Raw genomic sequence first — 144179 nt, 5'->3', positions numbered from 1 at the left:
TGTATATAAATCTCCTCCTGTATTTTCCACTGAATGCATCCGATGAAGTGAGCTGTAGCTCACGAAAGCTTATGCTCAAATAAATTGGTTAGTCTCTAAGGTGCCACAAGTACTCCTTTTCTTTTTGCGAATACAGACTAACATGGCTGCTACTCTGAATCCTGCCAATGTGTGACTCAAACAGGCCACATGTGTGACAAATGCCGGCAAACAGCTGCGTTTTGTTGCTCCCCAGGCCGTAGCTGACAGGTTCTAACAGGCTGAAGGATGTTGTCTTGCTGTGTGCCTTAAATAAAGCCGTTTGTTTAAAAACAAAACTTGAGCTGTACAGTCCAGCCCACAGAAGCGCCACTGCCCATCCCCTATGGGCCTCCAGACCCCAGAAGTTGTGTGTTACAAGCCCCATGCAGTCAGGTCCCAGCATGAGCCACGGGCTCCCAGCACCTTGGACGCTTGGCTCCAGGTCCCTACTGCAGATGTACCCTGCCACTGCCAGCTTCCCCAGGCCCCTGTTTCTCTGCCTGGCCCACAGCTGATCCCTGCATGGTCAGGAAAAGCCACCAAGTGCCCCAGACGCGTTCAGGCTCAACCTCTCCAATGAGTCCCAGAGATGGGGTGCCACCTGGTTCATCACCTACCTGGTCTCTAGCAGCCAAACATGAGATTTGTGTGTCCTGGTGATATTAAAGTTTACAGTGTAAAGTGTCTCTGCTTTGCAACTCCCTCCCCTCTCGGTCACAGATGGGTCGCCCTTCCCAGCCCTTTGTGAAGCCTGTCTATATGCACAGCGTTCAGGGAGGTCTGAGGCAGGAGGGAGTTGTGGGAGGTGGTTGGTGGAGTCTATTTTGGGAGATTAGGGGTGGCAGAGTTGTGCTTTATTTGCAGTTTTCTTTCTTCCTTCCATTGCCTGGGGACTGTAGCGGGGGAGGCAGTATCAGATAATAGGTTGGTGGGCACCCTGATCAAAGCCTGGACATACAGACAGATGTGCTGCAGTTCGGTATTTACCCTGGGTTTTGTGTTGCATTTGAAGGCCAGAGCGCCTAGAGTCTGGGATCGATGTCCTAGCCTGGCTCACTGTTGCAATCCAGACAACCACAGCAGCCGGTCCTTGGACTGTTCATCTGAGCCTCTCGTGGCATTTGTGTGGAACTCATCACCCGCAGGAGCCCCCGAGGCCAGGAACACAGCCAGGCTCAATAAGGGATTGGACCTTTGTGTGCACAGCCAGAACCTCCAGGGTTAGAGGCGTTACTGCTGCATGTCCTGGAAGAGACACTGACCTGCCAGCTCCGGGGTGTTAGCTGGTCTCTAGCTACTGGGTAGGACCTCCCTGTACCTTCCTTTGCAGCATCAGGTACTGGCTGTGGTCAGACATGAGAAGGATCCCAGCTCAGCTCTGATCTGGCTTTTCCCCTGCTCCTCCTGTGTCAGGGCATTACCCAGCTCTAATTAAAGGGCCTAGGGTGGGGCAGATCATCCCACATCTGCTCCTGTGGGGTTCTCACCCCTTCCTGTGCAGCAAGCAGTGCTGGTTGCTATCTGAGATGGTCGCTGGCCCAGGTGGACCTTGGTCACAGCCAGGCTGGCAGTTCCCACATCTCTTTGTGTGCTTTTTTGGAAAAACTCCTTGCCTTGTACCTTGGGATGCGGTGCCGGATGGGGGAGCTGGCGTGTGGGAGGGAAAGTAGCCTGAGCCCAGATCCTGCCAGGAGCTCAGCGTGGGCACTGGGGATCCCGTACTGGAACAGCAGTCTGTATTGCTGCCTGCAGTGACAGGCTGACCCCTAGTGGCTGCAGTTCATTGCTGCAGCATGTGCTGTGAGCGGGAGACAGGCGCACTCAAAGCACGAGGCAGGGGCAGCCTTTCCCGGCTCTGGTTCTGCTGGTCTCTGTGGATGTCATCCCAGCTGAGGACAAAGTGGCCAATTTAGTCACTTTGGGACTTGGTTCATTGCTTACTGATAAGGGACTCGCGGGAGCCTCACTGCTCCAGCCCAAATTTGAGCTTCCGTTTGCATTGCTCCTTTGCTTCTGTGGCATAATTTTGTACTTTCTTTGCTCTTGTGTTCCCATTAGCTCATGCGCTGAACTCTGGTGCTGTTGGCTGGACCAGTATCATTTGTCTGAAATATTTATCTGCTACTTTTCTCATTGCTGGAAATTGCCATTGGAATCAACAAAACCGGAATTTGTTTTTTCTGTTCTGAAAATGAAACAAGTTATGTTTAAACAAATTTTAAAATATCCAAATATCGGTAAGTCCTTTTCCCATAGTACAGACATTTGCTATGAAGTGGTTTAAAATTCAATATCTAAGTCACAGTGTGTTTTAACACAGGACATATCACTGTGCAATATTTAAAGAGTGAAAGCTGCATATGGTCAATCATTTAATTTTGTCATAACAAGAAATAACAACTGTTTTGTTACCATAGATATACACAGAAATATGGACTGAATCTTAGAATCATAAAATATCAGGGTTGGAAGGGACCTCAGGAGGTCATCTAGTCCAACCCCCTGCTCAAAGCAGGACCAATCCCCAACTAAATCATCCCAGCCAGGGCTTTGTCAAGCCTGACCTTAAAAACTTCTAAGGAAGGAGATTCCACCACCTCCCTAGGTAACGCATTCCAGTGTTTCACAACCCTCCTAGTGAAAAAGTTTTTCCTAATATCCAACCTAAACCTCCCCCACTGCAACTTGAGACCATTACTCCTTGTTCTGTCATCAGCTACCACTGAGAACAGTCTAGAGCCATCCTCTTTGGAACCCCCTTTCAGGTAGTTGAAAGCAGCTATCAAATCCCTCCTCATTCTTCTCTTCCGCAGACTAAACAATCCCAGATCCCTCAGCCTCTCCTCATAAGTCATGTGTTCCAGTCCCCTAATCATTTTTGCTGCCCTCCGCTGGACTCTTTCCAATTTTTCCACACCCTTCTTGTAGCGTGGGGCCCAAAACTGGACACAGTACTCCAGATGAGGCCTCACCAATGTCGAATAGAGGGGAACGACCACGTCCCTCGATCTGCTGGCAATGCCCCTACATATACATCCCAAAATGCCATTGGCCTTCTTGGCAACAAGGGCACACTGTTGACTCATATCCAGCTTTTCATCCACTGTCACCCCGAGGTCCTTTTCTGCAGAACTGCTGCCGAGCCATTCGGTCCCTAGTCTGTAGTGGTGCATGGGGTTCTTCCGTCCTAAGTGCAGGACTGTGCACTTGTCCTTGTTGAAGCTCATCAGATTTCTTTTGGCCCAATCCTCCAATTTGTCTAGGGCCCTCTGTATCCTATCCCTACCCTCCAGCGTATCTACCTCTCCTCCCAGTTTAGTGTCATCTGCAAACTTGCTGAGGGCGCAATCCACACCATCCTCCAGATCATTAATGAAGATATTGAACAAAACCGGCCCCAGGACCGACCCTTGGGGCACTCCACTTGATACCGGCTACCAACTAGACATGGAGCCATTGATCACTACCCGTTGAGCCCGACAATCTAGCCAACTTTCTATCCACCTTATAGTCCATTCATCCAGCCCATACTTCTTTAACTTGCTGGCAAGAATACTCGTGGAAGACGGTGTCAAAAACTTTGCTAAAGTCAAGGAACAACACGTCCACTGCTTTCCCCTCATCCACAGAGCCAGTTATCTCATCATAGAAGGCAATTAGATTAGTCAGGCATGACTTGCCCTTGGTGAATCCATGCTGACTGTTCCTGATCATTTTCCTCTCCTCTAAGTGCTTCAGAATTGATTCCTTGAGGACCTGCTCCATGATTTTTCCAAGGACTGAGGTGAGGCTGACTGGCCTGTAGTTCCCAGGATCCTCCCAGGATCTTGAATATGTTTCTTTTTTATTTTCCAGAATTTAGATCTTAGGTGCAGAATTGGTAGAATGACAAGAAAGCCAAAAGATTATGTTAAGAGGAAACTGACACAGTTTAGTGAAAACCCACCGACCGCTATGCCTACCTTCATGCCTCCAACTTCCATCCCGGACACACCACACGATCCATTGTCTACAGCCAAGCACTGAGGTACAACCGCATTTGCTCCAACCCCTCAGACAGAGACCAACACCTACAGGATCTTCACCAAGCATTCTCAAAACTACGATACCCACACAAGGAAATAAGGAAACAGATGAACAGAGCCAGACATGTACCCAGAAGCCTCCTGCTGCAAGACAAGCCCAAGAAAGAAACCAACAGAACTCCACTGGCCATCACATACAGTCCTCAGCTAAAACCTCTCCAACGCATCATCAGTGATCTACAACCCATCCTGGACAACGATCCCTCACTTTCACAGGCCTTGGGAGGCAGGCCAGTCCTTGCCCACAGACAACCCGCCAACCTGAAGCATATTCTCACCAGCAACGACACACCACACCATAGTAACTCTAACGCTAACTCTAACACCATGCAACAAACCTCGATGCCAACTCTGCCCACATATCTACACCAGCGACACCATCACAGGACCTAACCAGATCCGCCACACCGTCACCGGTTCATTCACCTGCACGTCCACCAGTGTAATCTACGCCATCATGTGCCAGCAGTGCCCCTCTGCTATGTACATCGGCCAAACTGGACAATCCCTACGTAAAAGGACAAATGGACACAAATCAGATATTAGGAATGGCAATATACAAAAACCTGTAGGGGAACACTTCAACCTCCCTGGACACACAATAGCAGATGTAAAGGTAGCCGTCCTGCAGCAGAAAAACTTCAGGACCAGACTTCAAAGAGAAACTGCTGAGCTTCAGTTCATTTGCAAATTGGACACCATCAGTTCAGGATTACACACAGACTGTGACTGGCTCGCCAACGACAAAAACAGCGTCTCCTCCCGTGGTGTCACACCTCAACTGCTCAAAGAGGGCCTCATCCTCCCTGATGGAACTAACCTCGTTATCCTTAGCCTGATTCTTGCTTGCATATTTATATCTGCCTCTGGAAATTTCCACTACGTGCATCCGAGGAAGTGGGTATTCACCCACGGAAGTGTCTGCTCCCATACGTCTGTTAGTCTCTAAGGTGCCACCGGACTCTCTGCCGGTTTAATGAAAGTTAATCATAAAAAGACTGTGCTTGCCCATGACCAGAACACCGAGACTCCATGGTTCGGCTCCTAGCAATAGCCTCAGATATCCATGCAAATTGCATTATAAAAAACAAACAGACCTTGTGCTTCAGATACATCTGCTAGTTAACGATCAAAGTTTAAGGGTCTGGCTTGTTTACAAGAGCCACTATGTAATAATAATTAGCATTTTTAAAAGCCTGTTTATTCTGTTGCTTATAAAACCTTTGGACACTTGAAAATATCCCCCATCTCTTTTGATTATGGTAAGCACAGCCGCAGCCAGAGCAACATCCCAGCATCTCGCTAGCTTGCACAGAGCCAGCTGCAATGTGAAACTGGCTAGAGGGATCGATGCAGCAGGACACAGGCTGAGCCTAATTGACATCCCTCTGTATGAAGGGCAGAAGGGATTTAGATGTGGAAGGGGTTGCAGTGGAGAACAGACAATGATCAAGCATGACATGTGTGCAGAAAATACAGTCTACTAACCCTACGTGAAAGGGTCATCTGCTCCTCATCAGTGAATGAGTTTGATCCCCCTGCTTTAGTGATGATGATGATGATACAGATGAGTTATAGAAACAGTTCAGGTCAAATTGTGAAGGGCACAAGAGCAAACTATTTCACTGTGTAGGAAAGATAGGAAGTCTGGCAAGAGACCACCAGGCAATCTTCAATGATTTAAAGCTCAAAAAAGAGTCCTACAAAAAGGGGGAAATGGGTCAAATTACAAAGGATGAATATAAACAAACAACACAAGCACACAGAGACAAAATTAGCAAAGCCAAGGCACAAAATGAGATTAAGCTAAGGGTAACAAGAAAATATTCTACAACTACATTAGAAGCAAGAGGAAGACTAAGGACAGGGTGGGCCAATTACTAAATCAGGGGTGGGGGGAAAACAGTAACAGAAAATGTGGAAATGGCAGAGGTGCAAAATGACTTTTTTGTTTCAGTTTTCACCAAAAAGTTTAGCAGGAATCAGACACCTAACAGAGTGAATGCCAATGAAAATGAGGTAGCCTCTGAGGCTAAAATAGGGAAAGAACTAGAGACAAGTTAGAGGTCTTCAAGTCACCAGGGCCTGATGAAATACATCCTAGAATACTCAAGGAGCTGACTGAGGAGAAAGCTGAGCCGTTAGCGATTATCTTTGAAAACTCACGGAAGATGGGAGAGATCCCAAGGGAATGGAAGAGGGCAAATCTAGTGCCCATCTATAAAAAGGGGAATAAGGACAACTTGGGGAATTACAGACCAGTCAGCTTAACTTCTGTACCCGGAAAGATAATGGAGCAAATAATCAAATCAATTTTCAAACTCCTAGAAGATAATAAGGTGATAAGTAACCGTCAGCATGGATTTGTCAAGAACAAATCATGTCAAACCAACCTAATAACTTTCTTTGACAGGGTAACAAGCCTCCTGAAGAGGGGGAAGCCATAGATGTGGTATATCTTGACTTTAGTAAGGCTTTTGTTACTGTCTTGCATTGCCCTTCTCATAAATAAACTAGGGAAATATAGCCTAGATGGAGCTACTATAATGTGGGTGTATAACTGGTTAGAAAACTGTTCCCAGAGAGTGGTTCACAGATAAGCTGGAAGGGCATATCGAGAGGGGTCCTGCAGGGATTGGTCCTGGGTCTGGTTCTGGTCAGTATCTTCAATGATTTGGATAATTGCATAGAAAGTACACTTATAAAGTTTGCAGATGATACCATGCTGGGAAGGGTTGCAAGTGCTTTGGAGGATAGGACTAAAATTCAAAATGATCTGGGCAAACTGGAGAAATGGTCTGAAGTAAATAGGATGACATTCAATAAGGACAAATGCAAAGTACTCCGCTTAGGAAAGAACAATCAGTTCCATACATAGAAAATGGGAAATGACTGCCTAGGAAGGAGTACTGTGGAAGGAGATCTGGGGGTCATAGCGGATCACAAGCTAAATATGAGTCAACAGTGTAACACTGTGGCAAAAAAAGCAAACATCATTCTGGGATGTATTAGCAGGAGTGTTGTAAGCAAGACACAAAAAGTAATTCTTCTGCTCTACTCCATGCTGATTAGGCCTCAGCTGGAGTATTGTGTCCAGTTCTGGGTGTCACATTTCAGGAAAGATGTGGACAAATTGGAGAGAGCCCAGAGAAGAGCAACAAAAATTATTAAAGGTCTAGAAAACATGACCTATGAGGGAAGATTGAAAGAAAATGGGTTTGTTTAGTCTGGAGAAGAGAAGGGGGGGCAGAGGGGGGAGACGACATGGTAAGTTTCAAGTACATAAAATGTTGTTACAAGGAGGAAGGAGAAAAATTGTTCTTCTTAACCTTTGAGGATAAAAGCAATGGGTTTAAATTGCATCAAGGAAGGTTTAGGTTGGACATCAGGAAAACTTCCTAACTGTCAGGGTGGTTAAGCACTGGAATAAATTGCCTAGGGAGGTTGTGGAATCTCTATCATTGGAGATTTTTAAGAGCAGGTGGGACAAACACCTGCCAGGGATGGTCTAGATAATACTTAATCCTGCCTTGAGTGCAGGGGACTGGACTAGACTACCTCTTGGGGTCCCTTCCAGTCCTACCCTTCTATGACGAATAAATCCTACTCGGCTTTGAAAACCGGCAGCACTATAAATCCTGGCTGGGGAGCATTAGCTCCTGAAGAGTGGACAAGTCTGCCAGGGTCTGGCTCCGTTGGACTCACTGGGCAGAGCTCTCAGCGTGAAGCAGCAGTGCTGAAGCCCCTGTAGCTCAGTCTAGGAGGCAGTGAGACTGCAGGGCCTACCCTGAAGGAAGAGTGAGATCCTTTGGGAGTCTGGCACACTGAAGGAGTTCCTCCAAGAGACTTCAAAAGCTGGGGGCATAGCACTGATCTTGTGGCTCCATGACAAGTACATACACACAAGGGGACCAAATTCAGGTTGCACTGGCAACCTTAATTCTGGTCTTTCCTAACTTTTGAGTGCATGACTTTGTGACCTTAATGTGCTTTGAATGTAGTTTGTGTGTGTAATTTCCTAGGTTTTTTAAAAAAGCAATCTGAAAAAAATAGAAATTCCACCATGTGCCATCATACCAGCCCCCACATGGGTTATCAGCAGGGACCTCTAGATCCACTGCACAGACCTCTGCCACTTGAGATAACAGAGTAACTGGTAGCAGTAGTAGGCTGTCATCCTCTATGTGGACCAGCACTAGAGGGGTATGGGATTTTGGCAGTGGGTTTTACAGATACTGCTGACAGCAGAGGAATGGTGGGTTCCACTTCAGCCTCTGGATGAGAGTGTTCTTGTGGTAACAGACCCCTCAAGCTTGATCCCTTCTGCCCTATCCCCTCCAACCTGTCCCTGTCTCCTACTCACCTCCTATGTCTTCATTCCAGTCCCATTCTTTTTGCCTACACCATCCCAGTCTCCACTCCTTAGGCTTCTCATCCCAGGCCCAGTCTCCTTGCCCAGCGAGTTTTAGTCTCCCCATCCCTGGCTCCTCGTTCCCAGTCATCTTTCCTTTTCACCCCCATTTCCACACCACACTGGCTTCCAATTCCAGGGTCCTGCCCAGGCTCCTCTTCAAATCTCAGACTCCATCCTCCTTGTCCCAGTCTCTTTGTCCAGCCAGCCCCAGGTCTCCCCAAAAAACTCATCAGACTGGCATCCTCTCCCCCACAGTACCCCCCATTTCCCTTGGACTGCCAGTCCCACACTTCCCCTCCCCCAACTCCCAGTTGCAGCCTTTTTCCCATCCCCCAGAGGCTCCTTGTCCCAATCCACCCCCCAGATCATAGAATATCAGGGTTGGAAGGGACCTCAGGAGATCATCTAGTCCAACCGCCTGCTCAGAGCAGGACCAATCCCCATTTTTGCCCCAGATCCCTAAATGGCCCCCTCAAGGATTGAACTCACAACCCTGGGTTTTGCAGGCCAATGCTCAAACCACTGAACTATCCCTCCCCTCCCTAGGTCCAGCTTTTGTCTTCTCTGCATTTAAGTATAGTGGCTTCCTTCTCCATGCCTGGGCCCAGCAGTCACCCTGCTCTCAGTTCCAGTGTCTGCAGCCATCCCAGCCTGCAGCAACCTGAAGCAGCAGCAATTGCAAGTCACCAAAGACTCTTAGGCAAAGTAAGCAATCATGGGATAAGAGGGAAGGTCGCCTCATGGATCAGTAACTGATTAAAAGGCAGGAAGCAAAGGGTAGGACGAAATGGTCCGTTTTCAGAATGGAGAGAGGTAAATGGTAATGTCCCCCAGGGGTCTGTACTGGGACCAGTCCTATTCAACATATTCATAAATGATCTGGAAAAAGAGGTAAACAGCGGGGTGGCAAAATTTGCAGACGATACAAAATTACTGAAGATAGTTAAGTCCCAGGCAGACTGCGAAGAGTTACAAAGGGATCTCACAAAACTGGGTGACTGGGCAACAAAATGGCAGATGAAATTCAATGTTAAATGCACGTGGCAAAATATGACCCCAACTATACATACAAAATGATGGGGCCTAAACTAGCTGCTACCCATGAAGAAAGAGATCTTTGAGTCACTTGCAGTACCCTGGAAGCTGTACTGCAAACGTATAAAAATCCTTCTCACTGTGTCTGTATCATCCTGAACCGCAGAATGCTGATTCTCCAGCTTCAGGAGTCTTAAAAATGATCTCCAGTCATCAATGGGATAGACACAACTGAATAGTGTAGCTGTCCTTAACATGTATCTAGACCAGAGGTGGGCAAACTATGGCCAGTGGGCCACATCCGGCCCGCAGGACTGTCCTGCCCAGCCCCTGAGCTCCTGGCCTGGGAGGCTCGCCCCCGGCCCCTCCCACACTGTTCTTCCTCCCACGCAGTCGGGCAGCGGGACTGCGAGTTCCTGCCGCTCTGAGCAGCATGGTAAGGGGGCGGCAGTGGGGGAGGGTCCTGGGGGGCACTCAGGGGATGGGGGCGGTTAGGGGCAGGGAGTTCTGGGGGGCAGTCAGGGAACAGGGAGCCTGGGGGCGGTTGGATGGGGCAGAGGTTCTGGGGCAGTCAGGGGTTGGGGAACAGGGAGGGTTGGATAGGGCGTGGGAAACCCGGGGGGCCTGTCAGGGGGCGGGGGTGTGGATAGGTTGGGGCAGTCAGGGTACAGGGAGCAGGGGGGGTTAGATAAGGGGTGGGATTCCGGGGGGGCAGTTTGGGGCAGAGGGGTCCCAGGAGCAGGCGGTCAGGGGACAAGGAGCAGGGGGGGTTGGATGGGTCGGGGGTTCTGAAGGGGACAATCAGGGGGTGGGAAGTGGAAGGGGGCGAATAGGGGGCAGGGGCCAGGCTGTTTGGGGGGCACAGCCTTCTCTACCCAGCCTTCCATACAGTTTCGCACCCCAGTGTGGCCTTCGGGCCAAAAAGTTTGCCCACCCCTGATGTAGATCGTACCCGGGAACTAGATGTAAATAAGATTGCTGACAGCTTCATCCAGAAAGCTACAGTGAGACAATGTTTTTAAACTGGGACGTTAGTGAAGACAGCTTGTAGCTGATTGCAATTATTTTAATATACTGTAATTCATGATGTAATTATGTAATTCATAACAATTTAATCATTATTAAAATAAAGGTACCAATGACAGACACATTCAATCACTAGAATATGAAAGAAGTGTATAAATATGCTGAAAACTGCCCCAAACTGCAGAGCACCCCCACCCCACCCCAAAACACACACACACCTCTTCAAAAGCACCCACAGGCAAAAACAAAAGAGTGTCTATGTTGCATGCTATCCCTCTGTTAATGCAACCCAAGACTGCGTTTGCTTTTTTTTGCTACCAGCCTTGCACTGTTGACTCATGTTGAGATGTCTGATGAAGGAATAACAGACGGAGGAGTCTGAACAGAGGTAAAAAGGTCAATTAGTTAAAATAATATTCAGAAGTGATCTCAGAAGTGATAGACTAATTTTAATAAATGTTAAGATTTATTTGTTATTCACCTGTAAAATTCAACTGGATCTTTACACGTGAGCATAAATCGCACTTTATTTTTGCACTAACTAGTCTTCACAATATAAAGCTGTACTTCTTTCAGTGATGCGTTCATAGTAACCCCAGTCCTGATCCACAGTGACAACACGATGATCACTTAGTGAACCAGTCTAGCTGATCTGCCCTGTTTTATGTTGAAGCCGGTAATCGCATTTATCAAGGTTGGCTAGTGTGCTAATTGAAGAAAACCACAGGACTGAAAATTGACATTTAAAAAGTGAAAAATAGTGGAAATATCAGAATAGTCTGAAACATATTTCCATTTTTCTGGTAGCAAACATATTTGTTCCAAGGAGTAAGACCTAAAACGTGACTGCTGCATATTCATGTTTTAAAGTGTGAAAAATGTTTTAATTTTAAATGTAAAGGTATGGACACACAAATATTACATGATGATGATGTTTATTTTGGATGGTAGTTAAGATCCAGATGGAGGAGGCCTGAAGAAAAAAGAAGGGGGGTGGGACACAAACATCAAGTTAGGAGACAGCGGCTGTGAGCTGTAAGTAACACGCATATATTAGTAACCATATGGTTGTACACTCCCTATGTGACAGCGATTCAGACCACACCATTAAAGAAAAACACATCACACGTTTACAGAGGAGCCAGCTGCCTAGTCACTAATGTTAATTCTTATGTTTTGCCTGAAGGGAAAAAGCACGTCAGTACGTGTTTTATTTTGGTTGTAACTGGTTTACTCTCCACGCCATGGAAAACCCCTCGCGTAGCTTGAGTATAAGAGTCGTCAGGGTGGAAAGTAAAATGGAGCTCTTACCGGTACGGGGCCAGCTCCGGCTCCCCCGGAAGGGGCGGGGCCTCGGGCGGAAGAGGCGGGGCTGGGATCAGCATCCCCCAGCCAGCCCATCTGCGCTGCCTGGCCCGCGTCGCCCGGGGCTCCAGCAGCAATTTAAAGGGCCCGGGGCTGTGGCAGCGGCAGCCAGAGCCTTGGGCCCTTTTAAATTGCGGCCCTGGGCAGCTACTTCTTTTGCTCCTTCCCCCTTCCCCCCCCATAGGCTGCCGGGGGGGGCAAAAGGGTCGTCGCTGCCCCTTGTGCGCCCCCTATCGGCGGCCCTGCCGGGACGTCGCTGCCCCTTGTGCGCCCCCTATCGGCGGCCCTGCCGGGTCGTCGCTGCCCCTTGTGCGCCCCCTATCGGCGGCCCTGCCGGTAATGGCCACCAATGGGGGGGCACTTTAAGCAGGGCCCTTAAAGCGCTTTAAAGTCAACGGTAGGGCCAATACTGGCGGCTCCTTTTTACCGGTACTCTGTACCAGCCTGCACCCCCTTGCTTTCAACCCGAGAGTCATTTCTCTCTTGGCTTTGGTAAGCAGGGGTGAGCATTTCCATCTGGCACAAACAATCCCCCTGCCCCAAACTTTGTACAGAGGCCTGGAGAACGTCAGCGCAGCTCCAGCAAAAACAGGTCGGGGCACCTCTTGGAGGGCAGCAGAGTGAACCCATGACAAGGCTGCTTCTACAAGCCACACAGGTGGGGGCTGGCGTGTCCGGGCAATGACGATGTGGATTTAAGACCTTCCCACCCTCGAAATCCAGGGACAAACTTTCTCTTATAGCAAGAGATGCTTGGCACTGCTTATGGGAGCAAACTGCACCTCCATGAATCTCATGATTCATGTGTACTGCTCTAGCTTAGACCCACCGACCAGGTGTGGTTTGTAAGGTCTTTGGGGCAGGGACTGTCACATACTGTATGTTTGTTCAGTGAAGAGCACAAAATGCGACCCCGACCCAACTGGACTCTACCCCTTACAGCAATATAAATGGTACATAGGACATTACACTACCTGGGTATCGCATGGGCATGCTCCACCATGGGCATCACCTCTAGGGCACGGTAGACTGTGGGTATTTGGTGTCTGAGTTGGCTATGCTATGCCCAGGGAATCCTCAGGGTCAGATTCAGCTCCTCTGTGCCAGCTGGGTGGTTCAAAGGGGCTTGAATCAGGCCCTAGGTACTTAGAACAGGAAGAGAGACATCCTCTCTCCAACTGGAACAAAGTTTTACTTCTATCACCCCACAGGGATGCTGTGAAGGGCTGGGAAATCCACAGATAAAAGGCACTGGCCAGAGACCATATAAACTATTATTGCCACGAATGGGCCCTGCATTGGGGTAGTGTTCCTGTGACATGAGCATATTGCAGTATAAGAGTCCCTGCCGTAAGAGTGATGCAACAAATGTAATTAGTTACGGATGCCAAAATCTAATGAACTGCTAAGCATATTTTATTTAGAATACAGTGCGAGTCACTTAACCAGCTTCCATCTGGCATACAGACTATGTTAGACAAATGGGTTTACTAATGGGACGTTGCTGTGGACAGATTCATTTGCTAATGGCTAAATGTAACTTGGCAGTGTAGAGTCAAAGGACACCCACCTGTGGGCAGGGAGCAGGCCTGATGGGACCCCAGTCTCAGGTGTGAGTATTCATGTACTGGCTTCCAACAATAGCAGCGCACGCCACACAGAGCGCCCCCAGGGCTTTGAAGAGGGTGGCTCGTGAAACCCAAACAGCGTCTTCTGGCAAAGAAAATGTTATGAAAAATTGTAAAAAAAAAATTCTATACATATATTTTTTTTCAGTGTATAAGGACAGGCCCCACCTCAAGTCCATTGTACCTTTACAGTCAATTCCCATTCTCAGATATAATCAACAAACAGAACCACACAGATTGCCACCCAAACTAATAGCCTGCCCAAAGTCTCAGGACCAGGAGCTCTCAGCTCACCCCTTCTTCTTGCTGCTTGGGGAAAGAAAAGGGGCTTGGCAACATGTGGGAAAGATTAACAAAGTCTGGATCTGGTGCAGCAAGGGAGAAGCAATCTCCAGAGTCAAGGAGCCCTTGCTGAGCATGCCCTGCCAGCCACCTGCCCGCATCAAAAGCCAGGGAACTCCTGCTGCAGCTTGGCTATTGATTGCAACGCCATCATGATCACATGAGGAAAGAAGTCTCAGGTAACTGGGTTCAAAACCACTCAGAGCTTTAGAGCTGAAAACCAGCTCCTCAATCTGCATACGTAAAGCATCGAGCAGCCTGTTGAGAACCCAGAGCTTAGTGTTCTATCCCCTTGGTCTGAAGCTCCACTACAAACAATCTGGCAGCAGTGTTTAGCACCCGTTTCAGTTTCCACGTTTCCCTAGGAGGCAGCCCCACAAAGAGCATGTTACAGCAGCCTAATCTAGAGATCACAAAGGTACAGATAATGGCCGTGGTCTCTTCATCCAAAAGAAATGCTCACCCACATCTTGCCAGGCATAGTTGGAAGAAACACTCTTAGCACAGCAGCTCCCTGGGAATCCATTAGCAGCCAAAGCTCTAACATGGGCTCTTAAGTTATGACCTCAGTTCACAAATGACAGACGCTCCCTCAATCAGCAGGGCTGACATAAGCCTCTCCACTTCCTCCTATTGCTTCCCCAAGCATCCAATAGAGCCTCCATGGACCACTCTACCCCTCTGTCCCAATGGAGCTCTCTACAATAAGGGTAAAGCTTGCCTGAGCAGGAGATGGAGCTTTCTCAGGGGCTGGTCCGAGGCTGTGGACTTAACTTTTCCAGGAACTAAGGACCACCCCAGCCCTCTCCACCTTCTGCTCACAGTACAAGGAAAATGTCTTTGATTTTGCCTTCTCTAACGTCAACGTCTAGCCACATGGGTATATATTTAGTAATACAAAAACTCCAAACTAAAGCCCACTACTACACACCCTTCTCCCTGTCAGGGGATGACAGAATGGACATGTGATAGATGTAGGTCATGTGGTTTAATGTGCAACTGGAAGGAGCTCAGATACTACTGTGATAAGTGACTAGCCCTTGTCCCAAACCCCAACCTCCTGCACACATGGGGCCTTTTGTTCTTTGCCTCCACTAGGATTCGAAGTTACATCCAATTTATCAACCGGTCAGTGCATCTTGCTATGAACACTTATGGTGTCAAACACAAGGACAGCAGAATGCTTCCCACTCCGCAAGGCTTGGAATTATTAGTTATTTGTATTGCAATAACACCTAGGGGCTAGAATTAAAGACCCAAGTCCCACTGGGCTGGTAGCTGCCAAACCCAGAACAGAACGACAGACCTGCCCCAAGTGAACCCTTTATAAACCCATGTGAACACAAAGATGACACAGTACAACGCCAGGCAGTTTGCTCGTGTCAGTCAGCCACAAAATGTTGAAGCCAGCAACGTTTCCGTGGCTCAGGGCTGATGAGGCAGCTCGTCCTCCTTGCTGCAGTCAGGCAGGTTATGAAGAGAACAGCCTTCATTGGTATTATCAGCTCCACCCCTTCCTGCTTCTGTAGCAGGAAGGCAGGAGGTGGCTGTCTGTACTGCACCGAACATTCTCCTATTCACAGGTAGGGTTGCCAACTTTCTAATTGCAGAAAACCAAACAACCTTGCCCCACCCCCTGCTCCTTCCCCAAGGCCTCAAACCTGCTCCACCCCTTCTACTAGGCCCCACTCCTGCAGACACCATTCCCCCTCCCTCCATCACTTGTGATTCCCGGCCAACGCTCGGGGCAGGGGCAGCGCGCAAAGCCCCTATAGCCCCCTCTCCACCAATGAGCTGAACATGCTGGCCGCTTCCAGGAGCCTCAGGGAGCTGGGCAGGGAGCCTACAGCCCTCCTGCGCTGCCAACCGGACTTTTAACAGCCTAGTCAGCAGTGCTGACCAGAGCCACCAGGGTCCCTTTTTGACTGGGTGTTCCAGTCGAACACTGGACATGTGGCAACCCTATTCACAGGTCCTTTCCTTGTGATTGGTTTGGGCAGCACTTTCATACTTACAAATTCGCACTAGGGTCAAGGGCGATGGCCAACAGTCGGCCATGGGCGCACTGCTTGTTGTGGACCCATAACAGCCTCTGGTGCAGGTACTTTCAGGGAGATTGGCAGATGGAGGAGGAAGATCAACTCCACGGTGAGTGGAAGATGCAGATCTTCAGACCCTGCATGCTAGCATGCAGGCAGCCTTTGCACATTAATGTGCACAAATTAATGAGTAAGGGGATTGTCTGTGCAGTCCCACTCTCTAAGAATGAGAGTTGGTCACAATACTGGTAAATCCCAATAATTGTGGGATAACTGGGCTAAAAAATCAATAAAAATCACAGAATTGTAAAAAGAAATTGCAATTTCATCATAAATTTCAGGCACAGTTCTACATACAAACTTGAATAATTCACGTATTTGGAGGCTGGAACAGCAGAATTTGGCTTGAATCTTGAAATCAAGTTCATGGGAATAGTCCAATGACCTTCCTCCAACTTTACAATGGCTGTCTGAGTAATCTCTAACACCACAATCTCATCACTGTCTGGAAATCAAACCAAACACTGCCTGAAGGATCGTGGACAAAGAGTGCAAATAAAAGGGACAGTATTCAGTTAGGAGTTCTTGTTTATGGCAGTGGACGAGGCATAGGTGTTTTGCCCAATTTATTTGACATCTTCACTAATGACCTAGGGAAAGGGGTAAACTCTCCATTTATTAAACATGCAGAGCGTATTAAACAGGGAGCTGATGAAGCCAGGGCCACCTCCTAATAATGGTGACATTCCTACACAAAGGACACAGTCTGAGTAAACAGGCTCTTGCGCAGCCATATTCTCATGGTCTGAGACGGACAATGAAAGGTAAGGGAATAGCTTTTAGTGGACCAACTTCTGCTGGGGAGCGAGACAAGTTTTGAAGATTACACAGAGCCGTTCTTCAGGTCTCAGGAACAGATTCCTCATACATCTCCTGAATGGTCCCTACATCAGGGCATGGGGCAAGAGTAGAAGCCAAGGACCTGCTTCCCCTCATAGGCCGATAGATACATGCCGTCCATGGACCCACTGGCCACATCCCTTCTCCTCTACCCATCACACTCCCTCAGGGTTTGTCATCACTAGGAAGCGTCACTCGGTTCACACACCATTGTAGCAATCAAACTAGGTAAAATGCTGAGCATGGCAGTGGGCAGCACAGACAAGGAGGCCAAGTTGTGTTCAGCAGCTTGTCAGGTGGTGGGGGGTTACTTAACCTAGCTCTTCGTGGAGTACAGCCACGACAAGATGACAGGATACTGAACAACCTGTTCTAGTCTACACTCATCACTCAGCATCACGTCAGCTACCTTGGCGCTTCAGACTCAAGCCGAAATACGATTCGATTACCCAATGAAAACTGGCCCTTGTTCGAGGAATCGCAGCATCCCAGAGATTCAGCCTGGCTGAGCTCTTGGCTGCTACATGGTGGGGAAAGAAACAAACAGCAGATCCTGCCAGGCAGCCCTACTGAGAGACTATGGGGTGCCAGCAGAGAGCAGTGATGGGGTAGTAAGTCCAGTGGGATTTTCAGTTCCATGTCCAGGTTCCACTGGCACAAGTCTCGAGCACTTCCCTCAGCCCGGGATCACGGTCGCTCTTTGTCGCTAGGAGACAGAGGTCTTGGGGGAATCAGTGCTTTCTCTGAAGATGAAATTGGCTACAGTGACAATACTCCACCCTCCCCAGCACCTTCCACCTAAGGGCACGTCTACACTTCCGCTGCTACCGGGCCACAACTGCCACGCTGCAGCTGGGCCACCGGGGCACCAGAGCGTAGATGCTTCCTACGCCCCCTAAAGGCCTCTTCCATGGATGTCGATAATCCATCTCTCTGAGGCAGTGGGGAGGTCCATGGGTGAACTCTTCCCTCCACCCAGCCCTGTCTACACTGGGGTGGGCTTGACCCCAGGACGGCGCTCAGGGCATCTCATTTTTCACAGCCCTGAGCACACAGGCCACGCCGGTCTAGTTTTTATGTGTAGAGCTGGCCTGAGAGCGCCTCCCAAAGGGGCCTCAGAGCCGGGCTCGGGGGCACGGCCAGGGAGAGGCCGCCAGCTCCGCGCCCCATGTCCCCGCCCCGCCCTCTGCGCGCCAGGCCCGGCCCAGCCCCGGCAGCCCCCGAGCCCCCGCCGGCCGAGCTCCCGCCGCACCTGGCTCTTCCCTCAGGGCCTCGCACGCGGCTTTCTTGACCTCCAGGGCCCCCTGGGGCCGGCCGGGGCGGAACACGGCCGTGTGCACCTCGACCGGCGGCGCGGCGCCCGGCCCCGACGCCGGCGGCTGGAAGACCTCGAGCAGCAGCTCCTCCAGGCGGCGCCGCGCCTCCGCCTCCTCCTCCGGCCGGGGCTGCACGATCACCCCGACCAGGGCGGCGGGCGCGCCGCGGCTCTGCTCCCGCACGCCCCGCAGCACCTCCCGCAGCCGCTCGGCCCGGCCCCGCAGCGACGGGGCGCGGCACAGGAAGAAGACGAGCTGCCCGGCCGGCGGCGCGCTGGGCGGCGCGGGGCTGGCGGAGCGGCGGGCCACGGGCAGCACCTCGTGGGCGAAGGAGCTGAGCGCGGCCCGGGCGCGGTCCGCCTCCCACGTCTCGCCGCCCAGCAGCAGCACCTGCGTCCGCTGCACCACGGCCTGGAACTGCGCGTCCGGGCTCTCCCCGGGCTCGGCGGCGCCCGCCGGCCCCGACTGCTCCTGCCGCTCCATGGCCGCCCGCCGCTGGGCTGGGGCCGCGGGGCCACGAGCTGCGCTCCCGGCCGTGTCACAATCGCACCCGGGAGGGGCGCGGCCCCAGTCTGTAGGGTGGCTCCGACCGCGCTGCCTCCGGCGGGCGAGCCCAGGGCAGCGAGCTCCTGCCTGGCCGGGCCGGCTCCCAATAGCTCGGAGCTGCTGCAGGCTCGCAGGGGTTATTGGTGCCTCCTGCCGGCGGCAGCCCCCGAGCCGCTCTGCCTCCTGCTGGAAGGGTTGTTCCCCCACTGCCCAGGGTAGAGTCTGCACCGCAGGCCGGACTGGGGCGGCGAGAACAGGCGGATGCCCTTTCGGAGGTGTGGGCGTGCAGGTGAGTGTGTAGGGATAAATGAAGCTAAGTCTGTGTCTCCTGGTTGATGAATGTGTGTCGTGGTCTCTAGATAACTGCAGACACAGGCACCTCTGTGTGTTGAATTACATGTATGTAATGTTGGAAGAGCAGCAACCCCCTTGTATTTAAGTTGCCCAAGATTTTTCTGGTGGTGTTTGGGCCAGTTACCCATTCAGAGTCTGTGGAGACTCTGAAGAAGGAATGTCTGGCGAAGTCTGGCAAAGGACACCTGGCTGGTCTTCTTCATAATTGAGATCCATGTCCATCGAAGGAGTTACCAGATACCAAGAATGCAGTCCTAGAAGCCTACACGCATCAAAGATCTTTCCAATTACTGCTCCAGGTCTAAAGACCACTTTCTCCGTGGTTACTGGGGCCATGGTGTTCTCTGCCAACATTCTAGACCCATCACCATGTTTCAGGCCAGGACACAGCACACAACTGGCCTCGCTGATGGAAAACCTTCTTCTGGCTACTGACAGCAAACCTACTTCTCAGCTGATTCTGCTAGACTCCACTGCAGGCATCGATACTGAGGGGGCCCACATTCCCTACCACCAAAACCCTGACCACAGGGAGTCCCACGTGACTCAGTGCTCTCTCCCATCCTAGCCAAGATCCACATAAGAGACTGGAGATTGACACCTCTTCTCTGCTGATACAGTCTACAGCAATGCAGGCTATCCCAGTGCTGGGAAGAAAGCAGCTGATGGATAAAACACAGTGGCCAGCTCAATCTGGGAAAGGCAGAAGTGGTGCTGATAGTAGAAAAGTGGAAACATTTTGAGGAAATTGGCAATGACTGAGGGCATCAGACCACAGATGGTAAAGGTGGTGCAAAACCTTGGAGTCTTGCTAGTCTAAGCCCCCACCTTCCTGGATAAGCAGATTGCTGCAGCAGAGGGGAACAGATAATTTTCGCCTGGCCGAGGGGCTTCACCCAATCCTTTCACAGGATGATTTAGCTCAGTGGATCTCAACCAGGGGGCTGGGGGCAGGTTTCAGGGGGTCTGCCAAGCGTGGCTGGCATTCGTCTTGCTAGGGCCCAGGGCAGAAAGCCAAAGCCCCACGGTGCAGGACTGCAGCCCATGGCCCTGAGCCCCTCCACCGAAGGTTGAAGCTGAAGCCTGAACAACTTAGCTTTGCGGTGGCCCCTGTGTCATGAGGCTCTGGGCAACTGCCCTGCTTGCTACCCTTTAACGCCGGTCCTGGCTTTTACATGCAGAAAAACAGGGTGTGGCATAGCTGGGCTGGGGAGTTTTTATAGCAGGGGGGGCTCAGTAAGGAAAAGGCTGAGAACCCCGATTTAGCTGCTCTTTTGCTGTGTTTGCACCAGGCCTAGCAACGGGGGGGGGGGGGCTGCTCCTTGACTAGGGCTCTTGGGCTCTGTGGTAAAACCGGCAGTATTGTAGCTCACCTTTACCTGTGCAACAAGGCTGCTTATAGCATTAGCAATAAAGGCTGAGGTGGACACTGGGTTGGACTCCAGTCCCAGTTCATTTCAGAGCAGAGCTCAGCTGCTGCTCCCAGTGAACTGGGGCTTGATTAGGTCAGAGATCACCTCAGGCTTCACAACGCCCCAGGACAGCTGTGCTTCCCGAGGTCAGGCTTGGGGAAACAAAGTATTCTCAGTGGCAGGAGCTCATTCTCCAAAGAGATCAGACTGGGCCTAAGCTAAGGGGTAAAGCTGCAGCACCTTTGTGGCAGCACCAGCTGGAGAGAGGAAAATCCCCGGTTTCTTTGGGGTTTTTGTCCAGGTTAGTTTTGTGCAGCGCTTAGGCTCCGGTGCGACAGAAAATCTCTAGGGTGGAAAGTTTTCCTTTTTAACACATTTAATAATCTTGTCACAGCCTCTTGCCCAAATGTGTCTTCTCTTGGGAAGCTGTACAGGCCGGAGCCTGTAGGACAGGGGACTGGTGTTAAATCATAGCTAGGGTAGGGACTGTAAAGGGAGCTGCCCTAGTGATGAGTTGGGGATCCCTCGCTGACGACATGGGGAGGGACCTGTCCTACCTTGCTCCCTAGCAGCACCAACTGGCTAGTCACTGGGCTCCAGGCCATCCCGCGGGATCCAGGGGCCGGTAACTGGCCAGGGGAATATGACCTGTCGAGGGGGGACGGGGGGTTGTAGGAGAGGGGCTGTCTGTTAGAATGGGACCGTGTTCTTCACCCGGGGAATGGAGAGGCCCCAGGGGAAGAGTCTGAGCCCTTGGCAAGCGGCCGCGCCCCTCCCGGGTGCGATTGTGACACGGCCGGGGGCGCAGCTCGTGGCCCCGCGGCCCCAGCCCAGCGGCGGGCGGCCATGGAGCGGCAGGAGCAGTCGGGGCCGGCGGGCGCCGCCGAGCCCGGGGAGAGCCCGGACGCGCAGTTCCAGGCCGTGGTGCAGCGGACGCAGGTGCTGCTGCTGGGCGGCGAGACGTGGGAGGCGGACCGCGCCCGGGCCGCGCTCAGCTCCTTCGCCCACGAGGTGCTGCCCGTGGCCCGCCGCTCCGCCAGCCCCGCGCCGCCCAGCGCGCCGCCGGCCGGGCAGCTCGTCTTCTTCCTGTGCCGCGCCCCGTCGCTGCGGGGCCGGGCCGAGCGGCTGCGGGAGGTGCTGCGGGGCGTGCGGGAGCAGAGCCGCGGCGCGCCCGCCGCCCTGGTCGGGGTGATCGTGCAGCCCCGGCCGGAGGAGGAGGCGGAGGCGCGGCGCCGCCTGGAGGAGCTGCTCCTCGAGGTCTTCCAGCCGCCGGCGTCGGGGCCGGGCGCCGCGCCGCGGGTCGAGGTGCACACGGCCGTGTTCCGCCCCGGCCGGCCCCAGGGGGCCCTGGAGGTCAAGAAAGCCGCGTGCGAGGCCCTGAGGGAAGAGCCAGGTGCGGCGGGAGCTCGGCCGGCGGGGGCTCGGGGGCTGCCGGGGCTGGGCCGGGCCTGGCGCGCAGAGGGCGGGGCGGGGACATGGGGCGCGGAGCTGGCGGCCTCTCCCTGGCCGTGCCCCCGAGCCCGGCTCTGAGGCCCCTTTGGGAGGCGCTCTCAGGCCAGCTCTACACATAAAAACTAGACCGGGGTGGCCTGTGTTGCTCAGGGCTGTGAAAAATGAGATGCCCTGAGCGCCGTCCTGGGGTCAAGCCCACCCCAGTGTAGACAGGGCTGGGTGGAGGGAAGAGTTCACCCATGGACCTCCCTACTGCCTCAGAGAGATGGATTATCGACATCCATGGAAGAGGCCTTTAGGGGGCGTAGGAAGCATCTACACTCTGGTGGCCCAGCTGCAGCGTGGCAGTTGTGGCCCGGTAGCAGCGGAAGTGTAGACATGCCCTTAGGTGGAAGGTGCTGGGGAGGGCGGAGTATTGTCACTGTAGCCAATTTCATCTTCAGAGAAAGCACTGATTCCCCCAAGACCTCTGTCTCCTAGCGACAAAGAGCGACTGTGATCCCGGGCTGAGGGAAGTGCTCGAGACTTGTGCCAGTGGAACCTGGACACGGAACTGAAAATCCCACTGGACTTACTACCCCATCACTGCTCTCTGCTGGCACCCCATAGTCTCTCAGTAGGGCTGCCTGGCAGGATCTGCTGTTTGTTTCTTTCCCCACCATGTAGCAGCCAAGAGCTCAGCCAGGCTGAATCTCTGGGATGCTGCGATTCCTCGAACAAGGGCCGGTTTTCATTGGGTAATCGAATCGTATTTCGGCTTGAGTCTGAAGCGCCAAGGTAGCTGACGTGATGCTGAGTGATGAGTGTAGACTAGAACAGGTTGTTCAGTATCCTGTCATCTTGTCGTGGCTGTACTCCACGAAGAGCTAGGTTAAGTAACCCCCCACCACCTGACAAGCTGCTGAACACAACTTGGCCTCCTTGTCTGTGCTGCCCACTGCCATGCTCAGCATTTTACTAGTTTGATTGCTACAATGGTGTGTGAACCGAGTGACGCTTCCTAGTGATGACAAACCCTGAGGGAGTGTGATGGGTAGAGGAGAAGGATGTGGCCAGTGGGTCCATGGACGGCATGTATCTATTGGCCCACGAGGGGAAACAGGTCCTTGGCCTCTCCTCCTGCCCCATACCCTGATGTAGTGACTACTCAGGAGATGTGTTCTGGCTGCTGTGAACTGGGATGTGAGGATTCTGTTCCTCGGACCCATGAGAATATGGCAGAGCAAGAGCCTGTTTACTCGAGCTGTGTCCTTTGTGTAGGAATGTCACCACTGGGACGTGGTCCTGGCCTACCAGCTCCCCATTTATTATGCTCTGCCCCTTTCCCCATGTCATTAATGAAGAAGTTAAACACCCAAGCCTCTGGCACCGCCATAAACCCCAACTCCTAATGTCCCTTTTATCATTGCTCTTCGTTCATGGTCTTTCAGGCAGTGTTTGGTTTGATTTCAAGATAGTGATGGGGAGTCTGAGATTGTGACATTAGAGGTCACTCAGCTAGTAAGGTTGGAGCGAGGTCATAGGAATACTATCAAAAGCTTGATTGCTAGACTACAGGCAAGCCTTGATTTTTCCAGACTCCAAATATATATATTCAAAATTATTATGTAGTCCTGTGCCCGAAATTCACGATGAAACTGAAACGTCTCTTTGCAGCCCCCTAATTTTATTGAGTTTTATTTCTAATTTTCCCACAAGACCTTTTATATTGGGGTTTACCACTATTGTGACCAACTCTCATTCTTACTGAGCAGGACTGTGACTGGGGTAAATCAGACATCCCAGATTTGGTTGTAGTTAATTTGCACACAGTTTAAAGGGGTGTCACAACTGGTAGGAAAAGCATGTTGGCACCAGAGGAATTTAGACTCCTTTGTTGACCGCATAGATGTGAAGCAGGGCCGCCTTCTGTCTAGTTGGCAGTGGCTTTTCAACCATATGTGCTTTTTAAGCATGTTACATATGCTTGCCAGTTGTTGGTGTATTTATATTACAGCTGAGCACTGAAACATCCACTGAACATATGTATAATCCCTTACAATATAATGGGCTGTGTCCCAGCTCTAGGCCATGGAGGGGGGCTGTGCACCAGGGTGAGGTGAGGCAAGGTGGTGTATTGTGACATAGCAAGAAAGTGTAATTTGTGATTCCTTCAGTATTAGGCAAGCAGAGGGCAGGAGAGTTCATGCGAACAGGACATGGACAGTGAGGTGCAGATGTCAGAGAACCCCCCTGCTGCTGCCACTGGCGAGCAGATCCTAAAGGATTTCCAGGTTCTGATAGAGAAGGTTGGGGGGAAGCCAGAGGTGCTGCTGGTTGGAGAGTCTCAGGAGGGAAAAGACACTCGGGCTCTGATGGCGGCTTTTGTCCAAGAGTTGTTCCCGGATGCCTGCAAACCAGGAGTCAGTCCAGCAATGGCTGCGGCACAGACCCAGTCAGAGGCCAAGCCTGGCGCTAGCAACAGTCAATCCCAGCTCATCTTCTTCCTGTGCCGAGCTGCCTCCCTGCGGGGCAAGCAGGCCGAGATCCAGAAGATCTTGAAGGAAGTGAAGAAGTTTAGCCGCAGAGCCCCAGCTGCCCTGGTGGGAGTCATCGTGCAGCCCAAGGAGGAAGAGGAGACAGAGGCCCGGAAGCTGATGGAGAGCGTGCTCCAGGGTGCCTTTCCTAGGCAGCCGCATAAACGGGACAAGCGCGGTAGGAAGCGGGGCCAGGCGCTGGAGCTGGAGGAGGTGCAGGTGGAGGTGGAAGTCTTCGTTCCAGGCCGGCCACGGGGGAAACTGGCCATCATGAAAGCCGCCTGCCGAGCTTCTGAGGCCCTGCAGCAGCGCACATCCGCAGATGTGAAGCGGGATGGTATGGACGGATGGGGGGGGGAAGCCAGGGAGCACGCGGGGGCAGTGGATGGAGGAGTGAAGTACATAGTATGCAAGTGGGGAGACATTGGATGGCAGGACGAGGAAGCTGGGCATTTGGGGCTTCAGGTCACGACCATTTTATTGTTGTTGGTGGTTGTTGTTGTTTTTTAACTGACTGAAGATGGGGGAGAGCGCTATGTGAATAATAAATATGGGCTCTTTATAGCTCTTCTATAGCTGATTAATGTGTGGGGTAGGTGTTCCCAGCATGCCACTGTGGGCTGCTTGGGTCAGGGTCTGTAAAACGCCCAGCACCTTTTCAGGTGCCATGTAAATAATAATGACCCTGCCACACCACCTAGGCTCTAGGCCACTTTGGGAGCTGTGTGCCCCCTCAGAGAGAAATGATTCAAGGGACGGGACTCCCACTCTCCCTTGGGAGAACAGTCTGGATTCTGCCATGGTTAGACCAGAACAGTGGGTCTGGCAAAGAACCTTCTGCTTCAGAAGGCATCTTGCTGCTGCTTTGGTATTGATAATGCAACAGGAGGCTGGGGCCTTGTGACGTTCCCCTGGTGTTATCTGGACTGGAGATCTGCTAGGTCACTCCAATCCTTGACTCTGGGAGCCAGCCTTACCCTGCTCTGCTGTGAGAACCCCCACTCCTGGGCTGTTCACACACAGCCTCTAGCATGTAAGCTGCTCCCAGCTACGTGAGTGAGCTCTTTTGGCCAGCTGCTGCTTGGATTGTGCAACCGAATGACACTAGCCAATATCTCTGTTCCCAGACACAACCCTAGAAACCTCCGTCTTGCAGTGTCTGGTCATGCCTGCTGGATGCTGCAAGCTTATATGAGTTCATCAATTTAACAAAGAAATTTATATGTACCAGGCTTGTTATCCCAAGAGGAGACTCTGACACGCTTCAAACCAAATGCACTGCTTCAGGTAGAATAAACAAACAGATTTATTAACGACAAAGATAGATTTTAAGTGATTATAAGTCAAAGCACAAGAAGTCAGATTTGGTTGAATGAAATAAAAGCAAAATGCATTCTAAGCAGATCTTAACACTTCTAGTGCCCTGACAAACTTAGATGCTTCTCACCACAGGCTGGATGACTGCCCTCCCCTTTGATCAGCGCTTCAGTCGCTTGGTGGTGGTGTCTGTAGATGGAGGTGGAAGAGAGAGGAAGAGCATGGCAAACGTCTCTCCCTTTTATCATGTTCATTCTTCCCTCTTGGCTTTGCCCCCCCTCCCTTCACAGTCAGGTGAGCATTACCTCATCGCAGTCCCAAACTGACCAAAGGAAGGAGAGTGACTCACTTGATAGTCCAAGAGATCCTTTGTTGCTGCCTAGGCCAGCGTCCTTTGTTCCGGTGAGGCTGAGCTGGGTTTCACCCATACATGCCTTGATGAGGTGTGAGCTGCCCCTCTGCTCTTAGACAGTTTTTGTCTGGGCTTGCTTTAAGCCATGAGGACACATTGTCTGCTTCATAACTATATACATGAAATTATAACCTGTAACATTACTGTAACAACAATTACGATAACAACAATGCGCAGTGCATCATGAGCCTTCTGAAGACATCCGACATGATAAACTTTGCATTGGATACCACAAAATCATTTTATAAGGATGAACATGGGTGTTCCCATGAGGTACAGAACGTCACAGGCCTGTCATGGTGCTCTAAAGTCAGTTCTTGTTGCTGTTCAGTAGAACCCCTAAGTTACAAACACCTCGGGAATGGAGGTTGTGCGTAACTCTGAAATGTTCCTAACTCTGAACAAAACATTTTGGTTCTTTCAAAAGTTTACAACTGAACATTAACTTAATACAGCTTTGAAACTTTACTGTGCAGAAGAAAAATGCTGCTGTCCCTTTATTTTTTTAGTAGTTTACGTTTAACACGGTATTGTACTATATTCACCTTTTTTCCTTTTTTTTGGTCTCTGCTGCTGCCTGATTGTGTACTTCCAGTTCTGGTTTGTAACTCTGGTGTTCGTAACTGAGGTTCTACTGTATCTGCTGAGGCAGCCTTCATAGCTTCCCTGTCTTCCCCTCCCCACCATTGCTGCATGTGCTGTAAGACCCTGGAGCTGGATCGTACAGTCCCTCACCTCACAGGTCCACTGCTCTGTTAATGTAGGATTTGCTGCTGAGTGCGGGGCTGTTGGCAATACACTGTTTGGTGCCTGCTGGGTTGGAGCATGAGGAGGGGCTGTTTGGGGTTTGAGCGAGGGATGGAGAACATAAGAACGGCCATACTGGGTCAGACCAATAGTCCATCTGGCCCAGTGTCCTGTCTTCTGAGAGTAGCCAGTGTCAGATGCTTCTGAGGGAATGAACAGAACAGGGAAATTTTGAGTGATCATCCCCTGTTGTCTAATCCCAGCTTCTGGCAGTTGGAGATTTAGGAATGCCTGGAGCATGGGGTTGCGTCCCTGGCCATCTTGGTTAATAGCCGTTAATGGACCTATCCTCCATTAATGTATCTCATTTTTTTCTGAACCCAGTTATACTTTTGGCCTTCACAACATCCCTTGGCAAAGAGTTCCACAGGTTGACTGTGCATTGTCTGTTGAAGTACTTCCTTTTGTTTGTTTTAAACCTGCTGCCTATTAATTTCATCAGGTGACCCAGAGTTCTTTTGTTATGTGAAGGGGTAAATAACACTTCCTTGTTACGCTCTCTACACCAGTCATGATTTTTTGACCTCTATCATATCTCCTCTTAGTTGTCTCTTTTCTAAATTGAACAGTCTCACTCTTCTTAATCTCTCGTCGTATGGAAGCTGTTCCATACACTGATCATTTTTGTTGCCCTTCTCTCTACCTTTCCCAATTCTAATATATCGTTTTTGAGACGGGACGACCAGAATTGCATGCACTATTCAAGGAGTGGGCATACCATGGATTTATATAATGGAGTTATGATATTTTCCACCTTTCCTGATGGTACCTAATAACCTGTTAGCTTTTTTTTTTTCACTTCAGCTACACACTGACCAAATATTTTCAGAGAACTATCCACAATCTCTCCAATATCTCTTTCTTGACCCCATCATTTTATAGCTATGGTTGGGATTATTTTTGTCAATGTGCATTACTTTATACTTGTCAACATTGAATTTCATCTGCCATTTTCTTGCCCCGTCACCCAGTTTAGTGAGATTCTTTTGTAACTCTTTGCAGTCAGCTTGGGACTTAACTATTGAGTAATTTAATGTTGACCTCAAATTTGGCACCTCTGTGTTCACCCCCTGTCATGACTATGGGGAGAATGGTAGCAACCTTTATGTATGCAGTAGCATAAAATCCCTCCTTGGCAGCTGTACTGGATTGCCTTATCTGTAAGGGGTTAAGCAGTTCAAATAACCTAGTTGGCACCTGACCAGAAGGACCAATGAAGAAAGAAGATACTTTCAAATCTGGGGTGGAGGAAGGATTTGTTTTTTTGTTCTGTGTGTTGTTCCCTCTCTGGAGAGAGGGAGAAGCCAAGCAGGTACAATATCTCCTACAAATATACCTGGAATAATCCATCTGAAATCACAGAAACTGTGAGTAAGGCAAGGAAATGTGTTAGGTTATCTTTTGTTTTGGCTTGTGAATTTTTGTATGCTACAGAGGTAGTTTTTTTCCCGTTTTTGTAACTGTGAAGCTGAGCAGAGAGGGGAATCCTCTGTGTTTTAAATCTTTTTATTACCCTGTAAAGTTACTTTCCATCCTGATGTTACAGGTGTGATTCTTTTATTTTTTTCTTTATAAATAAAGTTCTTCTTTTAAGAACCTGATTGATTTCAGTGTCCTGAAGACAAAGGGTCTGGTCTGTGCTCACATTGCTAAGGCAACTGGTTGGTATATTATTCTCAAGCCTGAAGGGACTTGGGGGGGATAGGGATTCCAGGTGACCCTTCCCTGAATTTTTGTGTCAATCACTTTGTGGTGATAGCAACACTGTCCAAGGACAAGGAAAGGAATTTGTAGCTTGGGGAAGTTTTAACCTAAACTGGTAGAATATAAACTTAAGGGGTTTTTCATTCGGGTCCCCACATCTGCACCCTAGAGTTCAGAGTGTGGGGGAACCCTGACACCCCCTTTATCAGATCATTTATGAATATGTTGAATAGCACAGTCCCAGTACAGATCCTTAGGGGACCCCACTATTTACGTCTCTTCACTATGAAAATGGACCATTTATTCCTACTTTTTAACCAGTTACTGATCCATGAGAGAATAATAAAAGGCTTTCTGAAACTCCAAGTATATTATATCCACTGGATCACTCTTGACCATGTTTTTTGACACCCCATTTGCTTGGTACCAATGTTAGGTGTACTGGCCTGTAATTGTCAGGATTGCTCTGGAGCATTTTTTAGACATTGGCATTCCATTAGTTATCCTCCAATCATCTGATACAGAAGCTGATTTAAGCAAAAGGTTCTATAACACAATTAGAAAAGGAGGACTTGTGGCACCTTAGAGACTAACAAATATATTTGAGCATAAGCTTTCGTGAGCTACAGCACACTTCATCGGATGCATACTGTGAAAAATACAATAGGAGGATTTTATATACACAGAGAACATGAAACAATGGGTGTTACCATACACACTGTAATGAGAGTGATCAGGTAAGGTGAGCTATTACCAGCAGGAGAGAAAAGAAAAAGGAAAATAAAACCTTTTGGGGTGATAATCAAGGTGGGCCATCTCCAGCAGTTGACAAAAACGTGTGAGGAACAGTAGGGGGGAAAAATATGGGGAAATAGTTTTACTTTGTGTAATGACACATCCACTCCCAGTCTTCATTCAAGCCTAATTTAATTTGCATCTGATGAAGTGAGCTCTAGCTCATGAAAGCTTATGCTCAAATTTGTTTGTCTCTAAGGTGCCACAAGTCCTCCTTTTCTTATAACACAGTTAGTAATTCTGCAATTTCATATTTAAACTCCTTCAGAACTCTTGGGTGAATACCATCTGGTCCTGGTGACTTACTACTTTTTAATTTATCAATTTGTTCCCAAACCTCCTCTATTCATACCTCAGTCTGGGCCAGTTCCTCAGATTTGTCACTGAAAAATAGTGGCTCACATGTGAGGATCCCCTCCATATCATGTGCAGTGAAGATTGATGCAAACAATTAATTTAGCGTCTCCACATTGGCTTGTCTATTTCTGATGTCCTTACATTTTTTTGCTGTTAGTGTTCGTGTATTTAGCTAGTTGCTCTTAGATTCTCTCTTGGCCTGCCTTATTATACTTTTACACTTGACGTGCCAGAGTTTATGCTCCTTTCTATTTTCCTCACTAGGATTTGACTTCCAGTTTTTAAAGGAGGCATGTCTTTTTGTCTCTAACTGCCTCTTTTACTCTGCTGTTTAGCCATGGTGGCATTTTTTTGGTCCTCTTACTGCTTTTTTTGATGTGGGGTATACATTTAGTTTGAACCTCTATTATGCTATTTTAAAATAATCTCCATGCAGTTTGCAGGCTTTGCACCCTTGTGACTGTACCTTTTAATTTCCGTTTAACTGGCTTCCTCATTTTTGTGTAGTTCCCCTTTGTGAAATTAAATGCTGCTGTGGTGGGTTTCTTTGGCATTTTTCCCCCTACAAGGATGTTAAATTTAATTACATTATAGTCACTATTACTGAGCTATATCACCTCTTGGACCAGATACCCCCGTGTGCCACTTAGGACTAAATGAAGAATTGTCTCTCATATTGTGGGGTCCAGGACTAGCTGCTCCAAGAAATGATGTCTAGAAATTTTATCTCTGCATCCATTCCTAAAATGACATATGCCCAGTCAGTATGGGGATGGTTGAAATCCCCCATTATTATTGCGTTTTCTGCCTTGGGAGGGACATTCAGGGCCCGGCGGGTGGCTCAAAATGGGGAAGAGGGACTGTTTCAGGATGTTCTCTCTTCTTACGAAGGAGAATTGCCCGCCAGTTCATTTCTATCTGTGGCCCATCAACCTTGGGGTAGACTCATGGGGTCTCACATAGCAGTTCTCAGTTACACTAAGAACAGTGTGAAGGAGCAAGTGCTAATTGCGGAACAGCCCCTTCTTGAGCAGTAGTGTCAAGTTGTATGGTCCTAAGTACTGGCATCTAAAAGCTGCTTTGTGCCCTGCTACTCCTGATCCATCAGTGTTTGCTAAGGACATGTGTGGCGGTTCAGTACAAGACAGGACACGGCTTTAGGCAAGCAAGCAGGCTGGTCTGCTGACGGGATTGCCCCTGTCAGCTTTTCCACCTCTCTTTTATTTCTCTCCCCCCTGAGCATTACATACTCCGACCGCAAAAGGCATCAACAAAGGAAATAATATGACTTTGATTAATATTCTTATTTACCAGCCTCTATCTACTACAATCTTTGTTCTCAGGCCTTGAGCCTAGGCCAAGGAAGCTTCCCACGGTTGATGTCCTTATTTTGACTTCCCAATGGTCCATGTTCCCATGGTCCATGTCCTTGGACAGAGCAATGTGTGCATCGCTCCTACACAACAATCAGGGTGTGCCCTGACTGTTTCCAGGTGCATGAACGTTACATGAACTCTTCATCCCCCCTTTTCTTGTTATTTGTGCTCGGCCATCTCATGGTAGCCATCAATTTGCTTTTGCAAGTGATTTAACTCCCGGACAGACAAGGACATAACTCGGGGAGCCTGCCAGGGTGGGTCTCTACAAAGCCTTAGCAAAGAGGGAATACATTGTATACAGCAGCAGCAAAATATAAGCCCAACAATTACAAACACAGCATAACCAAAAAATTGTCGCAGCCATCCTAGAGAGGGCAGCCAACCTGTAAGCCAATTCCAAAAACCCTCAAACCCCAGATCTTGGCGTATGTGTGCCGTAAGATTGGCCAATTCGGCCAATCTAGTTTCTATGGAGCGACTATTATCAGTTAAATTAAAACAACACATATGCCGAAACGTGGAACAGCCTAGATGGTGTTTCAAGAGCAGAAAATCAATGGCTGCTCTGTTATCCAAAATTGCATCCCTTAATTCATGTTGCTCTGTGTTAAGTAGGGCAATTGCCTGGGATGTTGTATTAATTGCCTTTGCCGCAAAACACGCCAGGTTATTCAAAGTTCTGGCTGTATAAGTGGCAAGCCCGGGAACTCCAACAATAGAGGCCGCTAAGGCGGTATACTCAGCGCGGCTGAAAAGATCAACGTCTGCAACACAGTCTTCTGAAAGGGGTACACCTCTTTTACTGCGCTTTTGGCCGGCAAAAGGCAGAATGAGTGTCATTCTGCTGAGGCAGCAAAGGGTGCCATCGCTTAAATTTGCGGGAATATAACTAAAGGTGCGTGAGCCACAGGTAAAAAACCACCCTGATGGTAGGATGATATGGCCATAATTGTACGAAATATTCACGGTGTGGGAACAATTTAAAAAGGGTTGAGAAATTTGCCGACGGCCCAAGGACACCTTTGTACTAGTACAGTTAACCACACGCGCACAGGTGACATTGTTGGCCGCAGCCGGATACGGTGTGTGGAGGGATATGGCCGTGTGAGGCAAAGTATAGTTGGCCGGGCCCCAATTAGCCATGCCAGAGTACTGGGAAGAGAGATTCGCGTAAGCAGCGAGCATTGTCTCATTCCCTATTTCCTCAGGGTGATGACATACTGGAATAAGGCATGTACCTAACAATTCTCCGGCTGCTACAGAATCAGATAAACAAAAGTGGGTAACATTTGCTATTGAAGCCAATCTTTCCCATAGGTTATATGTCATTCGGGCCCGTAATGGAGAAAGCGCTTCCGAGCCAACCCCTACAGGAAATAGCAGGCACAAAAGGCATACAATCAATACAGAATTAGCAGTAATTTGGGCGAGAATTGCCACAAACAAAGTCTCAGGAGTCTCTGGCTGTTGGTTTGCTGCCAGTCGTCGTTGAGCCGCGGCGACCAATGCTTTTACTGCTCCCCATGTCACGGGCTGGCTTGGGACGCTACGCCTCTTCCGTTTCCGTCCCGTCGTTGTCGACCCGGGAGGCACCGCGTTCTCCTCCAAGGTCAGCTGAAACTCCGGTATGGGGTTCGATAGTCCCTGGTGCCACGCCATGCTGCTTCAGTGCCGGTCGCACACACCGGGCCAGAACCCACAACGGTCCTGCAGGGAGAGACACAGCAGCATATCCCCGACCCCAAGTGATTAGAGGTACTGGGCCCAGCCATTGCGGATCGGGCAGCTGACGGTAATAGACACGCGGTCTTTCCAGTACCTCGGATTTATGAAAATGCCAATCCGCGGGGGTCTGCTGATCTGCGTTCAGCGTTAAGTTATTTAAAGTGAACAAAAGGATATGCAATTGTTGCTGAATGTCTCCTAAGGTTCGGAGACGCAGCTCCCCTTGTTTTAATTGTTTGTCAAGCAAGGTTTTTAGCGTGCGATTTGCACGTTCAACAATGGCTTGGCCCGTGGAATTATAAGGGATCCCATGTGTGAGACAGACGTCCCATTGGACACAAAAGGTGGAAAGGGCTGTGGAGCAATAGGCTGGGGCATTATCTGTTTTTATCTGGCTCGGGCGACCCATAACAGCAAAACAGGCTAGCAAAGGGTGAATAACTTTGGGAGTGGCTTCCCCACGCTGTGGGGTCGCCCAGAGGAATCCCGAATAGGTATCAATGGAAACATGTAAAAACGAATAGGGGCGGAATTGTGGCACGTGAGTGACATCCATTTGCCACAGCTGATTCGCTGCGGTACCTCTGGGGTTAACGGCATAAGAAAAGGTAGGGGCAGCAGCAGCACAGTGGGGGCAGGAACGAACAATAGAACGTGCATGATCAGCAGGAATGTGAAACTGACGGGCCAAAACAGAGGCAGACTGATGAAAAAAGGCATGGCTTTCAATGGGGTCAGAAAAAAGGGAATTTACCTCACCATGTAATGCGCGATCGACACGCGCATTGCCCTCAGTGAGTAGCCCAGGCAGAGGGGTATGAGTGCGAATATGAGCAACAAAATAAGGGAAATTACGAGTGGTGATGAGATACTGTAAAGACAAAAACAGGCGAAGGAGGTCTGCATCGACCTGAGGGGTAATGAGGGCTAGGGGTAAATGATCAATTACCTGATAAACATAATGGGTGTCCACAATCAAATTAAAGGGACAGTCAGCAAAAAGTTGACAGGCCAAAATAACAGCAGCCAGTTCTGAGCGCTGTGCGGAACGCTGAGGCAGCGTAAAACGAGAATGCCAACGAGGGGGGTCGCTTAATTGATAGGTGACCACACCTCGACGTGGAGAGCCATCAGTAAAAAGAGTGACAGCTGAAGCAATGGGTTGAGAACGGCTAAGATGATGTACGATTAGGGGCACCTGTTGGGTAATTACCAATCGGGGATCTTTTGGGGGATTATAAGAGATCTCTCCCACATAATCACAAAGAGCAACCTGCCAGGCCAAGGAGGCATGGCACAAGGAATCAAATTCACTACGGGATAAGGGGAACACAATGGCAACTAAATTGGTACCCGTGAGTTGCACTGCACGGTGGCGGGCTTTACGAACAAGATCGGACAAGGCATCCAAATAAGGATAAATGTTCCGAGGAGGAGTGGATGACAAATATATCCACTCTATGATAGAGACGGCTGTGTCCGTACGAGGTACAAACAGAGCCGCAGTGGGCGTATGAGGGGTGGCAAGGAGAACCAACCGCAGGGGACGGACCTCAGTGAGTCTATCCACAAACTGCTGACTCAACACTGCATTGATCTGTCGAATGCAGGCAATATGCTCCTCAGTGACGGCAATAACTGTGCTCGGTGCCCGAGCTCCGCATAGGAGCTCGAACAACGGCTGCAGCATTGATGTGGGGAGACGGAAGTGGGGCGAATCCAATTTAAATGACCCAAAATCTGTTGTAACTTAACAAGGGTTAGGGGTTGAGGTAGAACCAGTTCTGGGCGAACAGGGGCAGCATAGGTTTGTAAAACCTTATGCCCGAGGTAGTGGTAGGGATAAGGGCGTTGGATTTTTTCTGGTGCCACTAATAGGCCATTTTGGCCGAGAATCTGGGACAAAGATTCAAGCTGTTCTGCCGTGACCTGGGGACCACTAAGCAAAATGTCATCCATATAATGGTAGACCTTTAGTGTGGGGTATCGGGCACGAAAAGGGGCGAGGGTCCGATCCACAAAGAGCTGACACAAGGTCGGACTATTTTGCATTCCCTGGGGCAAGACCTTCCACTGATACCTATGAGAGGGTTGCTGATTATTATATTGTGGCACCGTAAACGCGAATTTTTTGCGATCTTGTGGGCAAAGGGGGATGGTGAAAAAACAATCCTTTAAATCTAACACACAAAGCTGATCGGTTTGAGGAATTAAATTTGGGTTCGGTAAGCCAAATTGTAAGGGGCCCATGGGTTGTATGCGTTTATTTATTTCCCTTAAATCATGTAACAGCCGCCATGCACCAGATTTTTTCTTAATAACGAACACTGGGGTGTTCCAGGGACTAGAGGAGCGTTCCAAGCGCTGTGCATGCAAACGTTGTTGCACAAGCGAATGAAGCGCTTTCAGCTTCTCTAGAGGGAGGGGCCACTGGTCAATGCATACGGGCTCTAAGGATTGCCACACCAATGGTAATGCGGAGGGCAAGGTGGGTGCGGGAGGCTTTTGGGCCATTATATATTAATGTCGAGAGTGGTGTCCAGCTTTGTAAGTAAGTCACAGCCCCAAATATTGAGGTGGACAGGGAGCACAAAAGGGCGGATTGTAGCAAGGGCACAGCCTCCTGCTTTAGAGACCGTGACCCAAGACAAACTTTGGCGCCCGGGTTTACTACCCCTGATCCCCCACAACTCTTTAGAAGGAAGAGTTGGCCAACTGACCGGCCACTCCGGATCGTGAATCACCGTAACGTCAGCTCCAGTGTCCACCAGCCCTCTAAAAGGAACATTATTTAAGAGAAGCATTAACTGAGGTTTCGAGGGGCAGACCGACATTGTTAGAGCAACAAGTGAAGAGGACATGTTGTGAGATGGCGACTGAGCCAGCATCGATCCAAAGCCGCCTCCGCCCCGGGCTCGATCCTCTGCAGCTGGCACCTGATAGGGGACTAAAATCAATTGCGCAATTGACCGTCCACGCGGGAGCGACTGTGGAAGATGGGTCCATACCTGAACCTTAATAATGCCGGTGTAGTTGGCGTCAATGACCCCTGGGATGACAAAAAGACCCTGTTTCCTAGCGTGTGAGCAAGGAAGATCCAGACCCACAAATCCGGCAGGGAGAGGTCCCGTCACCTGGGTAGGTATGGTGCAAACCTCCCCCGGCAATCGAAAGTCAGCGTCCTCCTGCATAATCAAATCAAGCCCTGCACTTCCGGCAGTCGCCGCCTTCATGGAGTCTATGGGTTTTAAAGCAGAGGAACAGTGGTCTGAGTGGGAAACACCCCGTTTGGCCCTGGGTTCGGGGGGGACCCGTCATGCGGTTTCCCGACCCGCTACGGCACTGATTAGCCCAGTGATAGCCCTTCCGACACTTGGGGCACTTCTTTGAGGGGCGAGTGGGCGCCGCCGAGGAGCGGCATTCCCGCTGAAAGTGATCCTCCTTACCACAGCGGTAACAACGCTTCCCCTCCTTCCCGCTTTTCCACAGGGCGGCGGCCATAACCCCAGCTTTATGTGCTTGTGTGCCGATGTTTTGGCACACCCGCAGCATGTCTGACAGCTCTAGAATTCCAGAGGCTTGTGCAGCCTGGAGAGCACGGTGGCAATCCTCGTTCGCATTTTCAACTGCCATTTTTAACAGGATCTCCTGAGCTGCTGCAGGGCTATCCACCTGTCGGAGGATAGCCTCCTGCAATCTGTTGGTAAAATCCATAAAGGACTCTGATGCACCCTGACGGATACTGGCAAAGCTTTTGGTAGGCTTGCCTGAATCCGGGACCTTCCGGAAAGCATGCTGGGCGCAGGTGGAAATAATGGGGAAGAAGGCCGGAGGGAATTGAGACTGCAGCTGGACAGTAGCAAACTGGCCCTCCCCTGCCAAGCGCTCATAAATGATACCTTGCTCTCTATACACCTGGGCTTGGCGTTCCGCCATCTGCCGAAATTCACTAAGCCAAATAACATACTGACTAGGTGTCAGCATCATGCGCAACAGCGCCTTCCAGTCTTCAGGGACCAGAGAGTACCCAGAACCTAGCCCTTCAATGAGACTCCGCACGGTCAGGCCGAACTCGCGAATCGCTTTCTTTACCTCTCTGATCACCGAGTAAGGCAAACTGACCCAGTTTGCAACCTGGTTGCCCTGGCCATCATCCTGCCAGGTCACTGGATAGACTGAGACCAGCTCAGCCAGCTCCTCTGCTATAAGATCTGAGCGAGTCTTCGCTGCGTGAACCATTTGTTGCACCAGCGAAAGCCCCTGAGCAGACGCGGACGAGCCTCCGGGGGGCCCCGGAGCATGGGGCCCCACGGGGGGAGGGTGATCACACACCGGCTCCGGTGGGGAAGGCCAGGGAGGCGGTGGTAATAGAGGCACTGGGGGCGAAGCAGGGAGAGGAATGGTTGCAGGAGCGGACGGGGGTGGCGAGATCGGCAGCCCCTCTGTTGGTGCGGGAGAGGGCCTTTCCGAGGCGACACACTGTGTCGCATCGCTAGGAGGGGGGACGGCTGCAGGAGCGGACGGGAGTGGTGAGAGCCTCAGCCCCGCGAGGGAGGGCCTGTCCGAAGCAACACACTGTATCGCGTCGCGGCAGAGGTGCCAGGCATGTAAAGCCTGCACGGGCGACCGAGGCTCCTTGTGCAACGTCTGGCCCAACCGCCCCCAGTCCGCTAGCTTAAGAGTTCCAGCTTCAGGGTACCACGGGCATTGGGCACTCACCTCCTGTAGCAGGAGAGTGAGTTCTCGAGTGGGACAGTCATGCTGAGCCTTACGCAGCAAATACTGTAGCTCACTGCGGTGTTGCAGTTACAAAGCAGAGAGGGAGCTTCCCATACTTACCACAACGAAAAATATTCACCGGGATCCGCGAAGCGGATGAGTGACGCGTCTGAAACCCTTGCCGGGCGAGGTGAGTGCTGAGGGCCCCACGTTGGGCGCCAGTTGTGGCGGTTCAATACAAGGACACGGCTTTAGGCAAGTAAGCAGGCTGGTCTGCTGACGGGATTGCCCCTGTCAGCTTTTCCACCTCTCTTTTATTTCTCTCCCCCCTGCGCATTACATACTCCGACCGCAAAAGGCATCAACAAAGGAAATAATATAACTTTGATTAATATTCTTATTTACCAGCCTCTATCTACTACAATCTTTGTTCTCAGGCCTTGAGCCTAGGCCAAGGAAGCTTCCCACGGTTGATGTCCTTATTTTGACTTCCCAATGGTCCATGTTCCCATGGTCCATGTCCTTGGACAGAGCAATGTGTGCATCGCTCCTACACAACAGTCAGGGTGTGCCCTGACTGTTTCCAGGTGCATGAACGTTACATGAACTCTTCAGACATGCATGTGTAGAAGGCTCTGTCCTCTTTCTGTGCAGGAGGCTGTCCCAGCTCAGGTGGGAAGAGATTTCATTTTAAGCAGGTGGGGGACTGGTACTCATATAGACAGTACGATGCAGGACCTGGGAGATTTAGTGGTGACACATCTACAGGCTGCCTTGCCCCTTTTTTGTCTTTCAGGAAAGACAAAGAGATCAATTATCAGAGGGGTAGGCCTGTTAGTCTGGATTTGTAAAAGCGGCAGAGTCCTGTGGCACTTTATAGACTAACAGATGTATTGGAGCATAAGCTTTCATGAGTGAATACCCACTTCGTCGGATGCATGTAGTGGAAATTTCCAGAGGCAGGTATAAATATGCAAGCAAGAATCAGGCTAAGGATAACGAGGTTAGTTCCATCAGGGAGGATGAGGCCCTCTTCTAGCAGTTGAGGTGTGAACACCACGGGAGGAGAAGCTGTTTTTGTCATTGATGAGCCAGTCACAGTCTGTGTTTAATCCTGAGCTGATGGTGTCCAATTTGCAAATGAACTGAAGCTCAGCAGTTTCTCTTTGAAGTCTGGTCCTGAAGTTTTTCTGCTGCAGGACGGCTACCTTTACATCTGCTATTGTGTGTCCAGGGAGGTTGAAGTGTTCCCCTACAGGTTTTTGTATATTGCCATTCCTAATATCTGATTTGTGTCCATTTGTCCTTTTACGTAGGGACTGTCCAGTTTGGCCGATGTACATAGCAGAGGGGCACTGCTGGCACATGATGGCGTAGATTACACTGGTGGACATGCAGGTGAATGAACCGGTGACGGTGTGGCAGATCTGGTTAGGTCCTGTGATGGTGTCGCTGGTGTAGATATGTGGGCAGAGTTGGCATCGAGGTTTGTTGCATGGTGTTAGAGTTAGCGTTAGAGTTACTATGGTGTGGTGTGTAGTTGCTGGTGAGAATATGCTTCAGGATGGCGGGTTGTCTGTGGGCAAGGACTGGCCTGCCTCCCAAGGCCTGTGTTGCCGGCACCCAGTGCCAGAGGCGAACAACAGCAAGGTTTGTTGCCCGGTGTGCGTCACCCAATAATCACAACGGGGTGGAGAAGCAGAAAAGTTTATTTTCAGCTACAACAAGGTACAGGGAGAATAGAATCTCAAATCCTGCACACAGAGCAGGAATCTCAAATCCTGCACACAGGCTTTTATACATCCTTTCTTCAGCATACTTATCCAATAGCAAGCTGCCCTAAGTATCCATATAGCCAGCCAATCCAGTTACCAGCTAGTTCCCTTGTTCTCTGTACCATCTGTTAAACCATACATAAAGCTGCTTTATTCAGCATTGTTCTTTCATATCTGCCCTGTTTGGCCTTGTTTAGTTTCAGGCAGTCTGACTTTGCAACATCTTGTTGCAGATCCTCAGTATAACTGCTGTGAGCGCCTCCAGGCGAGGGGGGCAAGGACACTTGGGCCTAGTACGCATAAGTGCTGCGAGTGCCTCCAGGTGGGGGGGCGGGGGCGCCAAGGACACTTGGGCCTAGTGCGAGGGGGCTTCATCAACACTCTTGGTCTTCCATCCCCTCGAGTTACCTAGTGGCCATGCCTAGTGTCCCCAACACCTGTGAAAGTGAGGGATCGTTGTCCAGGATGGGTTGTAGATCACTGATGATGCGTTGGAGAGGTTTTAGCTGAGGACTGTATGTGATGGCCAGTGGAGTTCTGTTGGTTTCTTTCTTGGGCTTGTCTTGCAGCAGGAGGCTTCTGGGTACATGTCTGGCTCTGTTGATCTGTTTCCTTATTTCCTTGTGTGGGTATCGTAGTTTTGAGAATGCTTGGTGAAGATCTTGTAGTTTTCTGGAAGATCACCAATGCATTGTAGTTTTCTCAGGAAATCAGTGGTGTCACAGAGATAGCTGGGAGTGCTGGTGACGTAGGGTCTGAGTAGAGAGTCCACATATCCAGACAGTCCTTCAGTGAGAGTGCCAATGCCCAAGATGATCGGGCGTCCAGGATTTCCAGGTTTGTGGATCTTGGGTAGTAGATAAAATAACCCCGGTCAGGGCTCTTAGGGTATGTTCATTTGTTCCTGTGTTAGTGTAGGGATTGTCCTGAGTAGATGGTGCAGTTTCTTAGTGTATTCCTCAGTGGGATCTGAGGAAAGTGGCCTGTAGAATTTGGTATTGGAGAGTTGTCTGGCAGTCAGACCTGTTGTTTGGTAGTCAGACCTGTTCATGATGATAACAACACCTCCTTTATCAGCCTCTTTGATTATAATATCAGGGTTGTTTCGGAGACTGTGGATGGCATTGCGTTCTGCACGACTTAGGTTATGAGGCAAGTTATGTTGTTTTTCCGCAATTTCTGCCTGTGCACGTCGGCGGAAGCATCCTATGTGTAGGTCCAGACTGTCATTTTGACCCTCAGGAGGAGTCCATCTGGAGTTCTTCTTCTTGTGCTGTTTGTGGGACGGTATCAGTGTGCTGTTCAGTGTTATCTTGAAAGTATTCTTTGAGTTGGAGATGGCGAAAGTAGGCTTCCAGATCACCGCAGAACTGTATCGTGTTTGATGTTCCTCGAGAGGGCGGTTTGAGTTAAGTACACTTTGAAAGCTCTGCTCATGCCAAGGGAGTGACAGCATGTCCTCAGTTTGAGTCAAGGACAAAAATGCTGGGGAGGAAACTGGCTTGATTCTTGTGGAAACTGAAAATGCCCCAAGACTACATGCTACTTAGACTGGATAGAAAATTCGGTAGGAAAAGAGATACAAGGGCAGCAGACTCTTCCTTCAGGCTCAGGAATGTAAAGGACTCCAAGAAGGCCACCTTCCAAACTGCAGGGTAAAGGTGGGACAGCTGTTAGCAGGATTTCAGATGGAGTGAGGTGAAAGCTAGTGAAGCACCATGTTAAGTTTCCAGGGAGAAACAGGAGATCCTGTCACAGGCCTGAGAAAAGACCGAGAGACTGGGGGGGAACTCCTGGGTGATCCCATTTACAGATCCCTGAGAGACCCTAACGTGGCCACTTGCACCCTGAAAGAACCTGGGGATAAGCATTTATCACGTCCAGATTGAAGAAGGCAGGAACCGAAGAGCCCCCTAGCCTTATTTTCCTCTCCCTGAGCCATGATGTAAAGAATCCCCACTGTAATAGGCATCGTGGTGCCTGCTCTCCAGGAGACCAAGGGTGTGGTGATAACCCTGCCTGAGGAGCAGTTTGCGGGGTGGGCTGACTGACTGAGCTTTCTTGGGGTCTGGGTGGGAGATGGTGTGTTGTGCTCAGAAGGCCTGGAAACACAAGCAACCTGATTGGACATGCCAGCGCAAACTGGAGCTGCTTTGTAGCAGGACCTTCTGAGACCGCTTCCGGCCTGCAGGACCTCCTTCGCTCTGCCCTGCCTTTTTTAGAACTTGTCTGCAGTGAGGTATTGGAGGAGCATTGAAGACACATGGGGAAAGTTCCCTTGGACTTGTGTGCCCAGGCCTGGTGGGTTCAGGGTAACAGTTGCAGATTTTACACATTGACTTTGAATTTGTGAGGAGGGCAGCGGGCTGGTTGGAGCCCACGCGGGCAAAGTACGAGGCTTTAATTTGGAGGCTGAGTGACTCCTCCCCAGTGACCTGCTTAACTAGCCTGCCTTTGGATTGTGGGATGAAAAAGGTTCCTTCAGCCCACAGAGTGCATTCTACCCACACAAAGGATTTTGTGGCTTCTTTGAGGTTTGCGCCACTTGAGATCCAGCACTACGGCTGGATTGTCCAATCTTACCAGGACGTGTTGACCTTGAATTTGAGGGGACCTTTGGCTTGATGGCTTCTGACAGCCCTTAGTGCCAGAGAGGCTGTCCACAGACAATCACATTGCTTGAGCTGTAGGTTGTGTATAGGAATCCCCATTCCAGAAGATGAGTCCTTAGTGATATTAAGCCATCAGGAGATAACTCTTCAGCATGTTCTTTCTGCCTTATGCATTTGGATGCCTGGAGGAGGGTACAGCTCCATTTCTGGATGGTTGGGAGAGCGTCAAGTTTCTAATAGGAACAGCGGCAGGGAAACAGCCATTGCCACCATCACCATCGCCTTCCGAAGGCTGGAGAGCCATAACCAGATTGGGTAAAAAAGGATGGAGCTGTAGGGAGAATCGTAGGATGTCATGGATATGTGAACAGACCTCCTTTAAATCTGTCCAGACTGAAAGGTCACCCAGACTGCTCACTGCTGGACATGAAACCAGATTCTGAGCTCTGCATCAGCACATGTCCGATACACTCTATTAGCTAAAGAAGTTGGCATTTTAGGTCTAGTGCTGAATACATCCTCATGGCTACATGGCCCCTGAGAATTCTCTTGAACATGTTCCTGTATGCAGCCGCTGCCCTGGCACATGGCCTATGGCCTTTACTGCAGCTGAGAAAGCTGCTGCTCAACACTGGAAGAAAGGGAAGAAAATATTAGTTTGGGAGGAGGAGGAGGCGCCAGAGTCCGTGAGACAATTGAGTAACCCATTTGCCCTGTGTCGTGGCTGCCCACGTTTGCTGAAAAAGGAAACTCTTGGTCCTCTGAGTGCCCTGCTTAGAATTGGGAGAAGCTGGTTCAGAAGTGGAAAATGTGGGAGACAGGGATGTTTCTGTCAGACTGATAGGCCTGAGGAAGGAAACGAATGAGGAATCTGTCTCTGGGTTGCTTGTGCTTTCAGGGAGATTAGCAGATGGAGGAGGGAAGGTCAGGGGCTAGACCTGAAAAGTTTTTGAGAACAACTCCTGTCGTTAATCTGTGGTAACATTTTCAGAAGTATCCATGTGACTTAGGAGCCCAAGTCCCACAATGATTTAGGTGCAAGGAGCCTAATGCTCACAGGACAATGTTCACTGCAGTACAGGCAGGCACCTCCAGCTGCAGAGGCAGAAAGGAAAATGACTGGAGGCAGGAAGGGGCGGAACTGATAGTACCAATGAAGGCTGCTCTTTTCATAACCTGCCTGACTGCAGCAAGGAGGATGAGCTGTCCCATGAGCCCTGAGCCACGGAAATGTTGCTGGCTTTAACATTTTGTGGCTGCCTGACATGAGCGAACTGCTTGGTGTTGTACAGTGTCATCTTTGTGTTCACATGGGTTTATAAAGGGTTCACTCCTTGGGGCAGGTCTGTCATTCCGTTCTGGGTTTGGCACCTACCAGCCCAGTGGGACCTTGGTCTTTAATTCTAGCCCCTAGGTGTTATCGCAGTACAAATAACTAATAATGCCAAGCCTCGTAGAGTGGGAAGCATTCTGCTGTCCTTGTGTTTGACACCATAAGTGTTCAGAGCAAGATGCGCTGACTAGTTGATAAATTGAATGTAACTTTGAATCCCAGTGGTAAGCCGTAGAACAAAAGGCCCCATGTGTGCAGGAGGTTGGGGTTTGGGACGAGGGCTAGTCACTTATCACAGTAGTATCTGAGCTCCTTCCAGCTGCACATTAAAGCACATGACCTACATCTATCACATGTCCATTCTGTCATCCCCTGACAGGGAGAAGGGTGTGCAGTAGTGGGTTTTAGTTTGGAGTTTTTGTATTACTAAATATATACCCGTGTGGCTAGACATTGACGTTAGAGAAGGCAAAGTCAAAGACATTTTCCTTGTACTGTGAGCAGAAGGTGGGGAGGGCTGGGGTGGTCCTTAGTTCCTGGAAAAGTTAATTCCACAGCCTCGGACCAGCCCCTGAGAAAGCTCCATCTCCCGCTCAGGCAAGCTTTACCCTTATTATAGAGAGCTCCATTGGGCCAGAGGAATATAGTGGTCCACGGAGGTTCCCTCTGTGTAGGACTGAGGCTCTATTGAAGGGTTGGGGAAGCAGTAAGAGGAAGTGGAGAGTCTTATGTCAGCCCTGCTGATTGAGGGAGTGTGTCTGTCATTTGTGAAGTAGGGTCATAGCTTAGAAGCTGTGTTAGAGCTTTGGCTGCTAGTGGACTCCTAGGGAGTAGTTGTGCTAAGAGTAGTCCCTGTGGCACCTTAGAGACTAACAAATTTATTTGGGCATAAGCTTTTGTGGGCTAGAACCCACTTCATCAGATGCATGGAGTGAAAAATACAGGAGCAGGCATAAATACATGAAAAGATGTGAATTGCCTTACCTCACACTTGGTAAGGCAATTCACATCTTTTCATGTATTTATACCTGCTCCTGTATTTTCCACTCCATGCATCTGATGAAGTGGGTTCTAGCCCACGAAAGCTTATTCCCCGATACATTTGTTAGTCTCTAAGGTGCCACAAGGACTCCTCGTTGTTTTTGCTGATACAGACTAATACAGCTACCCCTCTGAAACCTGTGCTAAGAGTGTTTCTTCCAACTACGCCTGGCAAGATGAGGGTGACCATTTCTTTTGGATGAAGGGAACTTGCTGCTTGCATCTGCACCAGGCTGCTGTAACATGGTCTTCGTGGGGCTGTCTCCTAAGGAAACCTGGAAAGTGAAACTGGTGCCGAATTTGGCTGCCTGGATTTTTGGTGGAGCTTCATATCGGGAGTCCTGGCTCTTCACTGAGTGTTTTATTCTTTACTTGTGGAGTTTGTTTTAAACTATAAAGCTCTAGGGCAGTAGTTCTCAAACTTTTGTACTAATGACCCTTTTCACATAGCAAGCCTTTGAGTGCAACTCCCCTTATAAATTAAAAACACTTTTTAATATATTTAACATCTTTATAAATGCTGGATGCAAAGTGGAGTTTGGGGTGGAGGCTGACGCTCGCGACCCCCCATGTAATAACCTCGCGACTCCCTCAAGGGTCCCAACCCCCAGTTTGAGAATCCTTGCTCTAGGGCCTGGCTCCACAAAGGACTTAAGAAGCTAGAAAATCACAGGAATACATAGAGATTCCCAGAGTCTGAATTAGGCACCTAGGCTCCCTATACAATGGGTGGGGAGGGTTAGACATCTAAGACTGGGATCCCCAAAAGCCAGCACACTGTGCAGGTACCTGCATAAGCTAGCTAGTGGAAGATACTGCGGAGAGGGTGTGTTCTAAGCCCTTTCAGGGAGCATCTAGCATCCAGGCTGTAGGGAACTACCTATCTCTGCTTGTGATCCACCACTGGGAACCCCTCTCTGGAGTCCAGCGACTCAAGGATGCAAGTTGTTTCATGTGAGAATTAATTAGTCACCTGCCTGACTCCACACACACTGTTCCAGAAAAGGAGAAAGCGGTGGGAGTGCTACCCTTATCACTTTTAGCCCAGTGGTAAGAGCACTCACCTGGGATGTGGGAGACCTGGGTTCCGTTCCCCCCATGCTTGATGCAGAGAAAAGATTTGAACAAGTGTCTCCCACCTCTCAGGAGATGTGCTAACTACTGGGCTTTGGGATATTCTGATGTGGGGCTCCCTGAATCTCTCTTGTTGAAGCCTCTTCCTCTGGCCAGCTTTTGAGTGGGACATGATCCAGTAAGTGGTCTCTGAGCATGCCTGCCAGATTGGGCCCCACAGGTGAGTTAGGTGCTCCTACGCCTGTCTTCTATCAGGTCGGGGGTTGCTGTGGGGAATCAGGCGGGAGATAGGCACCTTAACCCCCAGAGGGAGGCAGCAGTGTTCATCCCCAGAGGCAGGAATTTAGGTGCCTAGGGAACTTCTACAGCAGAAATGTAGGTACTGAGTGATTTTAGACACCTATGGGATTAGGTGGCAGCTGAGCAGGGGTTTTGTGCATTGCCGTAGCACCTAAAACTGGAACTTAGGCTCCTAAATATGTAACCTTTTTACAATTTTTCATAACATTTTCTTTGCCAGAAGATGCTGTTTGGGTTTCACGAGCCACCCTCTTCAAAGTCCTGGGGGCGCTCTGTGTGGCGTGCGCTGGTATTATTGGAAGCCAGTACATGAACACTCGCGCCTGAGACTGGGGTCCCATCGGGCCTGCTCCCTGCCCACAGGTGGGTGTCCTTTGACTCTGCTCTGCCAAGTTACATTTAGCCATTAGCAAATGAATCTGTTCGCAGCGACGTCCCATTAGTAAACCCATTTGTCTAACATAGTCTGTATGCCAGATGGAAGCTGGTTAAGTGACTCACACTGTATTCTAAGTAAAATATGCTTAGCAGTTCATTAGATTTTGGCATCCGTAACTAATTACATTTGTAGCATCACTCATAGGCACCGACTTTTTGGTTGCCAGGGGGTGTTTGACCTCACGCTGCTCTGTGCCCCGCCCCTTCTCTACCCCTTCCCACAAGCCCCCACCTCCGCCTTGGCTCTTCCCGCCACTGCCTCCCCCACCCCGCCTCTTCCTGCTCCCTCTCCCCCAGAGCCTCCTGCACACCCTGGAACAGCTGATCGCGGTGCGTGGGAGGCACTGGAAGGGAGGGGGAGGAGCTGATCAGCAGGGCTTCCGGCAGGCGGGAGGTGCTGGGGCAGGTATAAATATGCAAGCAAGAATCAGGCTAGGGATAACTAGGTTAGTTCAGTCAGGGAGGATGAGGCCCTCTCCTAGCAGACCTCAACTGCTAGAAGAAGGCCTCATCCTCCCTGATTGAACTAACCTCCTGATCCTATCAGGTGCCACAGGACTCTTTGCCTCTTTTACAGATCCAGACTAACACGGCTACCCCTCTGATGCTTATAAGGCAGGGGCTCTTACACTGCAATACGCTAATGTCACAGGGACACTGCCCCAACTCAGGGCCTGTTCGTGGCGATAATAGTTTATATGGTCTCTGGCCAGGGCCTTTTATCTGTGGATCTCCCAGCCCTTCAGGAGGCGCTCTAAGTAAAACTCTGTTTCAGTCCGAGAGAGGATGTCCCTTCTTCCTGTTCTAAGTACCTTGGGCCCGATTTTTCTGCCCCGGTTCAAGCCCTTTTGCACCACCCAGTTGGCACAGAGAAGCTGAATCTGGCCCTCAGGATTTCCCCAGCATAGAATAGTTAACGCAGACACCAAATATTCCCCACCCTGCCCTGGTGTGGGGTGGTGCCCAGGGTGGAGCATGTCCATGCTACACTGATTCGCAGCTGGCTCAAGGCATATAGGGACCCTATATTGCTATAGCATCTAGAGGCCAACCAGGTCAGGACCTTGTTGCGCTATGTAAACCTAGTAAATGACAGCCCCTGTCCCATCCGATGAAGTGAGCTGTAGCTCACAAAAGCTTATGCTCAAATAAATTTGTTAGTCTCTAAGGTGCCACAAGTACTCCTTTTCATTATATGCATGTTACCTAGAACACACTGCTGCTATTTCCTAACCTGACGTATGTATTTTCATTTTTTTCCAGATCCTCTGTCTACCTGGATCTCACCTGTCATCCAAAATAAAAAACATCAGCACCTGTTACTGTTTTGTGTTTGTGTTAATACAGAGCTCCAAAATTAAGGTTGTTGCAATGAGCTTCTATTATAAAGTCCTATGTTAATCCACCAAGAATTTTGGCTTTGAAAATTGATTTGGTATGAAAGTTACCAGATTTGTTCTGAAGGCAAAGGAAAATATTTCTGCAAAGTTTGAAGAAAATGAATAAAACAGTTTTTGAGATACAGATCATTTAAAAAAATACCCCATGTGAAACTAGGCATGTCTAACATTTTTGTTGGGTCCCTCTAGCTCACAAAAAGACTTGTTTGTTATCCTTCAAATTTTCATAGAGTTAAATTTCCTGGAAAACACATGCCTTGGCTCTGTTGGGAGAAAATAGATGTAATTAAGCAAACTTTATTAATGTTTTTTGCTGGAACCCAGTTCTGTTCCCATTCCTAAGTATGTGATGCATTGGGGGTTTGTTTGTTTGTTTGTTCGTTTGTTTTTGGTTATTGACTGCCGTGGGAACAGGACCAGGTACTATAGGTGTGTGTGTGAGTAAGTTGATCTCCATTGGTGGGTTACATTTAGAAAGGATATAAGGTTCCTTCTATATCTGAGAGCTAAGCATGGCTTTCTTTTACTTCAAGTTTGGACTGAGTTTAGAGCTTCAAGATCAGGGTTCTGGATCCATCTTCTGCACCCTGTGTGGTTTGTAACTGTGAAGATATAGCCCAGGGGTGGGCAAACTCTTTTTTGGGCCACATCTGGGTATGTATGGTAGGCCATGAATGCTCACGAAATTGGGGGTGAGGGCTCTGGCTGGGGGTGTGGGCTCTGGGGTGGGGCTGGGGATGAGGGGTTGGGGGTGCAGGAAGTTGCTCCGGGCTGGGACGGAGGGGTTCGGAGGGCAGGGGCGATCAGGGCTGGGGCAGGGGGTTAGGGTGCAGGAGGGGATGAGGGGTGCAGGCTCCGGGCGGTGCTTACCTCAAGCAGCTCCCAGAAGCAGTGGCATGTTCCTTCTCTGGCTCCTACGTGGAGGCACACCCAGGCCGTTCTGTGTGCTGCCCTGTCCACAGGCGCCACCCCTGCAGCTCCCATTGTCTGCGTGTCCCATGTGGAGCCCTCTGGCTGCCCCTACGTGTAGGAGCTGGAGGAGGGACATGCTGCTGCTTCTGGGAGCTGAGCGGGGCAAGCCCTGGACCCCTCTCCCCGGCAGGAACTTGAGGGCTGGATTAAAACGTCTGGAGGGCTGGATACGATCCCTGGGCCGTAGTTTGCCCACCCCTGATACAGCCTCTTCATAGGTAAGGTTACAATGCATTAGAAAGCTGACTTTGATCCCCTTTGTTAGACAAGAAAGAAGGGGGTTAAAAAGACAAACCATCTTGTTTTCACATTTGTAGGGTGGAATGTCAGTGACAATAGAATATTTTCTAAAGTTTTTGAGTAAACTGAGTAAGGGCTTCTTGAGATTTACGTAATTGGAAGTGCCTCCTTTTTGTAATGTGTGGAGGTGTCTGTTGTGTCTGTGTAATCATGCTGGGCCAAGAGAGGGACAATGTACCGCGAGTGTGAAACATAAGTAGATCTTGACAGAGGCTGAAGCAAGAGGCAGTTTTCAACGTTAGGAATAGTAAATGTTTACAAAATTGCCATTATTTGAAAACTAGACATTAGTGTCTGTGAGTGAAACCAAGGAGAAAAAACTTGGTGATCGAGAATTTTCACTGTCAACCTCTGAACTAGCCCAGGTTACTCCTCAAAAGGGAGAGGAAACATCAATGGGAAAATACTGGCCCTTTTGAGATCAATAGAGATTTTTCCCTTGACTAAGGTGGGGCCAGGACTGCATCCTAGGGCAACTCTTCCTGCCTTTCTGGCCAAAGTGCCCCCTTCACCTATGGGTAATACATACTGCGGTCCAGCTGGGGTAACTGGCGTAACTTTTTTGGGGGGAGGGATAGATAACTCAGTGGTTTGAGCATTGGCCTGGTAAACTCAGGGTTGTGAGTTCAATCCTTGAGGGGGCCATATAGGGATCTGGGGCAAAAATTGGGGATTGGTCCTACTTTGAGCAGGGGGTTGGATTAGATGACCTCCTGAGGTCCCTTCCAACCCTGATATTCTAGGAAAATATAAATTCCTTGGAAAAGATTACATAAGAAGTTTTGGATAAGGCTGGGGACAGAATCCTGCTACAGATTTAAGGCTAGAAAGGAACATTCTGATCATCAGACATAGCTCAGGCCAGAGACTTTCACCCAATATTCCTACAGAAAGCTGAATAACTTGCTAGGAGACCCATGTTGTATCCAGTACACCACACTGCCTGTCATTGTTTCAAATCTGTGCACTTAGGTCAACGGTCAATTTCAGCTAATACATCCTCTCCACCCTTTTAAGATGATTTGGGAACTACCTGTAATAAAGCAATATAAATGCAAAACATTAAAACACAGGTTCAGTAGCCTAACAGTAATGTGGCCTAGGGAGTTAGACATTAGCTGTGGAACCAGGAGAGCCAAGTTGTAGTCTTGGTCTGATGCTTAATCTGCTAAAACTAATGATTTGTGTTCGGAGTGGTGAAGGCCGGCTGTATGGTGTGTGCATGGCTCACTTAGCTACGTTTGTGTAGCTTGTCAGCTGTGTTTTGAATGTGGCAGGGCTCTGCAGGAACCAAAATTAGTTGAGTGGGCACCACCCACCTCTTTAATTCAATAATTTGTTGACGCAACCCATTAATTTAACCCTTTAAAAGCTTTCTTCATTTACTTTACAAAATATAAGAAAATTGTGTGTGCTTACATAGGCAGTGTAGGATTTGTTACCCAGACTTAAAAAGTATGATCAGTAAGAAGACTTTGCAATTACATTGGGCCAGAATTTGATCCCTTTCTCAGCCTTAGTGTCTTACACTATATGAAATCCTTTTGGTGTGAATGAGTCTCCTCTGGAGTGAGGTGCTACTCAGAGCAGGTAGGGCTTCAGGGTCTACCCCATAGTGGTTTTCTTCAGTGGTAGAGCTCAAGGTTGTTGTTCATGTTTTCCTGCTGGCCTGACTACAGAGGTTTGAAATGGCATGCCTAAAATTCTGTGGGCTAGTGGATAAGATGGGGGTCGACCACCTTAAAGGTCAGGGCTGTCACAAGCTGTACCTCAAATCTCCTATGTCGCTTTCAGCAGGTCATTAAAATGTTGGTTTTCTTATTTCCCAACTGATAAATGCCCATTCCTTTGAGACTAGGGCTGTGCTGGCAGGGCATGGAGGAAGAAGAGTCATTTTGCCACATTTTAGCATTTAATTTCACTTTTGAGAAGTAACCCTGGCTGATTTTTGCAGATTAACAAAAAATATTCTCTCACCACTTGTGTCCCCTGCACATCAGTTCCACTGATAGAGACTCATATTTAGTATTCAAATAATAGCAATTTCTTAAACATGTTTATTCTTCTTGCCTTTAAAAATTGCCTTTGTCTTGAACCATATTCAGAATCTGCCTGTGTTTTAGATGTAATGGCACACTATGATTTTATTGGGCAGAGTGAGGGAGACAAATATTTGATACTTTGATACTACATGATTTAGAAGCACGTCTCATTGACTTTCTTTAGGATTTGTGCTCCTAAGTCACTTGGGCACTATGGAAAATTTCACCCAAAAATACTGTTGCACATTTTAGTTGTAAACTCTTCAGGGCAGGGACTTTCAGACTGTGGGTCTGTATAATGCACAGCACAGTGGGGCCCCAATCTCATTGGGCCTTTAGACTTTACTGTAACAACTAATTAATAACACTTTTATCAGAATTTTTCAGAAATTTTTTGAGTGTCAGAGACTTAACTCCTCCTGCTTCCACATGGTGAGGGTTTTCTTTTTAGGGTTGCCAGGGTAGGTCAAAATTGGTCTGATAAAGGGATGGGGGTTGTAATGTAAATAATAACACGCAACTGCAGAGTCTGAACCCTGTTCTAGCTCCAAAACACCCAGGCATCCACCACTTAAGAACATAAGAACAGCCATACTGAGTCAGACTAAAGGTCCATCTAACCCAGTATCCTGTCTTCTGACCGTGGCCAATGCCAGGTGCCCCAGAGGGAATGATCCATCCCCTGTTGCCCATTCCCAGCTTCTGGCAAACAGAGGCTAGGCCTAGGGACACCATCCCTGCCAATCCTGGCTAATAGCCATTGATGGACCTATCCTCCATGAATTTATCTAGTTCTTTTTTGAACCCTGTTATAGTCTTGACCTTCACAACATCTTCTGTCAAAGAGTTCCACAGGTTAACTGTGCTGTGTGTGAAGAAATACTTCTTTATGTTTGTTTTAAATCTGTTGCCTATTAATTTCATTTAGTGACCCCCTAGTTCTAGTGTTATGAGAAGGAGTAAATAACACTTCCTTATTTACTTTCTCCACACGAGTCATGATTTTATAGACCTCTATCATATATCCCCCCTTAGATGTCTCTTTTCCAAACTAAAAAGGCCCAGTTTTATTAATCTCTCCTCATACGGAAGCTGTTCTGTACCTCTAATAATTTTTGTTGCCCTTTTCTTAATCTTTTCCAATTCCAGTTGAGCTAAAGGAAGATCTCTTTAGCTGTCGCCTATAGAAATATCCTTACGTTCAATCTAATCTGAAACCAGCCAATAAAGGGCAACAAATATACAGTGCCCAATCTTGCAATCACATAAACCAATGGCAAAAAAAGCCTCAGATGATACCAGCAAAAGCAAGATTGAGCTGAAAATTATCCACAACAAAAATCATTAATAACTTTGGTTAATTACAACCTATTTTAATCAAATTTAGCAGCTGAACAAGTTCAAAAGGTGATTTAACAATACATACAATTTAAAGTGCCAAAAAACAACCCATTTCTGAGCTAGAAGGAGACGAGCATTAATTCAGTGATATTTAAAACAATGGAATGGTTTATGTGACTAATTGTTTTCAAAACATGCAGAAACATTTTCCTTTGCCTTCAGAGTCAGGTTATGTTTACACGAGCACTTTTGTCCATCAGGAATGTGAAAAAAGCGCCTCCCAGAGTGACGTAGGTTTCAGTGACAAATGCAGCGGTGTGGACAGTGGTATGTTGGTGGGAGACGCTTTCTTGCCGACACAGCTACCATGGCACAGAGTGGCTACGTGGGGGATGGTTACAGGGGCACAACTGTGCTGCTGTAAGATCTGTAGTGTAGACATAGCCTAAATGTGGCAATTTTCAAGCCAAATCAGATTTCCAGACAAAAGGAGCCTAGGATCACAATAAAGGGCACAGCAAAAATGACAAGATCATGGAAGAGAGGTGGATGGGGGGGAAGAAGCCCAGATGAAGCACCTGCTGCTCGTGGGGAATGCAGTTTGTCAATGGCGAAGAGATCTGCCTATTGTTTGGCTCAGTTTTTCCTACATTGGAATAGATTTTTTTAATACAATGTTGGTACGCCAGAGAGTTCTATAGTCATGAGTCCGGCACCAAGAGATTGGTTTAAAAATCATGACTTTAAAAATAGATAAACACAAGTTGCTTTTTTGTTTTGTGTCTTTTTTTTTCATTTGCCTTTGGCTTCTGTACAGTGCGGGGTCACCTTCTCAGGCTTCTGGCTGCAAGCGCAAGGGTTAGAAACTTCCTCTTTTTTAAGTGAGCGAGAGTCTCGTGGAACCACCTGACTCCAGGCGCTGGGGCTTGGAGAAAAACAGCAGGAGCCTGGCAGTATCACTCCAGGGCCGGGGGTGGGCAAGGCGTGCTGCGGGGGCACGATGGCTGGGTGGGGGGGCCCAGGGAGGCAGGGCAGTGGGTACCCCCTCAGGGAGGGGCCAGCCTGGCTCAGCCCCCCAGGGCCAAGCTCCAATGAGCCACCGGGTTGGGGGGCCAGCACCGCTGGGGGCAGGGCCTGGTGCCAGGGAGGGGCGGGGGGAGCCGGCTGGGCTGGCGGAGGAGAGGCTGTCCCAGGCCCGGGGGCGGGGCCCTCTACAGCCTCTGCACGTCTCAGACCTCCGGGCCAGGCGCTACCCCTTTAAGGGGGGGAAGGGGCGGGCTCCAATTGTGGAGACAAAGCCGGGCGCGCGGCCTCTGCGTGGTACCCGGATGGATATGAGGGGGATGCGCTCCCATTGGCCGGCGAGGGAAGGAGGCGGGGCTCGTAACGGGGCCACAAAATGGAGACTTGCTTCCCTCCGTTTACATAACGTGACCTTTCACCCTACGCGCTCTGCAGCCTAAATTGTCCACTAAGTGGGCGGGGCTGGCCGAGTAGACAGGCGCGCCACATGGCCACTAGAATGTGCATGGCCCAGACTGCGACCAATCGGGCTGTGCCGTACGCGGGAAGGGCTGGCCTGGCGGTAATAGCAGGCTAGGGTGCGCGCGCAGCACTTCTGCCGGCCTCTCGCTCGGGAGGGGGGAGGGGAATCTCCCGCCATTTTTCAATCCTTCCGCCCGGGTCGCACCGCTGCCGGGGTCGCTGCGGGGAGCCGCCGGGGCAACTCCCCTTCCCGTCATGGCGCCACTGCTAGGCCGCAAGCCCTTCCCGCTGGTCAAGCCGCTGCCGCCAGGGGAGGCAGGCGAGAGGTTCATCGTCCCTCACACGCAGGAGGCCTTCCGCACCCGCGAGTATCCGCCCAGCCTGTGAGGCCTGAGGGAGGGGGCCGGTGCGGGGCGGGAGAGGCGGTTCCGAGTGGGCAGGGGCCGTGCCGGCTCCGTACGGCTGCTGGCCCCGGTGCCGGGAGGGGGGTGACTGAGCGGCCGCTGCCCGGGCTAGTGTAGGGCTGCTGGCGCTGTCCCGCGGCTGCGAGGGGCTCCCGGCTGGGCTGGGGCGGGCGCTAAAGCGGCGCAGGCGGGTCGGAAGTGCCCCGAGCGCCGGCCGCTGCCCCCCGTGGCTCGGCGCCCCTCCGGGGGCAGGGGGGCGGCGCCCGCTCCTGCTGACGGGTGCCCGCGGGAGTTCCCGATGGGGGAGTGTCAGAGCCCCCTGGGCCCGCCGTGCTGTTGACAGCGCTCCGAGCCCCGGCGCTGTCAGTCCCCTCGGAGCCCCGGCGTCTCGCACAGCGGCTGGTCGCGAAACATCGGCAGGTGGTCGGGGGCTCGGGAGGTGGGGTCCTGCCTGGACCTGCCGGCCGGAATGGGCTGCGTCTCCGGTGATTGCTGTCCAGCTTCTGCCCTGGGCGGTGCTTCGCCCGCCAGTCCAGCCTCGCACCGAAAGTCAACTAGTCAGGTTCCGTTTTGTTTATAGTCCGTTTCTGTTACCCGCTGCTGTGTGATGTGTGTGGCAGATGCTTTGCAGGAGGGTTTAACTCCTAGCTTACGCTTCTGTTGAGCAATCCCAAACGTTTCTGTTAGTTTGTCACGTCTTCAGAGTTCCACCAAAGTTGCTTTATAATTCTCTGTTTACTGGATTATTGAATGGTTTGTGGTACCGGGCAAGAAATAGGGCTTCAAGCTCCAAAAACTGATCAAGTAACTGAATTCTTAAGTATATATCGTTAGCCTGCTAGTAAATGCAGATGGTCTGTGGAAAAGTTGCTTGCGTCTCAGGATATTCTTGTAAAATTCAGTGTGTGTGTTATGATTTTTAATTTTGTAAAATAAAGGGAATGGGGGGAGGGGAGAAAGAACCCAAGTGTAAGGGTTAATTTGACAAAGGATAATATTTTAAGAATCTCTGACATACATGCTTAGTGCTTAAACACTTGAAATGGTAAATATGTTAGGAAAACTAGTCTTGCTGAAGCTTAGGCCCTAGAACATTGCATATTTTGTTTGTTTTGTAGCCTGCATTGTAGGAGCTTGTGACTATAACTCTTTTTGAGGACAGATAACTATTAGATTTAACCCATTTTAATCCTTCTTTATTATTATTGGCCCTCCTTTGCATATAAGTGCAGGTCTACACTTAAAACACTGCAGCAGCACTTAAGTGAAGATACATTGAGGGGAGAGCTCCCATCAGCATAGTTAATGCATGTCTGTGAGAAGCAGTAATTATGTCAATGGAAGATGATCTCCCACTGACCTAGCATTGTCTACACCGAGAGTCAGATTGATATAACTACGTTGCTCAGGGGTGTAGATTTTCACAGCCCTGCGTGATGTAGACCTGGCCTAAGTGTTTGTAGGATCAGAGCCAGAGTAGAAAGTTAGTGGTTCCTGCTTGACAAATTTATACTCCAACTTAAGATGTGGCAAAATAGTTGGCGTAACAAGAGAATGAGGCGGACAACAAGAACACATAAGCTGGGACTGTATGCAGGTATAAATGTTTGAATGTCTTAGTATGAATATTAATGAGATAAATATCAGAAGGCCCAACTGGCCATCTATGTAGTAGTTGTCAATAGGCCTCAGTTTACTGTAGTCATTGGAGCAGAATTGGGAAGGGATTTAAAGGATTGATTTATTTAGCAAGTGTATTTCTTGCATAAGTGGTGGTGTGGAAAACATAAGTCTTATGGGAAAAATTTAAGAAATAGACAACAGAAGTTGCTTGCCTGCAGTGGATTCTTTTCTCTGTATATATATTCTTATTCTCCATATGAAAGGTAGGTTAGAAATTCATGGTATTATAGCATAATAATCAGTGTTCATCACTTCTTGGAGGGATGAAGAGGGAGAAGTGGGTGTTAGGCAAATCAAACAACAGTCATAGGAGATGCACCAGTAATTCTGTGCAGAGGACTTAATGTCTACATAGATAGGTGTGTGTGTGGTGGGGTGTTTTTTTTTTTTTTTTTAAATGGGCTGTACCTCTGCAGACTACTGCCCCTGGAGGCTGATCTCGCCTCTGTACAACAAGTGGGATGGAAATCACAAGGAGAACTTAGATTGTGGAGGAAAAGTATAAATGTCTATAATGTGTGAGAGATCTTGGCAGCGTGTGAGACAAAGGGTCTCCACAACTTGTAAAGGCTCTTACGTTAGAAAATGTTCTCTTATTTGACTATGAAGTGCAGCCAGGTAATGCCCATAGGAAGGATTATGTAGCCTTTGAGAAGGAAGTGTACGTCTGAGATTCAGACAGGTATTACTAATGCATTCAATACAATGAAATGGTGTTGGGGTGCCTTAACTCAATGTGAATGTTCATTTTAAATCATTTAAGTCTGAATAAACCTACAGTTCATGTGACTGACATCTTAGGTGTGGTGGGATATGACATTGAAAGGAGCTTAGAAGAGCAACAAGAATGGGGCTTGGAGGCTTCAATGAAGATTACAGTTTCAATATATAGCAGGGTGGATTGACTTTAATCATTGGTTTTAATCATGTTTTAAATCAGTAAGCAGTAAACCTTGAGTTAAACCATTTGATTTTAATTGGTTTCAGAGTAACAGCCGTGTTAGTCTGTATTTTAATTGTTATACATTTGTACTTATTTATTTTCCTAAAGAAAAGTTGCTTTTTATTAGTTGGTAACTATTAAAACATGTTAATTTGCAACTAAATATAGCATTTACACTAAATTTGGGCCTTCCTTTTTGCAAGGAGGATATACTAAATTGATACACATTTATTTAAGCAGTTCTATAACATAAGGTACATTTATTCAGATTCTTTATTCACCATTTTCTAAAAAAAAATGTAAAAATTATGTATTTTACTAGATTAATTTTTTACTTGTGGTTTATATCAAACTCTTATTTGGTTGGGAATTCCAAAGCAATTAAAAATGCTGAAAAACAAAAAAAACACCCCCAACATTTAAGCCTTTTTACATTTTTTTAAATAAAACTACCTTAAATGTGCTGGAATACATAAGAAAAAAATTTCTGAAAACATGTTTTGCATTTGAAACTAACTGATTTATTAAGCAAAGAAAGTATTATCTGCAGTTAGTGAATTAAACTTACTGTTTTTTGTCAGCGTGCCCTTCAGATTTTAGAACTAGTAGATCTCACTCTCTTACGCCTAGTTTTCATTCATGGTTTGGAAGTGTATATTTTCAGTTTACTATTGGTTTTTAAGAACTAATCCTTTAATTGAACTAGCAGTGACAAATATATTCTCTGCTCCTGCAGAACCAGCTACTGCTGTCAAAAGCTGGTTTAGCACTTCAACAAACTTTGGTTACAGTGCTTAGCCAGTGGCCTTCACCAGTTCAGTGGTTTGCTTCCAACAACTTAATGAAAGTCAAACGTACACTTCTTATTGTTTGTTTAATTTAAATTATTTTAATAGATTAGAACACATTTACATCCCAACACTAGTTGTCATAATTTCAAATTTAATTTTAAATAGGTTAAATTTTAAAAATAAACCTGTATTAAATTTAAATTAAAAAATCTGATTTAAATAAAATCATTTTAAATCATATTTTTATCCACCTTGATATGTATGTGTTGATTAACTAGTAAGGGGGTGTGAGGTATATGTCTGCAAATGGTTGAAGGGTGTAATTGCCAAGGAAAAAGAGGAATTGTTTAGTGTCAAGAGAGGTGAGGGGAGTGGCAGGGTGAAGAGTCTACTAAAGCTGCTTTCAAGGCAATCAGACTCTAAGACATTTAGGCCTTATCTTCCCTAGGAAAAAAGGTGTGTAAGGGCATCTCTTCACTAGCAACCTTAAAGCGTTGCCACGGCAGCACTTTAATGTGGCTGTGTAGTCGCGGCACCTCCACGAGGGGAAGTAGCTTCCAGGTCTGGGAGCAAGGGCTATATTGCTGCTTTACAGCGCTGACACTTAACAGTGCTCGGGAGGTGTTTTTTCACACCCCTGAGCGAGAAAGTTGCAGCCCTGTAAAGTGGCAGTGTAGACAAGGCCTTAGTTAAGAACAAAGGTGTCAGTTAAGAACACACTGTTTTCCCTAGCTAAGACAGCCTTCAACACTTTCCTCTGTTGTGTAGGTTCTTATACTGAATCCATCAACATGATGGAAAGTGGAATCTGGTGGCACCTTAAAGACTAACAGATTTATTTGGGCATAAGCTTTTGTGGGTAAAAACCCACTTCTTCATGTAAGAAGTGTTGGTTTTTTTTACCCACAAAAGCTTATGCTCAAATAAATCTGTTAGTCTTTAAGGTGGCGCCGGACTCCTTGTTGTTTTTGTGGATACAGACTAACATTGCTACCTCTCTGATGATGGAAAGTGAAATTCTTTGGATTTTGTCTACGGGTTAACTGTAGGTCATACTTACTAAAATACGGAAATTAAGGCTCTCTGCGGGAAAGTATGAAGGGTGGCAGACAGTGGTGAGCTCAACTTCCATCTGGGCAGGGACACAGGAAGTGTCTAGAGAGCAGAGTGGGTGGAGGGATGGGCTGGTCAGTGGAGCTTGAATACTTATTTGGGCTTAGTGCTTATTTGCAGCTGTGCATGGCTGCCCTCCACCAAATCCCCTTAAAGCCTTTTTAAAGGAAAAATACCCTGCAGAGTCTGCTGCATGCTAGATGAAACCTTAAGCTTCTGGTCTGTGACTTGGAATGAGCCTTGTTAATTGTGTGGCTCTGGAGAGAGAGGTGGGATGAATCACTTGGCAAAGCCAGAAATACTCTTCTGCACAGGTTGGCTAATGAGTCTACCCAGAATCAGGTAACATTTACTTTACATCTGACTTGGCTTTATGCAGGATACACATGGGAATGGGAGCAGTCTGCGATATGTGTTTTCCTAATTCAGGAATCTGATATCCTGTCAAAAAGACAAACTTTGCCTTCTGTGTGGCCCAAGTGTCTCTTTTCCAGTGTGTAGTGTTGCTAGCTTGTGACTTCTTTAGAGATGTATTTCATTTACACTGATTGTGGTTTGGAAGACTGCAACTGGTATGCACTGTGCAAAATGCACAGTTTGAGACTCCACTTAATTGAGCTGAGAGTGAGGGAGGGAATGCTGAAATCAAAAGTGGCCTGCCCGTAAGCAGTATAATTTGTTTGAAAGCAGTGTTGCTTTTCCCAAAAATAGAGCTTGCTGCTCTCACTTATTTGTCTCCTTTTGTTTAGTAAGTGTTCTAAGGCAATGCGCTGGGTCTGAAAGAGTTCAAGATCTCCTACTTTGGAGTAGCACAGAAAATGGTAGAGGGAGAGGTTTCACAAAAGGGAAATGCTTTGCAGATGGGCAAAGCACAAACTTTCAGATCTTTGCATGTGGGTGTCCAGAAAGTTAAAATATGGTTGGAAAATAGTATTATTGGCAGCACCAAAACAGTATCGCATCATACTGAAGTGACTCTTAGTCATAGGAACTTTGTTACCCTTGTGGCAATTATTTTTAAAGCCAAGACATAAAGTAAAAGCATGTTAAATATTAAACACTGTAGTTACTACAAATGTGACAGTGTCATCATCTGACTAAGAATCGGTTTGTTGTAAGTACATTAACCATGTTTATGGTAAGTGATTGCTTTCTCTGTGGTTAATGCAAATGGAAATAATTCATAGATGAATTCTCAAACTGTTGCCTGGTTGATACTACTTGTAGGGATATTAATGGCTTCCCAACAATGAATAAACTGCGTAGTTGCTTTAACCAGTCTTGTAGGCGTTAAATTGGGTTTTGGTTTTTTTTTTTTAGATTAAGCATTCTTTAAAAAGTTTTTGTTTTAGCACAATTTAATCTTCCACTTTTTAACACCTGATTGCTCTTTAGTGTTTTACCTAAATGTGAGATATTGTCTATTGCCAAAGTGCTACTCATCTGTTAAATTGAAATTGCATGTTATCCATAGCTATTTTTGCAAGTCAATCAGTAGCTGATGTCTGGAATTTTTTTTATTAATACATCCTCAAGGCCTATGGAAATTGCAACTACCAACTCAGTGCTGTTGGTGGAGAAACTAGTTGGTTATAACACAGTGACACAGTCCTGAATCTGACCTGTCAGGTGGCTTGGAATTAGAGAGATTGGATCTCTTTCCAATTTAAATGGAAAGAACTAAATAGAAATTGTACACCTGAATGGTTTACCATATCGTAATCTCTGTACTAGCATCATCCTGTTTTTCTGGGTTCAGCCCCTGAATCACAAAATGCTATCTAGACTATATGCTTCCTGGCACTGTTTTGTAAGAACTGGGAGACACACAAAGCAGGGTAGCCTTTGTGAACATGAAGCTGGAATACTAGTTAAAGAATGTGGCCAGAGGTCAGTGTTGATGGGCGCTAACCAGCTGTAGTTGGAGTTGAGTTGCATTTGGGCAACAGAGCTGGACTGGAATGGGGAGGCACCCTCTGGATTGTAGACTAGTGAGTTTTTATACCTGCTGGCTTTAAAATTATACTCTAAAATCATAGAATTTTTATACACTGGGATTATGCTGCTTTGTCCATGAACGCAAGGACAAAGTGTGTACAGAAAACCTGGAGGTGTGGGAAATAGTGTTAGAAATTTGTTAGTCCCGGCTAAGACAAGGCATTTACTTGCTCTCTTTCAGACTGCCCACAGAAAGAGCTGAGTCTGTCTTTAGGGACAGAGAGAACAAAGGCCCAGCATGTTGTGTGGCAGCAAAGCAGACCCTTAACTATCTTCTCCAGCCACAGATGCAGCACGCAGTCTACCAATTTGGAAACATTTAATCACTTTTAGACATCAAAGATGTATGTTCTGTTAACATTTGTTAAACATTATGTTAAATATTTAACAAATAAGGGCACCCTCTCCCACTCTTTCCTCTGGCAATTATGTGTGCTAGTGTAACTGAACACTCGGTGTTCAAATATTGTCTGTATTTGGTGGGGGTGTGGGGAATGACTCCCAAAAGACGGTTGGGACAACTGCTGCTTGCATGTTTGGGATTCTGTCTACATGGAGAGCTGAGATTGTCTGTGCTTCTCAAGAGAAATGGATTTAGGCACTTTTTGTTCTTGCTAGAAAGTTGTAGGTAGGGATTTAGTTCAGTGGCTGCAGTTTCTCAGTTTATTGCTGAAATGGTTGGTAGTGGCTGTATATACAAGTAGCAATCTTAGTTTCACAATTAGCTCTCTCTGCCTAGCATCTCTAGAGAGCCGGTTGAAATAACATCTTAGCCAACCTGTGTACTTGATGCAGTATCAAGAAAAAACTTCTATCAGGGTTCACTGCAAAAAATAATTTGTAAAGGATATTTCCTATAAGTGAAGGCAAAGATCAATTTCTGGAATTTGAAAAAAGAAAAGGAGTACTTGTGGCACCTTAGAGACTAACCAATTTATTTGAGCATAAGCTTTCGTGAGCTATAGCTCACTTCATCAGATTTGAAAGTTAGTGATTCCATCTAGCATACTAAACAGGTATTTAAAATGGAAACAGGGCACAGTGAATGCTTCTGTACACTTAATATTGGTGCAAAGATTGGAAATTCCAGAAGCTTTTTTTTTAAACATTTTATCATCAAAGCACGCTTCTGGGGGAGGGGAATTTTTAACGCTTTGGCTAGTGGCAACCTTCTCTAAAGATGAGCTATTCCCAGTTTAGTCTCTTGCATGACATTGGTTGCTGTGGATACAAATACAATAGCTACTTGCCACATGCATCATACCATTTGTGGCTCAGTTTTCTCCATCTGGAGTAGTGAAGGGGGACCCACAAACACTGGGATTAATAGTTGTATGTCTTTCCTTCTTAACCAGACTCTGTGGGAAAGTGTAATGCTAGTATCAGTAGCCCAAAGCTTAGTTTAACGGGGAGACACTAACTGTAGGCACCATAATATCCTAGAAGTAATTTCCAAAACTAAATAGCACTGCCTTCCACAGGAGCATAAGAGTAAGACATCCTTCACAGGAAGGGTTGTAAACTACTCAGTTAGCCAAACTGGATTTATTCCTCTGTCACTGCAGTGATACATAGTTATTGTAAGTGTGCTTTACCTTCCATGCTTGGTGTTCTATAGCAACTCTGTTTCCAAGGTAAAGACACTTTTCCTTGCCTCTCCTCTGCTTTTTGCCCCCTTAATTCCCAGTGTTTAATGACCAAAAAAACGGCAGCTTGAGGCTGGTGTTGATATATGAAAAAGCTAATATTAACGTTCAGCTGAATGGAAAGGAACCAATTCTACTAACTTAACAAGTTGCTTGTTTTGGGAATTCAAGGAGACTTGCCGTGCAGTAATTTAAAATCTCTAATAAACTGTCTTTAATTCTGGAATTTACGAGTACAGGATGGAGTTAGAACCTCGTCAATATTAATTTTCTTTTAATCACATTGTTGCGCATTAGTACAGGTGCTTTTTATACTATTTTTCAAACACAAGCTCTCCAATTTAACTTTAAAATTTAGAATAGTGTGTACATACAGAAGCTAAGATTTGGCTCTGCAGAACTGCAGCATAATATTGTCTCCTAGCCTAGTCAAATGGAAAGGGCTACATAGTATTTTGGTTTTGCTGTCTGCTCCCTGAATCCTGTTTTCCTGAGCTGATGCTCCTACAGAGAATATGAAGCACGGCTAGAGAGATACAACGAACGAATATGGACGTGCAAAAGCACAGGAAGCAGCCAGCTGACGCACAAAGAAGCTTGGGAGGAGGAGCAGGAAGTTGCCGAGCTGTAAGTAACAGAGCAGAAGTTGGTATGCATCCATCTTTAGAATTTGGGGGCAGGAGAGCTGCCTTTAGAAGGATAGGTGGCTGCTAGTTACACAGCAAGGAGTTTTTTTTAAGGTTATGACTAGTTCCTTAGGACTTTGTAAGATGAAAGAAATTTGGCTCCAAATTTGACATACTCACTAATGCAGCTTAATCTGTAATGATACTTGTACAGGACTCTACCTCTTGATGTTCTTTTCACAAAATAACTTGGAGTACAACATTTGGCGTATATCTCAAAACTACCTACACAAAGAGGGAATTTTTTGTAATTTCTCCTGTTCCACTCATTGTTGAAGGAGGGGAAAAAACAAAAGCACCTAGGTATTGTGACTTTTATTGATTTCCACATAATGATGGTGTGCATACCAGCTAACTTTGCAGCAATTATTTTTCCCCCCAGATCTGTGCAGGTATCAACCAGTGAACTGGTGCCATTCAATTTAGTGGTATTTTGGAATAAGGTATAGGTGATCTGCTCCACTTGAAACAAACTGCAAAAAAGCAAAATTGCAAGGGTAGTTCTGCCAAGCTCTCTCTCTGTCTCCCTACCAGTTGGCTTACTCCCTTTTGTCAGTCTCACAGAGTGGCCAGACCTTTGGTTTATATCCAACATAAAACTCGCCATGATGAAGGAACCTTTCAAAAGGCAAGTCCTTGATTGAACTGTTTAGGTACCTTATTCCTTAGTTGCTGTACCCAATGAAAGTCAGGGAGCTGAACACCTAACAAAGGGCATATCTTTCTCAATTTTACATACTGGCAACTTTGGCTTTGTCTCTTTCATTCTATAAAGAAGACCTGATCCCACCTATTTAGTGTGTGTGTTTGTAGATCAAATCTGTTTTAGATATTGCTTCTACTGTGTTTACTGGAGAGAGAATTCATCATTTTGATTGGAATAAGAGGTGGTAGTCCGTGACCTAGAGAGGAATTGCTGGCAACATTTTTCTTGTGCGATTAAATTACACCCTTTAAAAATCTACTCCCCAACTGTCCACAGTGCCAGGAGCCTTAGACAGAGATATTGTTGTCTTTGATCTCTCCCCAGCTAATATTCTTCAGTATGAGGGAAATGTATGTTGCCGGTTCTGTAATTGCATAAACTTAAAGTAGCTGAGTCAGTGGATCGCTTGCCTAGTTTTGCTGTCTTAATCTGATGCGGTGATACAGGATTAGCTAACTGCTCCTGTTTTTCTGAAAGTTTTCAGTTACATAAATGAGAGAATGTCTCAATTCAGGTTAGATAAAGATTTTATATTCTTAAACCAAATAGACATTCAGTAAAATGTCTCTTAGAGACCAATCTCCATGTTGAATGAGAATTACAATAAAAATTTCATGCAGCTGCATATTTAACATTTAAAACATTGATCTGAATGTACAAGTTTAGTCAGCCTTTGTCATGAGGAATCCACTGGTGAGTAATCTTAGAATAACTACGAATGAGAACTCAGTCAGCAAGAGCTACCTTAAATCTAAGAAACAAGAAAACTTTTGATAGGGTGAAGTGGAGTTTTTCTATCACTAAACAAACTTGAATTTGGTGCTGTCATTCATTTTTTTTTAAAAAGGGAATGTATGGCGAGAATTCAAACTGACAAATTGCTCTCATTTAGAAATTGACCAGGCAAGATTTCCCCCATCCTTCTAATTCAGTGGTTCTCAAACTTTTTTTGTACTGGCGATCCCTTTTACACAGCAAGCCTGTGAATCCCCCCCCCCCCCCCCGACATTAAAAACACATTTTTTTTAATATATTTAACACTTTTTAAAACTGGTATTTTGTTTGTTAATATCACTTTTCACAGCAGACTTGCTGGCTAGCTGGGTGGCACCTACTCGTGACCCCCACATAATAACCTTGTGACCCCCTGAGAGGTTGTGACCCCCCCAGTTTGAGAACCTCTGTTTTAGTTAATCATCCTTCATGCAACTAATTCAAAATCATCCAACAATATTAGATACATCAGTTAGTGGAACACACATTTGCACAGACTGAAATATTGCACAATTTATTTAAGTCCTACTTACTACATTATAAGAAATATAAAATATTTGAACAGTATAAACTTAATATGGGAGAAAATGTGAAACTTCAGTTGGGATTGCAATACTCCTAAAGGGAAAACGTGTCTTAAAATTAAAAGTTGAAAAGTAGGCCTGTCAATTAATCTCAATTAACTCATGCAATTAACTCAAAAAAATTAATCGCACTGTTAAACAATAGAATACCAATTGAAATTTATTAACCCTTTTTGGATGTTTTTCTACATTTTCAAATATATTGGTTTCAATTACAACACAGAATACAAAGTGTACAGTGCTCAGTTTATATTATTTTTTATTACAAGTACTTGTACTGTAAAAATGATAAAACAAAAGAAACAGTAAGTTTCAATTAACCTCATACAAGTACTGTAGTGCAATCTCTCTAGCCTGAAAGTGTAACTTACAAATGCAGATTTTTTTTGTTACATAACTGCTCTCAGAAACAAAACAATGTAAAACTTTAGAGCCTACAAGTCCACTCAGTCCTATTTCTTGTTCACCAAATTGCTAAGACAAACAAGTTTGTTTACATTTACAGGAGATGCTGCTGCCTGCTTCTTATTTACAGCGTCATCTGAAAGTGAGAACAGGCATTCACGTGGCACTTTTGTAGCCAGCGTTGCAAGGTATTTACGTGCCAGATATGCTAGACATTCGTATGGCCCTTCATGCTTCGGCCACCATTCCAGAGGATGTGCTTCCATGCTGATGATGCTCATTAAAAAATGAGTTAATAAAATTTGTGACTGAACTCTTTGGGGGAGAACTCTGTGCCTTCGGCTCTGTTTTACCCACATTCTGCCATATAGTTCATGTTCCATCAGTCTTGGATGATGACCCAGCACATGTTTGTTTTAAGAACACTTTCACAGCAGATTTGACAAAATACAAAGATACCAATGTGAGATTTCTAAAAATAGCTACCGCACTCGACCCAAGGTTTAAGAATCAGAAGTGCCTTCCAAAATCTGAGAGGGACAAGGTAGGGAGCATGTTTTCCAAAGTCTTAAAAGAGCAACATTCAGATGTGGAAACTATAGAACCCGAACCACCAAAAGAGAAAATCAACCTGCTGGTGGCATCTGATCAGATGATGAAAATGAATACGCATCGGTCTGCTCTGATTTGGATTGTTATCGAGCAGAACACATAAGCATGAACGCATATCCTATGGAATGGTGGTTGACGATGAAGGGACACATGATTCTTTAGTGCATCTAGCATATAAATATCTTGCAACACCAGCTACAACAGTGCCATGCGAATGTCTGTTCTCACTTTTAGGTGACATTGTAAACAAGAAGTGGGCAGCATTATCTCCTGTAAATTATAACCAAACTTGTTTGAGTGATTGGCTGGACAAGAAGTAGGACTGAGTGGACTTTGTTTTATTTTTCAGTGCAGTTATTTTTTGTACATAATTCTACATTTGTAAGTTCAACTTTCTTGATAGAGATTGCACTACAGTACTTGTATGAGGTGATCTGAAAAATACTATTTGGTTTTTACAGTGCAAATATTTGTAATCAAAAATAAAGCAAGCACAATATACGTTGTATTCTGTGTTATAATTGAAATCAATATATTTGAAAATGTAGAAAACCTCCAAAAATATTTAAATAAATGGTATTCCATTACTGTTTGTTAATGCGATTGAGATGAATTTTTTAATCGTTTGACAGCCCTAATGAAAAGATAGCGTTCATATGTCTCATAACTGAGTTACATAAACTAAATTATACACCTCTCCTGGACAGAATACAAAATAACCTGAAGAAAGATTGGTTCCTCTAGGCACTACTGCAGTAGAAATGTTTAAGAATAAAAATATGAAACTATTTTTTTGGATAGGAATAATATTAAAAAAACTCTACTGCCATGTTTTTGGGTCAGTAACACATGTTTGGTGTGCAGGCAACACTTCATAGGGAGATGGCAATCTCCATCAAGATAAGCACTGCCAGCATGGCCCTGTTGCACAGATGTGCTTTGTATTTCTTGTGGGTATGGAAGGGAATTTATATTGGTGACCGTATAAACATTTTTTTTTTCTTGTGCTAAATCCCACTCTGACCACTTGCATTATTATATATTCTAACGTGGTGTCACCTTGAAGTGTTTAATTCACTGTCAAAATGCTCTCAGTGGCATGAACTGGCAGATCATATTGCATTTCGTATTTTGTTCGCTGGATGATGTAAACTTTTCATATCCTTGTTCAGTTTGAAGGAAGAATTTCCCAGCTGGTATGAGAAACTGGTACTGGAAATGGTCCACCACAATACTATCTCCTTGGAGAAGCTTGTAGATGCAGCCTGGCTAGAGATCATGACCAAATATGCAGTGGACGAGGAGTGTGACTTTGAGGTGAGGCTCTAGTTTCAAATACTTGCCATGCTTCTGCTTAATTCTGCTATCCTCAGGAGAGAGGTAAGAGGAAGCCATAAACATTTTTCCCCCTCCAATCTTAATGACTCTCTAAATTTGGTGCAGAATGGTAGGAATCTCACCTCTTTGTGGAATTCCCTTGATAATGCCTATTTCCAAAGCAATAGTATGGAAACCAGTTTCTTAAGCAGAGGCTAACGTGGTGTTTTCAGAAGATAGGAGTGGCTTGGGCAACAGAAACTTATGTCATGCCTAACAGAAGAAGAGGTCCACATCTAACTGCTCCTTCTGCTACAGACACTCTGCTATTCCTCTTGGGAACATGCTGTGTAACTGACACAACTTGCACTAGTTCAGGGATGGGCAAACTTTTTGGCCCAAGGACCACATCTGGGTATGGAAATTGTATGGTGGGCCATGAATGCTCACAAAATTGGGGGTTGGGGTGTGGGAGGGGGTGAGGGCTCCAGCAGTGGGTGCAGGCTCTGGGGTGGGGCTGTGTATGAGGGGTTGGGGGTGCAGGAGGGTGCTCTGGGCTGGCACCAAGGGGTTTGGAGGTTGGGAGAAGGATCAGGGCTGGGGCAGGGGCGCAGGCTCCGGGCAGCGCTTATCTCAAGCAGCTCCCAGAAGCAGCGGCATGTCCCATCCCAGCCCCCTGGCTGCCCCTACGCTTAGAAGCCAGAGAGGGGACATGCTGCTGCTTCTGGGCATGCTCCCCGGCTGGAGCACTGAAGCAAGGCAAGCTTGAGGGCCGGATTAAAAAGTCTGAAGGGCTGTAGTTTGCCCATCCCTGCACTAGCTTCATTCTTCTTCTTCTTGGAAAGGTCTACAGCAGTGGCAGAAGCTCAGGTGTGATTAGAGGAAGCCTTCCCCGCCTCCAATTAAAAAAATTGTGGGTTGGGGGGACTGAGTGGAAAGTCAGGTTTGTCAAAAAGGAAGGGGAAGATGCAGTCCTGGTCCTGTGACTGTATATATTTTGGACTGAGTTGTGTCCTCTGTTTCCTGAGCTGGGACCATTGAGATGGCGCACACAACCCCTTGCAACACATCTGGAAGACTGAGGAAGTAGCAATGGTGGACTTAGGAAAAACCGCACACAAGCTTTTCTGTTCATTGGAGTAATAAGCAGGACTTCTGAATAGGGCAGGTAATAGGGAGATCTTGTAAGTCTGACAGAGGAAACTATAGGAGTGTCACACTGAGGTCAAAGATTAAAAAGTGTGTATTTGTCTCATTTTGTTTCTCCTTCCTTCCTTCCCTTCAAGTGTTTAAAAAGCTGATCAGCTAGTATTACCTGCCTAGTTACTGTTTTTTTGATGCATTTTTCTGCTCAGGTTGGAAAAGAGAAAATGCTGCCGGTAAAAATTGTGAAAGTACATCCATTGGAGAAGGTGGATGAGGAGGCTGCTGAGAAGAAATCGGACGGAACATGTGATTCCCCATCCAGTGACAAAGAGAACTCCAGTCAGGTAGCCCAGGACAACCAGAAAGAGTCAGTCCTGAAGGAGGATGACAGCAGAAGAGAGATTATGAGTGAGTAACAAGACAGCCTACTTTTAAGGGGTTGTGGTTTCGGGGCAAAGGGGAAGCACAAACCCAAATGCCCTCAGGCCTGGGTTATGAAATACTGTACATGCTCTCTGAAGAGCACTGTGTCGATCTTCTCACTCAATGTAACCAGATACATCACTAGCTGTCACAGTTTTGGTGTAGTTGTAATGGAATTAAAAAGCACTGAGTCACAGAAATCAACATGTGTTTAGATTTGCCTTTGTCCAGTATAGTCATAGGAACCTTTCTTTAGTAGTCCTGTTAATTACAGCATGTGTGCAGTTTCTTTAGGACCTTTATTGAAGCTAAGAAAAATTGGGCATGTTTGTCACTGGTGGAGCTGCTCTAGTGGTGGTGATGACAGAAGCTGTAGTATAGCCAGGGCTTGTGTCTTCGTCAGTATGTTTAACTTCACTCAGCGTAAGGTTAGATCAGATACGGGTAGATACAACTGAGCCATGACTATGCTGTAGCTTCCAAAATTGCTGCCGCTGGTTGACAATTGTCAGTCTAGAGGCAGCGTTATTTATTAATCCCAGGCACATGGAGGCATACTCATCGCACTTGAATGACATACACCAAGAATGTTGACTATCCAATGTCCTGTGCACACTGCAGCTGAAATAGTGTCACTGAAACAAAGGCTAAGCTTCGCTCAGTTGATGCTGTGGACAGGACCTAGATGTTGCTGTCACTTTGTTGGTGTTTAGAGGGAATCATTGAGAGACTTTTCCACTCTGTTGTGGGAACGCTTCAAGACTCTTCCTGTATTTCAACCCCTTGCTGGTACCAGACACTTCTCTTCTCCACTCGGTCATGAAGATGCATCTCATACTCTCTGGGTTTCCTGCTGGAGCATAACTGATTGCACTGGTACTTGCCACATTGCTGTATTTAGGGTCACTTTCTTCATAGTGACCAGCAGACAGCAAAATGCAGCTAAAACCGAGCATTGTCAACAAAAACATTGAATCAGCAGAACTAGGGAATGGTTTGCACTTCTGAAAGGTCAGTAGTATTTAACAAGGAAGAAAATACCCTCTGAGAACAACTGGGGTGATGCATGCTTCGTGATGGGGCTGGGAGTTAGGCACTAGCTAACATCTAAGTGTGGTAGAATTGCTGAGTTAGATTTAAATTTCTGTCAACCACATCTTGAATTTAGAAGGCGTAGCTTGACACATGAGGTCCAAAAGAATGGCTGATATGAGCAGGAGGCAAATCAAAAGCAAGGAAAATTACAGCTGAGCTTTATGCTCTAGAGCTAATTTTTGTTGTGATTTCCCATCCCCACTTTCCTTCACAGCCCGAACATAAAATCGACCGACCCTTGACTCTAAAAGTTGTGGCTCTCTACTTTGAGTCAGTATTTAGTGTTTTCTCACCTCCTCAATAGGCCTTAGGAGCCATTTCTTTCTTTCTTTCAGGCTTAGAGCTGATTGGAAAACCAAAATCAACTTTGGAAAAATCTGGAGGTTACTATTTTAAGGTTGGACATAAAACAATTTGTTTAAAAATTGTTTTTCTTCCTCTTTCTCTCCCTCCACCCCTTTTTCCCATTGAACACAACAAAATGAATGTCCAAGGCTTTTTCCATGTTTTCATCTTTGTCTTTTGCTCTTTTATAATTCTTGAAAACTTCCTCAAGTTTGGAAAAGTTAGTGTCAAAAGGAAAAAATGGAACTTAACACTACCCTCTGTAACTCTTAAGAACTTGAACTTTTTTTGCAAAAGTTTGTGGTTAAGAAAAGGCCACTTGAATGAAAAATTTCAGCCATCTCTGACCAGGCTAAATATCAAAGCTCATGTTTAAAGACACTTTACTAATTCTGGTAAGGTGCTTGTTATTTAAACATATGTAACACCTGAGGGGGATGAGCATAGTCCCCATTTTACACATGAGGAAACTAGTAGTACAGGTGAAGTGGCTTATGTACAGTGACACAGCAAATAACTGGCAGAACTGTAACTGGAACCAGATTTCCCAACTTCCAGTCCTTAGCTTCTATGGATTCTCACTCACTGCAGATAAGGAGCTTTTGTCACTACTGCTGTTTATATTCACACTAGCTCCCTGAGATCTAGTGCAGGTATGTGCCCATAGGCAGGGGAATCGCACCCCTAGCTCATAATACAGACATAGCCAATCAATTTATTAAACAAATTGCTGTATTAGTAATGCTTGGAATGGGGCTAAAGCGCAGTAATTTGGTTACTGAGGAAGGAAGAAATAGCAATGCTTGTCATTGGGCAGTAATTGGCAAGAAATTGTGGAATATATTTGGTTTATTCATAGTATCATTAAACAAAATATTACAGGAGCATAGAAACCCCAAATCAGTTAACTTCTGTATGGGGCTGTTCGAGGAACACAGCCTAGCCCTCTGTGCTTCAATGTGGCTTTGTGGTTGTGTCAGAAGAGTTAAGACTCCTGAGTTTTATTGTGGTTCTGCCACTGATTCTAACTTTGGTAAAGTGACTGGTCTAATCTCTGTTTAAAATTACCCCCTTGTAAAATAAGGATGATGCACACTGTAAATAGGAAATTTAACATTGTAAAGTGCTTTCAAATTATCAAAAGTGTTGAGTATATAATTCCATACAAAATAATCTCTTAATAGAAACGGTAAGAGTACACCTTTAAATTCCGAATATTAAGCAACTTTAATTCTGCTCTCTTGTGTGAATGCACAATATTCTTTTAATTACATGGCTGATGCATTGTATGAGAAATAGTAACAATGCAATTTTTTTACAATTTTAGATACCCATGTGTATGTTATAATACTTAGCAGAGTTCCAGAGTCCTTGAAAATAAATATGAAATGCTTACTGTACTTATACAACACACTATAGATGTAGTAATGAAAATGTCTGGTATATATGCCAACTTCAGTTAATGGCATATACACAAGGGGGCAGAGTAAACCTTAGCACTTTCTTGGCACTCTTCATGCTTTTTTTCGTAAAAGGAATACATAAAGTAGCTTCAGCTCTTGGGTTTGAAGCCCTGCTGCCTTGCAGAGGTTCATGTATAGTGCATGTTGATTCTATAACCTGGATATATCTAATCTGCAGTAGGCATCCCCTGTCTTACAGACACTAGGATGGGGTGGGCAAACGTTTGGGTATGGAAATTGTATGGCGGGCTATGAATGCTCATGAAATTGGGAGCTGGGGTGTGGGCTCTGGGGTGGGGCCAAAAATGAGGAGTTGAGGTTGCAGGATGGGGCTTTGGGCTGGTGCAGGGGAAGAGGGGTGAGGGCTGGGGGTGCAGGCTATAGGGTGGGGCTTGGGATGAGGTATTGGGGGTTCAGGAGGTTTCTCCAGGCTGAGACAGAGGGGTTTGGAAGGCAGGAGGGGAATCAGCGCTGGGGCAGGGGGTTGGGGCATGGGAGGGGGGCAGGCTCCAGCAACACTTACCTCAAGCAGCTCCCAGAAGCAGTGGCATGTCTCCCTTCTGGCTCCTCCTGGTCAATGGGAGCTGCAGGGGCAGTGTGCTGAACCCCCTGGCTGCCCCTACATGTAGGAGCCAGAGGGGGGACATGCTGCTGCTTCCAGCAGCCGTGCGGAGCGGGGCAAGCCCCTGACCTCGCTGTCCGGCTGGAGTGCCACAGTGGGGCAAGCCATGGATCCTGCTCCCTGGTGGGAGCTCGACAGCTGAATTAAAATATCTGGAGGACAGGATGTGGCCCCTGAGCCATAGTTTGCCCACCCCTGCACTAGAACTTGGGAAGAAATCCCTCCTTTTATATATCATATGAGTAGTGCAGCTGGAAAGGGTTCCTAAGGTGCACAAACATTCCTGCATGCCTTTGGAGATCCACCAGCATGGAATGGGAATAAGTGGGCTGGCCAGTTTAAATAGTCAGATTAGGAGACTTCAGGAATCTGGGAAGCCATAAATTTAAATCCACTAATGTTGGAAAAACTAATTTCATTAGCATTTAAGCTGTTTTATGATTTCTGTGTCCATGTGCACAAGTCCGTGGGGTACTCTTTGCAAGTTTAGTGAAAAAAAGTACTGTATAGTCATAATGCAGTTAAATCAAAAGCAACTTTCTCTGGAGCAAGGCTGAGTATTGCTCCTCAAAGGCTATTTCAAATTGCTTAAAATGAGTGAAACTTCTTAGAAAGTGAGCCAAAAAATCTGAACAGAGGCAAAGTATTAACCTTCCACTTGAAAAGTATTTTCCTAAGACTCACTCTGAGCCACTGGAAACAGTTATATAACCTGAACTGTAGCAGTCACAAAACATTTTTGGAATATCCAAAATATTTAGTAAACAAAAGGAGACCGCTTCATTTGGATGATTTAGGATGTTAACACTGTTTGGTTAATCCAGGTCTTGCTGGAGAATAACTTGTACTTGTAGAAGACTTTTAAAATCAGATTGTAAATTTCTAAAAATGTGGTCGCATTTTTAACTCTAACCTTTATTATATGTAGTCGATGTATGCACAGCCAAAAATGTGTCTTAGCATTCGGACACTGTTCTGCTCATTCAGTTCTTTGCTTTCTTTTTCTAAGACCCAGATCCTCCAAGCTATTTAGGCTCCTAACTTCCACTGAAATCAATGGGAGTTAGCTGCCTGAATAACTATTGAGGATCTGGGATGAAATGTTTTGCACACAACTTTCATTGTGCTCTTGAGCAGTAAAAGCATAATATGGTAATGTCCCTTCTATGACTATAGTCAGTAATAGACTGTTAATGTTAACAAATATTTGTAGAACAAATGCATAAGACCAACTTATGACTTATGCATCCTGAGCAGCCAAGAGTGCCTCTCTTCTTATCTGATCTTGACAAGAAGAGTGTAGCCTCTTCTTTCAGGCCTCTGCTGCTGTGTTTTGGGCCTTTCACTTCAAGACCAAGCTAGTGTAGTGTGCTGTGCATGGGGGCACCGCCTTTTAGACTCTGGAAACTAAAGCTAGTACAGAATGTGGTTGCCCATTTATTAAATGGTACTTCATGCAGAGAACACATTATACCTATGCTCTGTAATCTAATCAACAATGCCTCCTTATTAATTCTGGAAGGAGTTTAAAGTGTTGGCTGTTTAACTTGTAAAGCCTTAATGCTTTAAGACCTGGCTGTTGGAGACTGATTCTCTCACCGTGCAATAGTGCTGTAGGTAGAATCAGCTGAAATATTTGAGCTTATGGTCCCCTAGTTTAAAAAGGAGAGATTTTCCCTCTTGTATAATGTTAGGGGGCTTATTCCTTCACCCACTCACTTCCCTGGTCCTTCTCGCATGAACAGAGAGCAACAATACCCGAAGTCCAAAGGTGCAAACAATTCAATGTTTATTGGGGTGAAGTTCCAGCAAGCATGATTCCAGTTTCCTTCCTTAGTGTCCCCCTTCCCAGCTCTGACACCATAGAGCCTTACACCTGTGTCCCTGTTCCCATTTCCCCCTTTAGCCAAACATGATTCCAATTGCCCCACCCCCATTCCCTTTTTCCATTCCCCCCACACCCACCCACTTCCTGATTGTCTGCAGACTATAGAGTAAAACTTGAGTTCTGCTTAGCTATACCTTAACCAATCATTTTCCTGAAATTTAACTAACCAATCCTAACCTATTGTAACATGATTATGTAACTGATTATATCCCACCACCTTAATTAGTTTACACCCAGCAAAATTAATTATACAGTAGACAGAAACAATCACAGAACCAGACAGAGATTGTACAGACAAACAATAGCAAAGTGGGAACTATAATGACAAAACAATACAGAAGTGAGGATTTCACATCCCAGCTATTGATAAGTGAGTTCTTGCCAGACAGGATGCTATCAAACTAAGTTTCCTTTTACATCTTCTAGGCACTTCCCTTTCTCTGGAGGTGACAGGCATTATTAGGACAGGAGTGTATTTCTAACAGCCCAATAGCACCTTATTTCAATGGGACTAGTTTGGAATGTGAGGATGTGACCGGTCGCTTCCCAGCTTATGGCTGCCTCTGTTGCTTAGCCAGAGGCCTTAACCTAAGAACAGGGCTTCAGACTGTCACAGTAAGAGAAGGACCTTACACTGGCAGACAGTGATTTTGATTCTTTCTTTTATACCTCTAACTAGCCAAGTGATAAGAATACACCTAAATTCTTAAAGTACAGGCCTTTGCAAACAGGCCTGAATATATATCCTAACACATAATATTTTTCTGTGAGGGTTTGATGCTTCCCAGGGTTGTGAGGCACCTTGCTACCGCTGGCCCTTAGCATGAGAGAGCCTTATCTATACCTGCCAGGGGTCAGGTCCCTGATAACGCTGGCCACAGGCAACACAAGTATTACCTTCTCTGGCTCTGCTGTCCCTCCGCAGGCAAGCACACGCCAACCCACAAGCGCTTCGAGCATCTCTCTGGAGTGCCCAGCCCCTGTTCTACTCAGTACTCACAAATTCACTACTCCCAAAGGAATAGTACACACCAGCTTACTAGTTTTAACTCAGGATCACCACTCCACTTAACAAACAGTACTAGATGATAAACTTTTTTTCACTATAAATATACATAAGAACTCAGATTCAAATAATAGAAAGTAACAATAGTGGAAACAAATGTTTACGTATAAACCAAAATCATAACACGCTTTCTAGAGCCTAAACTTAACTCATAGGACATTCCCGTAACTTACACCAAATTCTTTTCCCGGCATTTTTAACCAGTATGGTTGAGATCCCCTTTCAAAAAGATCAAGTCTTCTTGCAGTTTGTCTTTGCAGATTGAAGGATGCCAGTGTGTCTCACTGCACCCCCAGATGTACCAGACCTCTGATCTTCACCTGAAAACTGTCCCATCTGTCCCCCCATCTTCCTGTGCTGTTTTCCTTTTCCTATTAATTTCCTTCTGAAGTCTCCGCAAGCCCTTCATTAGCACTTGACTCAGTATGCTAGTACAAAAAGAAAAGGAGTACTTGTGACATCTTAGAGACTAACAAATGTATTTGAGCATAAACTTTCGTGAGCTACAGCTCACTTCATCAGATGCATGCAATGGAAAATACAGTGGGGAGATTTTATATACTCAGAGAACATGAAACAATGGCTGTTACCATACACACTGTAACGAGAATGATCAGGTAAGGTGAAAAGAAAAGGAGTACTTGTGGCACCTTAGAGACTAACAGATTTATTTGAGCATAAGCTTTCGTGAGCTGTAACTCACGAAAGCTTATGCTCAAATAAATCTGTTAGTCTCTAAGGTGCCACAAGTACTCCTTTTCTTTTTGCGGATACAGACTAACACGGCTGTTACTCTGAAACCGGGTAAGGTGAGCTATTACCAGCAGGAGAGAAAAAAAAACTTTTGTAGTGATGATCAAGGTGGGCCATTTCCAGCAGTTGACAAGAACATCTGAGGAACAGTGGGGAGTGGGGAATAAACATGGGGAAATAGTTTTACTTAGTGTAATGACCCATCCACTCCCAGTCTTTATTCAAGCCTAAGTTAATTGTATCCAGTTTGCAAATTAATTCCAATTCAGCAGTCTCTCTGTTAGCCGATGGCCAAGGATGTTTGGTGAGGTGCCAGCTATGCCCGTTTATACCATCCGTGACTTTAACCGCTAGGACGCACTGTCCCTTCGCGGCGGGCAGCCCAGGCTAGGCTGACGGATGCCCCAAGGTCCTAACCACCCGTGACTTTAACTGCTAGAGCTCAGAGCTCCTTCGCAGCGGGCAGTCAATACTGACTGACAGGTGCCCCAATGGCAGCACTAAGAGCCTCTCCACACCCGTGACTTTAACTGCTAGAGCTCAGAGCTCCTTCGCAGCGGGCAGCCAGGATTGACTGACAGGTGCCCCAAGAGTTTGCCCCGTGGAGGCGGCACAACTCAACGCTAGGCTCTTAGTACTCTCACCTAATGGCCAGGCTTTAGAGCCAAAACGGCTGAGGTTCTTTAATTGTGTTGGCTGCTTTACAGTAAACCAGAGAAAACAAGTCAGGCTTATGCATAAATGGTTACCAAAATTTATTAAGCTAGATTCTAATCATGTGGTTACAAAATTGCTAGTGCCTACTTATTTAAATGTAGAGATGTTACACACACAAACAAGTTACAAAACTGAAGCCACAATCCCAAAGAAAGAAAACAAAGTGTAGAGCTCTATTTCAAAATATGTGTACGCTAAAGATAGGAGATCAGGTGTGGGTGCTTCTTACCCTCCTTGCATCTCTCGATTCCAGCGGTGCCAAGCCAGGATCGGTCACTCAATTCCGCGGAAAGACGAATAAGGGACAAGGCGTAGGGACCCTCTTAGCTGCAGAAGCCTTGGGAGGCTGTCACTTATCTGACCAGCAGATAGATAGTGAAAAGCACTCAAAAATCATGGTGCTGTAGGTCCCCTACTTATACCTCTGTACTCCTTTATTCTCTTTCTCCTTTCTTATGCCAAATCGAGGCTGGTCTGTCTGGGTGACGCCAGCTTTCGCAAGAGTAGTTTACACTTGCAAGGGAGAGAAACAATAAGTGTCGACTACTGGACATTTCTTTTATCAGGGTAAATATTTTCCCACCTAGGATGTTGGTGTGTGTGCATCACGCTATTTAGTAGGGGCTAAGAGCCATGTCTGTCACAGGGCCTCTGCCTGCTGTGAGCTTAATCGTTGTATCTGTTCCCAGAGGCACATTGTAGCAGCACACCTGTGCTTTCACAGCTTCAAAGGCTGTGCTGGAATATATGTTAAGTGCCCTGTTCCGGCTTCCTCCTGTGTTTCCAGCAATGCTGGTCTGAGAGGGGGGGGCTGGCTGTCTGGCTACACTCTCGTTGGAGTCTGTTTTTGAAGTTTTTTGTTGAAGAATTGCCACTTTTAGGTCTGTAATCGAGTGACCAAAGAGATTGAAGTGTTCTCTGACTGGTTTTTGAATGTTATAATTCTTGACGTCTGATTTGTGTCCATTTATTCTTTTATGTAGAGACTGTCCAGTTTGGCCAATGTACATGGCAGAGGGGCATTGCTGGCACATGATGGCATATATCACATTGGTAGATGTGCAGGTGAACGAGCCTCTGATAGGGCCTAATCACATCAGCCACACTATGATGGTGTCCCCTGAATAGATATGTGGACACAAATGGTAATGGGCTTTGTTGCTGGGTTAGTGGTTCTGTTGTGTGGTGTGTGGTTGCTGGTGAGTATTTACTTCAGGTTGGGGGGCTGTCTGTAAGCAAGGACTGGCCTGTCTCCCAAGATCTGTGAGAGTGATGGGGCGTCCTTCAGGATAGGTTGTAGGTCCTTGATGATGCATTGGAGAGGTTTTAGTTGGGGATTGAAGGTGATGGCTAGTGGTGTTCTGTTATTTTCTTTGTTGGGCCTGTCCTGTAGTAGGTAACTTTTGGGTACTCTGGCTCTGTCAATCTGTTTCTTCACTTCAGCAGGTGGGTATTGTAGTTGTAAGAATGCAAGTACAGTGGTCTCAACCAGTGGTATTTGTACCCCTGGGAGTACGCAGAGTCTTCTGGGGGTACATCAACTCATCTAGATATTTACTTAGTTTTACAACAGGCTACATAAAAAGCACTAGTGAAGTCAGTACAAACTAAAATTTCATAGACAATGACTTTTTATGCTGTTCTCTATACTATACACTGAAATGCAACTACAATATTTATATTTCAGTTGATTTATAAGTATATGGTAAAAATGAGTAGGTAAGCCATTTTTTTAGTAATAATGTGCTGTGACGTTTTTGTCTGATTTTTTGTAAGCGAGTAGTTTTTAAGTGAGGTGAAACCTAGGGGTACACAAGACAAATCAGACTCCTACAAGGGGTAAAATAGCCTGGAAAGGTGGAGAGCAAACTGTGCTAGTAGACTGTTGTTTTAAGATGCACGCAATATGCAATGGTCCAGCAAGGGGATAAGTGTCTCCTGTTTTCTGTCTGGAGAAGTTTGTCTCAAGGCACCTGTGAGTGACCTGCCTTTAACTACAAGGCCTAGAGAACATAATTTTCAACATATCTGCATGACTCCTCACACATGTTCCATACACACATCTCACAATGATTGATGACCAATGTGACACATGCTTTCATTAGAGACCTCACATGACATTTATTTTGGTGAATCCAGGGATCTGTATACTCCTGTGCCTTCTGCCAGTTGGCATCAGGAGGTCCTTGGGTTACAAAGAAATCCTCAGTTTAGGTACTTGTTCCTCATTGATATTGTCTACCAGATCTCAGCTGCCTTCTGAGCAGACTGCAATGCCATCTTTTTTTCCCCTTTACATCCAGATTGTAAGTGGAGTGAGGGATAAAGGTGATTAGATGTGGCAATGTTATGATTTTGTTGACATACTGATGTTTGGATAGTCTGTTGCTAGGGATTTATCTTTGATATTTGTATGACGTGCTTTAATTGTTCGTGTCTAGAAGTGTTAAGTTTGTTAAAACCATAATGTTTACAAATAGACACAATGGTGTATAGAAGTCTGTTTCTATAGCCTAAGTCTAGAATTTGCCTAGGTACGCAAACATGATCTCTTTTTTTTTAATTCATAGCAATGAGTGTTAAAAATAAAACTTGGGGATAGTCTTCCACAGCAAGTTCTTTTTTAATAAGAGTTTTTTTTTTTTAGGAAAGACAAACTTATGGCTATTTTCTGGTCAAGAAATACACATTCTAGTAGTTGTCATTGTTCCTTTGAACAACTTAATTGTAGTATGTGTATTTCAATAGACTGAACATCTTGTGTTGAAGAGAGTTGACCCACTCAAATTCTCCTGATTATATCTTTTCTCAGAATCTGAGTAACTTTAGAATTCTCACTCACATTTTCATAAGCCATTTAAGACCATTAAAAGGTTAGCTTGTTCTGTACCATTAGTTTGTAGCAAGTCTCCATGGTGGAATTATTTCCAGAAATAAGTGGTCTGATCAAATTAAGCAGCTCTAGTTGGTTGTTAAAAATAAGCTTGAATGTCACACCGAAAACACCACTAAGAAACGAATACTTCAATCTTGTCCTGTTATGTTTAGTACTACAGCTCTTTTGGGATGTGATCATCTACTTTACGCAGGCCATTGTATTTGCTAGGCACTGCTGGGAGGGATAAAGTGAATGGTGCATCTAAGTACCAGTTTCACAACTAGAGCTTTTGGCAGCAACACTGACCAATTTTATCTGTTGGTGACCAGCTCAAAGGTTCTGAGCAGGTCTAGAGGACTAGATCACTATAAAACCCTCCTCTCTGTGTGTAGATGGTTATAGGCAAACCACTGTGAAGATGGGCTCAGTGGTGGTCCCTCATGCATGTTAAGGTGTCCTAGGTGCTTTACTGAGGGAACTTTAAAGACTGGGGGGGGGCATTAAAGGAACATGTGACAAGTCTAAGCATGATCTTTTAATGGTCTGACTGTAGTCTTTTTAACTCTATAGCCCCTAGGTGGGTCTGTCTCAGCAGTGCATCAATAACTGTCTGTCTTCTGGTTGATCAGGTGACCGGGCACGCAGGTCCCCTCGGAAACTTCCTACTTCTCTGAAGAAGGAAGAGAAGAAGTGGGTGCCACCTAAGTTCCTACCACACAAATATGATGTCAAGCTGCAAAACGAAGATAAGGTGAGTTGCCTGTATGAATCTTCTTCTACGCAGCATGACAGAAAAGGATGAAATGAATAACCCCTATGTGCCATCAAGCAGCAGTGAAGATTCCTTTAACCACATTCGGTATTGTATAGAAAAGTTGTCTGAATGGTGTGACTTATGCTTTGGTGAGTAAGCTGGCTGTTAACTGGCTAATACCTGATCTGTCTGCCAATTGGTTGATGAAACCTGGCCAGTGATATAAAATTTTTTATTAAAGCTAATGTAAAAAGATATAATGCACAGGTTAGGGAAAGTGTGTCTGTACATGTGGGTATAGTGCTTAGGTTGTCCACAAACACAAAGTTTGTTTTAAAAGTCATAAGATACATATAGCACCTAATCAGCAATAACCTAAATTTAACAATACAGTTTAGATATTACCATTCAAGTATTCGGGTACATCACTGATAAAAAGTTGCACAGAGTTGTTTGTGGAAAGCAAAATATATCCAAGTAAAGATTGTCCCTCAGTAATTGAGAATTTAGGGTGGGTTGTCCATTTAGAATATACAATCCATTAGGAAAATATTTCAGTTACTTTCCCAACTGCGCTTCTCATCGGCAGTCTAGCTCAGCGTTTCCCAAACTTTTTTGGCCATGGAACATCTGGTATATATTTACGGAACACTTCTAATATTATTTTGTAGTCGTTTGGTTTTCAAATAAAAAATTGCTTTATTTATGCTCAAATATATTTTATTTTATAAAACAAAGCAAAAATGCAAATTTAAAATAACTTGAACTAACAATTTCTAACTGGAAAGCGGGTATAAACTAGTGCAAGACCCCTTTTTTAATTACGATTCTTTCACAGAACACCTATTCACATTTAGCGGAACACCAGTGTTCCGCGGAACACAGTTTGGGAAACGCTGCTCTAGCTCATCCCTCCTGGTATTGCTTGTAGAAGTGACCAAGAGTAACTGCTTATATGTAACTGCATCTGAAGAAGTGGGTTTTTGCCCATGAAAACTTATGCCCAAATAAATCTGTTAGGCTTTAAGGTGCCACCAGACTCCTCATTGTTTTTTGTGGATACAGACTAACACGGCTACCCCTCTGATGCTTATATTTAATTAACCAGTGATACTTTGAGAGTGACATCATAGCTAATTACACTTCAGGAAGCTCTCTGGTTTGCAGCACTGCTGTATTCTTTCTATCAGCTGTTCACTAGGCTGATCATAATCCTGATAGGAAGGCAGCAAGGACTTCATACTAATGATTACAGCTTGCAGAGTAACTCTCCTGGTCTCAAAAAGAGTTTGATAAACTAGTCTCTTTAACCAAATATTAGTGATTGGGTGTTGTTGCCAAAGCAAAGTAGTAGACTTTGGCAAGGAATCTGCAACATAAGTTAACATTTCAAATATTTCAGTGACAGATTTTAGCTAATTGAACATCCCACCAACTTCTTTCAACTCTCAGTGCTACAAGTGCTATTTGTTCTAATCTGAGGTTGCAATAGCCAGGGGTCACACAAAGAAAGGGGTGGATGCCTCTTGACTAAGAGGTGATGTAGTGTACCATACCTGTGCTCTTGTGTGGTGTTTGAGAGAATACATAAAAATTGAATGTTACCAATCTGTCTTTGTGTGATGTTTCAAAGATCATCAGCAATGTGCCAGCAGATAACTTAATCCGTACAGAGCGACCACCCAACAAAGAAATCCTGAGGTATTTCATCCGCCATAATGCACTACGGGCTGGTACAGGCGAGAATTCTCCATGGGTGGTAGAAGATGAATTAGTGAAGAAGTATTCTCTTCCCAGTAAATTTAGTGACTTTCTGCTAGACCCACATAAGGTAAGAACTCTCATTTAAAAATCTGCTTGCAAGGTAGGGCTGGGGTGTGGAAGAGACACTGGCCAAGATTTTCAAGTGAATAATTTTTTGGGGGGGCTCCAAACTTGAGACATCTTGTTGGGGCTTAGTTTTCAGACTGAAAGCCCTGCAGTTTCTGAAAATCAGCTCCTTTAAGGCAACTTTAGATGAGCACCTAAAAATAGTCCTCTTTGAAAAGACTGGCTGGAATGGGTTTAGTTGGGCTATGGGAGGCCTCAAACCCTCTTAAGGAGTGGAACTAGGAGTGGAGACGCTTCATTTGAAGTTAATTCTATTGTAGGTTGTGTTTCTCCTTGCCAATCAGTGGCAATTCTATAAAGAGCCCCCACTCCTGGACAAGAAGAAGAATAAGTTTAGATAGATAGATACAATATTGTCCGCAACAGATCAATGAAATAAATGTTCCCTTTTTCTAGGTGGTCACTCTTGACCTTCCCCCCCCCCCCCCCCAATCCCCTAACCATCCAGAAAACATATGTGTTTGTGAAACACTGAAGTGTAGAAAATTTTGGTAAAGGAGATCTACAAATACTATTGTAAGGCAATGTGTTTATTCAATGAACTTATTTCATTTAGAGGTTTTTGTCCCTGACACAGGGCACTGAAAATCTCATGGCACAATTACGGTGATTGCATTTTCTTTGCCTTAGACAAGCAATGTAAATCCCAACTGTTGAAGCTAACTTGAGATGTCAGGAGTTTACTATATAGGAGAAAACTATAACCTTTATCCAGTAGTGTGAATTACTGAATCTATCTGTTTATGGTAGTTTAGAGGTTGTAGTTGAGATATTAAATATTTTGGTTTTGTAACTGTTTCCGTGGTCCCTGCAGAATTAATACTTTCTTATAGTGTGCTGGATTCACAGATCTTAAAATACTTTACAAAGGAAGGTCAGGGTTACCCCCTTTTATAGGTGGGAAATTGAGGTGTAGAGGTGAAGTGATTTGCCCAAGTGCATTAGCACGTCAGTGGCAGAGCTGAAAATAGGACTTGACTCTCCCAGTCATGTACCCTACTTTTGGACCATACTGCTTCTAGAATAGATAATCTATTCTATTATGTTATCCTAGATGCAGGTTTGCCATCCCCTAACTGAGGGAGCTACTTTTGGCAACCCCGTGGCGATTATCACATTTCATACTGAAAAAAGAACAGGAGTACTTGTGGCACCTTAGAGACTGACAAATTTATTAGAGCATAAGCTTTTGTGGGCTACAGCCCACTTCATCGGATGCATAGAATGGAACATATAGTAAGAAGATAGATAGATACACACACACACATTATATATAAGTTAAAGTTGCCATACAAACTGTGAAAGGCTAATTAGTTGAGCTATTCTCAGCAGGCGAAAAAAACTTTTGTAGTGATAATCAAGATGGCCCATTTAGACAGTTGACAAGAAGGTGTGAGGATACTTGACTTAGGGAAATAGATGGAATATGTGTAATGACCCAGCCACTCCCATACTGAATATTCCACATAGCAGTGATAAAAGGGGCTTTCAGTATTGTGGTTAAACGAGGCTCATCCCTCACCCCCAAAAAGGCTAAGTATTGCACCGTTGCCTCAATATACACCATATTGAAACCCCGCTGGAGCATGGAATTTGCCCTTGAGAGGTGTGCATGTTGGGAAAGTCCTGGTTTTTTTCCTCTATGGAATAATTCTAGCATGGTTCAGACTTAGTAAAACTGCACCCTAGAACAAAAAAGGATTTCCTTACATCTTTCTACTTGCCCTAGTAGGATGGCTCCATGCTCTAGCAGGAATACTTAGGCTCACATAGAAGTCTGGTGTAGGTTCATTTAAAGGAAAGATTAATATAAAATCATTAATTTGCAGACTGCCTCTTAATTTGGTATAGTATTTGGGACATTCAGTTACTAAAAATACACAATTAAAAAGTATTTGACCACCCTTAGATGCTTTGAGTATTCAAAGCACCACAGGAGGTATGCTATCAATGTAAATAATTTTATTCTATTTGCACTTGCAGTGACTTATCTACACTGCTGCAAGTCTTTGGTAAATAGTACATTTGCTGTCCCTAGAACAAGAGAACTGTTTATGAAACTCTTAGCCCTGGTCAGTTTGAGATGGTATTTGAGCCTGAGACACAAGTGTTGTGCCTATCCCCTGTCAATGGAGGGCCTACAGTACACTCTGTTTAACAAGTGTAGCAAAAAACTTGCAAATCTGTTGCAACCAGTTTTACTTGGGGGGGGGGGTGTGTGAGAAGAGCTGCTGTTACTTTCATCCCATTCACTGCCACTTCTAGTTAGTTCCTATGAGGAAACAGTAAAACTGAATCTGTGGGAGAAGCTGAAAATTGTTTTATATTTCACTGTAAATATTTAGGGAGTGCTGTCCATCTGTTGAAATGTTAGAGAATTTTTGTCATAACAGCCAATGTCTGGTTTTTTAGAACTTTTACTGGCAAATTCTAAGGGTATGTCTTCACTACCTCCATAGTGTAGACGAGGGCTAAGAAGGGAAGTGGGGTAGCATACTGTCTGGAGAACTGGCAAGTGAAGACAAGACATAGGAGCTAAAGTTAAATAATACCGAGAGCTTGACAGAAAAAAGAAATTGTCAACATTTGACTGCTCTTACTTCCCAGAAATTTCCCCAATATAGATTTGTTCTTTTCTTGTAAAGAAATGCCTAAACCATATGATGATTTGACAGACAACTTGTTGCCAAATGTAGCTACTTAAAAAAAAAAATCAGTTATCTATAGTTACGCAAGTACAAAAGAGCCTGCAGGGACAATGATCTCCTCTGGCTTGACAGTTATATCAAAGTATGGAATAGAAACTTTTTTGATCTCTGGTCCTGGACCAATGCTTGGGGAAAGTTTTTGCTAATCCTAAGCGCATCTGCACTGATACTGCCAAAGTAGAGTTAACCCTGATAGGTTATGAAAGACTTAACTTTCTACTGTGGGTTGTTATAGTTGTTTGTAATCTCGTAAAACCTCTTAATCGTCACAGAGAATGTAAAGTCAATATTTTCACCCGTGCTGTTTCCCTCTCTGAAGTCTGCAGCTTAAACATACCTTCAGTAAAACACTTGCGGCTGGCCCACATCAGCTGACTCAAGCAGGATCTGTAGGGCTATAAAATTTCAGTGTAGGTGTTTGGACTCTGGCTGGAGCCTTGGTTCTGGGACCCTCCCCTCTGGCAGGGTCCTGAAGCCTGGGCTACAGCTAGAGCCCAAACATATACACTGCAATTTTGTTGTCTTGCAGCCCAAGGCCTGCAAGCCTGAATCAGCTGACATAGGCTGGCCATGGGTGCTCTTGTCAGTGTAGACGTCCACATGGCTCTCAGGGTATACCTTAAGGATTTCCTATGTTCAAGAGGCAGAATGTAACCGACTTAAGGGAGAGTAAAAGCAAATGACTCTTCACCCCGTAGCTTGTCTTAAGTGGAAACAAGAGCTGCTTATGTCAGCTGAATGGCACTAAAGTGCCTTCATTGCCCTATGGGGGAGAAAGAATAACTCTGTAAGTGCCTGGGAATTAATGTAGTAGTTAAGATTACTTGAGGACTTTCATAACCACAACTCTGAGAATCTTTAGGGAGGAAGTTTTCTATGCTTGGCCTTAGCTCAGTGGTAAATTCAAACCATTTTAAAATCTGAAATTGTTGGAGGACAAAGCAATCTAGGATTAGTTCCTCAGTTCTGCCAAAATAACGTTGAGTTGTCAGCATGTTCAACTGGTGCACATGCAGTTGTAATATCTAACATAAATGGTTATGATGGTTATCACTAATATGCTGAAAATAACTTTCTCCATAGGTGGTCTCCTGCAGTGTTTATATGCTGTCTTCAGTGGAGCTTTCTGCAATAGGGACACCAAGGGCATTAAAAGAAAACTAAATTTTCATTAAATGGTTAATCTTAATGTAGTAGTAAACATTCAGAAGTAATGAAATAAAAATGCTAACAGTGCTATGAGAAATGTAACTTGATTACAATGGGCATGTTTACTATATCTGTTCTGAAATATGTACCTTATTATAGCAATTTTCAGAATGTTGCACATCCTGTATCTTTTGTTATGCTTGACGTGACAGAATTTTTCACTAAAACCTTAACTTTTTCACTCTGACTTCTGATGGTTATAATCTTCATGTTATAAATATTATTGCAAGTATCGTGTGTTATTTTTGAGTTCTTGAAATTAACCCATCCAGTGCTCATAATGCACATATGTGACCTTAATCTCAGAAATGCTGAGCACCCAAATACCATTGAAATCAATAGGAGCTGGAGGTGATCACAGCACCTTAAAAATTAGGCTGCTAAACTACCACTGTGTAGTCCTTTATTGGACCAACTTCTGTTGGTGAAAGAGACAAAGGAACTTTCACCAACAGAAGTTGGTCCAAGAAAAAGGCTTTTTGTCACCCACCTAGTCTCTCTAATATCCTGGGATCAACACAGCTACACCAATGCTACAAACAATTGTGTAGTCCTGTTCATTAGGTAACAGTCCTGAACAATAGAACTGCATTGACAAATGGATCACTCCAAGGGCTACAAACCCTCCAAATCCACCCCTGTATCCTCAGGAAAGCTCTTAGAGCAGGCCTCCGACACTAATCTGAGACTTCTTTTTACCATACAAACTTTCAAGCAAACAAATTCATAAATCTGTAAAAACTAGAAAGCTTTTTCATGTAATGCAGTTGGAAGTGACTTTAAAACATCATTGAGGCAAACCAACTTAAACAAATTTTAAAGCTGAATGTTAAATCCTCCCAAGATGGGCTATTAACTGTATAACCTGAGGAATTCTTTATAGCAAATTGAAAGCAATTGCAGTGATCTGTGTCCCATCCCCCTCCCCCCCCCTTACCTGTTAAACTGAACAGGGAACTGAACTAAACTTACATGTTAAAAATAATTATTAGAGAAAGATTCTTCAGACATTGCCCCTGTTTAGATTGGTTTTATTTTAATATCTCTTCTTAAATTCTAGTACATGACTCTCAACCCCTCAACCAAAAGGAAGAGCTCTGGATCACCTGACAGAAAGCCCTCCAAGAAGTCCAGAACCGATGGATCTTCACTGGGCCAGCCACTGAGCCCTACGCTGTGGTGTCATGTGCATTTGAAGAAATCTATTATTGGCTCCCCACTAAAAGTGAAAAACTCTAAGAACCCAAAATCCTCCAAAGAGGAGTTGGAGGAGGTGATGAAAATGGTGTCTCCAGGCAAACTTGGCGCTGACTTCCACATTCCTAAGAGGAGCCGACTAGGGAAGGGCAGCGACAAATCCTTAGACAAGAAACAGAAAGGCAAAAGGGTTCTGAATGGGCAGAAGTCCCCTGGGAAATCAAAATCACCTAGGAAAGGTCTGAAGAATCCCAAGATGAAACTGAAACAAATGACACTACTGGACATGGCAAAAGGCACCCCTAAGGTGTCTAGAACTCCTAAGAACTCAGCAGGGACTCCCAGGTCCTCCAGCAAACCCCAGAAACATCTTCCTCCTGCTGCACTCCACCTCATTGCCTATTACAAGGAAAACAAAGACCGGGAGGATAAAAAAAGTGCCCTTTCCTGCATTATCTCCAAAACAGCCCGGCTACTCTCAAATGAGGACCGTGCCCGCCTTCCTGAAGAGTTGCGAGGGATAGTACAGAAACGCTATGAACTCTTAGAGCACAAAAAGAAATGGGCCTCCATGACAGAGGAACAACGCAAGGAGTATCTGAAGAAGAAACGGGAGAAGCTGAAGGAGAAATTAAAGGAGAGAGCAAAAGAGCGGAAGGAAAAGGAGATGCAGGAAAAACTGGAAAAGCAGAAGAGGTATGAGGACCAAGATCTTAAAGGAAAGAATTTGCCTGCTTTTAAACTAGTGGATACTCCAGAAGGACTTCCCAATACTCTCTTTGGGGATGTGGCCATGGTGGTGGAGTTCCTGAGCTGTTATTCAGGCTTACTGATGCCAGATGCTCAGTATCCCATTACAGCAGTCTCCTTGATGGAGGCTCTGTGTGCAGAGAAAGGGGGCTTTCTCTACTTGAACCGGGTGCTGGTCATTCTTCTGCAGACCCTGCTGCAGGATGAAATTGCCGAAGACTATGCTGAGTTGGGAATGAAACTCTCGGAAATCCCCCTTACCTTGCATTCTGTTTCTGAGCTGGTCCGCCTGTGTCTCCGCAAGTCAGATGTACAGGAGGAAAGTGAGGTTTCTGATGATGTAGATGAGAGCAAGGATTCAGCTACCTTTGAGGATAATGAGGTACAAGATGAGTTTTTGGAGAAGCTGGAGACATCAGAGTTCTTTGAGCTGACATCTGAGGAGAAGCTACAGATAGTTGCAGCGCTCTGCCATCGAATCCTAATGACTTACTCCGTGCAGGACCACGTAGAAGCAAAGCAGCAGATGTCAGCTGAGCTGTGGAAGGAGCGGCTTGCTGTGCTGAAGGAAGAAAATGACAAGAAAAGAGCAGAAAAGCAGAAACGGAAAGAAATGGAGGCTAAAAACAAAGAGAATGGGAAAGATGAGAATGGGGTGGGAAGGAATGACAAGAAAAAAATGGAGATGGTAAAAACAGAGCAACAGATGGAAATAGAGGCTGAAGATATGATCAGTGCTGTGAAAAGCAGGAGACTTCTTGCCATTCAAGCCAAGAAAGAGAAGGAGCAACAGGAGAGGCAAATGAGAGGTACAATACTGGAGTGTGTGTGAGAGCGGGGGAATGGGATACAAAAGTAATGTAGACAATTCAGTTCTCCATTTTCAATAGTGTTACCTGGCCATGAGGGATTTTATGGCTGGTGTTTAAGGTCTCTAGTTCTGTTGATGGGAGTCATTGTGCAGCCTGCAGGATTTTCAAAACCACAGCTATGTGGTCTTTTAATATTACTCCAGTGGCTCAAAATTTGATGTGCTATGTGTCAGATCCTCTTTCAGTTTTGCCTCTCCAGAAATCCCCCACAAGTACCTTCCAGCAAGTCTGTTTTTGGTGGAGGAAAGTTCTCTTGTGCTTACCGAAATCTGGCTCCTTCCAAGAGATGCAGAAGACCTCTGTCCATGAGCCAATTCCCAGGAATCTGGTCCACTAGCTCCCTGCTGTTGCTAAGTGTACTACTTTACATATTGCCACATTATCACCAGCAGCCCCTGCCTCACATGAGAAACCTGTAAACTTCCATTTTAAAATTGAAGAACTCATTAAAAAATGCTCACTGGGGTGGGATTTGTGTAGATCGGTAATACCAGCACTTTTCATATCTGCCATGTGATACCTTATGTTAACCATGCCATTATTATTTCAGACTTTCATAGAACCATACACTGCAGTTTTAAAGAAGTGTAGATACAGTGCTGTCAAAAGCTGCCAGGTTAACAGCCCTCTGAAAACACCAGCACACTTTTCTTGTTCATTGAGGATTTTTTCCTGAAAATAAAGGATAAAATCATGAGAAACATGCCTCCCTTTCTCCCCAACACTCAATTGTACCTACTTTACTGGAGACTGCTATATGTATACATCTACTGTCTCATCAGCATCCCCCACACACCTGGAATCTGAGAGAGACCATGACTTTGTCTCCAGTTAATGGTTACACAAAGCCTCTATGGTAACCCCTTAGTTCCCTGAATCAAATCACTTACCTTTCCATAGTTTTCCATCTTTTATACTAGATCTCCTCTGCTCCTCCGCCATTCCCCCCACCCCCGAGAACAGTAATACTTCCCCTATAGGCTTCATTGTAGAAGGTGAAGAAGAGGAATGGAGTTTGAGGAATTCACAAGGCCAGGCAGAGAGGCCTGGAAGGGTGACCTTCCTTGGGGCCACTTAGCCCAGGCCACCCCTGTGCCTGGATCATAGAAGGAAATGAGAGAGCAGCGGTTAGTTTTTCTTCTAATGTTTATTTCCTTTTCTTTTATGGCTGAAGTAACAGCAGCTGAACACAGGTGAAAAGAATGAAATTAAGCTCTTGTTCCCTCAAGCACTGATTTCCAAAGGTGTCAGTGATTGTAGTAAAAAGAAAAGGAGTACTTGTGGCACCTCAGAGACTAACCAATTTATTTGAGCATGAGCTTTCGTGAGCTACAGCTCACTTCATTGGATGCATTCAGTGGGGAGATTTATATACACAGAGAACATGAAACAATGGGTATTACCATACACACTGTAATGAGTGATCACTTAAGGTGAGCTATTACCAGCAGGAGGCGGTGAAACCTTTTGTAGTGATGATCAAGGTGGGCCATTTCCAGCAGTTGACAAGAACGTCTGAGGAACAGTGGGGAGTGGGGAATAAACATGGGGAAATAGTTTTACTTTGTGTAATGACCCATCCACTCCCAGTCTTTATTCAAGCCTAAGTTAATTGTATCCAGTTTGCAAATTAATTCCAATTCAGCAGTCTCTCGTTGGAGTCTGTTTTTGAAGTCTTTTTGTTGAAGAATTGCCACTTTTAGGTCTGTAATCAAGTGACCAAAGAGAATGAAGTGTTCTCAGACTGGTTTTTGAATGTTCTAATTCTTGATGTCTGATTTGTGTCCATTTATTTTTTTTACGTAGAGACTGTCCGGTTTGACCAATGTACATGGCAGAGGGGCATTGCTGGCACATATCACATTGGTAGATGTGTAGGTGAACGAGCCTCTGATAATGTGGCTGATGTGATTAGGCCCTATGAAGGTGTCCCCTGAATAGATGTGTGGACATAGTTGGCAACAGGCTTTGTTGCAAGGATAGGTTCCTGGGTTAGTGGTTCTGTTGTGTGGTTGCTGGTGAGTATTTGCTTCAGGTTGGGGGGCTGTCTGTAAGCAGGGACTGCCCTGCCTCCCAAGATCTGTGAGAGTGATAGGTCGTCCTTCAGGATAGATTGTAGATCCTTGATGATGCGTTGGAGAGGTTTTAGTTGGGGGCTGAAGGTGATGGCTAGTGGCATTCTGTTATTTTCTTTGTGGGCCTGTCCTGCAGTAGGTGACTTCTGGGTTCTCTTCTGGCTCTGTCAATCTGTTTCTTCACTTCAGCAGGAGGGTATTATAGTTGTAAGAACGCTTGATAGAGATCTTGTAGGCGTTTGTCTCTGTCTGAGGGGTTGGAGCAAATGCAGTTGTATCATAGAGCTTGGCTGTAGACAATGGATCGTGTGGTGTGGTCTGGATGAAAGCTGGAGGCATGTAGGTAAGTATAGCGGTCAGTAGGTTTTCAGTATACGGTGGTGTTTATGTGACCATCGCTTATGACCACCGTAGTGTCCAGGAAGTGGATTTCTTGTGTGGACTGGTCCAGGCTGAGGTTGATGGTGGGATGGAAATTGTTGAAATCATGGTGGAATTCCTCAAGGGCTTCTTTTCCATGGGTCCAGATGATGATATCATCAATGTAGCGCAAGTAGAGTAAGGACATTAAGGGATGAGAGCTGAGGAAGCATTGTTCTAAGTCAGCCATAAAAATGTTGGCATACTGTGGGGTCATGCGGGTACCCATAGCAGTGCCGCTGATTTGAAGGTCTACATTGTCCCCAAATGTGAAATAGTTATGGGTGAGGACAAAGTCACAAAGTTCAGCCACCAGGTTTGCCGTGACGTTATCGGGGATAGTGTTCCTGACGGCTTGTAGTCCATCTTTGTGTGGAATGTTGGTGTAGAGGGCTTCTACATCCATAGTGGCCAGGATGGTGTTTTCAGGAAGATCACCGATGGATTATAGTTTCCTCAGGAAGTCAGTGGTGTCTCGAAGATAGCTGGGAGTGCTGGTAGCGTAGGGCCTGAGGAGGGAGTCTACATAACCAGACAATCCTGCTGTCAGGGTGCCAATGCTTGAGATGATGGGGCGCCCAGGATTTCCAGGTTTATGGATCTTGGGTAGTAGATAGAATACCCCAGGTCGGGATTCCAGGGGTGTGTCTGTGTGGATTTGTTCTTGTGCTTTTTCAGGGAGTTTCTTGAGCAAATGCTGTAGTTTCTTTTGGTAACCCTCAGAGGGTAATGGCTTGTAGAAAGTGGTGTTGGAGAGCTACTGAGCAGCCTCTTGTTAATCTTCCGACGTATTCATGATGATGACAGCACCTCCTTTGTCAGCCTTTTTGATTATGATGATTAGACACTATGTTTCTGCTCCAGGGAGCTGTGCTAGGGTGGCCGGCGGACCTGACAGGGTTTGGTCAGATCAAAATCTGATTTCTGCAGGCGGGGGAGATGCCAGGTCCTCACCTGTGCCAGCCACTACTTAGCTGCGGTCGCCTCCTATCTGTGACAGGTCGCTGCAGCTCCCAGCCCTGGTTCCATAGGCAAGTCTGATTGGGGAGAGGGGAGAGCAGTGGGGTGTGGGAGGTTCCCGCGCTCTTCCTGGTGTGTCTGTTTTTTAAATATTACAAAGTTGGCAACCCTAAGCTGTGCAGAGCATTGTAGGATCGGTGCAGGGAGAGCACCCAAAATAGGATTGTCAATGTGGAAACTTGGCACTTTTGCAACTTTCTCTTGTTCAGTCACAAATGTGTAATTGTTTAATAGAGATGTAGCTAGGGAAATGCAGCACTGTGTCTTGGGTGGAAATTTCCTTCACCACCATAAAGGCTAGAAACCTATGGAGAGTTTGTTTTAAATTAAGCTGAGATTCAGCAGCAAATCATACAGCCTGTTAAGGCCCTGTCCAGATCTGTTGCCATCCCTTGAGATTCTATGCTGTCCCCATAGGAGACCCCTTCTGGTCCTATGGCTTCTGCTGCTACCTCTGCTAATGCTAAGCCTGCTGCTCCGCTCCCCATTCTTCAACAACCACTTTGATGTCATCTTTTGGTTGTCTCACCACTCTCTGAAACTGTCGCTCAGTAACTGAACTCAACTTTCCTCAGAAGTAGCCTCCTTCTGCATCATCTTTGACAACTTCACTGTCCTTGCTGTCTACTTGCCTTGCAGCCTCTCACCTTTGTGAAGTGCTCTACTCTGCATCCAGCTTTTTGTCAGTCCTGTTGCTGCTGACTTATCACTAAAAGTCTGTAAAACAAAAAACAGGGTGGTGGCTTCTGTCACCCCAGTTTTTGCCATGGTTGTCAGTTTTAGTGTCAACATCTATAATTAGAGGAGAGGGCATGAGGCTCCTATTCCTTGCTGACTGGTTCAAAACCTACTTTGTGAGGAAGCTGTCAACCAGGAGCCATCTTTATGCTATGTGGCTTCAAACAGGAAAGAAAACCTGTTTGTTTTGTGGATGTTGCATTTAAAGTGAAAGTTGTCTTCCAGTGTGACTGTTTTTGGTAAGAACAAGTTTCTGTTGCTTGGTATATCCATCTGTTTTTGAGTAGGAACATTTTCGCCCCCTATGTAAAATTTCGTGTTCATTATTAGCTCTTAATCTGAAAATCCAGTTACTAAACTGAGCAGTGTGTGAGTTATTTGAGCATGAAAAGATATCTTGGATAATCATGCACTTCAGATGAAAAAACTCAGCTTAAAAGGAGGAGGAATGTGGCACATGAATGGAAGTCAAGAGATCCAAGTTCTGTTCTTAGCTCTGCCACAAGTAGTAGTCTTTGTTTCTCAATCATTAAAATGGGAATAATATATTCCCTACCTCATAACTGTGTTAAGCTTTACTCTTTTTATCATTTGTAAAGTGCTGAGGTATCGTGAAGGATGCCATAGATGTTACCTACAAATGACTTTGCTGTTTGCATTCTAATTTAAATGGCCCAACTAGGCATTGGAGGTAACATTTTTCAGAGAATAGGGAAATTAAGTACTATTATACAACTTGCATTGCTGTGTTGTGATTGGAGGGAGTTACCAACAGGACAGAATCCTTGCAATCTGATCTGACTTCTTTAAAAATGAGTTTCTATGCTTTGAGGAAAGTGACAGAAATCTTCGAGACCTCAAAGTGCAGAAACTGCTCTTCCCATCATATAGGACATTCCCTGTCCTTTCTAATCAGTCAGACATAAGAAGTGACAGGACTCAAACTTCCCAGGCATGTACAGGCCAGAAGGTAGAACCTACCAGTCATACCTTGATATGGAGAATGAGTTGGATGCCCACCAAGTAGCTTCCTGAGCAATACTTTAGTGAGAAGTCCAGCACCCACCAGAGCTGCTGGGATTCTTGGGGACAGCACCCCTGTATGGGCTCCATCTTTTTATTAACATCTGACTGATAGGCACCTCATAAACTTTGCTGCCTTTCCTGTCTTCATCTGACTACTAGAAGGGAGAGAGCTTCATCTCCCCACCAAATCTGTTTCTCCCCCTTACCCCACAGAGCATTCTGGCAGCAGCAATGAGAGATTCTTCCTTCAAAATATGCCTTTCTCAGCTTTCCCAAACAGCAAAAGATTAAATTGATGACTCATTTTGGTGTCACTAAGGCCCATGTGGTTCTGGGTAGCAGCAATGAAACTGATCAGAATGGTCAGTTGCACTGTGTTGGTTGGGAAAGCTCTGAGCAGGGACAGAGGCACTGGAGCTGTCTGCAGGCTCAGGAACAAATTGCATTCATTGTATGTTCAGGTGCCATTTGGAGGTTTTCTTTGGAATCTTAAGGGCTGGAAGTGTAATGTTTTGAGAGCTTAAATTCAGTAGAAATTGGTGGTGTGGGTTCTGACAAACTAGCCATGACAAACTTCTCGCTTGTCAATGGTGAATGGAGTTTTAAAACCATGGTAGGGGTCAAACCAAATCAGTGCTCCGAATCTGGTATCATATCAGCAGTTAGGAGCCAAAAGTAGTGCTTTAGAAGTATATGCTGACTCAGTACAAAGCTTGTAGTAAAGCTTGTTCAAGTAACTAGTGGGCTCTGGACGGTATGATGGTAAATGGGATGTAGTGGGGAAGAGGATATGCTGTTAAGAAATTAGCAAGTGTCAAAGCTGACAACCTTTCTAGCCCAGGTGCAAGCCTCCCCAGTGAAGGCTCCCACATTTGAAACTGGAAACTTGCTGGTATGCAGTAGAAACCAGAACCAACAAATTGCTTAGTAGGGTTTTAATCACTCTCTTTAAAAGGCCTTCTTGAGAACTGTCCCTGTAAGAAGGTGCTCTGAGCATGCACTGTTCTTGTAGTCCTCAGCTAGCTGTTGGCTATTCTGTATACCTGTCTGCAGCCCAAATGTAGGTTGTTGATCTTTTAAGTCCTACTCTCCACTGCCTGTAAAAAGGCTGTTGTGAAGTTCTGGCAGCTATACAAGTGGTAAGTATACAGAGAATGAGGCTTCAGTCCTAGGCTTCAAAAGAAGGCATGGGGAACGAGGACTGTAGCCAACATAGTGATGCGAGGAGCACTTCTAGCTGTTAGCAATATATGGGGAAGGTGCCTCCTGTATGTTTTGGAGGAGGGTTGTTGCCCCACATTGTCTTGTTGCCTATCTCCCATTGTGATCAGAATTCCCCAGGTTGGCTTCAGTATTTTGTTGGTTCCATTTTCTCAAGGATTTGAGCTCTAGTATTTAAGTTCTGAATCTACTTAATTAGATTTTTTGGTCAAGGATTATAATAAACTTTGTCTTTGGGGTCTGGATTTCAGCCTGACTTTAGACAGATTAATTTTTGTTCACTTCTTCTCAATGCATCTTTTACATAGTGAGGTGGACCTGTTCTTCAGAGGCAGGTAAAGATGCAGGAGACATCTGTAAAGTACCCTGAGCCCCTCAAAAAAGCTTAAAGCCCTCTGATCTCAGTTCTTTGCCTTCTTGGCAGAAGTTGGTTATTTATCCTGATCATGAGATGAAATGTCGAAGTAAAGCTCTTGGGTATGTTTACGCTGCAATGGGAGCTGTGATTGCAGCTAGGGTAAGCATACCCATGCTAGCCTTAGTGTAGCTAGTATTTCTTAAAAAGCTGTGAAGACACAGCAGCATGGACCCTGGCATGGGCTAGCAATATGAGTGTGTGCTCTTGGTTCTGGGTGGGCTTGTGCAGCAACACAGGCTTCAGTGTAGGCTGTATCTTCACTGCTCTTTTTGGCTGTACTAGCTAGATTAAAGATAACATAGGTATGTCTTCCTGAGCTGTAATTGCCCTTCCAGTTGTAGTGTAGACATACCATTCATCTGCAGGAATCCTGCCACCTTTCACTATTTCATTCTGTTTGTGGACATCCCAGGGGATGTGGGAGCTACTAGGATGCCAAGATTTTTGTCCTGACAGGTAACCTAGGCTTGCTGTTTTTGAATTCTTCTGCTGACATGGCAGAATATGTGGGAATCTGAGTTACTAGAGCATGTGCTTGTCCCTCCTGTAGTCAGAGCAGAACAGCTGCGCTTGGAAACCTATGTGGCTAAGTGGGGCGTGGCTTCCAATCTACAATTGTCCATTTGGTAGGCAGGCTTTAGAAAGGGTCCTTTAAGGTGAGGACCTGAGTTGAAGCAACTAGTCAAAGTGAAGAAGATGCATAAGGCCATGCTGAAGAACAGGAGAACGGAAAATAAAATACCAGTAATATTAAAGTCCTTCTCTTTGCCTTGGGCCAGCTCATGCTCCTGCTTTGGCTTTGTTCTGCATTCTTGTGGGAATCTCTCAAACTGAAATTAGCAGCATTTGAGCTTGAGGTTTGGGATTCTTCAGATGCTGGACCCTTGGGCAGTTGTGTGGTCTGAATTGGGAGAAACTCTAGGGTTTTTTCACATGGGGGGGCGGTGGAGGGAGTCCGTAGTAACTGGTGCATACTAGTTAATGTTCACAAGCTACTCTGCAATAACTCCCCATGTGGACACTCCCATTGCACACTGAGTGCCTTTGTGTGCATTAGTTTAATTTACTTTGGAAATGCATTAACAGAAGTTACCAGTAAATTAATCTTCTTTCTTCACCTGACTAATCAGCAAAATAGAAAATAGCCTATTGCAATATGTGGTGAATCTGGTTACAGTAGTTTTCTTTTAATGTGTCTGGTAATCCCTGCAGTAAAACTGGAGAAAGAAGCAGAGGAGGAGAGAATCCGGAAGCATAAAGCTGCAGCTGAAAAGGCTTTCCAAGATGGGATTGCCAAAGCTAAGCTGGTGATGCGCAGAACGCCAATAGGAACTGACCGTAACCACAACAGGTAGAAGAGCTAACCGTAAAGCTTCCCTATGCTATCTGTGTCGCTTGTACTGCTAACGGTCCTGTTAGGTGATCACCTCCTTTCTGTTGGAATAGAATGTTACAAATGAATATTTCATGTATTTGAGATCTTTTGTACCAGTATGCAGTGCATTACTGTGCATCGAGAACTTCAGGGGCGGCCTACTGTAAAGCTAAAATAGAGATGAGACCATCTCCAGACTGCTGTAGTCTGGGGGACCTACATCTCTGCAGGAGGGATGCATGACTCTCAGTCTAATCTAGTACTTTTCAGTCTACTCAGGCTGGTACCTTTTATTCTAAATCAAAAACTTTCTGACGATATCTTGCCCCATGCTTACAATAAACTAAGAGTAAAAAATGTCAGTGATAACCCTATGTAATTGATTTGGGTTTTTGAGATGCTGACAGGAAGTGCTTCACCTTGAAAAGTAAGAGTATGCGGGGGAGTGAGGGAGCAAGAGTTTTCTTTGCTTTAGATTGTAATACAATTTCAATTGCTTCGTCTCCTGATTAGCTTTGTGGCCTGACCCAGTAGTTGAGAAACAGTTGGCTAACATTATCAAACTGCTGGCTATAGTAGTTACCATTATTATCCTTCTCTCATTCAGACTTGGTGTATGGTAGACTTCGAAAGAACTGTAGGATAGTTTCTTCTTCTTGCTCATGCTGCACTTCTGCTAAAGATATAGATGCATACACATATTTTAAATGCCTGCATACTTGTGTTCTCTCTTCTCGCGTGTATGTATATGTATTTTTTCCATGCAACTCTTGTCCTGTGGTTCCTGCAATGAAGTCTATGCTCTTTACAGGTACTGGCTGTTTTCAGATGAGGTTCCTGGCTTGTTCATTGAGAAGGGCTGGGTACATGACAGTATAGACTACAGATTCATCCGTCACCGCCAGAAGAAGGAGGAAGTGGTAGATGATGATGATGATGATGATGATTACTACCCAATGGGTAAGATCAGCCAACTTCTCTTGCGTATCCTCTTTTGTCACTAATGTATCCTCTTTGTTACTAGCTGGGGTTGGGGATGGATCGGCAAATGGATGACCATGTAACAGATCAGCCTAGGTGCTGTTCTTCAAGAGTGTCAGTGTGGATCCCACTGTAGATGTGCATGAGTCTCGTGTGTGAGATTGGAGTCTTTTGAATAGAATTGTCAAGGGTTGTGCTTGTACCTCGTGCTCCTTATTCTCCCATCTAAGGGGGAGCCATGATCTGTCTTCAGTTCCCTCTTAACTCTTGTGGCAGTCAGATGGAACCTGGCATGTGTCCTACCCACTAATTCTTGGCTTTGGTTAAATTTTCTCAAACTCTTCATAAAACCTTCATCACTTTTCTGATCCACTGACGACAGATGCTGAGAATGATAGTGACTAATCTTGACTGAATAGTCATGGTCAGACACTCCCCCGCCCAGGGCTTCTGAGCATGCTGGATTCAAAACCTTCATGCTTCAAGCCTTGCCTATCCTGGAGTGCACTGAATCTGTTGAAAAACAGATGTGGGGGAGTGAGGGAGCAAGAGTCCCAAATACTGAGCAGATGTTTGGTGTGCCTTTAATTTGCCACAAGAACACATAAGTCGTGAGAAGCGTGGTTGAAGCTTCATTTTCTGGAGCAATTTATGAAGATCTCTTTGGATTCTGAGAAGAGCTCCAGGTTCTTAGTAGCAGACAAGGGACCCCAAAGACCAGTACAGAGAAAATGGCACAGAAAAAAGACTGGCCTCCTCACCAAAGTAGACTCAACCAGCACCACAGACACTATCAGCATCTCTGGTACCAAAGTGCAGCTATGAGAGGGACTGCTGTGAACATACAAGCAGAGACACTAGGAAGAGCTCAGTGTCTTCTCACCAAAAGACATCTCATCTTCATCACCTGGTGAAGTGATATCCTCAACACCGATACTAGAACCTGATTACTTCAAGTTTCAGAGTAGCAGCCGTGTTAGCCTGTATCCGCAAAAAGAAAAGGAGGACTTGTGGCACCTTAGACTAACCAATTTATTTGAGCATAAGCTTTTGTGAGCTACAGCTCACTTCATCGGATGTATGCATCTGTGACCTGCAGCTCATGAAAGCTTATGCTCAAATAAATCTGTTAGTCTAAGGTGAAACAAACATTCCTTTTCTAATTACTTGAAGTAATTCCAAGAGCTCCTATGAGAATTACTTAGATCCTGGAGAAACGGACGCTGATCATATTGAAAAAATATAAGCTGATATTTTGACAACTCTCAGTCCAGCCAGTCGCCCTCCTTATTAATGACCAGGCTAAGGCCCTGTGGCAGGTGCCTGCCACAATAACACCCACTGTAAAATGGGTAGAGAAGCAGTACCCAATCCCTCAGACAGGGTTTGAATACTTCTTTGCCCGCCCTAACCAGGGCTCCTTATCTGTCTCAAAGGTAGAGGAAAAATCTATAGCAAAACGGAATGCCCCTAAACACACGGACCCCAAAAAGGCTCTATCTACTTACTACTCTGCTTTTCTGCAACTGCAAGAGGCAAATTACTTTTTGAGCTGTGATAGTGATGCCCTTTCTCTTGAAACTCCTGTGTGACAACAGGAAGGCACCCAGGGAAGTAAAAAAGGTAGGCCAGTTGGTGGCAATTGACACTTCCAACACTATGGTCAGATCTATGGCCATGGCAGTGACAATGCACAGAACATCCTGACTCCAAGTATTGGGCATCCTTTGAGAGGTACAGGGTATGATTGGGGACTAGCCCTTTGAAAGCATGGAATTTAGGGAGCAGACAGACAGCTCTTCAGGCTCTTTTGAAGACTCAAAGGCTCCCTGGGGACTGTCACCCCAGCCTCATGCTGTACCATCCTCAGTCCCAGTCAAGACAACAAACACCTTGCTGTCATTCCAAGCAGCCTGAGTGCCATGCCAATAAAAAGCTAAAGTATGACAGGAATCACCCGACTCCTCCTTCCTTGGCAATGTATCTTGCTCCTCTGTCATGTCAGCAAATTTGACAGGATTGTCAGGAGCCTCACCAGATCTATTTCAGAGAGCATGACTTTCAGAAGCCATCTCACCCCATTCCACCACGGGTGATCTGCCATAACATTGTACAAATTGGTGCTAGAGGCAGAAGTGGTCTTGCTGCATCGTCTAGGAGGCTGAGGAGCTGCCACCAGATTTCAGGGGAAGGGGCTTCTGCTCCCAGTATTTCCTTATCCTGAAGAAGAAAAGGGGTCTTTGTTCTGTCCTAGACCTGAGAAGACTCAACGAATACATATGCCATTTCAGGATGACAACTCTTGCCTCTGTCATTCCATATGTTTGTGCTCACGGCTGGTTCATGGCTCTCTACTTGCATGATGCATCTGCATACTTCTATACTGCTCTCTATCTGGGCCATGGGAAGTACCCAAGATTCCGAGTGGAACCCAACCGTTACCAATCCAGGGTATTGCCCTTTGGACTCTCCACAACAGTGTTCACAAAATCCCTGGTGGAGGTGGCAGAACTCTTAGGGAGCAAGGGAATCCATGTCTACCTATACTGAGATGATTGGCTGATCAGGGATAGGTTGCAGCAGGAGATGTTAATAGCTCTGGAATACATATTTTCCCTGCTCTCCCAATTAGAACTCCTTGTGAACTACAAGAAATAGCCTGTAACAGCCATGCAGATGATGATTGATCAGAGTGCCTATGAACTCTCTCTCAGGGAGAGCTTACTTGTCAGGTGTCTGTCTACAGTGCAGTTAAACACCCGTAGCTGGCCCGTGTCAGCTGACTCAGACTGCAGGGCTGTGAAACTGTGGTGTATGTATTCAGGCTTGGGCTGGAGCTGGACTATGGGACCTTCTCCCTCAGAGTCTCACAGCCCAGGCTCCAGCCTAAGCCTGAACACCTCCACTGCAGTTTTTTGTAGCCCTGCATCCAGAGCCCTGAAAGCCTGAATCAGCTGACATGGGCCAGCTACGGGTGTTTAATTGCAGTGTCATCATCGGCAATGATCCCTCCATTCAAGGATGATCTCTACCACGGATTTACGTATGGGTCCTGAGATGACTCAGGAGTCCGATCCTGGAACCACAGATCTGCCTGCAGTAGGTACAGACATTTCCTGGCAGGCCCGCTGCCTGCTGGGAGAAAGTTCTCTTTTTCCTTCCTTCTCTCTTTTCAGCTTTTGAGAGCAAGGCGCTTCTCAAAGTGGGCCACTGCCCGATGGAGGATGTAGCCCAATTGGGGTCAGTTGGTGGCTTGCTGCTCCCAGCTTGTGATGTCCACATCAGTTTTCTTGAGAGATGCTTTCATTATGTCTTTGTAGCGTTTCCTCTGACCACCACAGGATCTCTGACCATGGGTGAGCTGAGAGTAGAGGACTTGTTTTGGGAGGCAAGAGTTTGGCATCTGTACACAATGTCCAGCCCAGCGGAGTTGGTGCATTAGGATCATTGCTTCAATGCTGGTGACATTGAATCATAGAATGTCAGAGTTGGAAGGAACCTCAAGAGGTTATCTAGTCCAACCCCTTGCTCAAAGCAGGACCAATCCCCAATTTTTGCCCCAGACCCTTAAATGGCCCCCTCAAGGATTGAACTGACAACCCTGGTTTTAGCAGGCCAATGCTCAAACCACTGAGCTTTTCCCCCAGCCCCACCATTGGCTTCACTGAGGATGCTGGTGTTAGTGCAGCAATCTTTACACTGGACACAAAGGATCTTCCAGAGGCATTGTTGGTGGTACCTCTCCGGACTCTTGAGGTGCGGTCAATAAGGCATCCATAAAGGAGTATAGGAATAACCATTGTCTTATAGACCTGGATCTTAGTGTCCTGCGGTAGGTCACGGTCCATGAAAACACTTTGGAGCAATTTCCCAACGGGAAACACTTGCACACTGGATCTCACTGTTGATTTTTTGTGTTTTGAGAAAGTTGGTTACCAAGGTAGCAAAAGTGCTTGACTGTCTCCAAAGTCTGACCTTTGGTGTGCATGAGGATGGCACAGTCATCATCAGCATATGGAAAGTCAGTAATGGATGCCCTGAGGACACACTTCAGAGGCCAGGTCTGGGGCTGCTAGGCATCAAAGCATCACTTGATCAAGAGTCATAGTCCCTCCCAAGGTCCTACAAGAACTTGGTGGCTGGACCTGGAGAACATTTTGAAGGTTTCTTTCTTGACCCCCTTCCCTACGATGACTCATAGCAGATGCTTCAGGGACAGATTGGGGTGCCCATCTGAACTATCCTTAGATGCAAGGACCCTGGTCCCAGTACGATTTGAAGCTGCACATTCTAGAAGCCCAGTTGTTGCTGGCTTCTTACACAGGCATGCAGGCACTTGAGTGGACACCGCAGATGTCCATCATAAAGCCAATATTTCACCAGTTGAGGGCTCTCAAAATAGACCCATTCGCCAGACAGGACAGCACCAAGTGCCCAAACTTCTGTTCCAGAGAATGCATGAGCCTGGGATGTTCACCAGATGCCTTCCTGCTCCAGTGGAGTCCAGGCCTCCTATATAGCTTTTTTCCCCCAATTACCCTGGTCCCCAGGCTATCATCTGGTGGGACAAGACCATGCTGATCATAAATAGCTCTTTATTGGTAGAGGCTATTTTGGCATCAGACCTCATTCACACTTCCATTCTGCCTCCTCTCTGTCTCTGTCTGCCTGGATGTGAGATCCCAGCTCCACTGTCAGATATTCCAAGGACTACAGGTCTGAGTGCACCTGACTGTTTAGTTGTTGGCTGGCTTAGCATGACAGACTTCTCAACAGGTTCAAGAAATCCTCCTACAGAGCAGGAAGCTATCTACTAGGAAGATACTTTGCCCATATGGACAATTGTTTCCATTTGGAAATCCAATATAATCTAGACCCCGTTGAGGCTCCAGTACCAAAGATCCTCCATGATATGCTGCACTTGAAACAGTCGATTGGCATTTAATTCTCTCCAAGTCCACCTTGCAGCAGTAATGATGTCATACCACAAAACCTCACCCATCCTGTGTCTCTAATATCCTGGGACTGACACAGCTACAGCAACACTGCATGTAGACTCCGGTATGGTCAGACTTGCTCTTCGTACATCAGACCGTACCGAGACTCCTCACAGGCTTCCTGCGTACTTACCCACCTGTCAGAAACTCTACTCCTATGTGGCATTTCAACATTGTTCTCCTGAAAGTTATGGAGCCTCTGTTTGAGTCATTACCAAACTGTTAGATACATCATCTTCCCATTAAGGTGGACTACTTGTTGCCATCACTTCAGCGTGGGTCAATGAGTTCCATGCCCTAATGGCTGGTCCTCCGTAAAATCCTTTCACAGGAACAAGGTGGTTTTAAGACTGCATCTTAAGTTCATCCTTAAGGTGGTATCAAGTGTTTAATCTAAATCAATTGATTAATCTACCAGTCTTCTTCCCAGAGCCCCATGCAACATGCAGAGAGAAGAAGCTATATACTTCGGGTGGTTTTCAGAGCCTTGCTCTATATTACTTTAGCAGGACCAAACCTTTTTATGCTTTCTTTTTGTCTTTGTGGCTTTAATGACACCTTGAAAGGTCCAATCATCTCCTCACAGAGACCCTGCATGATCCACTTAGATTATCTCCACTTGTAATCAGTGAACCTCTTCCCTCCAAATGTCAACAAATGCTGCCTGTGCTCTCATGGAGTACTTCAGTCTGCTTTAGAGACATACCAGTCTCTGAGATTTGCAAAAATAGCAGCTGAAGTACATAACCCACTGACTTGTTACACATTTCATTCTTGACATTGCTGGTTGGTCTGATGCCACGGTTGACAGGGCAGTACTGCAATCTTCGTTTTTCTAATGCTGTAGGCATGCCTCATTCCCACCATTGTTCTTCTTGCCAGTCACCTACAGTGGGATTCTCATTAATGTATTATCAAAGAATGATTGGTTATCCTACAATACAACATTTCAAAAAAACAGTTAGTGTGGATCCCACAACCTGACCTCCAGCCACTCTTTTCAGAGTCCGCAGGAGCATGGGCTTTGAATTGCAAGGGAACTGAAAAAGGGCCACAGTCACCCTTGCCTCGTACAGGAGTATGAGGCAGCACAGGGCATATGCGGTGCATGTGCACATACAGTGAGATCCATGCTGACTACAACATATCTCTCAGAACCACATAGACTGTGTGGTAAGTAACCTGCTACATAAAAGCACTCCAACAGAAAAGAAACAAGATAGAAGTGGTCTGCAACTGCCAAGATTCTAAATGAAACCAAAAACAAGTGTTTTGGGCCCTGTAGTCATAGAGCCTTTCCTGCAATTGCCCTAACCGAAGAGAACCTGGGGCTACTGCTTCAGGTCTCCCTACACAATTGCCTGTACCGAGGGTGGCCAAACTTACTGACCCTCCGAGGCGCGTGTGGTAATCTTCAGAAGCTCGAGAGCCAGGCACGCCTGCCGGGGCTCAGGGCTTCAGCCTGGTAGGGCGTGCCTGCTGGGGCTCAGGGCTTCAGCAAGAGTGGGGCTGAAACCGCGAGCCCTGGCAGGTGTCCCACACAGGACTGAATCCCCAAGAACCCCCTCCCGATGGGCAGAAGTTCAAGATCGACCACCCTTCTACAAGGCAGAAGCCCAGAGCTTCCCCCCCCCCCAAGCCTGTTGCAGGGGAGACCTCTGCAAGCTGCACTCATGCTGTAAAAGAGCTGCATGTGGCTTTGCTTTGCCACCCCTGGCCTATACCCCTCTCGGCTCCTTTTGATAGCTTGAAGGTAAGTATTTGGGACTCCTTAAAATAGCCACAGTTGGACTGGCCATTGCGTAGTGGCAGCCACTGTACAGAGGTGGCTACTTCAGGGGGTCTGGTTCCCTGACGTGAAGGTGGAGAGAGTGCTGCCATTTGCCTTCAGGCTAATCAGAGATGGTATCATCTACACCAGTGATGGTGTAAAAGGAGATGGGAGGGCAACACTGAAATGAAGGTGCTTCCATTTCACTGGGAATCAAGTATCCTCTGCCAACTTCAACTGAATTTCAGTCATTCAGCACTTCCTTGTTTATGGGTTGGTAGATGCTGGGTTTGCTGTGGAAGTGGCTTATTCCTCTAACAGCAGTGCTTGGCTGGAGGGGCAGTTGTGCAGAACAATTCTGTCAGTTTCCTCTAGTCCTCCACAAATGAGGATAGCTATTCCATGGACTCTTCCCTCCCTTAAATGTTCACTAATTCATTTCCCTGGGAAACTACTAGAATGCATGTGTTATGTCTTCAAAGAGGTCCTCAATTAATTGGATGGTTTGCTCTTCTTAAAGATTACATGTAACACCTGAAGTCTGCTGTAGAGAATTTGTGCCTGACATTGCTCTCTACCACCTAACACTCTTTGTCTAACAAGTGACATGCAATCCGTGCATTGAAGTGGATTTTCTTATAACAGAATAGCCCTATGGTATATTTACACTGCAGTAAAAGACCTGCGGCATGGCTATGGCTGGCCAGGGTCAGCTGACTTGGGCTCTTGGGGCTTGAGGTGTGGGGCTAAAACACATGTTGTACATGCTCTGGCTGAAAGCCTGCGAGATGGGTGGGTCTCAGAGCCCGGGTTCCAACCTGAGCCTGGAAGTCTGCATGGCAATTTTTAGCCCTGCAGCCCGTGCCCTGCAAACCCAAGTCAATTGACCTGGGTTCAGACTCACTGCTGCAGATTTTTTATTACAGTGTAGATGTACCTTCAGGTATGTCTACATAGCAGCGTAAGCCTAATCTTCTCCTTGCATCCCTTCACCAATTGTGTTAACCTAGGGCTCAAACCTAGGGTCCCAGGACACTGCAGGGCTGGAGGGTCCAAGCCAGTGTTAAACTGGGACATAAGATCCAAGCCCTATTGCTTTCCTGTGTGCACATGGCTTCAGCTTATCTCGGGTCTCAGAAGTCTTCTACATGTATTCCAGAGTTCTTTGGGGTGACTTCCTGAGTCCTCTCTGTCTGAACAATCTGTGGAGCAGTCTATTGCAGTGGAAACCACACCTCCCTTTGCAAACTGTAGCAGCTCATATGAGCATTAACCCATTGTCTGCTGAACACTGGTCTGCAAGCACACTACCAGGGAGCCTGCAGGGTTTTCAATGGAGACCTATCAGAAGAAGCTTTTTGCAAAGAGCTGCTTTCTGGTCATAAGAGCACAGCCAGATTTTGGAGCATGTTGCCCAGGCACCCCTACACACACAGCCACAGGGAGTTCAGGGGAGGCCAGAGAGCAGAGCGGGGAGGCCAGAGAGCAGAGCGGGGAGGAAGCGGCTGCCCTGCAGGAAGGGGGAGCAGCAGAGCTCAGCACAGCCAGGGGAGGGATGATCCCCAACACTCTGGTCACTCCCCCTCCCTACAGGGCAGCCGTTTGGTCTTTGCTCCATTCTCTTGTGACCCCGTCCTTCCTGGGGCTGCATGTGCATAGGAGCCCGGACAGCATGCACTCTAAGGGCAGTGAGTGGGAGCCAGCCCCAAAACTTCCCCACCGCCTCCTGGGTTCCCTTATCCCTACCTCCCTGGGTGTGGTAGAGGCAGGGCTAAGGGAACCCCATGGGGTGCTGGAGCACACTGCACCAAGTCCTGGGGAAGCCCTTTTCTCTGTAGCTGGCAGCAGCCAGGCAGTGGAGGGAGGGGTGTTTTTCCTTTGAAACCTACATTTTATGTCAAACTTGAAAACAGACAAAGATAAATAAAAAGCCAGTCAAACAAAAAGAACTTCACTGAACATCCTATTTTAAAAATTAAGAATTGCAACATTTCATTTTAATAGTTTGACAGTCCTGGAGGTTGATGTACTAATTATTCTCAGACAGGTGCACGCAGGCTTTTTCCTGCCAATGTGACTCAGCCTAGAGCTGAAGAGCCCAGTTCTCAGGTTAGATGGTAGTTCAGTATAAAGCCTTCTCCACTTGCAGTCATTCTACTGAGACAGCCACCAAAGAAACTAATTATGCCGTTATGTGCTCCTTATGCCACCTGAGTCCCATAAGTAGCGCCTCAGTTAGGAAACAGGGTGGGTAGTAGCATTTTCCCACAGTGAAATGCATTCAAACACCCTGGGATAGGGGTACTCGGCATCTGTGCATTACAGCATGGACGCCAGAGCCCTAGGTTTGAGCGTGGATCCGAAAATCCTTAACATGGGGTTAAAATGCTGCGTAGACGCTCAAGCCCCGGGTTCCCTGACACGGGTCAGCTGACTTGAGTCCAACTAACCCTAGGCTTATATTGCTGTGTAGACATACCCTTAGTTACCTCTTCTCACCAAAGTGTAACTCCTTTTTTGGCATATATCCCAATGTGAACAGCATAAATGCTGAATTCTATTGTGAATTCACAACGATAGGAAGAGAGCATTCCCTGAGACACTTGAGGGTTGGGAAGGGAGGGAAATGGCATTAATTGCTTGGCTTATATACTTCACCTATAAAGCATATATGCAAGGATTCTTTGTCTGACTGATGAAATTGGTGAATATATTTTTATAGCATGCACATCCATACATACATACTTGAGATTATTAGCTATTTGGTCATAAACATTCACTGACCTGTTATTTATTTCAAAGGAATTATACACTGGAGTTCAGTTGGAAAGGAAAGACTCAGAGATTTGTACATTGTAAGGAATGTATTTGCACTTCCAAGCACTAGATGGAGTATCTGATCAATATATACTGAGAAGAGCCTTTTGTAAAATTGTAAGAGGTGTTATTTCTCATGTCCATTTCTTGTACTGTGCCTTAATGCCATAGTGATACCTTTGTAAATACCAGGATAGTAACTGACAGAGGCATATTCACTGATTTGGTTTCTTTATGGAAAGCAAATTATGGGTCTCCCTGGCCAAATATGTGATGAGGCTTACTGAGCAATTTTGGCTCCTTTGCTGTCTTACTACCCCACCAGCAGTCTGATATAACCATTTTAACTAGTCAGTATAGCTTTGTGAAGTAAGAAGTTGACAGATGCGACCATGAACGAGATTGCATTTTAATTTTGTGTGAATCTTTTACAGATAAGCGAAAGAACATGGCTACAGGTGGCAGAGTGAACACTCATCATAGATCCATGCATGTTACAGACATTCCGATAGAGACCACTGTACCCAAACAGGGACAGAACTTATGGTAATATGCTTTCTCATAGCTGCACTTTTGTGCTCATAACCAGACAATTGGGTTCAGTAAAATTTGCTGGAATATTTAGTGTGGTCCCAGAAATGAGGTGTCTCAACTTCATAAGAGACATGGGGTTCTGATCCACCTTGGTGTTTTATAAAGACCAGTATCTAGTATAAAAGGGAGCTGTAGATCACTGGAAAAAATTGAAGTGTGGAAAGCTAAATGAACATCTTTAAGGAGGCAACCATTCCATTTTGTTTTATACACCGTGTATTCTTATTCTGCAGTGAAGTTAGACACAATAGGAGTATCCAGTAATATTTTTCATAGAATCATAGACTATTAGGGTTGGAAGGGACCTCAGGAGGTCATCTAGTCCAACCCCCTGCTCGAAGCAGGACCAATCCCCAACGAAATCATCCCAGCCAGGGCTTTGTCAAGCCTGACTTTAAAAACCTCTAAGGAAGGAGATTCCACCACCTCCCTAGGAACCCATTCCAGTGCTTCACCACCCTTCTAGTGAAAAAGTTTTTCCTAATATCCAACCTAAACCTCCCCCACTGCAACTTGAGACCATTACTCCTCGTCCTGTCATCTGCTACCACTGAGAACAGTCTAGATCCATCCTCTTTGGAACCCCCTTTCAGGTAGTTGAAAGCAGCTATCAAATCCCCCCTCATTCTTCTCTTCCGCAGACTAAACAATCCCAGTTCCCTCAGCCTCTCCTCATAAGTCATGTGTTCCAGTCCCCTAATCATTTTTGTTGCCCTCCGCTGGACGTTTTCCAATTTTTCCACATCCTTCTTGTAGTGTGGGGCCCAAAACTGGACACAGTACTCCAGATGAGGCCTCACCAGTGTCGAATAGAGGGGAACAATTTTGTTTGAACAAATGCTTTTTATTCTTCTCAATGTATGATGGTCCCTTTGTAATAACCATCTGATCACAGCTATTCCTTTTTCAGTTGCTGAATTAGTTTGGAAGCCTACCAATCCTATACTTTGGAAGTGTAACATGCGGTACTAGTAATTGTAGGTAATAAAGACAGACGAGCCAAGAGGTGATAAGACTTTGACTTGCTGCTGCTAGAAAGAGTGATTTTTAAATCAGATAAAAAAAGCTGGACTTAAATAGGGTTTTTATATTAATTTTATGTGATTCTCATTCTTTGGTACACCAGCCAAAACACTTATTTATTCTGGTCCATTAAAAACATGTCTGTCTACCTACAATACTAATCCTGTCTTTAATACCATGCACATGACCTTGTTTGAGAAGTGACCTTGCTTAAATTATAATAGCCTGTGTGGCTCCCACTTGTGGTGCATGTGAAATTGGAATCTTTTGACCAAAAGTGACCTTTGGGGCCATGCTTGTGCCCTGCATTTCCTTGTGCTCATCCACCCTCCTGCAGTGATGAGACAGAGCAGAGTGGCCCCAGCTGCCTGTTCATTCCCTGTTGGTGCCGGTGGCAGTGAGATAGAACGTTGTGGTCTCTGCCCCCCCACTCCCCGGGCACCCGTTAATTGAAACACTTAGTAAATGTTAATTAATATTAACTAGTTTAGTTACTTAGTTTATGGACACTTTCCTGTCCTGTTGGAAGCCCCTTTATTTTTTTATATTTTCTTTCCCTTGTATGATGATTACTACTTATCACCAAGGTGCTATTCCACCAAATGGCTGAGGCTAACCCCTCTGGCTGCAAGCTGTCCCTGTCGTGTGACAGGCTTATTCCATCAACTGTTGGGTGCCCTTGGCCATTGCCCTGTAGGATGGTCTTCTCCACCAGAACTGACAGCGTCAAAGTCATTGATGGCTAAAGTTGTACCTACTGGAGCAATCCATGGGGAGAGCATCAGATTCAGAAAGATGCTCCTCCGATTCCATAAAGGGACTCTCCTTCCAGAGTTCCCACTCCTTCAGCGCCCCTATTAGTAGGGACTCTACCTAGAAGGCTACCATCACCAACACAGAGAGAGGATCTCAGCTGACTTAGTCCTCCAAACAAAGCTTGGTGCCAAAGCCTAGTATTATTTGCTCCCATTGAGGTAAGGCAGATCTGAGCTGCTCTTGAAGGGCAACTCAAGCTACTAGTCTCCTTTCCCAGAATGGGTGAGGTGAAAGAAATGAGGAATTATGGACCTCCTGTCTCCTCTGAACCATGAGCACAGAGGCCTGATTGCCCTGGAGAGGTTAGTGGAAGGCTGATTCTTTGTCTCAACTGGCTGCAAGTGGAACTACATACATATAGACATCGAAGCCCAGTACCAGTGCCCCCACCCTCTATACCAGTCCTGTTATACAGAAATCCTGAACAGTACTTGCAAATCTGTTACAAATTAATGACACTTGAGCCCCCTGGCACTGTCCTCTGTACTAATGCCACCAACACCAGGAAGAATTATACTCTCAGTACTGGTATTCTTCTGCACTGCATTGAACAGTCAACATCACCTCTAGAACAGACATACTCCTCCTCACACTCTCTCTCTTTCTCCAGAATAAAGCAGAGACCCTTTCCAGACATCCGTCCCCGTTTTTCTCTCCCCAAGGATTCCCTGAGTTGAACAACTCCCAGATCATCCTCTCAATCATCAACAGACTTTAGGGCTGCCCAGAGATCTCCAGCAAAACATCCTTACATCTTTTGTCAGACATCACTTTGAGCCATAGCACTTTCTCAGTCTTATCCATTTGACTTTACACCTTGGTCTTATTGGGCAATCTGGTCCCACTTCTGTAGGAGATGCTGCTGTCCCTCTTGCTTCTACAAATGACCTAGGGTCCACTTCACCAGTTAAGTCCATGGTTAGACGACTCAGTGAAGTAGACCTCCAAAAATGGAGTGAGAGAATGTGAGGAAGGAGGCAGAGGCTTAGGAGGAAGATTGGAAGGAAATGACTCCAAGATCACAAGAGACTCCTCTCAACCCTTTCTCCCCCCCTTCCCCACATGAGGAGATGGTGACATCTGCTCCAATAGCACCTCCAAGAAGGACCTGTTGTTGGCAGGAGTTGCTGTGAAGGATAGCAGACAGTCTGGACATTGAATTATTTGTAATGTATATGCTTTCTCTATTCTGACCTCCCAAGCACATGGGCAAAGCTCATAAATGGAGTCCTAGGTTTAAAACAAACAAAAGGAAGTATTTCTTCACGCAATGCAGAGTCAAACTGTGGAACTCTTTGCCAGAGATGTTGTGAAGGCCAAGACTATAACAGGGTTCAAAAAAGAACTAGATAAATTCATGGAGGATAGGTCCATCAATAACTATTAGCTGGGATGGGCAAGGATGGTGTACCTAGCCTCTGTTTGCCAGAAGCTGGGAGTGGGCAACAAGGGATGGATCACTTGATTGCCTGTTCTGTTCATTCCCTCTGGAGCACCTGGTATTGGCCACTGTCAGAGACAGGACACTGGCCTAAATAGACCTTTGGTCTGATCCAGTATGACTGTTCTTATGTTCTAAGGTTGTTTTAAAATTGGCATTTGAATTTACAGCCATCTATCCAAAGGGTTAGATTCACTAAGTTATAGCCATTTAAGTAAACTGAAAAATCAGTCGGTGTTGGAAAGGATTGGTATGTAATGCATTGCATAGCATAGCAATTTCATTTTCTGTCCTGTATAGTCCATAACTTATTTTATTACATCCTAGTTTATGGCATAGCCACTGGTGCTCACAAACTCATTACTGCAAGGTTTACTCCCTCTACAAGTGCAGAGATTGCCACGAGTTTTCAAAGCTCTGCAGGAGCTTCCAGAATTACCACCAGCTGCCCATGGATGGCAATCGGGGGAAGTCCTGGACAATTGGAAAAAGGCAAATATATAGTGCCCATCTTTAAAAAAAAAAAAAAAAAAAAAAAAAAGGGAGGCGGAGAATCTGGGGAACTACAGATCGGTCAGCCTCACCTCAGTCCCTGGAAAAATCATGGAGCAGGTCCTCAAGGAAACAATTCTGAAGCACTTAGGGGAGAGGAAAGTGATCAGGAACAGTCAGCATGGATTCACCAAGGGCAAGTCATGCCTGACTGACTTAATTGCCTTCTATGATGAGAACTGGCTGTGTGGATGAGGGAAAAGCAGTGGACGTGTTGTTCCTTGACTTTAGCAAAGCTTTTGACATGGTCTCCCACAGTATTCTTGCCAGCAAGTTAAAGAAGTATGGACTGGATGAATGGACTATAAGGTGGATAGAAAGCTTGCTAGATCGTCAGGCTCAATGGGTAGTGATCAATGGCTCAATGCCTAGCTGGCAGCCAGTATCAAGCAGAGTGCCCCAGGGGTCTGTCCTGGGACCAGTTTTGTTCAATATCTTCATTAATGATCTGAATGATGGGATGGATTGCACCCTCAGCAAGTTTGCAGATGACACTAAGCTGGGGGGAGAGGTAGATACCCTGGAGGGTAGGGATAGGGTTCAGAATGACCTAAACAAGTTGGAGGATTGGGCCAAAAGAAATCTGATGACGTTCAACAAGGACAAGTGCAAAGTCCTGCACTTAGAATGGAAGAATACCATGCACTGCTACAGGCTGGGGATCAGCTGGCTAAGCAGCAGTTCTGCAGAAAAGGACCTGTGGATTAAAGTGGATGAGAAGCTGGATATGAGTCAACAATGTGCCCTTGTTGCCAAGAAGGCTAACTGCATATTGGGCTGCATTAGTAGGAGCATTGCCAGCAGATCGAGGGACGTGATTATTCCCCTCTGTTTGACACTGGTGAGGCCACATCTGGAGTATTGCTTCCAGTTTTACTACAGAAAGGATGTGGACAAATTGGAGAGAGTCCAGCGGAGGGCAACAAAAAAGTTTAGGGGGCTAGGGCACATAACTTCCGAGAAGAGACTGAAGGAACTGGGCTTATTTAGTCTACAGAAGAAGAGAGTAAAGGGAGATTTGATAGCAGCTTTCAACTACCTGAAGGGGAGGTTCCAAAGAGGATGGAGCTAGGCTGTTCTCAGTGCTGGTAAATGACCGAACAAGGATCAGTGGTCTCAAGTTGCAGTGGGGGACGTCTAGATTGGATATTAGGAAAAACTATTTCACTAGGGTGGTGGTGAAGCACTGGAATGGGTTACCTAGGGAGGTAGTGGAATCTCCATCCTTACAGGTTTTTAAGACCTGGCTTGACAAAGCCCTGGTTGGGATGATTTAGTTGGGGTTGGTCCTGCTTTGAGCAGGGGGTTGGACTAGAGGACCTCCTGGGGTCTCTTCCAACCCTAATCTTCTTTGATTCTATGAAAGCTCCCGTACCTCGTGCATAATGGAATTGTGCTCCATAAGGGCTCCCTGAACAGAGGATCTCATAGCAGGGCTGGCAGATCTGCAGTAGTATGAATCTGACAACCTCTGCAGGGGTGCTGGGCTATGTGCAAGGGGCTATTGGAGCATTGTAAAATTACAATTTAAAAATAGTTTAAGTGACTGATCTTTAGTGCCAGGCATTACATTTCAACTACATGTAAACTGTTCTCAGTAGCCACATGTTTTTTGTTACCCAGTATTTTTTAGGGTGCCATGGAACCCCTTGTTCAATTCACTTCAAATTTGATAGAAAAGTTCTACCTCTGCTCCAGGAAGCTCCAAGCTTAATCAGGGTACGTCTACACTACCCGTTGGATCGGTGGGTAGTGATTGATCTATCGGATCGATTTATTGCGTCTCGTCTAGACGCGATAAATCGATCCTCGAATCAATGCCTGTACTCCACCTTGGCAGGCGGAGTAAGCAGAGTCGATGGGGGAGGCGCCGCGGTCGACGCGCCGCCGTGAGGACCGCCAGGTAAGTGGAACTAAGATACTTGGACTTTAGCTATGCTATTCACGTAGCTGAAGTTGCGTATCTTAGTTCAAATTCCCCCCCTAGTGTAGCCCAGGCCTGACATTCAGGCAGATACTTCTTTATTTGTGTAGTAGAGAGGGAGTGCCAATGTTGGGTTTAAATTGGAAATACAGTTATGCATCGTCGACTGTGGAATGGTTAGTACTGCTCCATAACAGTTCTAGTCAGCCAAACTAAATAGTCCACATAAGTTCCCCTTATGCTGTGTGTAAATGTAAGAGATACAGGTGAACCACTAGAAAGAGACTGTTACAGCTCCTCTTGGGATAAGACAGTATTTGCTGGGGGGTGGGAGGTTTTTGTTTTTGTTTTTGTTTTTATTTTTTTGTATTTTTAAAAGAATAACCAAAGTTGTTGAATATAAAATCCAGGGGAAAAAAATAAAAACAGTTTTTGAAAATTTGAGCCTGGTGCTTTTAGTGGTTTGACTCATTCTAGCAACACAGCTACAGAATAAGTTAGTCCAATAAAACAAATGTGACTTATTGTGACAAAAATAAGAACTAAAGAGAAGAATGGCTTTGTATCGTACAGTTCAAGATGTTTTGTCTGTGTGGATTCCACTAACTGTGTGCATGAGATGCAAATCTTTTGACCAACACTGTTTGTAGGGCCCATGCCTGTGCCCTGCATGTCCTAATGCTTCCCCCACCAAAACCCAAGGGTATATAGGACTGAGTTAGCCCCAGCTGCCTCTCAGTTCTCTCACTACTCCAGACTTCTAGCAGAGATGTACTCTGAAGGAGCAGGACAGAGGGTGGTTAATGGGATCTATGCAAACAAAAATGAAAATTACAGTTACTATAAGGTAAAGTAAGCATTCCTTCGTCTGAGTCTTTCTGTGCAGATACCGCTTATGGTGACGAGCTAGTGGTTTCCATATTGAACAGGAAGGGTCTAAGGAGTCCTAACTACACCTACAATGATGTGACAATGATTCGCGAAAATGCTGTGGTTTGGACATGTTGTATGAGTGTATAAAAACTGCATTTCTAGAGAAGCTCCTGACTGAATACCACCTCATGAAAGACGGAAAAGAAGGAAATGATGTGACAATGATTCGCGAAAATGCTGTGGTTTGGACATGTTGTATGAGTGTATAAAAACTGCATTTCTAGAGAAGCTCCTGACTGAATACCACCTCATGAAAGACGGAAAAGAAGGACAATGAACTACATAAGAAAACTATGGAGAAGTGCCGCAGTCTTGGAAATTGCCTAGAATGGAGCAAAAAATGTGTCGCTAGACATCAGTGGCAATGCTACGTTGCCTCGTGTCACAAGGCATGGGAATGTGTAAACTAAACTATACTGCACCTCGCTAGCTAAGCATTGCTGAACAGCTCTCTGGAATTTGGCATCCGAGCTAGACTCCACATCTAATGTGTAATCATAGAATATCAGAGTTGGAAGGGACCTCAGGAGGTCATCTAGTCCAACCCCCTGCTCAAAGCAGGACCAATCCCAACTAAATCATCCCAGCCAGGGCTTTGTCAAGCCTGACCTTAAAAATCTCAAAGGAAGGAGATCCCACCACCTCCCTAAGTAACCCATTCCAGTGTTCCACCACCCTCCTAGTGAAATAGTTTTTCCTAATATCCAACCTAAACCTCCCCCACTGCAACTTGAGACCATTACTCCTTGTTCTGTCATCAGCTACCACTGAGAACAGTCTAGATCCATCCTTTTTGGAACCCCCTTTCAGGTAGTTGAAAGCAGCTATCAAATCCCCCCTCATTCTTCTCTTCCGCAGACTAAACAATCCCAGTTCCCTCAGCCGCTCCTCATAAGTCATGTGTTCCAGTCCCCTAATCATTTTTGTTGCCCTCCGCTGGATGCTTTCCAATTTTTCCGCATCCTTCTTGTAGTGTGGGGCCCAAAACTGGACACAGTACTCCAGATGAGGCCTCACCAATGTCGAATAGAGGGGAACGATCACGTCCCTCCATCTGCTGGCAATGCTCCTGCTTATACAGCCCAAAATGCCGTTAGCCTTCTTGGCAACAAGACTTATATGTTGACTCATATCCAGCTTCTCATTCACTGTAACCCAGGTCCTTTTCTGCAGAACTGCTGCCGAGCCATTCGGTCCCTAGTCTGTAGCGTGGTGCGTGGGATTCTTCTGTCCTAAGTGGAGGACTCTGCACTTGTCCTTGTTGAACCTCATCAGATTTCTTTTGGCCCAATCCTCTAATTTGTGTAGGGCCCTCTGTATCCCTCTGGCGTATCTACCACTCCTCCCAGTTTAGTGTCATCTGCGAACTTCTGCAGTCCATGCCATCCTCCAGATCATTAATGAAGTTATTAAACAAAACCGGCCCCAGGACTGACCCTTGGGGCACTCCGCTTGATACCGGCTGCCAACTAGACATGGAGCCATTGATGGCTACCCTTTGAGCCCGACGAACTAGCCAGCTTTCTATCCACCTTATAGTCCATTCATCCAGCCCATACTTCTTTAACTTGCTGGCAAGAATACTGTGGGGGACCATGTCAAAAGCTTTGCTAAAGTCAAGGAACAACACGTTCACTGCTTTCCCCTCAGCCACACAGCCAGTTTTCTCATCATAGAAGGCAATTAGGTTAGTCAGGCATAACTTGCCCTTGGTGAATCCATGCTGGCTGTTCCTGATCACTTTCCTCTCCCCTAAGTGCTTCAGAATTGTTTCCTTGAGGATCTGCTCCATGATTTTTCCAGGGACTGAGGTGAGGCTGACTGGCCTGTAGTTCCCCGGATCCTCCTCCTTCCCTCTTTTAAAGATGGGCACTACATTAGCCTTTTTCCAGGCCTGGTATTATTAATTCATGTATTACGGAAGCGCCTAAGGATCAACCGTGCTGTGGTAAAGGCATGGGCTGAGCTTCAAGTGGCTGGCCTGCAGAGGTCTGATATAGGAATATTTCTCAGTCATGCTGTGGCGGTTGCCTGGGCCCTGATGCCTGAGGGAAGGGGCATACATGCTAATTAGTAACAAGCTGTGATGTACTGAGTAATCCACTTGCATAGTCTCTGGGACAGATCACCTGACCTGTTACTGCCTTCCCCAAGGTCACAAACATCCAAAGTTATTTCCCAAATGGCTTTGTCCTGTTTAAGAAATAAAGGAGAGTTTAGGAACATCCCAAGTATGCAGCTTGGATTCTCCCAGGTTAGAGTAGGGTTTGGGGAAGAAAAGGACGTTGATTTGTTTAAGTGAAAAAAATCAGACAACGCTCTCTAGTAAGAGACTTAGGGTGAGGTCTCAGCACTACCTGTGTTTAGGGGACTGTTATTAGTACCGAATCTCACTAACACCTTGCTGAGAAGATAACCACCTTTTTGTTGCTTGGAGAGCAAGATAAGGGAGACAGCACTTGGGTGAGGGTTAAGAGAGGGAGTTCCCTAAGGTTTATTAGTTCTACATTCAAATCCCTGGATGGAAGAGGCATGGTAGATGTGTATGAACAGAAACCTGCTGCCTTAAAAATATACATTTATTTTTACTTAAATAAAATGACACCCACCCACCCACCCACCCATCTTCTGTTTTTTCTCCACCCTAGACTTAGCTGCATCTAAGACATAGCAAACGGGGGCAACTTTAGGCCTCTGTGCCACCATAATACAACTTGAATGATTTGTCACTTTGCCTGGTGGGGATTGGATTGGGTCATAGCTCACAAATACCTGTAAGGCAGGAAGTGGGACTGACCATCTCAGAGGAGGCTTTTACGCTACCTGTTAAGGCAGCAGAGCTGGTGTCAGTGTTTGTTATGTCTTTCAGGTTTCTCTGTGATAGTCAGAAGGAACTGGATGAGCTGCTGGATTGCCTGCACCCCCAGGGAATAAGAGAGAGCCAGCTGAAGGAGCGGCTGCAGAAAAGGTGAGGCTGCTATTCTTACTTTGCATACACCTTGCCTGTTGCAAGGTGCATTCTGTTCAGGGTAAAGCATCCTGCTACCAGCATGGGTGCACAAAGCGAAGCTATGATCATGTGCGTATAAAGGAAGGGGGTGGGAAGAGTGGCTGCTTTTCTTTTCAGGAACATATTGCGAGTTCTCCATCAGCAAAAGTCTGAGCCACCAAGACACCTTGTCAGCTCTTAAACTGCTGCAGTCGCAGCTGAAAATAAGGGCACTGTTCCTCAGCGGCAGGGCTACAGCATGCTGTTGAAAACTGATAGTTCTGTACAGTTGTAGCTGATGGAGTGTGCAGATTAAACTTGGGCTTCTGCTGTTCCCTCCAGCACACTTCAGCCATTACTGACTACGTTCTGTGTAGTAGCCTGCATCTGTTCAAGAGGTGGTCTCTTGTTTTTTCCAGGTATCAGGACCTCACACATTCCATCCACTTGGCTCGGAAACAAAACCTGGGCCTGAAGTCCTGTGATGGCAATCAGGAGCTGCTCAACTTCCTCCGTAGTGATCTTATTGAGGTGGCGACTCGGCTACAGAAAGGAGGGCTGGGATATGTTGATGAGACGTCCGAGTTTGAAGCCAGGGTGAGGGAACACAGGAATTAAAATTATGCCCCTGTAGTAGCTCTAAAGATGAAAAACTAGGACAAAGTTTTGGCACACCAGGGCTTGTAGCCATTATGGGTTCCTGCTCTTAAGTATTCCCTTGAGCAAATAGCTCTAGAAATTCAGTTGTGACTTGCCCTTTTGTGTATTGTATTTCCATAGTGGTATTTCTAAATGCATCACCAACATCTAGATAAAAGCCGGTAGCTCACGTTTCTCTGCATAAGTGCCATCTTAAATTTGAGGCTGGAGATCCAGCAGAACTGTTAAATCAATTGATTTCCCACAACTTTGGATGGTTTCTCAAAGGGGAGTCTTTTAGGGGAGTTCTCAGAAGTGGTTTTAACTTTTCTATCTGTACCCGCAGGTTTTTGTGGTGAAATGTTACTGCAGGATGGCCAAAACAATTGAAAACTGCTCCAAATCCTAAGGATGACCCTGAATTGGCAGTTTTCAATTCTTTTGGCCTTCCTGTAGCGACATTTCACCACACCTGCCAGTACTGATAGAGAAGCTAAATCAGCTGCTGAGAGCTCCTCTGAAAGTCCATTGACAACTTCTAAAAATATTCACTTCCTTGCCCCTTTTGCCTCTGAATGCTATGGGGTCAGGGGACCTAGGCTGCTGAAGTGCCTAAATGGGTGAACTACTTGAAGTCTACTCTGGTGCTTAATTACCATGGTGAGAGGCATTAAAACATGTGGGTTCTGTTGTTTTTTATAGACTGCTTGTGTTGTCAGGGTTATCCAGGAAGACCACCACCTTGAGTTGGGAATCTACAACCTGTTGTCTGGTGGCAACAGAAATATGCTGATGCCATAACTAAGTTGGGGGTAGACTTTGGACTTAAGATATTGTGGTAGTGATCGAGTGTCTACACCAATGACACTCAGACCTCAATGGTTCAGGTGCCAAATTAGCAATCAGCATTACCCAAAAGAGCCACAGTGGTGTGAATACACTGTTTCATTTACTATACTACTATATATTCGTATTTAAACAGTATGATGCGGAAATATTTAGTTTATATATTCTCATAGCAAAATGACTGACCAGGTATTTTATCAACTACAATTGGTTAACGTAGTAAAAGCATCCTGACTGGTTAATAATCTAGACTGGTTTAATGATGCAATCAGTGTTTTCATGTCATATGCTGCTGACAGACACATTAAAGAGCTACTTGTGGCTCTGGAATCTGAGTATCACTGGTCTACACTTGCAGGATTAGCCTACTTGGGATGTTGGTTAGGGTAGGTTGTCCTATTATTACATGGTTTTGTGGTGTTCCCAACAGGTGTTCTCGCTGGAGAGCCTAAAGGATTTTGGGGAATGTGTGATTGCCCTCCAGGCCAGTGTCATTAAGAAGTTCCTACAAGGTTTCATGGCCCCTAAGCAGAAGAGAAGGAAGCATCAAGGAGAGGACTCTGTTGCCAAGGTGGAAGAGGTAGATGAAGAGAAGAAAATGGCAGAAGAAGCCAAGGTATTATTGGTTACTGTAGGATCCATTTCTTCTTTTAAATAGCTCTTTTTGGGCTTACTCCATCTGGTATGAAGCCCAGTGCCACCGCCTCATCCTGCCCCATTTCAGGTTCTGTGTGCAATCAAATCAGTATTGTGGGGTGGGTGACTTGCCTCATATGTTCTAAAATGGGTGCTGTCACAATAAAAATCATGTTTCAGAATCCATAGTTTATTCTCTCCCTAAAAGCATTAAACTGATTAGTGCATTTAGCTTTCTGGTTTCTATGCCCCTACTACACTGCTGGTAGGGGTCGTAGGTTCCCTGCTCTGTGGGTGGATCTTCAAATAAGAGCTTCTCAGGGAGTATTTTTTAAAAACTTAATGAAAATGTTACATCCATTTGGAAAGGGCTAGTGGAGGAGGTGCCAAGTGTTCTTAATCCCTTCACCTATAGAGAGGGACCTGTGGGGTGCTGAAGTTTCCTGGGGAGTGGGGGTGCAGTAGGATAGGTGCTATGCAAGGGGGACAAGGGCAGAGGTACTGGTAGGTTGGGAGATCCAGAGTTTCCTGAATTTGAGAGAGTTTGACTGGGCAGTTTGACTGGGCAGCTGGGAAGATGAGCTGCATCTGCCTGCAACAGAGAAGCTACATTAGCAGAAGTGAAGAGGTGTACTTAAGATGCAGGAGGCCAAGAAGTCCTAGAGAGACGCTGCAGCACCATCTCTCTCTCTCTCTCTCTCTCCACTCCGCCCAATCCCTCCAGGGCAGTGTGGTGGGAGCACTGCAACTATCTAATCAAAGGAGCTGTTCTGGTGTCTAAAAACGTCCACCGTGGTGCAGATGTGGAACAGAGGAGCACTGTAGTTTAGTGCACTGCATTATGTGGGGATATGTTTCCTATGATTTATTTATTTCAAAAGCACTCCATATTGGCCAAGTCTGCTCCCACTGACGTTTCAGAAGCTTCCAGCACTATGAAAGAGCAGGAGTCTCTTGATGCTTCCTATGATGCATTCATTTCTGCCTGTTTTGAGCTCTTATCACCACTGCTGAACTGCTGTTAGAAGGGAGGGGAGAGCCTTTGTCTGTTACACTGTGACCTTCAGAGAGGTTGCGGAGTTGTCAGGTGTGACCAGACCCTGTGGGAATTGATGCATCCCTCAGTTTTTCTTCAGTACTCAGTTGATTTTGTTTTGTATAGAAAAGTCCAATTAATTAATTCTTGATGAATCCTCCAGCACAACAGAGCAACTCGCACAAAGGGAAGGTCTAGTTATCCTACTAAACAAACTCTAGAGTTAATAAATCTCTGATGATCCAGATCTTTTCTATTCCAATCTTCCCATATTTACAGGAATATTCACAAGAATAAGCTATTCTTTCATACCTGTAGAACTGGGTCCATACTAGGGGTAGTACCGATTTAAGAACATTGGTTTGTGAATGGATATAGTTATAGCAGTACAAAATCTGTAGATAAGCCTTTCGCTCCTTCCATACTAGTACTAGATCCGAACTAGTTTTCAAAACTATGTGGCTGTTTATCTATGTATCTACCCCAAACTCAGCCATTTTTGACAATGGGTGTCAAGTCAGCCACTGTAGCAGACCTTGGATTGCTCTCTCCACTCCTTCAAGCATTGTCAAACAGTACCCCTATAACCATGAACAGGGTTATGGAGTTCAATACTCCTCATAGCAAAGCCAGGTGTCTTGCATGCTTTGCTCCGATGGGTGTTGAACTTGATTGACCCGGTTCACACCAGAGCTGGGAATAGAGAATTTTGCCACCCATTGTCAACACAGGGTTATTTTCCTAATGTCACTGAATTTCCTTCAGTGTTGTTAAGACTGCTTAGAACATTCAGACTCCCACTCTGTAAATAAAAAACAGGAGTGGTGGTATTCTAAACACAGTTTGGGAATGCATGCCCAACAGAGTTCAGGTGTCGTTCTTTAACTCTTCTAGCACCACCTAATTTGTCTAGTGACTTTGAGCAGGGGGTTGGACTAGATGAGGTCCCTTCCAACCCTGATATTCTGTGACTTCTATTCATATTATCCAGTTGAGCTTAAAGGTGACTGTGTAGATTTCAGTACTACCAGAGTGTGGCAGTCTAAACCACTCCCTGGAGTCACAGATCTCTTACAAATAATTTTCTTTACTCTTACTGTCATGCCTGTGTCTTGGCAGCAGATTGATAGGACAGCCAGTAAAGTACCAGTTATATCTGGCTATGCTGGTGGGAGTTTCCTGGCATAACCTGGTATGTTTAGCATTAAAGTACATTGTCTTTTCACCTCAATATATCTAGAATTTGCTTTTTGCCAAACTAGGAAATGCTTTTTAAGGTGACCTTGTAAGGACTGTTTGGATCTCAAATGTAATTATCTGACAAGAAAATGTGATTACTGCAGCTTTGAAATGCAAATGAATGTTACAATTGTTGTAGCTCACCTTCCCTCTGAGAAAGCTCCTGCATGGACCTGAACTTAAATACTGAGTACATTGACAGACTGACCTCAGGCAGTATGTGAAAACGAACCTTGGTTTCCATGCAAATGGCCCTGACTAGCAGATGTACCCCATACTGTACATTAGGGAGAGCATGCAGAATTAGCCATGTGCCTTTTGCCTACAGTACAATATGGGTCACAACTGACTGACCAGAGTGAGAGGGATGGGCAGATCACTAGCCCTTCTGCTGGTCAATGGTATTTGCGTGGGATCAGGCAGCAGGCCAGTACTTGCTTTTTAGCCATAAGTTTGGATGCATTGGTCACTAACAGTATGTCTGCACTGCAGTTAGACACCCATGGCTTCGGCTGCAGGACTGTTTAATTACAATGTAGGCATTTGGACTCAGGCTTCCTGAGCTTTGCGATCCTCCCATCTTGCAGGATCCTAGAGCCCTGGCTCCAACCTGAGCCCAAATGTCTACACCACAATTAAACAGCCCCATGAGCCCAAGTCAGCTGGCATGGGCTAGTTGCAGGTTTGTAATTGCAGTGTAGACATACCCTCAATGCAGCCAGGATTTTTTTTAGTGAAGGTCAGTAACAAGCAATTAAATCTCTTATTCAGATGGAATTTTTTTCATTCTCAGGTTGCCAGACAATAGGCTTTCTAGCCTGCTCTTTGTCCTTCTCACAGCAGGCTTTTCCTGTCATGCTCTTTTTGTTCTTGATATTTTTCTGTTTGTTCCTTCATTTGTTGCAGTGGCAGAGTTCTCTCTCCTCTAGCCAGGAGATTGCAAGTAACTTCACTGAATCTCATGCTATGCCTGACAGGTTAAGGTGCAACAATAAACAGAGTTTCCCTGGAGACTGGTAATGCTGAAATGCCCCAGCCTCATACAGCTTAGGAAACAGTGTTACAGATCTGGTAAATTCCACGGACTTGGGTAAAAAAATCTGAGCAGAATCTGCCAACAGCTTTTGCAAATTTATCTTGGCCCAGTGATCCAGTATGTTAACTGCAAAAGCCATGGAACAGTTACGTGGAAAATCAATTACACAATATGTGAGGCACCCCAACAATGTTCTGCAAAAAATGGCAGGATGCCCTGCAATCTGCACAACTTTCTGTGCAGTTTTCTACTGGCCCTGGCAGTGTCTCCTGCTCTAGGTACCACACCAGCAATCGACAGTGAGGATATTAGGATGTTAAATCAGTTTGTGTGTGTTTTTTTTTTTCCAAACATCCAGTATACACTGCACTTCCTCGAAGTCAGTGGGAGGGGAATGTGCAACTCTGCAAAAATCCTGGGTTTTGTTTGGCTCCCAAATTGCTGTCAGCTGCAGAGTTTAGTTTTCTCCCATCTGACACTTCACTGTTTGTTTGTTTTTTTTCATTTTCCTGGGGTAGAAGAACATTAACTTGAGTCCTATTATGTCCCTGTCAGGACTAGGCCATCACCTCATAGTTGTAAAGCAGAGGATTAGCCGTTTAGTTGAACATGCAGTGGCTGGGGATTGCTTCTGTTCTAGTGCATTTCCAATTCACTGCAGCTTTGTTTTTAAACCTCCGGTGCTGAAATGTAGATTTCACGGGTGGCTTACTATGTGCAGATTCCAGCAGTCATGTTGGTGCAAATCCCCGGTTTTAATACTGTGGTCTCATTTGCAGCTAATGGGAGGACCTCAAATGTGCTGAAGTTATCGCAACTCAGTGAAAATAACTGTTCTTGTATTTGGGGCCTGGAATGCTTTGCTTGTCAAAGCTGACTGGCTGATGTCACTGTCACCCACCTGTCAACTAAACAGCTCTTAGGGCAAACTGTTTAATGGATCTTTGCTGACAGACATGAATGCTCTTAAAGTGTCCACTGGAGGGCAGCACAGGCTGTTCTCGGCAGTCATGACCTGAACAATGCCTGCCAGCTGCCTTTTAACTTTCATCCTACTTTTAATGGGGCTAAAATTCTGCCGTTTATTTTCTTTGACTGACAAGTATTTGGGTTAGACTTTCAAAGTAAAGAATGTAGTGCAGTTTGTGTAGGTTGTTTCAGGCTGGTCATGAAGCACAAAAGGTCCGTAGTGTTATGAACAAGATGTCTGGCCCAGTGAGGCTGGTGAGAGGGTAAGCCTCAAAGAGGACTGAGGCGCTCTGTAGAAGGTAGAAAATACAATAGCTGAATTATGGCTGACAAGTGCCCCAACTAAAAGATGTAAAAAGTCTTCAAGTTATAGTGAGCTGTGTTCCTGTGCTTTGGTATAAACTTAGTTCTGTCTGCAGGTTGCTTCAGCGGTGGAGAAGTGGAAGACAGCAATCCGGGAGGCCCAGACCTTCTCTCGCATGCACGTGCTGCTTGGGATGCTGGATGCCTGTATCAAATGGGATATGTCTGCAGAGAATGCCAGATGCAAAGTGTGTCGCAAGAAAGGTATGGATTCCAGCCCCAAGCTTGCTTAACAGTGGGGAGCGCTGGTGCCTGTCATGTGCTACCTGGGCAGCACGCTCCTCTAGTGAGTCACCACATCCTGCTCTTGGCTGCGCTTTCGTTCTGAACATCAGATTCACTCATTCAGAAGCAGAAACGCACATGTCCAGGAGCCCTAAGACCGAAAGTCAAATTAAATATCTTTATATAACTTACAAACTTACGGAACACTGCAGGACTGTGATTTCCATAGCCTCTCCTGCACGCCAAGATACTATCATTGGTGTACATCATCAGAGGGCTGTTCCCTGTGTCTTTCTGTGTTTATGAAAGTTCTGTGTTCTAAATATTGGATCCCTGGATACAAGTCCCTATCGTATGAAAGTGCCTCTTCAGAATAACAAACCCTTCTGGGAACAGTCATGCCTTCATTTCATACCCAGAGTGCATGCCATCCTACACAAACCTGGGGCTTACTCTGAGTTCAGCATTTCTGACGGAAATAACTCTCACAAGTGTTTGGTTAAATGAAACTGTCATATTTCTAATATGCACTGTAACTTGGCTCTGTGATGATAGGTGAAGCTGCTGCATGCTAAGAGCTATTTATATATGCCCTCTGTTAGTGCTCTTCCATTTGGTCAAAGCAGACTGCCTGAAAACAATTATTGTCTTGTCTGTATTCACATCACACACTTTCAGTCTTGAATTTTCTAGGGGCCTTCTGAGTTGCATCTATCTCTTGGTTGCTCCCCACAACTGAAGAGGGGAGAACAAGGTGGGATTAGGCTGAGTGAGGCTATCCACCATCAACCTATGCTCCGCTCTAGGAAGCGGTTGAAGGGGGTGGAAGAGAAGGAGCTGGGAGAGAGCAACTCCTGGCTGTTGCGCTTCATGTGAGGGTAGGCAGAGCGGTGAGGTCCCATGTCCTGAACTACTATTACTTGGGCAAGTGGAGGAGGAAAGTGACCTGGGCCAGAGGAGTCCACCTTTATACCATGTCTTGCATACAGGGGAAAATCTGCAAAGGGGAGCTACGTAAATTGAGGGTTATGGGGGAGGGAATGTAGGGAGAGAGTCACCAGCAGTCACCCTGCCATGATGTGCTCTGAATGGGAGGTGTGCACAGGCAACAGCCATTTCTCTACCCTTAGAGAAGAGCCTGGCAGCACAGAGCACCTCATTGTAACTTTGTCTTGTTTTCAATTTGTGCACTGGAAGATGCTGAGCTCTCTTGAAATGCTCATGGGAGGTGGGGGCAGCAAAGGTTCTATTTCCACACAGACTTTCTCTCCTAGTTTGCCAGGGGCTCATGCTAATTACCTTTGCACTTTTAGGTTAGCCTTTGGGAACTAAGCATCAGTAGAAAGAGGAAGCTGGGAGGACTGAGTGAGATGTCCTCTTGAACAGCTGAAGTGCATCCCTTCTGCAGGCAATCTTCTGAAGCATTGCAAAAACTGTTTGTCCATTGCTAGCAGAGGGTGCCCTAGTTGAGTCCAAAGGCACCCACCTAGGTCCAATTGGCTTGATTTGACAGAACTAGAATTTCAGGTGTAGAGAGGAGAGTCACATTGTGAAGTTCTTGTTTTTACTAAGCAGCTGGCTCAAAATAGGTTTTCGCTCAAGTTAGTGAGGAGCACAGAGGCAGCATTCCTACTGGGTAATTACGCTGTGCTGTTCAAAGCCAGACTCAACAGGGCTGGGAAACTCCCATAGGTTTTAAAAGGCTGCAGTACCGTTTGAGGAGTTTTTGTGGCCCTCCACCTCTGTCCCTTTCTCCATTGTATTGGTAGCTGCTTCTGCACAGGGTGAGCAGAGCTGTGCTACTAAACTTCATGCAAGTTCTCCCCTCTCGTAGGTGAGGATGACAAGCTGATCCTGTGTGATGAGTGTAACAAAGCCTTCCACCTGTTTTGTCTGAGACCAGCACTCTACGAGATACCAGATGGCGAGTGGCAATGCCCAGCTTGCCAGCCCTCTACCGCCAGGCGCAGCTCCCGGGGAAGGTGAGACCCTCCTTTCTCCTGCTGCTTTCGCTGGGGAGGAATTCTAATCAGGCTTTGAGAACTAAGGAGTCTTTCACAAAGAGACCAAAGCATTCGTCCTTAATCAGTAACTGCTTTTAGAGGAGGGAAATACCTAGATTACTTGATGGCACTTGAACAATAGCAGAGCGATCTTTTCAGGCTGCTCTTACATTAGAGCACCTGTGTTGTAGTGACCCATGACATTTTGAGGGGAGTAAATAACTTCACTGTAGCAGTGGAAAAAAGTCTCTGCAGTAATAAAGGGCTGCTATTAGTGCTGAAACTCACTTGGTGCTTCAGCTCCTTTGAGCAGTGAGTCTGGCTGCTTGCTCATAGGAACATGCTTCCTAGCACTGCAGTCCTTTCTGACTTCCAGCTGAGGTGAGCTCTCAGAAGTGGCCTGAACTTCCTGTCCATCCAAAAGAGAGAGGCATTGAGCCCATAGTCTGCTGCTTAGCAGAGAACAATGTTGAGCATAAATGTTTTTGTTTACACCATGATAGCCAGATATCACTCACCTTGGAACTCAAGACTTGATACCTACTTTCTCTCCTCTTTTAATCATAACTGTCTGTGGTTTGCATTTTCACTTATGCCAGAGGGATGAGACTACCAACTACCACCTGAAGAATAGGTTTCTAGCCAGCCTTCCCTCCAGACCAGTGATACAAAGTATATTAGACTGTCATATGCAGGTGGTATATGGGCCTAACAGTATTAATTACTCTCTGGGCACGGTTTGAAAGGAGTTTATCAGGCTTGTTCTGAAATGGCAAGGCTTTAACACAGCTGTTCTAGCATGAGATCACAGTTGCTTTGATGTGTCAGAGTCATCTGCAAGCTGCTTTGCTCCTGGATGTGAGCCATCAGGTGGAGTAACACCTGTCTTATCTATTTACTACTTTATTCTTCCCAGCTAGAATAGAATGGGAGAGAATGTTGGCCTTGGAACACCCTCCAGCTCTTAGTGTTGCATGAACTTAGTCTTTTTCCATTTAATTAATGATGGACACTTGACTCATGCAAGGCAGAAAATTCAAAGTTGTAGCTCCACAGCAAGCATACCTCTGTCTCTCCCTGCACGTGCATATTGTTCTCTGTTCCTGTTTTTTGTTATAATTGTTACCCCGAATTAGATGTATGTAAAGGGTCAGACTCATTGTGCGAACCAGAACTTGTCATTTTATGACATCTGTGCATGTGTACCCTCAGTGCTTTGCTCGGTAAAGGTGGGAACGTACCTGTGATGTCTGCCTGATTGTTAGCGCATTAAATCAGCTCTGCTCCACGGAGGGCATGAAAAGTGGCACTGCTGTGAGATGGAGTAGGGAAGGAGACACTCTTCTCTCCCTGTCTCCTCCCAAACACTTCTTAAGCAGCCCTTTAATGGGGCTTCTCAGATATGACCATGTTTGCTGGCCACCTTCTTTCTTTCTTTGCTTCACTACCACTTGCGCGCTCATGTTACATCTCCTGTTCGAACAAACTTAGTATGGATTTGGAGGGAGGAGAGTTGAGGAAGAACTGGCTGACCAAATGTGTGGAGAGTCTGGTAGGGCCACCTTGGCTGCATTGCACTTGCACAGTGTAAGCTGGTAGTGACTGCATGTTTCAGATGCTTCCCATGCATCAGTAGCATTGTACCTCATGAGCAAGCAGACTGCATACAATCAGTGTGGTATCCTGACATTCTTCCTCAAACCCCAGAGCACTTGTCCTTATTGAGGAATAACTACACTGCAAACAGCGTTAAATGTAGTTATCGGTAACATATTGCCGAGATGTGTGGAACAGCAGCAGAGCGGTTTCTCTCTGCACATGTATTCAGCTGTTGAAAGTTTTTAGCATTTGGGCTGAAATCTGTCAGCCCCAAAGTGATAGCCTGGAAAGTAGCAAGAGACTGAAAGTGCCATCTAAGCCATAACTCTAACATGATATCTTGGCTGAAAAAGAACAGATTGCTATAGTGTGAAGCAATTTGAAGCAAATGTTTGTTTTAGATTGAGGTGGTCAGCAAGTTTGTGTGTATGAACAAACATGCAGTGAAACTCCCAGGGTCAAGGCTAGCCAGGCTCTGCTAGTTTATTCAGAGAGTCTGACATCTAACTAATTTTCTTGCCTTTAGAAACTATACCGAAGATTCTGCTGAAGAGGAGGCTGAAGAGGGCGAGGTAGGCCCAGATGAGGAAGATGCTGAGGAGGATGAAGAAGAGGAAGAAGATTATGAGGTTGCTGGACTGAAATGTAAGTCTTTAGCTACAAGTTATCATGTGGGCTCAGCTGTAGTCTGTTCCATCTTTGTCATGTATCCTATCAGAAGCTTTGTGTCCTATCTGAGGAAGAGGTTGGGTTCTCACATGGATGTGTAAGGAGGCCCTTTTCAGAGAAGGCTGCAGACATGATACATTTGTGGAGAACTGGGAATCGACTGCCTTCGGTCCCCTTGCTACTTCAGCACTGGGACTGTCCTTGCAGCAGTTTAAATACTACATCAACTCAAAGGAGTGGGAGCATGCTCGCATTCCAGTGTAAGGATCCACACTTCTTGATACACAGCTGATGCCATAAAAACTGCTGCTAAGCTGTCAGCAGGGGCCTGCAGCAGTGAAGGGTTAGCAAGCAGCATGATTGATTATTTGTTAATAGCCTTTTTACTCTTCAACATTTGCTGTCCCTGGGCAGTGGAATGCTGTCTCTCTTCCTCCACCACCCCAAAACTTAACTTTTAGTTTTGCATTTAAAAAGGTATCTTGTTTTGGGATTAGGGGTGGGGAGTTTAATTCTTGCCTGTTGTCTTGAGGTTCCCTTTGTATGCTATTAAAATTCACCTTCACTTGACACTGGCTGTTCTACAGGAAGTGACTATTGTCCAGGCTGTAGTATGAGTCAGGTTCTCTCCGACCGGAACAGACATTGACAGGGAAGCTTCTAATAGGGCTGTAGTAACTGTCTTCAGAGATTGATCTTTCTCAGGAAGCTGAGGCCTGGTCTACACTGGGGGAGGGAAGGAATCGATCTAAGTTACGCAACTTCAGCTATGTGAATAACATAACTGAAGTAAACGTACTTAGATCTACTTACCACAGTGTCTTCACTGTGGTAAGTCGACAGCTGATGCTCTTCCGTCGACTCCGCCTGCGCCTCTAGCCCTCGTGGAGTACCGGAGTCAACAGGAGAATGCTCGGCTGTCGATTTATCACGTCTAGACTAAGCACGATAAATCAACGCCCGCTGGATCGATCGCTGCCCGTTGATCCAGCCACTAATGTAGACAAGCCCCGAGTGAAATAGTCACAGGATTCAAAACGTGTACAGTGTTGTAGCTGTGGGTCCCAAGATAATAGAGAGACAAGGTGGGTGAGGTAATGTCTTCTATTGGACCAACTTCTGTTGGTGAGACAAGCTTTCGAGGACCTGAAGAAGGGTTCTGTTTTAAGCTCAAAAGCTTCTCTCTCTCTCCAACAGAAGTTGGTCCAGTAAAATATATTACTTCACCCACCAGGGTTCAGAACGGCATTCCAGACTAAGTGAAACAAATGCTTCTCCACCCCAAATCCAAAAGTTTTTCCTGCCACGCTCCACCTCCTTTTTGTTTTTGGGGACTTTGACGCTGCCCTGCTGGAATAGATCAGGAAGCATGAACTGGAAAGATCCCTGAAATGCACATGCACACCATTTGCTTTCAGCTGAACTGTCATTGACTGAAAGTTGTAGCTTCAGACCAAACCCTTCAGCTAAAGCTGGTGATGGAATTAAGTGACCGAGACCTAGGGGATTTGTATATGTTCTCCCAACTGTCTCTAGCCGGGGAGTGTTTTGTACTACTGAACTCCAGCTGGCTGGTTCAGGCCTTACACATTTTTCCATTTTGTTTAATTTTTGGGGTGTTCCTTGATCTTCTGATATAGATTGCTCTTTGTTCTTTGGAGTATCCATGTCCACACTTGAAGTATGTTCAGCCCTTGATGCATTCCAGTTCCAGGACCAAAGCGAGGGTTTTCAGACAATAGCAAAAGAGGGTTACTGTCTCTAAAAATAAAGCATTAAACTCAACCCCCAGCTTTACAGGGCATTAGCATGGAAAGGTCATAGTGGAAAACTTTTGTTTTAGTGGAGAAGTTCCAGTTAATCCTTGTGTAGCGTTTATCCTGAGGATAGAATATAGAATGTTGGATTGTCAGACATTTAACACATGCTGTGAACTTGACACACAAGCAGGAGCAACAGTATACAGACGTCCCACTGCCCTGACACACGCTGCTCCTGCAGGGATCCTGACAAGATGATTTATTGGACAGGGATGGATTAGAGGCCACAAGTGAAGGACTGCTGCATTTTGGACATGGCTTTTGTATGCATTTATGACCAGGTGGAAGGCGCTTGCTCGGGAAGAAAGGCCAATGTACACTCAATGCACAGGGGTCGCAGGAGAAATTTAAGACCGGAGACAGTTCGTCACCACACTTGCATTCCCTCCATTTAAAATGGTGACAGGCAGGCTGACAAATGGGCAAAAACATTTATCTGGAACATAATGCAGCAGCCCCAATGTTTGGAATAAAATTCCATTGTTTACCAATTCCAGCATGTGGAGCAGCTCCCTGCCAGAGTAACTCGACACCCACTGTGAACACAGTTAGCTTTTCAGGGGGACTTAGCAACTGGCTTATCCCATTGTGTGGGCCACTTGTAAATGCCTGTAAAGGCACCCATTCAGCCATCCACACTCTCTGGCAGTGAGCAAGTGGACAACAGGAAACCAAGGGATTCCCACACATTTCTGGTCTGAACAGCAAAGGAAGGTGTAAGTTATCTCCAAGGCTTAACTCACCCCCCACTCGCCCCCAGCATCCTTCGAGAGCTTGGGGGTATAAGGATTTTAGTACTAGGACATTTCTGCTTCAACACTGCCACAGCTGAACCTTGCTCACAAAGACCTCAGAAATCCAAATCCCCTCCCAGCTAGAGGGCCTGCTAGCTCTGTGTGTGTGTGTGTGTGGTCACCCATGAGTAGGAGTAACATCCTTGCCAACCATCAGTGTCCATTCTGGAAAGGGGACATTTGCTTCACCTGGAGAAGGCCTATGATTGCTTGGCTTACTCAGTGTACGAGAAGTGAGTAGACTGGTGAAAAGCAGCACCTGTCCAGCCACAGTGTGACCGTCCCTGCTTTGGTACGACTGGGCAGGGATGGTGCAACTCTGTTTTAACCCTCTGGGGCCACTCCTCAGGGCACCAGATTCTTCTTTGAATGGTTGCACTATTGCTGTTATATGTGACTGTCTCTGCAGAGATTAGATTTTTTTGCTATTGTGTTTGTGATGGCGGCAATCTCAGTGACTTGGCTTCTGCTCCTAATGTTATCACCTCTCCAAGAGGCTGAAGGGCTCTTGTCCATTGTCATCCTCTCTCCTTGGTTTGAGGCTCTCTCAGATTTCTCTCCAAAACTGAACCTGTTCTTAAAACTGGCTGATTGTTTCAGTGAGACCCAGGAAGGCAGCCAAGGGCAAGCAGAGTACAATGATGTACCCTTCCAGGCAAGGCAGGCACCAAGGGAAGAAACAGTCAGTGCATGCCACCAGAGGACCCCGGCAGCGGGCCACACCTGTCAACGGAGCAGACATTGATGAGCTGGTAAGAGCCAAATTGCCCCCAGGAGATTGCTCACTTCATGAGTTATAAACTCAACAGGTGTCACACTTCCTTCCCCTCCCCTTCTCAAAGAAATGCCCTGAATTGTATTGTGAAATCCATACGGGACTGAGGTCTGTCTAACAAAGGCCATGTATCCTTAAGGGCCCAGCACAAACGGAGCACAGATATGCCAGGCATCCTTCCCCAGCCGCTTTCACACATTGTCCCCCTTGATTAGCAGGCGGCCTGCAGCTTGTTAAAGGGTTTTTAATAGTATCCATATGTCTGTGCAGAGAGGTGGGGGAAGGGGGGGAGGGGGTCCGGGATGGTGATAGAATGCCAGCAATGCCGGACCCTCGCTCCCCGAGCTTGGCCTATTTTCTGACAGTTGTTGTCCGGACGGTCACTCCCCAACCTTCAGGACATAATTTAGCTGGTTTAGGTTTCACTTGACATTTAATGAATAAAACCTTGTGTTTGAATAGAGCCAATCCTGGGAAGGGCGGAGCTGGGGGTTCTGTGCTGACTGTCCTGGGGATGTAGCCATTAGGGTTACGTGGGGATATTGGCATTCTAGCACCATGGTGCGGTGTGGCCGGAGCGTCCCACAGATCTGCTGTACATCTAGTGACCAGTGTTAACAGTACTGCTGTTATAGCCTGTCATAGGAGCTCCTCCCAAAGTGCCCAGCATCAACAGCTGTTGCGTCTTGGGCTGGAGTGCAAGGCTTGGGGCTCAGGCTCCTGCTGCATTAGGGTGCCTGGGGTTGGGTAAAAGAATGGCTAGTGGTTCTGTAGTTGCCTTGTGCTAACGTATACAGGAGACCCCTTTTCTGCTGGCCTTTTCTTGTTGCTTGCTCGCATACTCTCCAAATCAGGGGAGGTGCACCATAGCCAACTAGAGGTACCTTTGAGTGAGGAATGGTCTCATCTAAACAACATGGTTGGCTGCTGGGAATTGTGGACCTTGGTAAAATATTGTCACTCTCTCTAACCCTCTGGGCTGAGGAGACAGGTCCTGTTAGCTCCCTGCCCCTCTTCCCAGCACAAATCTGATTTGTTGACAGTTGTAGCCTAGGTCCAGGATGGGAACTGCAGTTCCCTCCATATCAATGTATCTGTATGCAGTGATACCTGCAGAGCTCAGAGCTGAGCGGGACGCCAGTACAGTAGTGGCTGACCTCCTACAAATCCCTAGGCAAATGGCTGACCTTGTGCACTGCTTGTTTCTCGAGTACAGCAAAGCTTGGGGCCATCAGCTGCTGTTTGGTATTTAAAATGGCATGGTAGCCTCTGCTGCAGGCCTGTTAACAGGGCACCACAACTGCTTTCTTCCTCTCCTTTGCCTGTCTTATGCTGTCTACCCAGGGGGTAATGAGGGGGATTTGCATACTCCATTTGTTATTTATTCTTTGGCCACTTGCTTTGACCATGCTGTCTTTGAACCTCTTTGAAAAAGCTTCCTGCCCCTGGAAAAAGGACAGGCCTGCCTGTAAACTATTCCTGTGAGAGCTTTTGGACAGGGTTCCCATTTTGTAACTCAAGCTGCCATGGCATTTCTTGGCTGCTAGCATCAAAGCTCCCGCAGCCAAGCAGTTTGCTTCTTGATTATTGCAGAGATGATGGTGGGGTTTGAACGCCTTAAGCGTCAGTTTTCACAGAAGTATCACTTCTCCCCTACCCACTGATGCACCTGCTTGTGATAGGATTGAAAAGGAAAACTCTACTCCCACTTTCCTCTGCTTGGGGCTTGTCCATGCAGTGAGCAAGCTAGGGTGTGAGTGAATGTTCAGCGCACTAGCCTGCCACACACAGTTACTGTGATGACCCTGCTGATGTGCATTAGAGAACTTTTAGTGCATGGTAGCAGGGTCCTCATGGCGACTTAGTGCATGGTACAGTCACACCCTGACTTGCTGCTCACCAAGCCTCAGTGTGGGCAAGTCCTTGGGAACTGTTTTGGCTACAGTTAAATCATATGCCAGTTCCTCTCCTTTTAATGGCTTGCTCCACTTTGTGTGGTTAGGTGCTTCAAACGAAGAAGACTTCACGTCGCCAGAACCTGGAGCTGCAGAAGTGTGAGGAAATCCTCAATAAGCTCATCAAGTACCGCTTCAGCTGGCCCTTCAGGTGAGGCACTTAGAGCTTCCTTCCCTGTGTAAACTATCCTTGGATCTCTGCTCGTTCAGTGGGACTGGCTAAGCCTCAGGGCTGCACGTAGCCATGGTTGCAGGCTGCTGCTGGCCTGGAGGCCTGGGTGTGTTAGAAGCAGAATAAGTACAGAGAAAGAGAAGTGGGTCTGTCTGTTACATTAGGGACCCCTGTGCTCAGTGTCTCTGGAGACTAGTTTCTATGGAGGGAGCCAAGATTGACCCCTAAAGCTAGGGAGTGACATGCTCCCATTCCCTTCTCTGCACAGTAATGGAAGCAGCCAAGCATTGAGGTAGGAGGGCAGTGTATTCTCCACCGCCTCCCCTGAAAACCACTCAGCGTTCCCTCCAGAGGAAGCATGTTCTAGTGGATATAGTCATCTCCAGCGTTCAAATTCAGCCTTGCCAGCAATTCCCTTCAGTGAAAGGCAAGGCACTTTAACTTCCTGAGTTTCCCTGTCTGTAAGCAGGCCACCTCTCAGGGGATGTTGGGTGTTTGGTTGGCTTGTAAAGGGCTCTAGGCATCAAGGTTTATTATGGTGGTGCTGGGAGCTGCAGGTCCGTGTCAGTGGATATGGCCAGTTTCTGTGAGTGTCCTGCTAGTATCTAGGTAATACCAGTGTCTGACGCTAATTATTCTCCTGTCTTTGTGACTCCTTCCTTGGCAGGGAGCCAGTGACCACAGAGGAAGCTGAAGATTACTTTGAGGTCATCAGCAACCCCATGGACTTCCAGACTATGCAGAGCAAGTGCTCATGTGGCAGCTATCGCTCTGTGCTAGAGTTCCTCTCTGACATCAAACAGGTGTTCTCCAATGCTGAGCACTACAATCAGAATGGGAGCCACGTACTGTCCTGCCTGGAGAAGACGGAACAGTGTTTGATTGACATGCTGCACAAACACTTGCCTGGCCATACGTACTCACGCAGAAAACGCAAGAAGCCCTCTGCCAGGCGCCAGGGACTAGAGGAGCAGGAAGGGGACAGTGAGTCAGAGGCCACTGAACATTCCAGGGGGCGAAAGAGAAAGAAATGAGGAGCAGGGAGACTGGGGGGAGACAGAGTTGGAGCAGGCCTTCTGGTGCTGCTGGGCGGCAGGCTTGGCTGTCTGAAGGGATTTAGGAAGCAGCAGACACTTCTTGATTAATCCAGCCTTTCCCATGACCAGTTCTAGTTTGTAATTTCTCTGTATCTTCCTGAAGTATTTGGCCATCCATCAAGTGAGCAGAGGTGACTTACTGCTTCCAGCAAAATACATAAAGCTCTTATGGGATTGTCCTGCTAGAAGAAGAAGGTGGGAGGGCAAGCGGAAGAACTGGCCTAAGCCTCATTGGACAGGGGAGTGTGAAGTCTCCTCCAGTTTGGAGCACTATCCGCTTTCTCGGAATGGAGCTGCTTCCTTCCCCTTTAGCTGAGCAGCCAACACTGGAGCGCTGTGGGACCTCCTGCCATCTGCTGCCTGTGATGTGAAACCAGCCCTCCTCTAGTATGGGGAGGGATCATGTTGCTTCACAGAAGGACTGAGTGTGATCAGGCCAATGGCCCTTAGTTCTTGTATGTGTATATTTATATGGTGTTAATTTTGAGCCCCCAATGAAGGGACACGTAGAGTGAGCAAGCACATACGTTTATGGAGATATGGCTTTCACCAGCATCATAATACAAATGGCTTTGAGGTGCTCTTGCTTCTCTCCTCTGTTTCTTCTGGGGGAGCGGTCTCCTGAGGTCGTGCTCTGAGGAGCTTGTCCTTTCTTCTGACTGCAGCGGTCCACTTGGACATGGCAAATAAACTGTTGGTTCCCCTGCTCACCTTTAACAGCACATAATCATGTAGCCCTTCGAGTGGACAAACCAAATGCCAGAGGCATATCAGAGACATGGCATTCCCACACATCCCGTAGAAAACCCCGGGAGGGGAAGCAGCAGAAACTTGTTCCATGTAACTTTTTAAATTAATTTTCTAGTTTAAGTCACTTGTTTCTAGCAGTGAGCTTGTATAAAGAACACCTTGTAAGATACCTTTGTCTTGCTTTGGCACATGTACAGTACAGTTTATATGAAAACGTGTTTGCTTTATATTTTTCCCTCTAAAACTCCTGTTTTCCTCTCAGTAGCTGGAGTTAAGCTGGGGGATTTGTTTGGGGAGGGGGGAGAGAGGTCTCACTGATCCCTTTCTAATTTGCTGTCTACTTTTATAGTAATACCTCCCCTAACTCAGCCTCCCTTCCCCCCAACCCACCTGCCATGCCCTGTAATGCAGCAGAAGGGCAGACTCTGACTTATACAGCGGTTGACTAGTGGGAAAGATAGGTTGTGCTGGGGGGAGAGACATTGCTCTGTCATGAATCCCCAACACCTTGTGCCACTTGAGTTATTGATTTCTGTTTAAGCAAAACTTTTTTTGCCACTCCCTCCGTATGACAGATTTTGGTCTAACAAAATCAGGGTTTGAACCTCTTATTATGTCTTTAAATTGGAACAAAATAGCTGTGTGGCTATTCTGTACTGATCATTAAATTAAAAAAAAACCTGGTGCAACTCCTATGATTTGAGAATAAAAAGGTTAATGAAGATGGCAGCCCAGTGTTGTGTATTTGTTTTTGTTTTTTTTAAACCAAGCACTTGGTTCAGTCCTGGGCTGTTAGTCACTGTTGTGAGCCTAGAACAGAAGTCCAGCCTCCTTCTCTCCTCCCCCACAGCCCCGCCGTCCTATCCCACTGGACTAGCATTGACACTTGTGTTTGGCACCCTCATGTCTTGTGTAGCTCCTACACAGCGAACCCTTTGGAACTGTACATTATTTTAAAAAATAATTGTCATTCGGGGGGGAGGGAGGGGGTTCTGCTAAGGGCTGTACTTGTAATAAATTGGAAATTTAAAAATAAACATTATGTACTTGTGTTTGTAAAACTGCTTCTAGAGAGTCCTTTCCTGCTGCCAGTCCATGCATAGCCGAGTGGTGCTCGCTGCAGGGCTCTCCCCCCATCGCAGCCCATTTCTGAATGGTTGGCATCTTGAGGAGAAATGGGGCTGCTTTCACAAAGCAACTGCCTGTGTTCCATGAATGAGCTGGGGAAAAGGGGGAGACTGGATGAGTGGAACTAATATGTAGGAGGAAATATACCTCATATGCAACTGTTCAAGGTCTGTACAAGAGTCTGATACTGTCACTTTCAAAACTTTAAATAGTGCGGTCTCTTATTGCTGGGGGTGTGTAACAGCCCAGAAGTTGAGACTGAGAAGGCTCCCACCAAGGCTACTTCTCAGGCACCTAGAATTCTGAAGAAAACTGCCTTTTAGGCTAGAGAGGAAGGCATGGCTCGGTTATTAAGGTACTGTTGTGAGACTAGATTCATAGGGTGCAGTTATCCCAAAGTAATTCCTGGAGCAAAGCTTTTAGGGAAAAACCCAGTCTTGATTTTAAAAACTGCCGGTGATGAAGACTCCACCATGATCCTGCTAAACTGTTCCAGTAGTTAATTACCTTTACTGTTAATGTAAGCCTTATTTCCAGTCTGAATTTGTCTAGCTTCTGCTTCCAGCCATTGGACTTGTAACTGGGTCTTGGGCAAATCACTCTGGTCCTCAATCACCATCAGTGAAATGGGGATAATAGCACTTCCCTACCTCAGTGGTATTGATACATGAAAGAATGTGAGTTGCTCAGATACTCCCATGACTGTACAAGTGCAGTGGGCTGCAACGCTTTGCTTCCCCACCCCCAAAGTGAACTTTCTGGGGAGTTTACAGTATCATTTGGCTGGTACTTTGAACAAAACTTCCTCACTAGTTTCATTGAATGCTTGTCTGGCTCTCACGATCCCAACAGCTTCATTTTCAATGTTATTGAGGACACGTCCCTTTGGCATGTCTGAAGAAACGTGACTTCCAGATAATGAAGTTAGCCACTGAGGACATTTCACACTGCTTAACACACAGAGGAGTCATGCTGCAGATCTACACAGAAGCCATGCGGATTGGGACACGATGGGTTACGATGCTTATCTCCGTGATTAATTGCCCATTCGAATAAACAGAAGAAACTAAAATCTTGGGCCAGATTGGAAACTTTTGCTGGTGTTTATACTATCGGTTCAGGGTGTGATTATTTTTGTGGGGAGTGCGGGGAGGCACCATTTTTATACTGGCAAAAGTCCTCCTGTAGACCCAGACCAGCATGAAGGTGCTTTTGCCAGTACAGCTTCTTTTACTTGGGACCAGGTATAGGCTGTAGCCATATAAACTTCTTTTTATGGACAGTATAAGCTGCATCTGTGCTTGGAAGATATCCCAGTACAGCTACACTTGCAAATCTTTCCTAGCAAAAACTAGGTTTCTCCTGATGCCTTCTTGCATTTAAAGGCAAAATGCTAAATAAATACAAACCTAGTTTTTGTAGCAACTGTCTTGGAACTTACCAACTTGGAACCATGCACAGCTACAGACTAGGGACCGAATGGCTAGGCAGCAGTTCTGCAGAAAAGGAGGTAGGGGTGACAGTGGACAAGAAGCTGGATATGAGCCAGCAGTGTGCCCTTGTTGCTAAGAAGGCCAATGGCATTTTGGGATGTATAAGTGGGGGCATAGCGAGCAGATGGAGGGACGTGATCGTCCCCCTCTATTCGACATTGGTGAGGCCTCATCTGGAGTACTGTGTCCAGTTTTGGGCCCCACACTACAAGAAGGATGTGGATAAATTGGAGAGAGTCCAGCGAAGGGCAACAAAAATGATTAGGGGGCTGGAGCACATGAGTTATGAGGAGAGGCTGAGGGAACTGGGATTGTTTAGTCTGCAGAAGAGAAGAGTGAGGGGGGATTTGATAGCTGCTTTCAACTACCTGAGAGGTAGTTCCAGGGAGGATGGTTCTAGACTATTCTCAGTGGTGGAAGAGGACAGGAAAAGGAGTAATGTTCTCAAGTTGCAGGGGGGGAGGTTTAGGTTGGATATTAGGAAAAACTTTTTCACTAGGAGGGTGGTGAAACGCTGGAATGCGTTGCCTAGGGAGGTGGTGGAATCTCCTTCCTTAGAAGTTTTTAAGGTCAGGCTTGACAAAGCCCTGGCTGGGACGGTTTAATTGGGTATAGGTCCTGCTTTTGAGCAGGGGGTTGGACTAGATGACCTCCTGAGGTCCCTTCCAACCCTGATATTCTATGATTTGATAGCTGCTTTCAACTACCTGAAGGGAGGTTTGGAAGAGGATGGATCTAGACTGTTCTCAGTGGTAGCTGATGACAGAACAAGGAGTAATGGTCTCAAGTTGCAGTGGGGGAGGTTTAGATTGGATGTTAAGAAAAACTTTTTCACTGGGAGGGGGGTGAAGCACTGGAATGGGTTACCTAGGGCAGTGGTGGAATCTCCTTCCTTTTGAGGTTTTTTAAGATCAGGCTTGACAAAGCCCTGGCTGGGATGATTTAGTTGGGGATTGGTCCTGCTTTGAGTAGGGGGTTGGATTAGATGACCTCCTGAGGTCCCTTCCAACCCTGATATTCTATGATTACAATGATATGTACTGAGACCAAACATGACATATTTACAAGGAGTCTGAGTTGCTCTGTTGTGAAAGAACTGAATTTCCTGGCTTGCTGTAGTTTAAAATCTCAGTGAGTGGGGCTCTGGCTTGTGCTGTATGGTAGAAGCCTGTATGGTGGATCTCAGGGTGGAATGGGGAGGTGTGAATGCTTTCTCCAGCAAAGATGCTGGACTTATCTGAGGCTCCTCTGGAACCTAATTTTTAGCTCCTGGAAAGTACAGTAGAACCTGAGTGCATTAAAATGTGAGACTCAAACTGGTCTCTCTCTAGCCTTTAGTATGGAGACCTCCCTCTAGGACCTGCTCTGAAATCCAAGACTTTTACAGCATATCCTTGCTCGTGCTGTTGCTAGTGTCCTCTGTGGTGTCTACACACAAGCTGGCTACAACTCAAAAGAACAGTATGTTTTGTGGTGCATGGAACACATTTAATAATTGCAGTGTGGGTTGGGATACGGGGAGGGGGCTCTGGTGTGGGGATGAGGGGTTTTGGGTGCAGGAGGGGGTTCTGAGCAGGGGCTTGGGGCGTGGGAGGAGGTGTGGGGTCCCGGCAGCGCTTAGGCACATGGGCAGCCAGGGAGGAATATATGCTGCCCCCACAGCTCCCATTGGTCACCGTTTCCAGCCAATGGGAGCTGCAGAACCAGCACTCGGGCGGGGGCAGTGCACAGAGGCTGCCCATGCACCTAGAGGCCATAAGGACCTGATGGCCGCTTCCGGGAGCTGCGCAGAGCCAGGGCAGGCAGGGAGCCTGTCTTAGCCCCGGGCCTCCTGCTGTGCTGCTGACCGGACTTTTAACGGCTCGGTCAGCAGTGCCACTTGGAGCTGTCAAGGTCCATTTTTGACTGGGCGTTCCAGTCAAAAACTGGACACCCTGGCAACCCGGCTGAGCCCAAATGTCTACATTGCAATTTCATAGCCCTGGAGCCAAAGTCAGCTGATCCAGCCCAGATGCAGAGGTTTTATTTAGTGTAGACGCACCCTCGGGCTCCATCAGGAGCTCTGTAATGAGCTGGAAATCAAAAAGGATTCCACCAAAAACTGGAAACATGGATGCATTAATAAGGAGAAGTACAAAAGAACCTGATTTCCTGCTTTGATTGCATTACTGGCCTAGTGGATAAGGGCACAAGCAGTAGATGTGATATCTTGTTTTTAGGAAGACTTTTGACACATCCCCACATGACTTTCTCAAAGCAAAGAGGGAAAGGTGGGTGTGCAACTGGCTGAAAGACTGTACTCCAAGAGTGGTTATCAATGGCTCACTGTCAAGCTGCAGGTGGGGTGGAGTTCCCACATGGGTCAGTCCTGGGTCCGGTGCTGTTCAATGTTTTCATTAATGCCTTGGACTCGGGAAGTAATTATCCTGCTATGCTCGGTGCTGGGGACTGTGTCCAGTTTTGGGTGCCACACTTTAGGAAAGATGTAGACAAACTAGAGAGAGTCAAGAGGGGAGCAACAAAAATGATCAGCGCTTTAGAAAACTTGACCTACGAAAACTAGGCATGTTGTCTTGAACAAAGACTGAAGGAGATTTGATTGCAGTCTTCAAATATATGAAGGGCTGTTATAGAGGACAGTGATCAGTTGTTCTCCTCCATGTCCACTGAAGGTAGGACAAGAAGTAATGGGCTTAATCTGCAGCAAGGGAGCGCTGGGAAATGCCCTGTGCAAGCGCTTTGCTCACTTTCCTTTTGTGGGAACAGAAGGTGGGGCTTCTGAGGCCAGAAATAGTACAACTGTGGGCATGGATTTCTGCATGCAAGGTGTTACTTGCAGGGGCAGGGATTTCAGCCACTGGGTCTTCTGCCTAAGTCAAGCTTGGTTTCCCTTTTCCCTTTCCAATGAATTGATTGTCAGAAGTTTGGAATAAATTGACTGATCAATGGAGGAGGGTGTAAGCAAGAGGAACAGACAGTTTGGGTAGTTGGAAAACTTTCTGGAAGGTGTAATTCACAGCAGCTGCCTCCCCTCCCGCACGCCTGTGCACACACCCTTCTGCTGCTGGTAAATAGTTTATGCCACTGCTTCTGAAAAATGTTACCACTTCCGCATCTCTCCTTGCCCCCAGCCTAGCGGACCGGGTCTAAACTCTCCGTTGCCGTACTGTCCCTGGGGAAATGCCTGCTTGGCTCCTGGTTGGCAGTAAGGAGGTGTACTAAAGCGAGTTGTGTGAACTCCCATGAAAGGGGAGAGAAGCCATTGCTGGGGCCAGCGGTGTTCACCTGTTTCTCGAAGGATGCCGAGGCAAGGGCAAATAACTCAGTGTTGCGCGGGGCTGGGCAGTAAGCACCACGCTTTCCTCTGAGCTGTGGAGGGGAGGCCCAGAATAGTGAGGCGCGAAGGGGGTCGGATGGCGTATACAAGCTGGAGTGGATTTCTGGGGCTGGACCAGCTTTGCTGTCTGTAATCACCAGGGCGTAGGAGGGGAACGAGGCCCCTCTGGGAATGTGACTTTGTTGCACTAGAGGAGTCACCTGGAAGCCCAACGTGCGCAGTCAGTGTCCGCACCAGAGCGGGAGCCGACCGTCGGCCTTAGTGCATGCTCAAAGAGGGAGAGTCAAACATAGGTTCTAGAACTAGGGCTGCTTGGGGTAAAGCAGCACCCCCTGGCTTGAAGTGGTTTCCGTCGTATACAGGATTTATAGTTTGGTTCAATGGCTCTCAGCACCCCTGCTATAAAAAAATTTTCATCACATTTGCAAGGGGACCCAACGGGTGAGAGTAAAGGGGAAAGCCTGCTTCTTCTAGCAGTCCCTGCCTCCCTCCCGGCCTGTTCCCTCCCTTCTGGTCTGTGAAGACAATGGAGTTTGGCAGCTCTGGTTTTCTCCCCAAAGTCAGGTTGGTAGGGGGTGCTATAGGGAACGGTGCGGGAGGGCTGGCTGTGGGGGGCGGTCCCAGCAGGGGGGGTGCTATAGGGAACGGTGCGGGAGGGCTGGCTGTGGGGGGCGGTCCCAGCAGGGGGGGCGCTATAGGGAACGGTGCGGGAGGGCTGGCTGTGGGGGGCGCTCCCAGCAGGGGGGGCGCTATAGGGAACGGTGCGGGAGGGCTGGCTGTGGGGGGCGCTCCCAGCAGGGGGGGCGCTATAGGGAACGGTGCGGGAGGGCTGGCTGTGGGGGGCGCTCCCAGCAGGGGGGGCGCTATAGGGAACGGTGCGGGAGGGCTGGCTGTGGGGGGCGCTCCCAGCAGGGGGGGCGCTATAGGGAACGGTGCGGGAGGGCTGGCTGTGGGGGGCGGTCCCAGCAGGGGGGGCGCTATAGGGAACGGTGCGGGAGGGCTGGCTGTGGGGGGCGCTCCCAGCAGGGGGGGCGCTATAGGGAACGGTGCGGGAGGGCTGGCTGTGGGGGGCGCTCCCAGCAGGGGGGGCGCTATAGGGAACGGTGCGGGAGGGCTGGCTGTGGGGGGCGCTCCCAGCAGGGGGGGCGCTATAGGGAACGGTGCGGGAGGGCTGGCTGTGGGGGGCGCTCCCAGCAGGGGGGGCGCTATAGGGAACGGTGCGGGAGGGCTGGCTGTGGGGGGCGCTCCCA

General features: G+C 46.3%; 1 protein-coding gene across 2 annotated transcripts; it reads left to right on the top strand.

The window, feature by feature from the left end:
• Positions 1-53922: 53922 nt before the first annotated feature.
• On the top strand, positions 53923-137700 carry BAZ1B (bromodomain adjacent to zinc finger domain 1B). 2 transcript variants are annotated; one of them, XM_077836310.1, is made up of 19 exons: positions 53923-54147; positions 62868-62984; positions 67297-67441; positions 68797-68995; positions 80467-80588; positions 82225-82422; positions 87459-89154; positions 97348-97486; positions 98322-98470; positions 108511-108622; positions 118229-118327; positions 118768-118945; positions 120264-120449; positions 125169-125316; positions 127172-127319; positions 129466-129584; positions 132823-132974; positions 135000-135103; positions 135792-137700. In XM_077836310.1, the coding sequence occupies exons 1-19, from the start codon at positions 54035-54037 to the stop codon at positions 136156-136158; spliced, it is 4491 nt and encodes a 1496-aa protein (XP_077692436.1). In that variant the 5' UTR covers positions 53923-54034; the 3' UTR covers positions 136159-137700. The 2 variants fall into 2 exon arrangements, with proteins under 2 accessions (XP_077692436.1, XP_077692437.1); XM_077836311.1 differs by lacking the exon at positions 82225-82422.
• The last annotated feature ends 6479 nt before the right edge of the window (positions 137701-144179 follow it).

The sequence above is a fragment of the Eretmochelys imbricata genome, chromosome 17 (assembly GCF_965152235.1).
Source record: "Eretmochelys imbricata isolate rEreImb1 chromosome 17, rEreImb1.hap1, whole genome shotgun sequence".
NCBI lineage: Eukaryota > Metazoa > Chordata > Testudines > Cheloniidae > Eretmochelys > Eretmochelys imbricata.
The sequence above is the reverse complement of the archived record's forward strand: the minus strand, read 5'-3'. Positions and strand labels throughout refer to the sequence as shown.

Coding starts and splice junctions, on each gene's coding strand:
- BAZ1B (XM_077836310.1), top strand. CDS start 54,035: ATGGCGCCACTGCTAGGCCGCAAGCCCTTCCCGCTGGTCAAGCCGCTG. Junction 80,589..82,224: donor AGCTGCAAAACGAAGATAAG/GTGAGTTGCCTG, acceptor GATGTTTCAAAG/ATCATCAGCAATGTGCCAGC. Junction 132,975..134,999: donor GAGCAGACATTGATGAGCTG/GTAAGAGCCAAA, acceptor TTGTGTGGTTAG/GTGCTTCAAACGAAGAAGAC.